Source organism: Haliotis rufescens, unplaced genomic scaffold, assembly GCF_023055435.1.
Source record: "Haliotis rufescens isolate VD_foot unplaced genomic scaffold, xgHalRufe1.0.p SCAF_8, whole genome shotgun sequence".
In the NCBI taxonomy this organism is placed as follows: Eukaryota; Metazoa; Mollusca; class Gastropoda; order Lepetellida; family Haliotidae; genus Haliotis; species Haliotis rufescens.
The window spans coordinates 47,873,146-48,013,434 of NW_025964372.1; the positions used below are offsets into that span (position 1 = coordinate 47,873,146).

General features: G+C 40.3%; 4 protein-coding genes across 8 annotated transcripts; all 4 read left to right on the forward strand.

Annotated features, from left to right (window-relative positions):
* Positions 1-403: 403 nt before the first annotated feature.
* On the forward strand, positions 404-10,536 carry LOC124152730 (high-affinity choline transporter 1-like). Its single transcript, XM_046525771.2, has 8 exons — positions 404-752; positions 1,409-1,516; positions 2,391-2,546; positions 3,095-3,243; positions 4,409-4,555; positions 5,543-5,689; positions 5,919-6,230; positions 9,698-10,536. The coding sequence occupies exons 1-8, from the start codon at positions 587-589 to the stop codon at positions 10,283-10,285; spliced, it is 1,773 nt and encodes a 590-aa protein (XP_046381727.2). The 5' UTR covers positions 404-586; the 3' UTR covers positions 10,286-10,536.
* A 32,614-nt stretch (positions 10,537-43,150) lies between these two features.
* On the forward strand, positions 43,151-43,989 carry LOC125377042 (E3 SUMO-protein ligase ZBED1-like). The gene is made up of 2 exons (XM_048389844.1): positions 43,151-43,402; positions 43,588-43,989. Exons 1-2 carry the CDS (start codon positions 43,151-43,153, stop codon positions 43,987-43,989), a joined length of 654 nt encoding a protein of 217 aa, XP_048245801.1.
* Positions 43,990-66,538: 22,549 nt separating this feature from the next.
* On the forward strand, positions 66,539-80,847 carry LOC124152755 (ornithine decarboxylase-like). The gene is made up of 11 exons (XM_046525801.2): positions 66,539-66,650; positions 66,800-66,981; positions 68,637-68,739; positions 72,568-72,644; positions 73,875-74,047; positions 74,999-75,136; positions 76,401-76,566; positions 77,548-77,689; positions 79,130-79,242; positions 79,704-79,921; positions 80,621-80,847. Exons 2-11 carry the CDS (start codon positions 66,901-66,903, stop codon positions 80,703-80,705), a joined length of 1,296 nt encoding a protein of 431 aa, XP_046381757.2. The 5' UTR covers positions 66,539-66,650; positions 66,800-66,900; the 3' UTR covers positions 80,706-80,847.
* Positions 80,848-97,862: 17,015 nt separating this feature from the next.
* On the forward strand, positions 97,863-127,530 carry LOC124152753 (ornithine decarboxylase-like). 5 transcript variants are annotated; one of them, XM_048389542.1, is made up of 12 exons: positions 97,869-98,004; positions 111,069-111,240; positions 112,952-113,051; positions 113,520-113,622; positions 114,672-114,748; positions 118,386-118,558; positions 119,412-119,549; positions 120,397-120,562; positions 121,244-121,385; positions 124,230-124,336; positions 124,938-125,155; positions 127,428-127,530. In XM_048389542.1, exons 3-12 carry the CDS (start codon positions 112,971-112,973, stop codon positions 127,471-127,473), a joined length of 1,251 nt encoding a protein of 416 aa, XP_048245499.1. In that variant the 5' UTR covers positions 97,869-98,004; positions 111,069-111,240; positions 112,952-112,970; the 3' UTR covers positions 127,474-127,530. The 5 variants fall into 5 exon arrangements, with proteins under 5 accessions (XP_046381750.2, XP_046381753.2, XP_046381751.2 ...); XM_046525794.2 differs by lacking the exon at positions 111,069-111,240 and having other exon boundaries at positions 97,863-97,920; XM_046525797.2 differs by lacking the exon at positions 111,069-111,240 and having other exon boundaries at positions 97,863-97,920; positions 112,956-113,051.
* Positions 127,531-140,289: the final 12,759 nt, after the last annotated feature.

Consider the following 140,289-nt stretch of genomic DNA (forward strand, 5'->3'; position numbering starts at 1 on the left):
GTATCAATGTGAGTAGACCAATGTGTGGATGGAACTAGGTGCAGATGAACGGATATCAGGGTATTGATGTAAGATGAGTGTGTGGTACCGCGTGTGAGGTGGAGGTCACAGGAGCTCGAGGTGGGGTTGGGTCACGGCAGGTGGGGTGGGTTCAACGGGTGCTCAACTCGTGTGCAACCCGTTGAGCACCCGTGTCACATGCGTGTTACACACGTTTTCAACGCGTGTTAGGGGAATGAACTTCCGGCAGTAGTGTGCGTGTGTTGAAATCATAAGTCAGGCGTCAATTAGATACAAGCACGGAGAGAATATATTATATGTGTTAAGACCAAGGACTTGAACATGACCCGGAGCTGGAGACCGTTACGCATTCTGCCTTTTCATTCTTCAGTTGAAAGACCAAGTTAAGCCTCACATTCGCGCACAGTCGTAAAGCTTTTGCTTTTGCTCATTAGAACGAATGCGCTACCGAGTCGTATAATATCTATCAGCCAGGTATTGTAGGCCACGTCTGTGACCAAGCGTTGTCTCTTTACCCGTGTTTCCTTTTTTTCAGGCATTAATATATTAACAGTGTATATGCATCATGGCTGTCAACATTCCTGGATTAATCTCTGTTGTGGCGTTCTACATCCTCATCCTCGTCATCGGCATCTACGCCGGAAGAAAGGGCAGCAAATCAAAAAGTCTAACAGAGGTCTTCCTCGCAGACAGAAACATGGGCACAGTTGTGTCTCTATTCACTATTACAGGTAACATAGGCTCATCTGTGTCTCTTATTACTACAGTGATCCCTCGATATACCGCTGTCCATAAACCGACCCCGCGTTCTAGGAAAGATCGTTGTACAGATATTCATTGCTGAGGTTCACATTACGTAATGATGGTAGTGAATGGAACAGTGGCGCAATTATTTCAGTGGCATGGGACATGTAGATCTATCTAACACTGATCGTGGACGATGATTCAAAATGCATGCGTAAAAAAATAAAAATACTTTGTGTAAATTAATCAAAGTAGTATCAGGTCTTATTACTAAAATAGGCACATTAGTGTCTCTAACCCGTGAAGATCCAGGGTAGGATTGGTCTTCAGCAACCAATTCGGCAAAGGCGACTATGCTTGTCGTATGAGGCGGTTAACGGGATCGGGTGGTCAGGCTCGCTGACTTCGTTAATGCATGTCAACGTACCCAAATTGCGTTGATCGAATCCAGACTCGATTATTTATCGACCGCCGCCATACAGATGGCATGCTGAGTGCGGAGTAAAACAATAAACAAAGAAAAAGCAAAGAAACCTCTTTACTAGCCCAGGCAGCAATCGGCACGTGATCACAAGTTGGACCATGGTTGCAGCGTTTAAATTATCCTATTTACACACAATAACATGTCTATGTATTTCTGTAGCTTCCTGGGTCGGAGGTGGGTTCATCAACGGCACTGCTGAGATAATATCACTGCAGGGATTAGCATGGACCCAGGCTCCATTCTGGTATTCAGCCTCTCTCATGATCTGTAAGTATGTACACGAACGGTCCTATGTTAAAAAGACAATTGTGTTTGCGGAAAATGAAAAAATGACAGGTTGCAAGCGAGTGCGGGCGTTCCTTGTATTCTTATGATAACCGGGGCGGTCAGGTAGCCTAGTGGTTAAAGCGTTCGCTCGTCACGCCGAAGACCCGGGTTCGATTCCCGACATGGGTACAATGTGTGAAGCCCATTTCTGGTGTCCCCCGCCGTGATATTGCTGGAATATTGCTAAAGCGGCGTAAAACCATACTCACTCACTCACTCTTGTGATAACCCGTTTGCTGACCGGGTCGATACTGTGGGAATGATACTAAATGTAGCAGTGCCACAGTCACAAACGAGTGTAACCTGTTCCAGATACCAAATTATCAGTATATGTTATTTTATCTCATCTTTCATAAACATACCCGGTTAAGGAGCGGGCATTTTTTCCATATCCCTGCTCACAAGCGGGGTACAAATTTCACGTAAATCAATCGGAACACATCTTAGGTAACTCGCTTTTTTTCGCATAAGTATCGTTGAGTTTCCGAAAAGAACCGATTTGATCCGAATGCATTGGGTAATGGGGAAGTAACTTGGTTTGTTTTCGTCGTCTGCTACGGGTTTTACTATCTCCAAGAAACTGAGGATATATATTTCGGATCTGTACGAATGAATGACGGTTAGATAAATTCGTTGTCAACCGATACCTCTCGCATATACACAAGTCCATTCAACCATAATCCCCAAATGGTCAGTTGACAACTTATAATGTGTCAGCGTATCTATGTATAAGTACAAGTATATCTACCCCCAAGCAGTGATACTCTAGTTACTGGTAGTACTGTATGATGTGTCCACGTATTGTTGTGTTTAGGTGGCTACTTTTTCTGCCCAAAGATGAGACGTGCCAACTACGTGACGATGTTTGACCCCTTCCAGGACCGATACGGCGCACGTGTCGGTGCACTGATGTGCATCCCACAGTTCCTCGCTGACCTCTTTTGGTCAGCAGCCATTCTCTCAGCCCTGGGTAAGTCCATAATTCTACAAAGCAAGGCAAGCAGCATGTTGTGGTAAGAAAACGAAGTCCATGGATGTTGGTGAAACAAACAAAAGTTGACTTCAAGTTGATTCAAGCAGCCATTTCCAAACATTAATTGGTATTATAGCTAAAATGGATAGAATAATCATTAAACCGCCCGCATGTTATCATAAATGAGCGGGCCATTGTAACTTGATAATGTCCTCATATTGCTTGACGACGGGCCATTATCACGCCCATTAGGTGACGTCATAGGATAGGGATAGGTGACGTCACGTTCAATAGTGACGTCATCTGGTTTGTTCTATGACGTTTCCATATTTGTAAAAGTGGGTCAGTGACATTCGTGTTGATTGCAGTAAATGTTTCAAAACCGATATTGTTGTTTCTTTTTATTTGATAACAAATTCCTTCAATTTTAGCTACAAGGGTTAGCGGTAACGTTATTTTTCAAATGATAATGCCCTGAAAAATAGCGTTACCCTTATAATATTAATATATAACATTAATTAGTAATATGTTTATGTCCTAAACAGGCGCAACCGTACATATCATCCTGGACCTGGACGAGACCATGTCCATCATTGTGTCTGCAGTCATCGCCGTCCTGTACACCTTTGTGGGTGGACTGTGGTCAGTTGCCTGCACCGACGTTGTCCAGCTCATATGTTTGGCCGTGGGCCTTGTAAGTGACCAGGGGAGGTTCGCATGCCTTACTTGTCACAGATACATTTTGTCGTTTGTGGAAGATATCTCAGTTGATGTAATGTGATATCACACGGATACTATACGATCTGACTTCATCCAATGTTCACGACGACACACAGGTATACCGGACAGACATTGTATTCGCATGTAGGCCTTCAGCCCCAGAGTATTAACATGGTTTACACGTATGTTTTACAGAGAGTTATTTCGTAAGGAAGATACACAAGTGATTTGGTTTGTTTAGTGTTCAACGCCGCAGTCAGCAATATTCCAGCAAATTGACGGTGGTCTGTAAAATATCGAGTCTGGACCAGGCAGTACAGTGATTGATATCATGAGCATTGGGATACGCTGACATGCATCAACCAAGTCAGCGAGCCTGACCACCCGACCCCGTTAACCGCCTCTTATGACAAACATGGGTTGCTGAAGACCCGGAATCTTCATGTGATTATTAACAAGTGATTTATCTTACTTCAAGATATAATTCAGGAACCTGGTATAGTTTAAACAGACATTAGCATTTGGCAAAACTGGCATTATTAACGTTATCAATATTGCCCTTCTTAACATTTAACTCTTAATACATATTTAGATCACTCTTCTAGATTGTTCGTCCCTCGATAATAAGGGCATAGGCCAGTCACGGCTAATCTACTGTCGCTAATCGGGGACGGCTGGTTCGTGTGTGTTCATAATATTGACTTCACGCGGCCATGTATGACACATTTCGTCTAGAAACAGTCCAACGACGACCCTCTCTGTATCCTATTTTTACAGTGAGTGAGTTGGGTGTAACGCCGCTTTTAGCAGTGGTCCAGTTATATCGCGGCATTTCAGCTTAATGTGGGAGGAAAGCCCGAAGTGATGCAGGCCTAAGACGTTGACCACTTTGGTGAAACCCACGAGCACGGGTATGGTGCTGACAAACCTTGACACATAATCGGGGCGAACCGGGATTCGAACCTACAATCATAGGTTTCTGGCTTGCCAAAGGGACGCAACTCTGCACAGCGAATCGCGGCGCCTTAGACGACTGGGCCACCCGTGCCCCCCTATTATTACGACAGCCACAGATTCATAACATACGTATTTACAACATAACTGTATATAACATGTAACATCCTTGTGTTTTCTTACAGACAATAGCTGCTCCTTTCGCCATGCTACACCCTTCGGTTGACCTCAGCCGGATTCAAGACAAATGGCAGGGGGAGATACTTCCTGAACAAATAGGAATTTTCATTGACATCTATTGTCTCATCGCACTTGGGGGAACAACATGGCAGGTCGTGTATTCTGACTGAAAGCAGATTGTTTCTTTGTTCGTTGTTTAACGCCGCAATATCCCTGCTATATGACGGCGGCATGTAAATAATCGAGTCTGGATCAGACAATCCAGTAATTGACATCATGGGCATCAAAATATTTGTTTGTTGTTTAACGCCGCTCTCAACAATATTCCAGGTAAATGACGTCGGTGTATAAATAATCGGGTCTGGATCAGACAATCCAGTGATTGACACCATGCGCATGGCAATTGGGATGCAACGACATGCATAAACCAAATCAGCGTGCCTGACCACCCGATTCCGTTAGTCTCCTTTTACGGCAAGCAGGGAATGCTGAAGACCATTTCTACCCCGGATCTTCACGGGTCGAAAAGCAGAACTATTTGATTCATTTATTATATTTGAATAGCAGTAAAATTGTAAAAGGCAATTGGTCTCCCTGTATGGGTGTTTTCGTGAGTTCTCTTTTCACACGATAATTGTATTATTGTTAAAAGAAAGGTCATTTCCATTCCTCCTATCTCACATTCTTTTATCCTACCTCCTTGTCAGAATGTTGAGATCTAACTGGTTCACGTGATCTCCACGTGAATTTCTGAAAAGGAGAATAAATCTCTTGCACCCGCTACCACGCCCAAACTGCACACTGTGCGCGCAAGCACAATCAGTTGTTTTCTATGAGTTAATGATTTGTTTCAATTCTTTTTCAATGGCAGATTGAGTTATGTCGGTAAGATAAATTTGTTTTAGCAGGATCACTCGGGGTATATGTGGTCTCATGCATTCTCCAGTTCTAGGTATAAAACCCAACACAGGACGAATAAAACCACATACACCCCGAGTGATATTTCTACAACGTATTTAGTATTAACTCACCCTAGTCGTGAAGATGTTTGACCCTCAGTTAAGAGGGCTGAACCAGCCGTTCCAACCTGACAAATTTGAGGAGAAGCACAAAACAAAGAACCACAACGTATATTCCAGGAGGTATACCAGCGAGCACTTGCGTGTCGGACCCCCGAGCAGGCCAGGTCGTCCACCATGATAGCTGGCATCTTTTGTCTGTTGCTGCAACCCTGCACAGCGAATCGCGGCGCCTTAGACGACTGGGCCACCCGTGCCCCCTCTTCGGTACAGAACCAGTATCATGATATCATAATATTCATAATATCGTAACATTCACACTCCACTTTTCTTGAACTACGAATAACGCCATAAGTCGGGATCTTGAGGTTTCACATTTTATAAAGAAATGAACAGAGATTTACTACCTTATACGTTTGTGACTGGCAGGCTTTTCCAGAAACAACGACACTTGGTATGATAGAATAGGTTACCATTTATGGTCTTTCTCGATCAGTCGAATTACACTGATTCAATAGATATGGTGGGCTTGGGTGCTAAGTTCCCAAGGTTTCACAATTTTATAATGATTAGATTCATTCACGCTGCAGATTGGAACGCCACATCCTACACGGGGGAAGTCCCTATCCCCCCAAGCCAGATGGGAATGATCCTGCCCCTGTCCCTCCAGTATCTCTGCCCCCTCCCCGTCGCCATCGTTGGTCTGGGTGCCGTCTCCGCTGCGGTCATGTCCTCCACAGACTCCAGCGTTCTCGTCACGTCATCCGTCTTTACCAAGAACATCTACAAGACTCTTATTCGCACACGGGTAAGCTTTAAAGTTCTTGTGTAGGTTACTTACAATAAGATACATGCGTTGTAATTGGAACTGTATATCATTATGGTTAATAAATTCATATAGCTGAGTTTCATTGAATAAGGACATATGATGAATTGAGCGCATCAATGTTTATATTTGCTATTAAATTCACACAGTGATATGAAACGAGAGTACAACTTGTGGGTACAATACTATTCATTGTGCAGCAACGCTATTAATAATGAAACAGTTTTATTTTTATTAAGGTTCTTGTGTAGGTGACTTACAATAAGATACCACGTGAATGATGCTTTATTATGGAATTAAGTTGATAATTTCCTATTAATTAATGGAGTGTTACTAGGATATGCTCCTACCACTTATGACTTCTTGATAAAACCTCTTGAGGAAAATATTTAAAAAATAAAACAGAACTGTTTGTGAAACATATATTCACTTCCGCTGATGCATGTACGCCACAGTACATGGCTTTTCATAATTTCTTGGGTCCTTAAAAGATCATGTTTATCAATTACTTGCACGTTTGCAAAAACATGCTGATGGGGTTGTAGTAAATAAAGAGCAATGAACAAAGATATATATGTTTGTATGATTTTTAGTCTGTCTCGTCAAAGGTTTATGTAAAAGCATTAACATTAAGGGAGTTGTTGGTGAAGACCGCCTTCGTAGTCCAGTAGATAGAGCGTCTGACCTGAGAGCGGAAGGTCGGGGTTGGATCCCCGGCCCCGTCATACCATAAGAGGTCAAAATATGTTACTCGTTGTTATCCTGGCTGGCGCTAGGCATTAAAGAGATAAGCCAAGGACTGATCAGCTCTGAGTATGCTTTGTCTGAGTGGGATATCCATGTTAAAACTAGGACATGGTATCTCATTGGGCTAGCACTATAAAACCAGCGTTTGTCCAGACTAGTACAAGAAGACGCACAGACAGATACAAACAACAACCCCCCCCCCCCCCCCCCCAACACACTCACACATGCATTCACGTCGCTAAAAAGTATAATAAGCGCGACGTTAATTGATTATACTTCTATTTGAACATATTTAATAGTTGATTGTTGCAATTGTTGGCGTTCTATAGCCTGTTTTTATATTGTGTTGCAAAATGATAATATATTTTTACATGCTGTCTAACTAGTTTTATGTAAATCTGTGATATTCTAGTTATTATACTGCCCTCCGTCGGCAGTTATACAGTTTAATAAATATTGTTAATGACAAATGTCAAATATGGCTGAAATATTGCCGATGTGACGTAAGACTTTAACTCACTCACTCACTCACTTATAGTTGATAATGTGTCGCCGTAGCTCAGGTCGACTGTTACACATCTTCAAATCATACGATGCATGTTGGAGCCTAGCTGTTCGAAGTCTATTCTACGTGTAAATTAATTGAACTGTTGTTTCAACATAATGAAATAAGGGATAATTGCCAACCAACTGTACATTCCTGAGCGATCAAACAAGAGGATGACGTCACATATGTGTTTGTGGTTGGAATGAACTTGTTGCAATTTAAAACATGCGCGTCGTACATATATGAAATAACTGACTAAAATATGTGATTATTAATTGTTTAAATGATTGATGTATGAGGTTATACATAAGTATATATTATGCCCATCACCCAACTCATGACTCATCAAAACGTGATACTCCAGCAAAGATAAAAGGTCAGGCTGCCATGAACAAACGTTTATCGCGACGTATTATGCTGATGAACGCTGATACTGTCGTGTGACAGAAACATGACGTCACAATCACTGTATCTCCTAAGGATATCAATGAAACATTTGCCAGGAAAAGTTGGGTTTTATTTGTCTAAAATATTGATTGAGCCATGCATTTAGAATGATAGCCGCCCACGTGTCTTTTCCAAACTTTCCCACAATATTTCGAATTTCAGGAACCACCACAATTTCCTTTTCCTTTACGAACACCATTCCATCCAGGTTGCAGGAACGTTTTGCAGAACCTTGACTTCATGTAGATTCCACGACATGTTGCTTCCAAGACGCTTCATACTGCTATCAACCTGTAGATCATATAATCACATATAGTCTATATATAGTCTATTCTTGGCAATATCGCCGCGAATAGCAAACATTAGTCACTCACTCACTCACTCTGGACAATAACAACCGTCGTCAATTATTCAAATATGGACCAAAATATCGTGAGCAGCCTCCTGTCAATCGGGATCACAACTTGAACAAAACGTATGGATTCTGTCGAAGCATATGCCAATCAATGGGCTAAATGAGAAGAGGAACCTTTTGAATGTCGTTCAGAGTGGGTTAAGTCAGTGTGTGGTGTTGTCATTGGATGACTGCTCAAACTGAAAAAGAGGAAACAGAATTGGAGTAAACTCACTCAGTCTCAGACAGCTGTCATCAAAAGTCTGGCTGACATAAATGGTGAGTGAGTGATTATGGTTTTACGCCGCTTTTAGCAATATTCCAGCAATATCACGGCGGGGAACACCAGAAATGGGCTTCACATATTGTACCCATGTCGGGAATCGAACCCGGGTCTTCGGCGTGACGAGCGAACGCTTTAACCTCTAGGCTACCCGACCGCCCCTCGACATAAATGGCAAATGTGCAGCATCACTGCATTTATTGTTTGATTTACGAACTTGCCCTGAGTGTCATATCAAATAATGCCACACATAAGGTTGCTATATTAAATGAGGAAGAACTGCCCAAACCAAGCACCGATACTATCAACTCTTGGCTTGACTCGAAAAGCTAAAGACATTTCCATTCCTCTTTTGTACTAAATTCCAAGTATAGATACAGTGCTGGGTCCTGCAAATGTACAACCAAATCCTTGTCTCAAAGATTAACCCTAAACCTTAATACTACCAAGGAGGGCTTTCTTTATCTTCACGGTTTAACGCCACAATAAGCAATATTCCAACTATATGATGGTGGTCTGTACGTAATTGAGTCTGGACCAGACATTCTTTTGTTTGGCTACAACATTCAAAGCCTCAGTAAAGCTTTCAAAAAGATGTATAATATGTATTAAATTTGACGCATCAGTGATACAAATGATGTCCCATGCAATTCCCTATTTTGACTTGTACCATATGTTCCCGTGTTTTTTTTCAGGTCAACAATAGATTTGACTTTGCGTGTGTTTGCGACCGGAGCTTCCGGCGAGACAGTATACGCTCTGGTTTCATAACTATTTCACGGTGGTTCATAAACACATGCTGATGATACAGTACAATCGACTCGTCGTGACGATGCACATATTAGCATGATGACGCCACATTGTAACAGTTTCGCGCTGATGACCACCGTGAAGTGTATAAGCAGGTATGGAGCGATGTGGTGGGAGTGAGATTGCTAGAGTTCATAACACGCCCTTGCAATCCAAAGTATGATCTAAACCGACTTATACAAAGTTTGAAAAGCTGTTTCGATTACTGAATCGTGTTGCAGGCTTCCCCTCGAGAAATGATCTGGGTGATGCGAGTGACCATCATTGTGGCCGGAGCGTTAGCCACCATACTGGCCATCGTTGGGAAGAGTGTCTACGGTCTGTTCGTCCTCTCCTCCGACTTGATGTACGTCATCCTCTTCCCCCAGTTCGTCAGCGTTCTCTTCTCCAACACCGCCAACGCATACGGGTCTCTGGTTGGCTTCGTCACAGGGTTTGTACTCCGGGTAGGCGCCGGGGAACCCCTCATCCATCTCCCCACCTGTATACCCTTCCCGTTCTACACAGAGACTGATGGCCAGAGGTTACCTTACAGGACCTTCATCTGTCTTATTACGTTTGCTGTAATTTACGGCGTGTCTCGGTTGGCTGATGTGTTGTTTGACAGGGAAATTCTGCCCTCAAAGTACGATGTATTGAGACGCTCAAAAAACATACAGAGGGATGAGGCTGCGGAAGCTGAGGAAATGCTTGACAGAGGAACCATGCTTGACAAGGAAACTATGCTTGACAAGGAAACTATACTTGACAAGGAAATTAACAAGGCAGATTGTGATGTGATTGGCTCAAACAATGAGAAACTATCTTAAAAAATCACAATAATAATGTTTGTAATTTTAAGATGATAGCCAATTATGACATATGCATGTATACCTAGAACAATGTTATAGCCAGATTACAGTGTATTCATTACTGTGATCACACAGCTATATTCGGTTTGCATTGCTACAAATACGTCAAATGAAGTTTAACAGACAATACAGTAAAACCTAAAATGCAGAGTGAGTGAGTGTGAGTGAGTTGGGTTTAACGCCGCTTTTAACAGTGTTCCAGTTATATCACGGCGTGTCAGCTTCATGTGGGAGGAAAGTCCGAAATGATGCAGGTCTCAGACGTTTACCACTTCGGTGAAACCCACGAGCACGGGTATGGTGCTGACAAACCTAGAAACATAATCGGGGCGAATCGGGATTCGAACCCACAATCATAGGTTTCTGGCGTGCCAAAGGGACGCAACACTGCACAGCGAATCGCGGCGCCTTAGACGACTGGGCTCCCCGTGCCCCCCGTAAAATGCAGAAGCTACATGTGTACATGTATGTGGACATTTCCCGTTTGGCCTATGAATGTGTTAATGCGTTGACACATTACATAGCGATGAATTCAGATGAATCCGTATAAATATGTACATAATAGATTTATTATATAGTTAAATGTGTGCAGTTACACCAGACTTTCAGTTTTCTGTGCCATGCGTATTAGAAATAACAACTTGTGTTAGCAGTGACGATGCTTCTTATTAACATTGGACATTGGATGGTTTCATGAACGTGGAAGGATCAACAAATATGACAAGTGAGATTACGTATTTCGTGACTGATCCCCGTCTTCTGAAATAATCAGGTAATTAACAACCTGTTACATATACCACATTTACATCAGCATTTTGCAGCATTATTTGGAAAATTAATGTCTACGTATTGTGTGAATGGCGGATGCTGCCGACAGGGTGGGGAAATGCGGACTCTTTTCGCCTGGTGTTATCAGTGGTCCATTCATGTAAATTACGACAGTTTGGGTGGCATTGGTATTTTCTTTGGCAAAGGAGCTGTTATTCATAGAACAGGATGTTTACGGATATGCAGACTCCTGGGCCCACTTGCACAAAACGATCTTAGCGCTAAGACTATTGTAAGCCTATGCTAAAGTATGGGAGTTACGATCATCTTAGCGCTAAGATCGCTTTGTGCAAGTGGGCCCTGATCTACAAGGGTGGTTCTGTAGGTGGAATTACGTTGCCAAATGAACTGATACTGAAATACACCGGGTTGTGTTCGAATGTTTGTCTTCTTCATATGTTAACTATATATGTTCACACAGCTCGTTAACACTGAATATTTACAAATAGTAAGGGTATTCGGATTTGTGTATATGCATACACATTATATTACAGATTAAGATGCAGATAAAAAAGAGTAATGTTCTTGTAGATGTATATTACACCTAGATGACGATGCAGATGGAAGAAGTATGTGCATGCAGATGTACATGACTCAGATGACGATATGTCGATATACATAATTCATATAGATGACGATGCAGATGAAATAATTATGTGCTTGTCAATGTACATAACACATGTAGATGACGATGCAGATTAATAATTATGTGCGTGTAGATGTACATAACTCAGATGACAATGCAGATTAAATATTTACGTGCTCGTAGATGTACATAACACATATAGATGACGATGCAGATGAAATAATTATGTGCGTATAGATGTACATAACACATGTAGATGACGATGCAGATTAATAATTATGTGTTTGTCGATGTACATAACACATATAGATGACGATGCAGATTAATAATTATGTGCTTGTAGATGTACATAACACAGATGATGATGCAGATGAAAGAATTATGTGCGTATAGATGTACATAACACATACAGATGACGATGCAGATGAAAGAATTATGTGTGTGTAGATGTACTTAACACATACAGATGACGATGCAGATGAAATAATTATGTGTGTGTAGATGTACATAACTCAGATGACGATGCAGATGAAAGAATTATGTTCTTGTAGATGTACATAACACACATAGATGACGATGCAGATGAAAGAATTATGTGCTTGTAGCTGTACATAACTCAGATGAAGATGCAGATGAAATAACTATGTGCGTGTAGATGTACATAACTCAGATGACGATGCAGATTAAAACATTTTGTGCTCGTAGATGTACATAACACATATAGATGACGATGCAGATGAAATAATTATGTGCTTGTAGATGTACATAACACCTATAGATGACGATGCAGATGAAATAATTATGTGCTTGTAGATGTACATAACACAGATGATGATGCAGATGAAATAATTATGTGCGTGTAGATGTACATAACTCAGATGACGATGCAGATGAAAGAATTATGTGAGTGTAGATGTACATAACACACATAGATGACGATGCAGATGAAAGAATTATGTGAGTGTAGATGTACATAACTCAGATGACGATGCAGATGAAAGAATTATGTGCTTGTCGATGAACATAACACACATAGATGACGATGCAGATGAAAGAATTATGTGCTTGTAGCTGTACATAACTAAGATGAAGATGCAGATGAAATAATTATGTGCGTGTAGATGTACATAACTCAGATGACGATGCAGATTAAAACATTTTGTGCTCGTAGATGTACATAACACATGTAGATGACGATGCAGATGAAATAATTATGTGCGTGTAGATGTACATAACTCAGATGACGATGCAGATTAAAACATTTTGTGCTCGTAGATGTACATAACACATATAGATGACGATGCAGATGAAATAATTATGTGTTTGTCGATGTACATAACACACATAGATGGCAATGCAGATGAAATAATTACGTGCTTGTAGATGTACAAAACTCAGATGACGATGCAGATTAAAACATTTTGTGCTCGTAGATGTACATAACACATATAGATGACGATGCAGATGAAATAATTATGTGTTGTCGATGTACATAACACACATAGATGGCAATGCAGATAAAACAATTATGTGCTCATAGATGTACATAACACATGTAGATGACGATGCAGATTAAATAATTATGTGCTAGTAGATGTACATAACACATGTAGATGAAGATGCAGATGAAAGAATTATGTGCTTGCCGATCTACATAAAACATGTATATGACGATGCAGATTAAAAAATTATGTGCTTGTCGATCTTCATAACACATGTAGATGACAATGCAGATTAAATAAGCATGTGCCTGTAGATGTACCTAACACAGATGACGATGCAGATTATGTCGATGTACATAAATCATATAGATGACGATGCAGATGAAATAATTAAGTGCGTGTAGATGTACATAACACACGTAGATGATGATGCAGATGAAATAATTATGTGCGTATAGATGTACATTACTCAGATGACGATGCAGATGAAATAATGACGTGCTTGTAGATGTACCTAACTCAGATGATGATGCAGATGAAATAAATATGTGCATGTAGATGTACATAACTCAGATGACGATGCAGATGAAATAATGACGTGCTTGTAGATGTACATAACTCAGATGACGATGCAGATGAAATAAATATGTGCTTGTCGATGAACATAACACATGAAGATGACGATTCAGATGAAATAATTATGTGCCTGTAAATGTACCTAACACAGATGACGATGCAGATTATGTCGATATACATAAATCATATAGATGACGATGCAGATGAAATAATTAAGTGCTTGTAGATGTACCCAACATACAGTATACAGGCGGAATAATGCTGAATGTGCGTTTAACAACATGAACTCATAACTGACTAAAGATTTATTGTTTATTTCCTTTAAAAGGTGAAAATCACATACATGTACCGTGAATTATGTGAGAATTACTGATATTGTTTATTTCCTTTAAAAGTTGAATATCACAAACTGTGAATTATGTGAGAATTACAACTTTTAAATTGGTTGTATTCATGATAGGACATCTTATCATGACTGGATTAATACTCGATTCTAACCGATTTGTACAGGTGATTTAACAGTCACGCCCCAATGGAAGCCACTATTTATGAAAGAACACTTTTTAATTAATACCTGCAATACTAAATACCAAAATGCTGAGTTTTTTTTGCTACAGTATTTAAAGAATGTGTATCAGGCATACGTTTTTGTCAGGAAACATGATAGAAATCAATAATGAAAGAGTATAGCAAGTTTTACATTTGCATCGTTATTACACGTTGCACAAATTACCTGTATAATATAGGTCCTTTTACATGAATGAATCCTCATATTTATTGACATGATTAAGTGCAGGATAATGGATATTATGTTCAACATGGCGTTCTTGTTGTGATCCACAAAATTCCTCCAAAGAATACTGATCCATTCTCTGCTTCAATTCCAAAAGAACGAAAGTGGGGTCTCTCTTACAAGCTACCAGAAACCTGCCCACTTCTGGGGTCAGTAATATGAGAACTAAAATGACGAAATATATATAATATCCTCGTGATGCGTTTTCACAAAGCGATCTCCCGAGTGTGAGGGCATGAGAACACATACATTTTGTGATGCCAAGGTTTAAACACAAGTAGGATATCTGTAGTGTATCATCAATCAATTTCAGGTACACTTTGATGGCATTGGGTCGACTTGTGCACGCTGATCTTCACATGGCAGTTGCTTCATTTCGTAAACTAGAACATTGTTTCTGCTAATGTTGGAAATCAAACCTGACACAGAGGAGATTGAATTATTATTCAATTAAACTGTTGTGTTTATTTCATAAAATGGAGAAACTCAAAATAATATGTAGAAAGTACAAACATATTACACCTCTACTTCGCTGGCTCCCATTCGCAAAGCGCATTGAATTTAAAATACTTGTCGTAAGAGGCGACTAACGGGATCGGGTGGTCAGGCTCGCTGACCTGATTGATGCAAGTGGATCGATGCTCATGATTTCACTGACTGGATCGTCTGGTCCAGATTCGATAATTTACAGAAAGCCGTCATATAGCTAGAATATTGCTGACTGGGGCGTTAAACAACAAACAAACAAACAAACAATCAAACAAAACTCAGATCTGGAAACAGTCAGCTCCTGTTTGTGCCCCAAACTGGAACTATGTCACTTGGTGACAAATACTTTGGAACAACATTCCCGTCAACATCAAAATGCCATAGTGACCACCAGACTCCTGCAAACGCGCCTTTGAGCAGTTCCAATTTGGAAATTGGCGCTATATAATTTTTTATATATTACATTTACGCAGTGGTCCTGTAATGGATTACGGAAGAGTAAGCTGGGAGTGAGGCAATATGGTAAGGCAAATTATCTCGACTGGCATGATACAAAGGACGAGGCATGATCTCAAAGCGAGGCAACATGGTACTGGTAAACCTATTCCCCTCGACTGACACTCGGCTTTTTTTCTTTTTATATTAATTTGTTGATGAATTTCATTTTACACATCTTATATATTTAATGATGTACTCACAAAAAACTAATTAAGACAAGTTAAGTTAATATCATGTGGATTTTCAAAAACTCAAAAGTTTGCAATCTCACAAAAGTAGGGAAAAAGGGAATGTTTCAACGTTGTACATGGCTTTACCACACAAGGAAAAACCGCATTCCTAGATCCATTTGTCATCACTATCTCCACAGTGAGTGAGATTAGCTTTATGCCGCTTTAAGCAATATTTCATAAATATCACGGAGGGGGACGCCAAACAATTGGCTTCACATATTGTACCTGTGGGGAATCGAACCTGGGCCTTCAGCGCAACGAGCGTGAGCTTTAACTACTAGGCTACCCTACCGCTGCTCGATCTCCACAGCTTTTTACTCTTAATCCCATCCTCAATGAATGCAAAATGAAAAACATATACTTTGTGAGATCTGTATGTAATCCATACAAAAAATAATGTTGATTCATTAAAATATTGATGGGTATGGGAAAATTGTCTCTCTATTGATAGGGATTTGAGAAGGAAATATGTGTGTGTGTGGGGGGGGGGGGGGGGGTGGGGGGGGGTGGGGGTGTGTGTGGTGTGTGTGTGTGTGTGTGGGGTGGGGGTGGGGGGTGGGGGTGGGGGTGTCCTACTTCATCATACAAATTGAATGACAAAGGCGTTGACTTAAAAAAATAGCTCATTTCATGGAGTAACAAATAGGCTGCAACATAATGAAATAATGAAGTCTTTGCGTGTCAAAGGGATTTACGTCATGTTGATATCAGGTTTCCGCCACATGTGTTTGGCTAAAGTTATTCATCGGAAATAATAGAACAGAGAACAATAGAGTGATGTTATAGAAACATTTATTTCGGTATATAAAGTGGTAATTCAAATAGAGATTTTGAATATTAACATAAATCGATAAATAATTTTCTAAATACCATTCTGTACCATCGATAATACAAAGCACACTTTTTTGTAATGCCTTTAATTCCAAGTGTGATATACTACCAACGTTTGAATGAATCTAAATGTTACGTGTTAAAAGGGTGTCGAAATCTTCTACCTTGTCAAACGTATATACAATTATCTTCACACGCAGAGCTTTGTGTTAATATTCATACATTTTGATGTTGAAATGTTGTATAGCGCATATAAAAGAAACAAATTATCCAGAAAAAATAATTAAGCATTAAACAACCTGACACACACTTGACATGTTCAATCTGTAATCTGCAGGTTTGTTGACTTAACATCCATGTGTATTGCACACGCCTCCAATCTGTTAAATCTTACCCGACTGCGATAAGACATGCTCAAGACACATGAATGATCACATCTCAATTAATAATCAAATCGTTGATTAAATAATTACCCCGAAGAAGAGAAAATGAAACATGAGAACCACTGATTGCTATATTCAGGACGCCATCGTCCGATTATAGACGAGGACAGAGGGTGTATACCACTAATTACACCTTAAAGCAATACACGGATGACCAGGTGAATGACGACAACCAAAGGTGATAGGGTTATGGTATGAGATAGTGACGACATAACGCTGTTACATAACTTCTTGTTGCATAATATGTAATTAGGATACCTGAAAAAAGGAGGGTAGGTAATGTTTGGAGCACATGAAGACGTACTTGCGCATTTATTTATTTATTATTTTTTTTGTGAGGAAATACCTTATGTATATCTACTAGGTACCTTACTGCTCTCAAAATGTACATTGTAAATTGTTTATTCATAGCACTGCATAACATGATTTCATTGTATATAGTCAAGTCATTTCATTGATGTATTATAAATAATGTATTTGCCAATGTAAAATCTTCGGATTCAACTCTGGAGGAAATACAAAAAATCATCAATTCACAGATAAGGAAACTGCATCTGACTGTGTAAACAATTCCACATTAGTAACTGTAAATAATAATTCCTTGAATATCACAGACCAGGGAAATGTCAATACTGATAATATGAATTACATATACGTCACAGGTCTGGGTATTTAAGAAAATCAGGTGGCATTTGTGTTGCATTCAGAAATACTTTAAATGATTTGGTCACATGCCTAGAAACAGAAAACACTTATGTTTTGTGGATTAGGATATCAAAGTCAATGTTTCACATTGACCAAGACATGTATATTGGTATTGTACGTCTCCCATCTTAAGGTTATAAGTATGTCAACTGTAATGCATTCAATGAGATTGAACATTTTTCAAAAAGGTAATTGTTGATGACACAATACCATTTTTTTCAATTTAATTTGACATTAAAGGAAAGTCAAACAAATGAATTGTAAAGATATAAGTATAAACATACCATCGGTCTCGACCACATCTGTCAGGTTTTGCAGTACCTCTGCAACATCACACAGGAATGTTAATAAGTGGATTTTCCTGCCGTCCTTGATGTCCCTGCGGTAAGTTTAGAACAGGGCATCTGCAACATCCTCGGCACCCATGCCAGGGATTACCTCAATGTCAGCAAGGCTAAAGTCAAAATATTTATCACGGTCTGTGGTAAATATGAACACAGGTTCCAGACGATGGATGCGACCAACATCCTTGGAAGTGACAACATCCTGAAAATAATCCTTCCGCTTCTTCTTGCATTTTGATGCAAAATGTACCACATCCTTGTCCACTGGGGTCCCTGACAATATGACGTGGACACCTTGCTCCTGGGGACGGGACAGGTAGCCATTCTGTCGAAGGTGTCTCCTCGACATGTCAACCTCAGTGGACAGGTCCGTTACGTGCAAGTATTCTGTGTCATCTGGCAGCTGAATGTCCAAAACATGCATCATCTGTTGTTTCCTCTGTTCCATAAAAGAAATGTATATATTGTCAACAGGGCATTGAATTAGCCAGTTTGACAGGAGCTGAAGTATTCACAGAAGTTACAACTCCCACCCATCAAGCATATCACTGGGGCACGTCAGCAATGTTCAACAAATACAAGGTGAGTACATGCGGAACATATTAATACAAACAACATGTTAAGACATATGTACATGACATTTCTTCCGTTTGTAATATACTTAGATATTTATTCATAACTGAATAATGTGAATTCATTTGTTTGTGTTTCTATAGGCCGAAAGAACAACTGTGTGCAACTTTCCCGAGACATCAGGGGTGAGCTTCCCTTCTCCTGGAGAAAGTACCCATGACAGGGAACAGCGGACTGACGTGTCCCACTTTAAAAAGCCAGACGAAAATCGCTGTTCCTTGTGTGGGATCGAGAGGGATGGGCCGGGGGAGCAAGAGAAGGGTTCCTGGGTCGGCTGTGATGGTGTCCAGTGCATATACTGGGTACATTACATATGTACTGGCCATTATGTGAAGGACAAGGACCTTACAAAATTGAAATCAATTCCCTTCTATTGTCCTCGGCATATTCCATAAAAATATTTTATACAATGTACTTGTTTGTTGTGGTGTTGGGGAAGGGGTGTTTGGGACGGAAACGGGCGATTAACTGTTTAGTAAATGTCTCATATTTACTTACATTCTCAAGTCTGTCAATGTTGTGGCATATCATATTCCAACTCGTTGATGTTTGCAAACCAGGGGGCATCAGTCTTTTTATGCGATGGTTACTGCTTTCCAAGATAAAGTCTCCCCTTCACCCTTGCTAGAGTGGCCAGAGACAGACATCGATGTAGTGCGATCAAGGAAAGCACGCACATCTGTAGCGTCGAGGCGACGGGAAAGGAACTCTCTGTAAGGACAGAATGTATCATACTATACTGATGTACATATGTTCGTTTAAGACAATAATTGCAAAGGGAGATAATTCAAATGAAGCCTTATTTCAGAATATGATAATATCGTTTTATGGCATGAGATTGTATTTAGTATGAAAGTGTAGTATCGATGAACGTCAGTTCTTGATATTGTGTCATGTTGAGGCCGTAGTACAGATCACTGTATACGGGTTTCACTCTCCCTAGCAAGGTCTTGGTTCCCACGCCTCATTCCAGCTAGAAATAGGTACACAGGCAGTGCATATGTAAGAATGGAATCAACCATGAAAGTGTAATTGTCATTCTTGGCAGTGAGCATCCATTTAGCGTATCCGTCTGCTGTTTAAATTTGTTCTTTGCGGATGGCATCTCAGACATATGGTAACAACAGTTCCCCGGTTGTTCCCAGGAGCAAGATAGCGAGTGTCTGCCACGCCTTGTGGTGATCGGAGGCGTTCTCACATGCAGACAATGCCTTGGGTGATCTATATCCCAGCATATCTGCCAAACCTTTAATGACTATAGGCCACAACGATTTAAGTATGCCACGAACCATGTTAATTTCCTTATGGCCGGGACCGGGGACAAGTAACAGGCGACCAGAAGCCGGATGCTTACTGATGTTACAATCATGCATGTTGTGTGACGTCACCATGTGTTGTCGAAAGTCATCTGACCCACTGTAACAGTCCTGACATATGGCGCACTGATAGTTTGAGGCAATTAGTCGAGATGCCAGGTTAAAGGGGAGCCCATCACACCCAACCACAGTCTACCACCCCCTACATTGGTTTCAACCATAATGTGCTGTAAGACTCGTGTGCACGAATCGTATGAACAGGAATATACATGTGCAGGATTACCAATTACTAAGTTTGGTTTGTGCATGCTCATTGCATATTGTTCACAACATGTGTTTGTTTGAGTGATAACAGTCATACCGGACGCGCCAATTCCTTGCAAGGACCTGGATATTGTCAAAAAAGGTAACCATATCCCAGATAGAGGACATTTAATGGGTTCACTGCCAATAGTTTTAAGCCATTTTTGAATGGTACTGTACGAGCCACAAGGGCTTGAGGCTGCATTGACACTACACCCACCCTTACTACCTGTAATGAGAAACAACATGAGATTCAGCACAAACGTGGTCCACTTTCACATGTGGATAACAGCTGCTCATAACATCGCACTAGCCTGCCCATTGTTTGTTTCCCCGATGCATCTGTTATTCCTGTGGCACCTTTCAAAAAGGCAACTGTGACAGTATTTCTATGGTCTAACCAGTCTTTGCTGTCAAATGATTGTAATTTATTAATATTCCATTAAACATTTGTTTTGCAATTGTCCAAGTGCATTGGTAGTGACAGTCAATTCTTTATTGCCATTTCTACCATCGACGATGGTCTGTGCCACCTCTTTTGCATTTAGCTTGTCACACGTAGTCATAAAATGTTCTTTGGCATATCCGTAACATGGCTGACACAAAAATTTCTGGGTTGGCGTTCAGAGATGCCTGTCCCTTATTCCTTGTATCACTGCAACTTTGAATTTTTTTCACTTCATGTTTTGTGGACGCAAGTCTGTGTGACCAAGGGAGAATTCCACATGATTTAAACAAGGACATCCATATTTACCAGTACGTCGGTTTGCAGCGTAGCAGAGAGATGATTTTATCTGATATTTTGAGCCTTTAAATACCCCGCTGAGACTTGTGTATATTTCTCGACCAATGAGTGAGTGAGTTAATATTAAACGTCACATCGGCAGTATTTCAGCCATATCCTGACGAGAGACTATACATTAATGATACATATATTTAGACAAAATAAAACCTGTCAACGATGGACAGTAGAATAACTAGAATATCACAGATCTGTTTTAAAGCTAGTTGAGAATATTAAGTATTAATGAACAACACAATATAAAAATGGGCTAGAGATCGTCAGTCACTGAAGGGAGATGACCATACTAGGGAGCACGGGAACTTACAGTACCTTTGCTTCCTGCATGGACCCCGGCAGGATTTATATCATCCCTTCAGTAACTGGCGACAGTGTACCAGATACGCCAAAGATTAAAATGACGAACATATATACTACGTTTAAAAACCTGGCATGTATAAACATACTTCGAATGATATGGGACTTACATACCCTCTTAGGGGGACAATAATTTAACGTTACTTCAACCCCCCTCGAGGGTACAGCCACTTACAATCTCAGTTATAAATAAGCACTACCAATTTATAAAATAATACACTAAATACATCAAAATTTATGAATAAGTTTGAAAAACATAATATTAAATGAGAACTAACATCATTAAAAAGGTCCTTAATTGTTTTGACACTGAAATATTTATCCCTTATGATGGAAAAATCAATACAGTTAAGCAGGACATGCCTGACCGTGATTCTTTCATCACAAGGGATACAAAACGGAGGATCCTCAGCTTTTAATATATACTCATGTGTGTATTTTGAATGACCAATAAGACATCGTCGCATTATGACTTCTTCAAATCTGGACTGACAGCCCAAGTAGGTGTAACCAATATTTGGTTTAATTTCATGTAATTTATTGATACCTACTTGGGTGTCCCACTTCTTTTGCATCAGATCACGAGTGTAAGATCTAATTGCAGGTTTATAATCAGTGTAGAGGATGAGATGAGAAGTGGTGTCACAGATTTGGTGAGTGCTGCTTTAGCAGCAGCATCGGCCATTGTGTTACCAGTAATACCAACATGGCTTGGTAACCAACAAAAGGCGATGTCGTACTGGCCAGAACCAAGATCATTATGTAGTTCTAAAATTTCAAGTAAAAGTGGATGATCACAGGACATATTTTTTATCGCCTGAAGACAGGAAAGGGAATCAGAAAATATGATGAACTGTTTATGTTTAGATTGTGTATGTATATATTGGAGAGCTGTTAAAATTGCCTGAGATTCTGCAGTAAAAATTGAACTGGCGTCTAGTATTCTTGATGATATGGTGTTGGATCCAATGACAGTGGCACTACCAACTGCACCACCGTCCTTGGATCCATCTGTAAAATTAGATTTGTGTTATAGGTGCCTCTTAGTTCATGAGATTTATGCTGATAAAGTAATTGATTTGTATCTGATTTCTTTAGGTTGGTTAACGTCACATCGACCTGTGGCTTTATAAACTGCCATGGAGGAGAAGACAAAATCTGAGCGGGAGATATAACTATATTGTTAATGTTTGCATCAGAAATGGCTGGTTTTATTCTTATTCCAAGTGGAGGAATAAGCGCTGGTTGTTTTCATACAAATCCTCATAAGAAGGGTGAAAAACACATTCAAATGCAGGATTAGTTAGATTGGAAAAAAGTTTTGTAACATATTGCCATACCTATTTTAAGCGACGGGATGGCTCGTCAGGGATGGCTCGTCAGCCCCCACGTACAGACTACTAATGTGAGAAGTTCTGAAGGCACCCAGGCAAAGCCTCAGACCTTGATGATGAATGGTATCAAGCAGTTGTAAATTACTTTTACAGGCTCCACCATAGACGATGGAGCCAAAATCTAATTTAGGGCGAATCAGCGATCGGTACAGGTGGAGTAGAGTTTTCTGATCCCCATACCACTTTGAATTGGAGGGGGCACGGGTGGCCCAGTCGTCTAAGGCGCCGCGATTCGCTGTGCAGAGATGCGTCCCTTGTGCGCGCCAGAAACCTATGATTGTGGGTTCGAATCCCGGTTCGCCCCGATTATGTTTCTAGGTTTGTCAGCACCATACCCGTGCTCGTGGGTTTCACCGAAGTGGTAAACGTCTGAGACCTGCATCACTTCGGGCTTTTCTCCCACATTAAGCTGACACGCCGTGATATAACTGGACTACTGTTAAAAGCGGCGTTAAACCTAACTCACTCATTTACTCACTCACTTTGAATTGGAAATAAATTTCAACAAGTCTAGGGCCTTCAGGCATCTATTTTTTAAATGTTTTTATGTGAGGTAAAAATGTCAAATGTCTGTCAAAAATTATACCCAAGAACTTTGCTTCGTTGACAACCTAAATAGGATCGCCATCCAAAACTCATTCTAGGTCTCTATGAGGCTTGTACTTCCTACAAAAGTGAATGCAATTTGTTTTAGATTTCGAAAATTTAAAACCGTTTACTAAAGACCATTTATGTATTTTATTTAGACATAATTGTAATTGTCTTTCTATAGTATGCATATTTTTACCACGACAAGATACGTTAAAATCATCCACATAAAGCGATCCATCAAGTGAATCATTTAAAACTTTTGAGAGACTATTTATTTTAATACTAAACAAAGTGACAGACAAAATTCTGCCTTGTGGGACACCCTGGTCCAGACAGAGTAGAACCCACGCGGACTTGAAATTGCCTGTCAGTTAAAAACCCGGATATAAATTTAGGCAAACGGCCTCGCAATCCAAAGTCATGTCAATCTTTTAAAATACCGTGTTTCCACGTAGTGTCATATGCTTTTTCTAGATCGAAAAAGATAGACACTGCATGTTGCTTGTTTATTATTGCATTCTTAACGAATGACTCCAATCGAACTAAATGGTCAATGGTACTGTGATTTTTACGAAAACCACATTGAATATTTGTTATTAAATTATTGGATTCTAAGTACCATGTCAGTCTATTATTGACAATGCGTTCCATGGTTTTGCAAACGCAACTAGTCAATGAAATTGGTCTATAGTTTGATGGATCGGTATGATCCCGTCCAAGTTTTGGTATTGGAACAATTATAGCTTCTCGCCATGAAGAAGGTAATTCTCCTGACGTCCAAATTTTATCAAATATTGTTAAAAGGGTTTCTAAACATGGTTGCGGTAAATGTTTTAAAAGTTGATAATGTACATTATCAGACCCTGTGGCAGTATCATGCGGCAGTATCATGAGCCTGCCCAAGAGCAGTTTTGAGCTCATGGATGGATAATATTTCATTGTACTCTTCCCCATTATCTGAATTCAAATTTATAGGTTTCTTTTCTAGCTGCTTTTGATATTTTTGGAATTTAGGGGTATAGTTATTGGAGGAAGAATGTTGAGCCAGAGTTCCGCCAAATGTACTGGCAATATCAGAAGTGTCGGTTAATAATTCATTCCCATTTTTAAGGTGGTGGATACTAGATTTAGAACCCTTACCTTTAATTTTCCGAATCATGTTCCATACCTTAGACATCGGCGTACGTGAATGTATCTTGGAGATATAATTTTGCGAAGACTGTCGTTTATTTTGCTTAAATGTACGTCGTGCTTTAGCAATTAATATCTTAAACTTATTCAAATTGTGGACCATAGGATGGCGACGGAAATAGTGTTCAGCTTTTTTCCTTGCCTTCCTAGCTAGTTTGCAATCATTGCTGAACCATGGCTTACGAATTTAAGGAGGACGTCGGAATACATTCATCAGCTATTTTCTTAAGATTATCAGAGAAAAGCTTTATAGGATCAGTAGCATCAATAAACACATCAGGATTTAGTTGGTTTGTGGAAAGGACTTCATATAAAGCCCAGTTTGCCTTAGTAAAATTCCATCTTGATGATGGAGGAATGTCAGATGGTGTAACAGATTTTAAAATGGTAGGGAAATGGTCACTTCCACAGAGGTCATTGTGGACTGACCATTCAAAGTCATTAAGTAAATTAGAATCTACAACTGACAAGTCAAGACCAGAGTAAGTTCCAGTTGCCGGATGTAGATACGTAGGAGAACCATCAATAAAAATGCATAAATCGTTAGTTAAGAAAAAATCCTGTTAATTTTTCTTTGTTAATGATATCATTACTACCCCAAAGTGGGTTATGATCATTCAAATCTCCCATGATGACACATGGCTTGGGGAGCTGGTCATACAGTGCCTGAAGATCAGACTGTCGGAGAGAGTACGATCGTGGGACATACACAGAACATAAAGTAAAAACAATATTTAGTGTCACACGTACATGTACTGCAACAGCCTGAAGCGGGGTTTGGAGGGGAACAGGACTGTGAATGATGCCCTGCCTCACCATAACAGAAGATCCTCCAGTTGCTTTATCACCCGGAGGTGAAAAGCAATGGTAAGAATCGTACTGTCTTAAATCAAATTTATCAATATCTTTTAGGAAGGTTTCTTGAAAAAAAATGCAGATGATTTGAAGTCTTGAATTAAGAGCTGAAGATCATTAAAATTGGTCCGAAGTCCTCTACAATTCCACTGTTTCAAAGTGGGAGAACAACTCATGGGGGTTCAATTGGAGATCGCAAGAGGGGGGAAAGGTCATCACTGCTGCAACGGCAGCGGTGGAGTGACCTCCATAGCTAGAAGTTCAAAAGGGTTATGAACCTCTTGTGGGACAGTTAAAGGTGAAGGCACCTCAATATGTTTGAGGGCCTTGGATTCTTTTTTCTTTAGTTGTGTTTTCTTGTCGTGTCATGGATACATTTGTTTTCATATCAGGAACAGGTTTACAATGATTTTCAGGCTTAGGAATAGAGTCTGGAAGAGGGTCGTTGAACAGTTCAGTTTGTGAAGCTGCTGATGAAGTTGTGGATTTGTCAGTATGACCTTCATACAAGACGGTCTATTCGTCAGAAATCCAGTTTATAGCCGTTTGGCACCCAGTATCCACTTTGAGTGGAGAAGAGGAGACTGCAGCAGAAAAGGTCAGTGTAGAAGAGGAAGGATTAGATTCTTGATCAACCAATTTCTTCGCATCAGCAAAGGAGATGTCATTGGTGTACTTTAGTTTTATAACTTTTGCTTGTTTTATAAAAGCAGGACATGATTTGAAAGAGTACATGTGGTCACCGCCGCAGTTGGCACACCTGATGTTATCAGTGCCATCATGATGTTTACTGCAGCGTGAGCAAATTTGGGTGACATGACAGGATTTCGCACCATGTCCAAAATGTTGACAGTTAAAACACCGGAGTGGGCTTGGAATATAAACATCCACACCAATGTTAAAGTACCCAGCTTTGACAGATGAAAGAGGCACTTTGCACGATCTAGTACAATGCCCCTCTACGAATTTAATGTTTTGTGCACTGAGACGACAATCTCAGTATTTGCAAAATGATGTGCATTGAGAAGATTTTGAGATTGTTGTCTCCTGGCACACTCCACAAGCAGTGATGCGGACCGGAGACGAGTAACATTTTTAACTGTTCCACATATACCTTCAGTTGAAACAACGAAGGGGTTGATTTTGAGGGAATATAAGGATATATTCTAAATCGAAATATACCATGCACAGGGCATGGCGTGAACAGCCAATTGATAAAACGGGGCCCATTCTACCCCCCGTCTAGGTGAATTTAGGGTCAAAGTGCACCCGGTTCCACAGGGGGGGGGGGGGGGGGGGAGAGATATTAGCGTTACCCAGCACTCACCACGGGGAGGTTGCTCTTCACGAGTGCCTCTCGACCAATGATATTACTGCATGGGGCAATAATTGAAATCAACGGAGCCCTCCCTAGTGTAACGAGGAAGTAAAGGTGTTAATTTAGATTACCAAAGCGAAACCAATCTAATATTTTGCCTGCAGTTTACTGTTTTGTTATGTGCAGATGATGCTGTCTTATGCAGTGAAAACCCTGCAGACCTACAACAATCACTTGACAATTTTCATAGTTACTTTTCACGAAGAAAACTAAATGTAAACATGTCCAAAACCAAAATAATGCTTTTTGGAACCGGGTCCGCTAGAAACAGGCAATCTGATATGCTCATTCACCTTTGGTAATCAAACTATAGAAATTGCCGAAAATTATACTTACCTTGGAATAAAGTTTCACAGAAACGAGAGATTTGTAAAAGCCATCAAAACCTTAGTATAAAATGCAACAAAAGCTATGTTCTCATTACTTAAAAAAGGACATAATATTTATTTGCCTTTTGATTGTTTAATATCCGCATTTGATTCTTTGATTTCCCCTGATCCTTATGTACTGTTGTGAAATCTGGGCGATTGATAACATAAAACTAATAGAAAAGGTTCACTTAAAATTTCTAAAACTGGTAGTAGGTCTTCGAAATGCAACACCAAACTATATGATTAATAGGGAGCTTGAACGGGAACCCTGTTACGATGTAAATTGTAATAACGTGGTAAATTGTAATAAAGTGCAGTAAAATGTAATAACACTGCGGTAAAATGTAATACTGCCGTAAAATGTAATACTGCGGTAAATTGTAATACATACTGTGGTAAATTGTAATAACTTCACTGCTGTAAATTGTAATAAAAACTGCGGTAAATTGTAATAACCACTGCGGTAAATTGTAAAAACTTCACTGCTGTAAATTATAATAAAAACTGCGGCAAATTGTAATAACCACTGCGGTAAATTGTAATAAAAGGTTATTGATTTGCAAATATATATGAAAGAAACATGAATGAAGTTTAAAATGTGCGACCAAATTGTTTGGAAATCAAATTCCGGACTTTGAAACGACTGATTGATAAATGCTAATGAAAATTAAATTCTTGATATTTGTATTTACTCAGAACAAAATTCGAATTCCAGTGTTTGTTCGACCCAAAGATTATCAATTCCAACCTCCAGCATGTTTAAGGAGGAAACAAAAAAAGCGATTTTGTTTCAATTTCAGTCATTCCCATTGAAACACAGATGCGGCAAATTGTAATAGCATCTCTTAAGCATTCCGATTTCAAATTGAATGCTCGTTCCAGTGTTTGTTGGACCTTAACAAGATCAATTCCAACCTCCAGCATGTTTAAGGAAATAAAAAAGACGATTTTGCTTCAATTTCTGTCATTCCTATTGAAAGACAGGTGCGGCAAATTGTAACAAACTGCGGCAAATTGTAATACCAAGTGTGGTAAATTGTAATAACATCTCTTAATCCTTCCCATTTAAAACTGAATTCAAGTTCCAGTGTTTGTCAGACCTTAACAAGATCAATTCCAACCTCCAACATGTTTAAGGAAATAAAAAAAGCGATTTTGTTTCAATTTCTGTCATTTCTATTGAAAGACAGGTGCGGCAAATTGTAGCGAACTGTTACATTGAAATTGTAATACCAAGTGCGGTAAATTCTAACAACATCTCTCTATCCTTCCGATTTCAATCTGAGTTTAAGGTCCGATCAAATCCAACTTCGAGCATGTTTCAGGAAATAACAAAAGCGATTTTGTTTCAATTTCTGTCATTTCTATTGAAAGACAGGTGCGGCAAATTGTAACAAACTGCGGCAAATTGTAATAACACTGCGGTAAAACCTACAGCATGTTTAAGGAAATAAAATAAACGATTTACCTTCCATTTCTGTCATTCCTATTGAAAGACAGGTGCGGCAAATTGTAATACTAAGTGCGGTAAATTGTAATAACATCTCCTAATCCTTCCGATTTCAATCTGAATGCGAGTTTCAGTGTTTGTTCAAATTTAACAAGATCAATTCCAACTTCAAGCATGTTTAAAGTAATAAAAAAGACGATTATGCTTTAATTTCTTTCATTCATATCAGGTGCGGCAAAAGTTTACAAACTGCAAGAAAAAAACTGCGGCAAATTGAACAGAAGGAAATATATGTGCATTGAAAATGTACAATAATCTACATGGAAGTTGAACTATACTTCACATTGCTACCACCATCGAAAATATATATAACATTACATGTTTTGTCATAAAACACGATCCTTCAAATATCCAATACATTTATTATGTCCCCATTTAATTTATCTTTAAACAGCCCGCCCTGGAAAGCCTGAAAGGACCCATGTCCAGACATTAAACTCCCATATGAACTGTAGAAGAAGAGGCAATGCAATTGTTGATATCCAAATATTCGATAACGGAAAAGAGAGATACAGAATGAAGGACAAAATGAACAATGAACCAACCATGTAACAACGATGCCAGAAATGTCAATTCAACGAACCCTGGTGTTTTAAAATCGTCAGTCTCGCTCAACAATATGTGAGGGCATGATGTCTTTTTAAAACTATTTTTTCCAAAATATGTCTATTATTGCATACCATTCGAACGCATTCTCTTCCAGAAGTAGCCAAGCGTTGATCCAATTTCTTTGGCTTATTATTCTTTTCAGTTCTATTGCAACACCGCTACTTTTTTCCATACTACATTTTAATTCTACGCACACTTACGGTTCTTTGAATAGTAATGTGCGGGCAATATATGCGTGGTCGCAGATGGAGAAATGATCTTGTGTGTTGATGGAACTGACGGGACACTTGCAGGAAAGATGTAACAGTCTTGCACAATAATCTGTCAGACGACTGCTGGCCTAGCTGTAAAGATACCTCAATGATTAGAAGCACCACCTCGTCTAGCAGATCGGCGAATGCAGCCTGCGTATCATATTGTTGTCTTTTCGACATGAGAGGAATACTTCCTCATCGCTGCTCTTAGTACTGTAAAAGCTTTCCTTTCTGTTCCCTTCCATGTCCAATGACACTTGATCCTTACTGGTCGAATGACGTTGCTCCTCATCGCTTCTGTTGGTTCTGTTAAAGCCTTACTTTCTGTTCCCTTGCATGTCTAAAAACTCATCATCATCCCATGAATCGAACCGTATCCCGTCATTAATTGAATTCGTTATTCGAGGTCACTAGAATCGAATATTTACGATTTTTTAAAAAGAATATGAGTGTTGTTACTCAAACTTGTCAGGTATTTATCGAAGCGTGATATGAAAAACGGAATATATACAAGCCATGCAGAAGCATAACGTTTGTCAGTTTGCCAAGGCCCCTTCCGAATTTACGATAATGTCAATAAAAAACCCATTATGCATAGAAAATATGCGGCATTGTCGCAATGCACTGCTAGTTTGCTTTACTAAACATATCACTGAATTATTTCAACCTAAGCAATTACATGACGTGTTGGTTTTGCACCTAAAAAATACACATTAAATAAACGTGTGGCGAAATCAAGACTACCGTTAAGCATCGCCACTTCCTGCTTTCCAAGCTCCTCACAGCAATAGCCCGTTCGCGTAGCTCTCTTAACGGGAGTGTAACGAAGATGTCACGCGCTGGGGAGGAGCTTGCCTGGTTTCTCCCGATACTAAATGTATCTGGCCCGGAATGTGTATTTATAAACCCTTGCCATATTAAGATTTTTCCCCGTCATGCTTCCGCCAATCATTCGGTAGATATATTTCCCGCGGTTAGCGGTTTTAGCCCCTATCGAGCCTTTTCATAAAGATCTACTCTCCCGAAGTTTTACGTTCAACTGGATTAAAAAAACATCGGTAAGTATTGTTTTGCAACCATTTATGCAGTCATGTGCATTTACATACTATGTACCTAAAAATATCCATAAGAACGTATTATGCGCATAGATGTCTTCAACGACACTGCTTATATATTTTGACAAGCTGTCAGATTGATCTAGGTCATCTATTTATAGACCTAGGAATGTAACCTACGATTTGCATATTGACCTCTAAAACGTTTTTTAGACTTTAATGGTCATTATTATTATAATTAAATGCAATAAATGTAAAAAAATAGATAATTACATGATTTTGAATCTTCGACAACCATATAAAAGTGTATACGTTACCAAAATACTTGATATATACATGATGAATTATAATTCAAATGTTAGAAAATATTTTTTTGATTTTAATGCTTTTTAATTTGTTGAAATAATTCAAACATGATCCGTAGTTATACATTCCAATTTTATAAGCAATTATAACAAATATCTTTACAGCAATGATGGAGGACGACCTAAACTGGTCAATTGTTAATCCACCTGCAAAATTTAATAAAAAATACTTTGGATTTCGGAAAATCGAAGGATCGACCTTGGAAAATGTGACTGTCTGTCGCATATGTGAACACACAATCAAGTATGTATAAAGTTTGTAAACTGCTATGTGATAAAAATCATTAATTTTGACAGATGTTAACCACATGAATGCTAACAAAACAAATATATTTAAAATTTTATTTTAAAAATAAGAAATCACAGTGACCAGATGTAGAGGTTTTATATAATATGTAAAGGTAGAAAGTTTTAGATTTGAATAAATAATTGTATGTATATAATATTCATAATCTTGCCTTTTAAAAATAAACCTTTGAAAATTGTATCACAGAACAAAATAAGACTTACTTATCAATAATCTGATAAATGCTTTTTTGAATGCTACTTTTTTATTAATTGATGAAAGACACTTTGCATTTGTTTCAGCTACTCCTGTAAGAACACATCAAACATGGCAATATATTTAAGAAGGAAACATTCAATAGAAGTTTGCAACCATGGAAACAAACCTATTGAAAGTAAGGTGCCCTTAGTCAATTCTGAAAATGGATCTGTAAATACAAGTTCCACAGGTCAGCTCAGCATACAAAGGGCCTTTCAAACAAAACTAGCACCAGGAAGTTCAAAAGCTCAACTACTAGTAATCACCCGCCATCTTGCTTTGTATATAGCAACTGACTTGAGGCCTTATTCCATTGTTGAAAGTCAAGGATTCAAGAAACTAATGAACTGTCTGGAGCCAAAATATACCTTGTCATCACGTACAACACTCAGCAAGAAAGTTCTTCCTAATCTCTATGAGGAAGTGAAGGCAGCTCTCAAAGCATCCCGCTCTGTTGCACTCACTACTGATGGATGGATCGCGCGAGCAACACAGAGTTACATCACCATCACAGCTCATTTTATAAATGATCAGTGGGAACTTAATAATAAAGTCCTTTAAACACGACCGATTTTTGAGTGACACACTGGTGCCAATATCGCTGATGTGTTGAAACAAGCCACAGACGACTGGGATTTGAAGCGTCCACATGGACAGCATCCTGTTACATCAGACAGCGCAGCAAATGTATGCCTGGCTGTTGACCTTGCTGGGGTGACACCTCACCTTCGATGCTTTGCGTATGTCATTAATCTTGCAGCTCAGCAAGCTCTCAAGATAAATGAAATCCAACGTCTACTTGGGAGGGTCAGGGGAGTTGTTACTTTTTTCCATAAGAGCAGGACTGCCAATTACCAGTTGGAGCTGAAGCAAAAGCTTCTTCAACTTCCTGACCGTCAGCTCATCATGCAGGCGTCACACGGTCCCGAAATTAACACGAGATGGCCATACAAATATGGGATTTTGAATTTCACAAAGATGGTCCCGAACTTGGTCAACCACCAATCAACAGGCGAGGCAAGTACGGTGCCCACAGAAGGTCACACGATGGCACCCGAACCACACACGAAGGCAACACGAAGATGAGAATTGTTATAGTAGTTTATACCCGCAGGACACACGGTGGCCACGCGATGGCTACACGACGTCGTATTGAGAGTACGATGCGTTCGAACTAGGTCACGAAGCCGTCACGTGACCTCCCGATGGTATAAAACCTTCGGCCGACCGTGGGAAATTCAATTGCTGATTTAACTCTAACATGCCACCCAAGGCAGGGAGAGGCAAAGGGAAGAAGCGGGCTGTTAAATACAGAACTCAGAAGAGGAAAGCAGAGGAAACTGATGATTTAGATGTCCAAGAAGACACACTGAGTCTCCAACCAGAGAGAGAAGGGGGAGGAAATCCAAGAAAGATGTCAGCCCTTGTCCAAGTAAGGCCAGCCAGCACTTCTACTCAGGGCTACGTACCTACTCCTCGCCAGGCTGCATTCGTCCAACTTCCTTCTCAGCCTCCTCAGCGGCAAATATCACACAGAAACGTGAGATTGTATATAATCAAAATTGTAACTTGGTCCTTTTTTTGGTCCGTTATCCTTACTTCACAAATGCTTTACTTATTTTAATTTCTATGTTAAAGTAGTATGGGACTTTACATTTTGGAATGTTGAGATTTTTAAATGTTGGGCCTTTATTTTATTAATAAGTCGAAAAAAGAACAAGTATTTTCAATCAAAATTTCAAAAACAAAATTTATTACTCCATACACATTTTGCTTTAAACTACAATGCAATATGTGAAAATAATTTGTTCATCATCACAATGTTAGTGTCTCTGTATTCATTTTACTGTCACTGCCTTGTTGGAATAATTACATGATCATGTGGCCCAGGTATCTTCTAATTTGCCTCATCTCCTGGGTTCCAGTGTTCCTTGCCCTCTCATGGTAAACATCCAGAAGTACTTTGTCATTTCTCCATGCCCCTGGGATGACATTCTGGTTCATCAGGTTGTTGTGGGTGGCTGGATATCTCAGTCTGATGAGATTGTGAAGGATCACACAAGGTTTTTCTGCATGTCTCTGGCCTCTGGTTCATGGTCCTCAGCAAAACTTGGAACTTGTGTGCCAGAATGCCAAAGGCATTCTCCACTACACGCCTGGCACTGGAGACTCTGTAGTTAAATATTCTCTCATGGTGCTCAATGTTTCTGATTGAAAACGGGTGCTACTATGAAGCATGGGACAGGAACGTCATCACCAGGTAGAGACTTCTCTTCAGGGAGATTGAATATGTTGTTCGGACTCTCCAGGCCTTCTTTCAGTTCTGACCCTTTGTAGATACTGGCATCGTTGCTTGAACCATCAGAGCCGACATCAATCCATAGAAACTTTTAGTCTGCGTCGACCAGGGCCATGAGGACAATGGAGGGAAGCCCTTGTAATTTCTGTACACAGAGCCAGTATTCCAAGGACAGGTGACCGCCACATGCTTGCCATCCAGAGCACCACAGCTGTGTGGAAATTGCCATCTCTTCTCCAACTGCTCAGCAATGGCGATCCACTCTTCAGTTGTAGTAAGACAATGGATCACCTCAGCAGCAAACTCGGCTTTGATGGCATCGCACACTTCATTAATGATGAGGGAGGTGGTGTTTGGAGCAACTCTAAAGTTGTAGGACAGGCATGGATAATTGTCACCACAGGCTAAGTGTCGTAGAGTGATGGACAGCTTGAGACCAGGAGGGAGAGACTTTCTGTACCATGTGTGCTTCTTCTCTATTCTGCCTTCAGCACCTCGTCGTAGAGGCCTCGGGGAAGTCTTGTGTAGTTGTAGATGGCCTTCTCATCTTCTGTCTTCAGCTCATTTAGTAGAGATCATTAGTGGCCATAGCGTTCTCTTCTTTTGTCAGACAGCCATTCCCTGACCCACATAGACCTCGGTTTCCACCTTCGCCTCTGTTTGCCCCTGCCCTGGAAAAAAAAAAGCAAAACAAGATAAGTACATTGTCGAATGCTAGAAAGGCAAATAGCATGAGGTGAAATGGGGTTTAACGTCGCGTACAAGATTATTGCACTTATATAGTGTGTGTTTTTGTGTGGTTGCTTGTACTAGTCTGGACTGATGCCGATTTATAGTGCTAGCTCACTGAGATACCATGCCGCAGTTTAACATAAATACCCCACTCAGACACAGTATACTGACTCCGAGCCGACCAGTTCTTGTTTTAGCCCCTTAATGGCAAGTTCCAGTGTTTGTCAGAACTTAACAAGATCAATTCCAACCTCCAACATGTTTAAGGAAATAAAAAAAGCGAATTTGTTTCAATTTCTGTCATTTCTATTGAAAGACAGGTGCGGCAAATTGTAGCGAACTGTTACATTGAAATTGTAATACCAAGTGCGGTAAATTCTAATAACATCTCTCTATCCTTCCGATTTCAATCTGAGTTTAAGGTCCGATCAAATCCAACTTCGAGCATGTTTCAGGAAATAACAAAAGCGATTTTGTTTCAATTTCTGTCATTTCTATTGAAACACAGATGCGGCAAATTGTAATAGCATCTCTTAAGCATTCCGATTTCAAATTGAATGCTCGTTCCAGTGTTTGTTGGACCTTAACAAGATCAATTCCAACCTCCAGCATGTTTAAGGAAATAAAAAAGACGATTTTGCTTCAATTTCTGTCATTCCTATTGAAAGACAGGTGCGGCAAATTGTAACAAACTGCGGCAAATTGTAATACCAAGTGTGGTAAATTGTAATAACATCTCTTAATCCTTCCCATTTAAAACTGAATTCAAGTTCCAGTGTTTGTCAGAACTTAACAAGATCAATTCCAACCTCCAACATGTTTAAGGAAATAAAAAAAGCGATTTTGTTTCAATTACTGTCATTTCTATTGAAAGACAGGTGCGGCAAATTGTAGCGAACTGTTACATTGAAATTGTAATACCAAGTGCGGTAAATTCTAATAACATCTCTCTATCCTTCCGATTTCAATCTGAGTTTAAGGTCCGATCAAATCCAACTTCGAGCATGTTTCAGGAAATAACAAAAGCGATTTTGTTTCAATTTCTGTCATTTCTATTGAAAGACAGGTGCGGCAAATTGTAACAAACTGCGGCAAATTGTAATAACACTGCGGTAAAACCTACAGCATGTTTAAGGAAATAAAATAAACGATTTACCTTCCATTTCTGTCATTCCTATTGAAAGACAGGTGCGGCAAATTGTAATACCAAGTGCGGTAAATTATAATAACATCTCCTAATCCTTCCGATTTCAATCTGAATGCGAGTTTCAGTGTTTGTTCAAATTTAATAAGATCAATTCCAACTTCAAGCATGTTTAAAGTAATAAAAAAGACGATTATGCTTTAATTTCTTTCATTCATATCAGGTGCGGCAAAAGTTTACAAACTGCAAGAAAAAAACTGCGGCAAATTGAACAGAAGGAAATATATGTGCATTGAAAATGTACAATAATCTACATGGAAGTTGAACTATACTTCACATTGCTACCACCATCGAAAATATATATAACATTACATGTTTTGTCATAAAACACGATCCTTCAAATATCCAATACATTTATTATGTCCCCATTTAATTTATCTTTCAACAGCCCGCCCTGGAAAGCCTGAAAGGACCCATGTCCAGACATTAAACTCCCATATGAACTGTAGAAGAAGAGGCAATGCAATTGTTGATATCCAAATATTCGATAACGGAAAAGAGAGATACAGAATGAAGGACAAAATGAACAATGAACCAACCATGTAACAACGATGCCAGAAATGTCAATTCAACGAACCCTGGTGTTTTAAAATCGTCAGTCTCGCTCAACAATATGTGAGGGCATGATGTCTTTTTAAAACTATTTTTTCCAAAATATGTCTATTATTGCATACCATTCGAACGCATTCTCTTCTAGAAGTAGCCAAGCGTTGATCCAATTTCTTTGGCTAATTATTCTTTTCAGTTCTATTGCAACACCGCTACTTTTTTCCATAGTACATTTTAATTCTACGCACACTAACGGTTCTTTGAATAGTAATGTGTGGGCAATATATGCGTGGTCGCGGATGGAGAAATGATCTTGTGTGTTGATGGAACTGACGGCACACTTGCAGGAAAGATGTAACAGTCTTGCACAATAATCTGTCAGACGACTGCTGGCCTAGCTGTAAAGATACTTCAATGATTAGAAGCACCACCTCGGCTAGCAGATCGGCGAATGCAGCCTGCGTATCATATTGTTGTCTTTTCGACATGAGAGGAATACTTCCTCATCGCTGCTCTTAGTACTGTAAAAGCTTTCCTTTCTGTTCCCTTCCATGTCCAATGACACTTGATCCTTACTGGTCGAATGACGTTGCTCCTCATCGCTTCTGTTGGTTCTGTTAAAGCCTTACTTTCTGTTCCCTAGCATGTCTAAAAACTCATCATCATCCCATGAATCGAACCGTATCCCGTCTTTAATTGAATTCGTTATTCGAGGTCACTAGAATCGAATATTTACGATTTTTTAAAAAGAATATGAGTGTTGTTACTCAAACTTGTCAGGTATTTATCGAAGCGTGATATGAAAAACGGAAGATATACAAGCCATGCAGAAGCATAACGTTTGTCAGTTTGCCAAGGCCCCTTCCGAAGTTACGATAATGTCAATAAAAAACCCATTATGCATAGAAAATATGCGGCATTGTCGCAATGCACTGCTAGTTTGCTTTACTAAATATATCACTGAATTATTTCAAACTAAGCAATTACATGACGTGTTGGTTTTGCACCTAAAAAATACACATTAAATAAACGTGTTGCGAAATCAAGACTACCGTTAAGCATCGCCACTTCCTGCTTTCCAAGCTCCTCACAGCAATAGCCCGTTCGCGTAGCTCTCTTAACGGGAGTGTAACGAAGATGTCACGCGCTGGGGAGGAGCTTGCCTGGTTTCTCCCGATACTAAATGTATCTGGCCCGGAATGTGTATTTATAAACCCTTGCCATATTAAGATTTTTCCCCGTCATGCTTCCGCCAATCATTCGGTAGATATATTTCCCGCGGTTAGCGGTTTTAGCCCCTATCGAGCCTTTTCATAAAGATCTACTCTCCCGAAGTTTTACGTTCAACTGGATTAAAAAAAACATCGGTAAGTATTGTTTTGCAACCATTTATGCAGTCATGTGCATTTACATACTATGTACCTAAAAATATCCATAAGAACGTATTATGCGCATAGATGTCTTCAACGACACTGCTTATATATTTTGACAAGCTGTCAGATTGATCTAGGTCATCTATTTATAGACCTAGGAATGTAACCTACGATTTGCATATTGACCTCTAAAACGTTTTTTAGACTTTAATGGTCATTATTATTATAATTAAATGCAATAAATGTAAAAAAAATAGATAATTACATGATTTTGAATCTTCGACAACCATATAAAAGTGTATACGTTACCAAAATACTTGATATATACATGATGAATTATAATTCAAATGTTAGAAAATATTTTTTTGATTTTAATGCTTTTTAATTTGTTGAAATAATTCAAACATGATCCGTAGTTATACATTCCAATTTTATAAGCAATTATAACAAATATCTTTACAGCAATGATGGAGGACGACCTAAACTGGTCAATTGTTAATCCACCTGCAAAATTTAATAAAAAATACTTTGGATTTCGGAAAATCGAAGGATCGACCTTGGAAAATGTGACTGTCTGTCGCATATGTGAACACACAATCAAGTATGTATAAAGTTTGTAAACTGCTATGTGATAAAAATCATTAATTTTGACAGATGTTAACCACATGAATGCTAACAAAACAAATATATTTAAAATTTTATTTTAAAAATAAGAAATCACAGTGACCAGATGTAGAGGTTTTATATAATATGTAAAGGTAGAAAGTTTTTGATTTGAATAAATAATTGTATGTATATAATATTCATAATCTTGCCTTTTAAAAATAAACCTTTGAAAATTGTATCACAGAACAAAATAAGACTTACTTATCAATAATCTGATAAATGCTTTTTTGAATGCTACTTTTTTATTAATTGATGAAAGACACTTTGCATTTGTTTCAGCTACTCCTGTAAGAACACATCAAACATGGCAATATATTTAAGAAGGAAACATTCAATAGAAGTTTGCAACCATGGAAACAAACCTATTGAAAGTAAGGTGCCCTTAGTCAATTCTGAAAATGGATCTGTAAATACAAGTTCCACAGGTCAGCTCAGCATACAAAGGGCCTTTCAAACAAAACTAGCACCAGGAAGTTCAAAAGCTCAACTACTAGTAATCACCCGCCATCTTGCTTTGTATATAGCAACTGACTTGAGGCCTTATTCCATTGTTGAAAGTCAAGGATTCAAGAAACTAATGAACTGTCTGGAGCCAAAATATACCTTGTCATCACGTACAACACTCAGCAAGAAAATTCTTCCTAATCTCTATGAGGAAGTGAAGGCAGCTCTCAAAGCATCCCGCTCTGTTGCACTCACTACTGATGGATGGATCGCGCGAGCAACACAGAGTTACATCACCATCACAGCTCATTTTATAAATGATCAGTGGGAACTTAATAATAAAGTCCTTTAAACACGACCGATTTTTGAGTGACACACTGGTGCCAATATCGCTGATGTGTTGAAACAAGCCACAGACGACTGGGATTTGAAGCGTCCACATGGACAGCATCCTGTTACATCAGACAGCGCAGCAAATGTATGCCTGGCTGTTGACCTTGCTGGGGTGACACCTCACCTTCGATGCTTTGCGCATGTCATTAATCTTGCAGCTCAGCAAGCTCTCAAGATAAATGAAATCCAACGTCTACTTGGGAGGGTCAGGGGAGTTGTTACTTTTTTCCATAAGAGCAGGACTGCCAATTACCAGTTGGAGCTGAAGCAAAAGCTTCTTCAACTTCCTGACCGTCAGCTCATCATGCAGGCGTCACACGGTCCCGAAATTAACACGAGATGGCCATACAAATATGGGATTTTGAATTTCGCAAAGATGGTCCCGAACTTGGTCAACCACCAATCAACAGGCGAGGCAAGTACGATGCCCACAGAAGGTCACACGATGGCACCCGAACCACACACGAAGGCAACACGAAGATGAGAATTGTTATAGTAGTTTATACCCGCAGGACACACGAAGGCCACGCGATGGCTACACGACGTCGTATTGAGAGTACGATGCGTTCGAACTAGGTCACGAAGCCGTCACGTGACCTCCCGATGGTATAAAACCTTCGGCCGACCGTGGGAAATTCAATTGCTGATTTAACTCTAACATGCCACCCAAGGCAGGGAGAGGCAAAGGGAAGAAGCGGGCTGTTAAATACAGAACTCAGAAGAGGAAAGCAGAGGAAACTGATGATTTAGATGTCCAAGAAGACACACTGAGTCTCCAACCAGAGAGAGAAGGGGGAGGAAATCCAAGAAAGATGTCAGCCCTTGTCCAAGTAAGGCCAGCCAGCACTTCTACTCAGGGCTACGTACCTACTCCTCGCCAGGCTGCATTCGTCCAACTTCCTTCTCAGCCTCCTCAGCGGCAAATATCACACAGAAACGTGAGATTGTATATAATCAAAATTGTAACTTGGTCCTTTTTTTGGTCCGTTATCCTTACTTCACAAATCCTTTACTTATTTTAATTTCTATGTTAAAGTAGTATGCATGGGACTTTACATTTTGGAATGTTGAGATTTTTAAATGTTGGGCCTTTATTTTATTAATAAGTCGAAAAAAGAACAAGTATTTTCAATCAAAATTTCAAAAACAAAATTTATTACTCCATACACATTTTGCTTTAAACTACAATGCAATATGTGAAAATAATTTGTTCATCATCACAATGTTAGTGTCTCTGTATTCATTTTACTGTCACTGCCTTGTGGGAATAATTACATGATCATCTTGTCCTGCCATGGCACCGAACCAGCCTTTGGGGTAAAGTAGTGGCCCAGGTATCTTCTAATTTGCCTCACCTCCTGGGTTCCAGTGTTCCTTGCCCTCTCATGGTAAACATCCAGAAGTACTTTGTCATTTCTCCATGCCCCTGGGATGACATTCTGGTTCATCAGGTTGTTGTGGGTGGCTGGATATCTCAGTCTGATGAGATTGTGAAGGATCACACAAGGTTTTTCTGCATGTCTCTGGCCTCTGGTTCATGGTCCTCAGCAAAACTTGGAACTTGTGTGCCAGAATGCCAAAGGCATTCTCCACTACACGCCTGGCACTGGAGACTCTGTAGTTAAATATTCTCTCATGGTGCTCAATGTTTCTGATTGAAAACGGGTGCTACTATGAAGCATGGGACAGGAACGTCATCACCAGGTAGAGACTTCTCTTCAGGGAGATTGAATATGTTGTTCGGACTCTCCAGGCCTTCTTTCAGTTCTGACCCTTTGTAGATACTGGCATCGTTGCTTGAACCATCAGAGCCGACATCAATCCATAGAAACTTTTAGTCTGCGTCGACCAGGGCCATGAGGACAATGGAGGGAAGCCCTTGTAATTTCTGTACACAGAGCCAGTATTCCAAGGACAGGTGACCGCCACATGCTTGCCATCCAGAGCACCACAGCTGTGTGGAAATTGCCATCTCTTCTCCAACTGCTCAGCAATGGCGATCCACTCTTCAGTTGTAGTAAGACAATGGATCACCTCAGCAGCAAACTCGGCTTTGATGGCATCGCACACTTCATTAATGATGAGGGAGGTGGTGTTTGGAGCAACTCTAAAGTTGTAGGACAGGCTTGGATAATTGTCACCACAGGCTAAGTGTCGTAGAGTGATGGACAGCTTGAGACCAGGAGGGAGAGACTTTCTGTACCATGTGTGCTTCTTCTCTATTCTGCCTTCAGCACCTCGTCGTAGAGGCCTCGGGGAAGTCTTGTGTAGTTGTAGAAGGCCTTCTCATCTTCTGTCTTCAGCTCATTTAGTAGAGATCATTAGTGGCCATAGCGTTCTCTTCTTTTGTCAGACAGCCATTCCCTGACCCACATAGACCTCGGTTTCCACCTTCGCCTCTGTTTGCCCCTGCCCTGGAAAATAAAAAGCAAAACAAGATAAGTACATTGTCGAATGCTAGAAAGGCAAATAGCATGAGGTGAAATGGGGTTTAACGTCGCGTACAAGATTATTGCACTTATATAGTGTGTGTGTTTGTGTGGTTGCTTGTACTAGTCTGGACTGATGCCGATTTATAGTGCTAGCTCACTGAGATACCATGCCGGAGTTTAACATAAATACCCCACTCAGACACAGTATACTGACTCCGAGCCGACCAGTTCTTGTTTTAGCCCCTTAATGGCGAGCGCCAGACAGGGAAACAACAAGTACCATATTTTAACGACTTTTGGTATCATGCGGTCGGGGATCGAACCCCGGACCTTCCGCTCTCTGGGCTGACGCTCTACCACTAGACCACGGAGTCTGTGCAAATAGTAAGAAATGCAAAGTGAAATAAGACAATTTTTACCTGTAAGAGGAGGTGCTGGGCCTGTAAGAGTTGCTTATGGATCACGTTCTCTGAGGTGCATCAAAAGAAGAAATGCTGCTGCCTTCTTTTTCCTGGTTGTCACATCATTTAAGTATGCCATTCTGCAGGAAATGAATTGTGATTAATTGTGATTGGAGCTTTGGGAGTTACACACGCCTCTGCTCTGTAGACTGCTCAGGACTGACTGAGGAAGATGCTCTGAGGCTGGCCTTTTACATGTCCACGTTACCATGACACATGGGAAACGCTTGAGCTATTCAAATTCGGCTGTCTTCGCCGACACCCTGGTCCCATCTCGATGTCATCGTACTATAATATGATGGCTACACGACGGCATTGCGAGGGCTTCACATAGTCGTGTTGCCTTCCTAAGACAAACGGGCAGCTTCTTGTTTCCTTCGTATTGTCTTCGTGGGCGAAAAATGCCCGATGGCACCAATGATCACATGAAGTAAAAACGAAGATGACACGATTTGACAAGATGCCCTCACGATGGCCTTACGGAGGGCAAAATGGACACACGAATTCAAAACGAAAATGAACCTGCGCAAGGTCTTCTGGCAATTTTTTGACATGCCAAAGATTTTGCAACCGCTCACGAAGTTGCTGCCGGAGCCTGAGACACTCCACCGGCGGTCATACGATGGCTTAAGATGCCCTCACGAATGGCCCGATGTTTTTACGATCAGAGCCGAATTTGAACATTTCCTTTATCGTGTGTCCATCTGGTGTCAATTTCGGGACAGTGTGACGCCTGTATCAACGAATTGAAAACACGATGGAACAGCGCCTTTGACATGATTGAACGTTACTTGGAGCAGCAACCAGCTGTGATGGCAGCCCTAGGCCTCATGTCTCAGGAGGTAAAGAGAGAAAAAGACCTGGACACATTAAGCACCGACGACATCACTCTAGCTTAGCATCTCATCAAGGTACTTGGTCCGCTTAAAACAGTTACTACAATCCTCTGTGACTCTAACATGCAAACACTCTCAATGGTGTGGCCACTTCTGGAGAACCTGTCACAAGCTATGGCGCCAAATGTTGAAGATTCCCAGATGAAAGTTGCCATTCTAAACAGTCTATCAAAGAGGAACACATACGTGGAGATAAAACAAGTAATGCTACAAGCATCTCTTGTTGATCCTAGGTTCAAAGCTCTGCCTTTCCTCAACCCACAAGAGAAGTTGAAGGTCCAAGAATTTCTTCTTCATTTGGCTAAAGCAATGAATAACAGCTCCCTTGAGGTATTACCTGAAAACCCAATAACAGAGAACTCTTTATTATTAGATTATTGCTTTCAATTAACATAACTGTTGTGCAATCTTTAAGCGAAATAATATGTTGCATTTGGTCTAAGTCTCTTGTCACAAAAACAAAAACAAAACAATCAAATGCTGGTGAAACGTTTATTGTACATTTCCTATTACAGTATGTCATCATCAAATCAGAACCGGGTGCAGGCCCAGAGGATGGAATTATCAACCCACCCAAGAAGACAGCATTGTCTTCATTATTTGGAGATGTGTTTGTGGTTGGTGATGTACCTGCTACCCTGACCAAGAAAGAGCAGCTCGCCAGAGAGATTAAAACCCATATTGGAGAGGATTCAGTTGATATCAATACCAATCCACTCAAGTGGTGGCATGAGCATGCCTACAACTATCCTTTACTTTACAAGGTTGCAAAGTATTTATTGGCAATACAATCAACATCTGTACCAAGCGAAAGAGTATTCAGTACTGCTTGGCATATTGTGACAGCTCAGAGGGCAACATTGGCCCCGGAGAATGTGGACAAGCTGATTTTTCTGAAAAAGAATGTTATCTTTTAAAGACAAACTCCAAACAAAAAACCCATGTTTGTTATGTTTTTTGTACCTTGTACAGTTCTACAAGTATTGAACAAAATAAATCATATATTAAACTGATAGTTTGTTATTGTATTCATGAATGAATATTCGTATTCGTTACCCTATATTCGTGATACGTATCGTATTCGCTTCATAGTGTATTCGTTGCAACCCTACTAATCAGTACGATGGTCAAGTATACGTGCATGTACTTAAAAGATAACAGGTGTTAACGCTGATAACGATAAAGAGAGAGATTTACGCAGGGCGGGTCAGTATTATATCAATAAAAGTTAATTATAAGTTGCCATTTTTAAACAGATGAAAATAAATGTTGGTGCAGAAACAGACTAGCAATTAAGACGTGATGCAATAAAATTCATAAGGCGCCGTTTATCTAGTTATTCCATATTTTATTGTAGCAATCATTTATTTCTTGATACCAAAGAATGAATTTATATCACAAATTTGATTTTATCATGTCATGAAATATTTGATTTCGCACATTTTTACATATCAATAAATGCATTTATCATATCAACTAATGAATTTTATCAGACAAATCGAATTTGTGATATGTTAGATATGGAAAGTAGTTTTTATATCACAAATTGTGAGAATTAAATTCGCTGGTGTTTCATGAAAGGGTTCGAGCATATCGGTAGATATGTTTTCATTTGCACATCTACTGTACCGGCGCATGTTTTTGATTCAACGTTTAAAGATTGTTTAGGGGATGCTTTCCGTTAAAAGAAGCATAAAGTGTTCCTGGTGGTATATCTATAACCTTTGTCTCCATGACCTAATGTCCTTTTGCGAATACTTCGTGTAGACAGGTAGAGTTTCGTAACATTTACATATATACTTAGTCATATTCAGATGATGTCTCTACATGTATGTAATTTCTTCTCTATATTTAAGACCCGTGAAGATCCGGGGTAGAATAGTTCTTCAGCAACCCATGCTGGCCGTAAAAGGTGACTATGCTTGTCGTAAGAGGCGACTAACGGGATCGGGTGGTGAGGCACGCTGACTTGGTTGATACATGTCATCGATCCCAATTGCGTGGATCGATGCTCATGATATCAATCACTGGATATTCTGGTTCATACTCGATTATTTACTGACCGCCGTCCACATAGATGGAATATTCCTGAGTGCGGCCAACCAATCAACCAACCAACTCTACATTTAATCGGTTTTCCTCCTGGCTCTTCTGGGCATATTGAACATAAGCTTTAGGATTACATATATATTTTGTATTTTAATGCGATTTCAATATTATTATTTACCATATCTTACTTTCTACACATTGCACATGATACGTTTTATATTTAAATATCACCATTAATTACAATTATTGCTTGTAACCTCTACACATGATTGTCGATCCCCGACAATGGTACTTGTTGTTACCCTGTCTGGCGCTCGGCATTAAGGGGCTAAAACAAGGACTGGTCGGCTCGGAGTCAGTATACTGTGTGTCAGTGGGGCATTCATGTCTAAGTGAGCTAGCACTATGAATCAGTCCGGACTAGCACAAGCAGCCACACAAACACACACACGTACAGGCACGTCGCTATATGTTCTTGGACGTGACGTTAAACCCCATTTCATCACCTGCCATGATTGTAAACTATTAATGCACGTTGAATATATATATATACATGGAAAATGCCAAATTGATGTATCAAGGATCGAGTAGAAGATATATTGGCAGTAGCGCTTGGAGTGTATTCAACAGACCCTTGAAAACAACACTACTTTATCCCTTTTAACTGACGCAGTCAAAGCTCACGTTTTGCCTCTCCTGACGGGCATAATGCAACGGTCATCTTATGCGTAACCCCCGCGCTCCCTGTCGTTCCCTGTGGTACAGCAATTATATAGTAGAACACCCTCCCCCAAATGTATCCTCCATGATATAAATTACTCTCATCAATTAAATGCTGTTCTTTTCCATGGCTATGGAGCCAAAAACAAGAGATCCAACCATCATAGACAGACATTCTTTATTTCCTCCAATAATTGAAGAGTACATATGACAGTAAGTTAGGTCAAATCATAGATGACCTGTAGTTAACAAAACGCAGATAACAAAAAAATAAATACAATGCCCTTCTAGGTAGGAGCTAGTGAACAGTAACGGTTATAACATGTTTTGTTTGATGTGTAACCTGCAAATATGTACAAACTTTGAGACAACCAAAACAAATCGTATCCAAGTGCTAAAATCAACACGACATAAGGTGTTGTGATCTCCTCCGAGCAAACAGTTCAACATTGCACTGTCATTCTGGTCACAAAAGATAATAAATGATCAATGATGACATGTTTTGTACAGTCCGGTACTAAGGTATGACATAGTGTACATGTGACATAACCAGGTTTTACTGATGCCAGATATATCATGGATGATATGTAAAGTTTGTGTGTTGGATGAACGTATGCTATTTACCACAAATGATGCATACGCACTGTCGGGTGAATTTCATAAAAGGTTTGTAGCCCTGGTTTGTTGTGAGGCACTCTGGAGTTTAATGACTGTTCATATTCATTAAGAACCTTCTTGAGCACAGAGCACCATCTCTGTTTGTCCATAAAAGTGCCATATTTAAGATAAGCAAGCAGTATACTAGTATTTCTTTTGTATTATATTTTCTAAACAGTAAAACTGTCTCTTGTATAAGTACCAGAGACATTAAATGTCAATTCACACAAGCTTTTCAATGACAATAACAGACAATTGATCGTATATTCGTTTTACGCCATCGCAAACCTTCATGTAGAAGCCAATGTTCGGAAAAATAAGATCGATCTGATTGATCTCAATAGTACTCATATTTTTCTACAAAATCACGTGTGTTTTATTATTTTGGTCAGAACATCAAAGAATGCTCTCCTTATAAGAAGCTCAACATGGGTCCTCTATGGTCAAAAGTTTGTTCCCTTCGAAATGGGGGGCACGGGTGGCCCAGTCGTCTTCGCGGTGCAGAGTTGCGTCCCTTGGGCCCGCCAGAAACCTATGATTGTGGGTTCGAATCCCGGTTCGCCCCGATTATGTTTCTAGGTTTGTCAGCACCATACCCGTGCTCGTTAGTTTCACTGAAGTGGTAAACTTCTCAGATCTGCATCACTTCGGGCTTTCCTCCAACATTAAGCTGACACGCCACGATATAACTGGAATACTGTCAAAAGCGGCGTTAAACCCAACTCACTCACTCACTCACTCCGAAATGCGAGTACCACGGGTTGCGTCATGCGTTGCCCATGCGTGTAAGGGGAATGAACTTCTATTCGTATTGTTTTTCAGGTTTAATTATAATTAGAGAATTTTATTAGAGAATTGTATCTTATTGTTTAAACATCAGTGAATATAAGTACAATGTTTTTAGTGTTTTTAGTTAAACACCTGACCCGTGAAGATCCGGGGTAGAATAGGTCTTTAGCAACCCAAGCTTGCTGTCGAAGGCGACTATGCTTGTCGCAAGAGGCGACTAGCGGGATCGGGTGGTCAGGATCGCTGACTTGGTCGATGCATGTCATATTGTCTGGTCCAGACTCGATTATTTACAGATCGCCGTCACATAGCTGGAATATTGCTGAGGCTGCAGATTGTTGTCTCTTGCATGCAAACGAAATGAACAGCTGTCGCCTGAACGATCTATAATTGTATTCGCGAATAACTCCTCCTAAAGTAAGCAATGAACAGAACAATATATACCAATGTAATTATATTTATTACTATGTAAATTGATTTAAATATTCGCAGTGGAATAATTAATGTTCGAAAGTAGGATATCCCAGTATATATTATCCTGTAGCATTAATTGCAACGTAATTCGAATTTCACACACCCAAATGCAGTTCCCACTGTCAGAGGACGAATAATAAGCAGAATCTCATCACGAGCCAAAAATCCTCATCGCTTTTGGACCTGGGGAAAGTTTCTCTCAGGGATTCTCCTTGAAATTTGTACCTAACTTTAGGGTACTAAAATTAATATATACTTTAGAAACTAGTGCGAAGAAATTGGGTACAAAATCACTACATGCCTTGAAGGCATGAATTGATCTACGAATAAGTAACACAAGTGTATTGAAAGCCAATGTTAAAGCATGGGAGTTACGATCATCTTAGCGCTAAGATCGCTTTGTGCAAGTGGGCCCTGATTAGAATATTTGATTTTTTAGTATTTATCCATACTGTCATTACTGATTCATGGACCCGTGAAGATTCCGGGGTAGAATAGGTCTTCAGCAACCCATGCTTGCCGTAAAAGGCGACTATGCTTGTCGTAAAAGGCGACTAACGGGTTCGGGTGGTCAGGGTACGCTGACTTGGTTGATGTATGTCATCGATCCCAATTGCGTGGATGCTCATGATATCAATCACTGGATTGTCTGGTTCAGACTCGATTATTTACAGACCGCCGTCATATAGCTGGAATATTGCTGAGTGCGGCGTTAAACAACAAACCAACCAACCAACCAACTGATTCATGTGTTCTGTATAACCATACCATGATATGCATATATTTTCATTTACAATGATAATAACCCCGTGAAGTATCGCGGTAGAATAGGTCTTTAGCAACCCATGCTTGCCGTAAAAGGCGACTATGCTTGTCGTAAAAGGCGACTAACGAGTTCGGGTGGTCAGGGTACGCTGACTTGGTTGATGTATGTCATCGATCCCAATTGCGTGGATGCTCATGATATCAATCACTGGATTGTCTGGTTCAGACTCGACTATTTACAGACCGCCGTCATATAGCTGGACTATTGCTGAGTGCGGCGTAAAACAACAAACCAACCAACTTCAATGATTATAATGTTGGGAACATTTTTAGAAACGGAATATCTCCGATGGTATCAGATGAGAAGTCGAAAAAGCTCTGCAAATATCTATTCACAACCGAGTATTTCATACCCCTTACGTGCCAACTTTATTTCATCCAATAACCATTACTACCCGCAATAGTTAATATTGCATAACCAAGTCAGCGAGCCTGACCATCGAAAAATTGTTCACATCGTGTGAACTTTTCTGTCCGTTCACATGTGTGTGAACTCCAAATATCAGATCACGTGACTACCCCAGCGTAAACTTTAAAGTATGAAATTATAAGTGTATGAACGACAGAATTTGACGTTCATACGTTTTCACGAGACCGTGTTCTTGAAATGACGTGAACACTGACGGACTCCGTCTACATTCCTGGGAATACATACAGAAGCATTTTACACCCTTTAGAAGCATTTACAACCTTTAAGAGTGCGGCGTTAAACAACAAACAAACTAACTAACTGCACCCTTTAATCTTGAACTCAGCGTTTTGGTAGACATTGAGTAACGTCAGAGAGTTTGACTGCACGATCGTTCACGAATATCAAAGTTACGACCCATCCTAGTGAACAAAACGAAGAAATGCTCATCCAAAGTATCGTAGTATCGACTCGATCTGTGTCCATGATCGTCACGATATGGCTGAAATATTGCCGATGTGACGTAAAACATAAACTCACTCACTCACTCACTCCGTGTCCAGGCTGACTGTACTAGTCTACAGCAATCTATGAATTTACCACAGACACAGATATATTCTGACGAGAAGTGGTCGGATATGTCAGTACAACAATGTTCAATGTATGATGCCTGTAAAAAGTCTGTTACAACACATGCAACGTGTGGGCGGTCTTTAAAAAGCTGCACCGTGATATTACGTCCTGGCATTTGCACAAAGGTAAGAACATGATTTCGGACGATGTCGACCCGGTAGCGTACGCCATTTAACTTGAGTTGTCTCCCATCAGTTGCTGCCCTATACCATTACACTTCCATCCTCACACTGAGTAACGCAATCGTCGCTAAATGATGAAGAAGAAAAGATTTCAACATCACAGGGACTACATTCTGATTGGTCGATGAGAACCGACGTCAATCTGATTGCTTAAGGAAAGAGCGCGTCGGTATGAGCTAGAAATAGGAGTGTAGTGTAATATTTCGTTCAATACATGTACGTGTGTAGCTGGGAAAGGGCCTCGCTATACCAATAACAAAGTCTTCCGTCTCCCAGAGTGACCCGTGAAGATCCGGGGTAAAATAGGTCTTCAGCAACCCATGCTTGTCGTAAATGGCGACTAAGTCGGTTGTTGGTTTGTTGTTTAACGCCGCACTCGGCAATATTCCAGCTATATGACGGCGGTCTGGACCAGACAACCCACTGATTAATATCATGAGCATCGATCCATGCAATTGGGATCGATGACATGCATCAACCAAGTCAGCAAGTCTGACCACCCGATCCCGTTAGTCGCCTAATGCGACAAGCACTGGCCTTTTACCGCAAGCATGGGTTGCCGAAGACCTATTCTACCCCGGAATTTCACGGGTCGCTTGTCGTAAGAGGCGACTAATAGTCCAGCGTATAAGCATAGAAAATAGTTCATATCGTGATAAAAGCATGACATTTGGCATATAGGTCCATTTTGTAACCCTAGTTAAAATTAAAGCAAGACCCTGTCGAATAATGTGTAATATACCTAAATAATTAATTGATTAAATACTTTTTAAAAATATATTTCAAATTGACATTGTGAGTATATTCTATTATATTTGTGCTTTGTTTTGTTGTTTTTATTTATATGGCGGCCATATTTGTTTTCAAAATGGCGTCTTCTGAGACTTTCATTAAGCGTTTGAATTCTTATTCGGTGATTAATATTTACTTTGATGAAAACTTGAGTTTGTTTAAAATTGAATTTATTGCCCAATCTTACAAATGAGAACAAGGTTTGTATTCAAAAGAATATTTAATAATATTTAACTTTGAAAAAGTTACATCAACTGTTTTTATGAAATATTGAGGAAATGAAGCAGTGTTGACCTTCTCTCAGTTAAAAGCTCTATCATAAAGCATATGTCTCAAAAAATGATGGCAGAACAGAAATTTACAATTATCAATTAATTTTAAAATTTATTCCTAAAACAGCTTCCCGCACATAAACAGAGCGCCGTGCATGGCAAATTGTCTTTAGAGCATTTGCATTGTCCTCTACATGCTTGTATACAATTGAGACGTCTAAGACCTGCATTACTTCGGGCTTTCTTCCCACATTAAGCTGACACGCCGTGATATAGCCGGAATAATGTAAAAAGTGGTGATAAACCCAACTCACTCACTTACTCACTCACTCTGTTGGGTTGAGGACATCCTGGTAGGATATAATTGTCTGTCCCCACACATGTCCAGCTTGAAAAGCTGATCCATTAATGTGCCCATGAAGGGCAGCGTGTGATGATGAATGTTCTCTACGTTCCTGTTTCCATGCACAAACAATGACTGTCTGGCACCGTTGACTGTTGTCTGTGAACATGTCCGGCTGTAGAGAAGAACAGTGAAGTGTTCTATGACATCCAATGTCTCTGTTCTGTTGCCCGAGGAAACGCAACCCATGTTTCAAAAGCTGTTTTTGTCCCACGTCCACAGAAGTAGGATACAGTATCACATCCTGTGAATGCATGGAAGAAAAGGTAGCAATCTGTCCTGCAATCCAGAGTTCATCAACATCTAGCTAGTGAATATTCGCAACTGCTAGAACAACGACGTCTGTGTCAACTGTTCGTATTAAAATCTTCCTGTGTCCAGCTTTTGATGTATGTGCTGCTGGGAGAAGGCGGGTGTCAGCTTTCTCGTGGTTGCATGGAGAAATGTTGGCTTTGTCTAGGGGATATGAACTCCAGATGTCGTCACTGATGGTGGTGACTACAGTCTGTTCAATGCTGTGACGTTTCTTGATGTTTGCAGCCAAAAATAGGAACAGTTCTTTCATGTTCTCATTTATCCTAAGGGAGCTTTGCCAGTTTGTTGGCATGGTACCAGTACTTGTAACCTTCCTCCTGGACCCTTGATCACGATTCTCGCGAGTACACTCTTTCAAACCGTTGTCAACAAATCCGAGATAAACGTCAAATCTGTGCACACCAAACATCTGTCCTTCAATGTATGGTAGAAATACGTTCTTGGAATATTCATCAAAGGTTGTTGCTGCTCCTGGCTTCAACATGTTCACGATTGCAGCACCATCAAGAAGCTTTACTTCCACTTCTGGATGCATATGTCAGCAACTCTGATTTGTTTCCAGTTCTCGGCCTACCAAAGATGTACAATGATGGTGGATAAAAATAGTTTTCATGTTTAAAGAATTCATGAAGAACCCCAACTCTTGCTTGACACGCAATGTAAAGTCTTGAAAACAAGTGACAGTCATTCCACATTGTTGCTAACTTGCTTGGTGTTGTTTGTTGTTGCTTTGGAAATCCACTGAAATGCTGTTATTTATTCTTGTGAATGGTATCTGTTATAGCAGTTGTGCACTTCACAAGTCAGTCTTCAACAAATGACATGTACTGTGTCTTTCCAATATCTTATGCGTTTTGTATTGATGAAACAAGGTCTACTGCCAACATGATTGCGAAAAGCATTTCTTTTCATGCAATACTGTGCACATGATGTCACGCGATGAGCATAGCGTGTCCTTGTTAAATGAGATGCCCTTAGCATTGCTTCAGCCTTCCCAGAGGTTGTAATCTCAGCATCAACTTGTGAAGTGGTCCATCCAATGTTTGCTAGAAAGGCATCTAGTACTCTGAGGACAGCCATTTCAATGTGAAAACCGCCCATCATCACAACAAACTTGTCCTCTCCAAAGTCAATTGGCTTACACCACTGGATCTGTTTAGCAATTGCAAATAATGGTTGATCCATGCATAGAATTGGTGTTTGTCCTTGATTCAGAAATGTAACTTATCTTTTAATGACGCTCATGGAATGTTGGATCATGGCTGATGAATGAGCATTTTTATAAAACAAGGGAAGCAGTGATGTTACAGCGAGAGGTTGTTAGGTGTTTGGCATCATAGCAGCATCGTAGTCAAACCAGTGAATGTTGTCATTAGGATCAAGATGAGGTTTCTTCATACAGTTTTCAACTGTGGTCATCTAGTCATTCTCTTTCTCCATTCCTGAGGTAATGAGGTCAGTTTGAGAATAAGTTAGAAACTGGAACAAATTTGTCCCAGGTCGTCATTATAACAGTTTCTACACAACTGTATGAACGAGCAAGTCCTGTAACTATCCGTTTTGTACCTTGACAGTTTCGAGTTTCCTTGGCAACGACTTTGACTTAGACTGAAAATGGCGGTAGTCCTCGTTTCCTGAGAAGATCTTGAAAAACGAACAATATTTCTTCACTAAACTTGGCACATTAATAGGTCTAGTGGACATTACAACAACTCATTACAAATATAACTATAAATGTATCTTAAACCTACTCAACTGTATAAACAATGCATCCTATCCTGTATATATTCTTGTCAACCATACTCTGTACTTCACCTTCTTGATAACGGTGTTAGAACCTACACCGAAATGTCGCTCCTAATTGTAATAAAGAAGTTGTTCCTCCATATGTCTCATCCTTACTCATTACAAATACAGTTACGTGTTCTATCATAAACATTGTAGGCCAGCTGCTGTGAAATCAATCAATCTTTATTGTATGAAATGGCCCATATACACATACAGATAAACAATATCATTTACAGCTGTACAGCACATTATATAATTACTGCATAACTAATATGATGCTTGACATGTAATAGAGGTATTTTAATAACAGTGGTAATAACCACAGTGGCAGCAGTAGTAGTATAAAATGCAAAATGGAATACAAAAGGCAAAAAGTAATATAAGTAATTCATAACGGTAAGGGTATAATTGCACTCCGTGTTTACCGTTTTGTTAAACATCAAAGGAAAGCTCATTAATGAAGAATGAAAATAGGAGAGGACTCAAGATACAACCTTGTTTAACTCCCATGGGGCAGTCAAAATAATCGGTGACTCCACTATTATGTCGTACACGAGTGATGAAAGAACATTGGGCGTTCTGCCCCAGGATCGCACCCATTGACCCGAGTCACGGAGGTATAAGAATGACGTCACGCTAAAAATAGCTTACCAGCGTAGTACATTACAGGTTGTGTTGTAATCTGGGAAAACCTTGGCTTAAGATAGACCAACGGTTATACATTCAAACATAGCCTAATCAGTATAATTAAAACTAAACAATAGTATTATAAAAATTCCTTTAAAATAGAAAAGGTGCAATGTTGCCAGTTCTTCTATGTTTACATTAGTTGCATAGGTAAAGGAGAATTGTTTTGTTACTGTAAACACGAGGACGAACTAGGTCACATAACAGTCTTCTCCACTGAAGGCAAACAGTTGTGTAAACAAACCTTCGAGGAAGGCAGTCCTCTGTATCCACGGGTTAACATAAACACACAAGCACATTTGTTATTGAAGGTAACCTAGGCCCGTCTCTGTAGTTTTGATAGGCTATGAAGTCGATAAACATATAAGCTCTATTTACATCGTGTAGGCTTCATTTCTCGTGTAACCATGCCTGCTGACGGATGGAAAGCATATTTGTCTAGTATTTATTTGAATCCCAAACACCCAGCCTCCTTTTCTGGGCCTGCTAAGTTGTATCACATTGTGAAAAAGGAGAGGAAATTTGATATTAGTTTGCATCACATAAAGAAGTGGATGACATCCAAAGATGCCTATTCGCTTCAGCGACCTTTAAGATATTTTACAAGACCTCGTCCGGGATTATAACCACAGACCTCACAGATCATTGAATGAAAGATCACCCTCAGATATTAATCAAACGAATGAAGCTCTGGTATGGAAAGAACAATACATTGACACTTTGACGAGACCAGTCAAATCAAAAGCTGAAATCAAACAGAAGTCAATGAAGAAACCCTTTAAATTTAAAGTGGGCGATCAAGTGAGACTCTCTCATTTGAGACATACATTTCAAAGAGACTATCAAGAAAAATGGACTGAGGAAATCTTTATTATCAGAAGAAGGTTCTATCGTGATGGTATGCCTATCTATCTGTTGAAAGATATGGCTGATGATCCGGTTCAAGGCAGTTTCTATGCAAATGAACTACAGAGAGTAGACAAGCCTGCAGACACTGTATGGAGAGTGGAGAAGGTTTTAAAGAAACGGAAGCGAGCTGGTGTTAAAGAGATGTTTGTGAAATGGATGGGCTATCCTAAAAAGTTTAACAGTTGGATCCCAGAGACTGACCTGGAAAATATATAAGGGTCTTCCTCTTATTCCAGTGTCAGTTGCATTTCTATCGTCATGGAGTCCACATCGTGTCCTGATTGTGGGAGACAGTTCTCTAGAAATGATAATATGCATAGACATAGGAGACAGATGCATTCATATCCTCCTCCTCCTCCTGGAACCTCACCTCCTCCTCCTCCTCCTCTGGGAACCTCACCTCCTCCTCCTCCTCCTCCCACGTCTCCTCCTCCTCCACCTCCTCCAGCACTAAAAGAACAGTTCTACTTTACCATTCCATCCAATACTGTGTTGGTGGGTCCAAGTGGAAGTGGCAAGACTATGTTTGTGTACAACATTTTACTACAGAATCGCATCCAACCTGTACCCAATAACATTATCTGGTGTTATATGGAGTGGCAGCCTCTGTATCAGATAATCAGTGAACAGTTACCCTATGTGACGTTTGTGAAGGGGATTCCTTACAACCTGCGCGAGGATAACTATCTGGATGCACGGAATAACAACATGATTGTACTGGATGACCTCATGTCAGAGGCTAAAGATGATAAACGCATCTCCCAACTGTTCACCCGAACCTCTCACCATAAGAATGTCATTATTTTCTTACTGTTACAAAATCTGTTTCCCAGAGGTAAGGAGTCACGTGACATTGCTTTGAATTCTCATTACGTGACACTGTTTAATTCCCCTGTGGACAGACATCAAGTCAACTTGTTTGCCAGGCGCATCTATCCAAACAATGCTGATCAGTTTATGTCTGTGTATAAAGAAGCTGTTGAAAAACCCTATGGCAATCTGACAATCGATTTGCGTCCTACTACCTTGGAATCACGAAGACTACAACCTAATGTACTTGAAACAGTCATCACCCCACAGCCCATAAAAGAGGAGCAGGCTGTCAATCAGTATCATTTGAAGCCAGACACCAGAAGAGATCACATCTTAGAAGTAGCCGCTCCAGTGGACAGTGAATCAGAGGACGACACTGCAACTATGCCTTCCTGTGACGAGTGTGGTATTGTGTTTGAAAATAATCATGACCTTCAGCGTCATGTCAGATCATGGTGCCCTGAGAATGGAGGGGGACCCCTAAGGAAGCGAGTTAAAATGGAGACAGCTGATGAAAGTGATGTTCTACAGCCTACAATGACCTCTAAATTCAGTGAAGCTGATAAAGAGTGGGAGGTGAAAGGCTTAGAATACATGTGGAAACACACTCTAAAGCACTGTCAAGATGATGTCTTTAAGAAGAAAGAGGAGTATGAAGATCAGGGGAAAAGTGAGAGATGGATTGAAAACAAGCTCAAGAAATGCTGGGAAGCTACCTTTCTAGATCGAATGGCAACAGCTATCCGATATGTGAGTTACTTTGGATATGGACCCCTCTTCAAGCCTATCCTGGAGAAAGTGAGAGCTATGGATCCCGATATTGATTCCAAAGGATTGTCTGCTAAAATCAACAAGTGGATGAAACCTGTTGTCAAAGACATTCTGTCTCATGTAGATCTTTCTGAGGCTGAAGATCAAGAGCGTGAACAGTTAGATGTTGATGATGATGATGACACAGACACTGAATAATCACTCCATGTACATTTTTACTGTTATTGTCTTAATATTTGATTTTTGTGTTTTAATGAAATAAACCGTGTGTTAACAATTTTACATTTCTGTCTGTTTTTCATATGTAATTACATCAATCCTTGTGATGAAACTGATACAGAATAGCTGTAGGATTATCATTGCAGTAAGAAATTCCCTCAGCAAGTGTTCAACAACAACAAAAATAACAGACAATCGACGTTTAATGTGTATATTTATTCACATATAAGTCATTCAAAGAAACAACAAGCAACATAATGTTTTAATCACATAAAAATCCATAGACCCTCAGTACAGTAAACGTTACCTTCCCCAGTTGCAATAAAACTATGTACTGTGTCAACATTGCTGTGAATGCTGTTACTGGGGGAAATGGACTTTATGTGATTAAAACATTATGTTGCTTGTTGTACCTTTGAATGACTTATATGTGAATAAATATACACATTAAACGTCGATTGTCTGTTATTTTTGTTGTTGTTGAACACTTGCTGAGGGAATTTCTTACTGCAATGATAATCCTACAGCTATTCTGTATCAGTTTCATCACAAGGATTGATGTAATTACATATGAAAAACAGACAGAAATGTAAAACTGTTAACACACGGTTTATTTCATTAAAACACAAAAATCAAATATTAAGACAATAACAGTAAAAATGTACATGGAGTGATTATTCAGTGTCTGTGTCATCATCATCATCAACATCTAACTGTTCACGCTCTTGATCTTCAGCCTCAGAAAGATCTACATGAGACAGAATGTCTTTGACAACAGGTTTCATCCACTTGTTGATTTTAGCAGACAATCCTTTGGAATCAATATCGGGATCCATAGCTCTCACTTTCTCCAGGATAGGCTTGAAGAGGGGTCCATATCCAAAGTAACTCACATATCGGATAGCTGTTGCCATTCGATCTAGAAAGGTAGCTTCCCAGCATTTCTTGAGCTTGTTTTCAATCCATCTCTCACTTTTCCCCTGATCTTCATACTCCTCTTTCTTCTTAAAGACATCATCTTGACAGTGCTTTAGAGTGTGTTTCCACATGTATTCTAAGCCTTTCACCTCCCACTCTTTATCAGCTTCACTGAATTTAGAGGTCATTGTAGGCTGTAGAACATCACTTTCATCAGCTGTCTCCATTTTAACTCGCTTCCTTAGGGGTCCCCCTCCATTCTCAGGGCACCATGATCTGACATGACGCTGAAGGTCATGATTATTTTCAAACACAATACCACACTCGTCACAGGAAGGCATAGTTGCAGTGTCGTCCTCTGATTCACTGTCCACTGGAGCGGCTACTTCTAAGATGTGATCTCTTCTGGTGTCTGGCTTCAAATGATACTGATTGACAGCCTGCTCCTCTTTTATGGGCTGTGGGGTGATGACTGTTTCAAGTACATTAGGTTGTAGTCTTCGTGATTCCAAGGTAGTAGGACGCAAATCGATTGTCAGATTGCCATAGGGTTTTTCAACAGCTTCTTTATACACAGACATAAACTGATCAGCATTGTTTGGATAGATGCGCCTGGCAAACAAGTTGACTTGATGTCTGTCCACAGGGGAATTAAACAGTGTCACGTAATGAGAATTCAAAGCAATGTCACGTGACTCCTTACCTCTGGGAAACAGATTTTGTAACAGTAAGAAAATAATGACATTCTTATGGTGAGAGGTTCGGGTGAACAGTTGGGAGATGCGTTTATCATCTTTAGCCTCTGACATGAGGTCATCCAGTACAATCATGTTGTTATTCCGTGCATCCAGATAGTTATCCTCGCGCAGGTTGTAAGGAATCCCCTTCACAAACGTCACATAGGGTAACTGTTCACTGATTATCTGATACAGAGGCTGCCACTCCATATAACACCAGATAATGTTATTGGGTACAGGTTGGATGCGATTCTGTAGTAAAATGTTGTACACAAACATAGTCTTGCCACTTCCACTTGGACCCACCAACACAGTATTGGATGGAATGGTAAAGTAGAACTGTTCTTTTAGTGCTGGAGGAGGTGGAGGAGGAGGAGACGTGGGAGGAGGAGGAGGAGGTGAGGTTCCCAGAGGAGGAGGAGGAGGAGGTGAGGTTCCAGGAGGAGGAGGAGGATATGAATGCATCTGTCTCCTATGTCTATGCATATTATCATTTCTAGAGAACTGTCTCCCACAATCAGGACACGATGTGGACTCCATGACGATAGAAATGCAACTGACACTGGAATAAGAGGAAGACCCTTATATATTTTCCAGGTCAGTCTCTGGGATCCAACTGTTAAACTTTTTAGGATAGCCCATCCATTTCACAAACATCTCTTTAACACCAGCTCGCTTCCGTTTCTTTAAAACCTTCTCCACTCTCCATACAGTGTCTGCAGGCTTGTCTACTCTCTGTAGTTCATTTGCATAGAAACTGCCTTGAACCGGATCATCAGCCATATCTTTCAACAGACAGATAGGCATACCATCACGATAGAACCTTCTTCTGATAATAAAGATTTCCTCAGTCCATTTTTCTTGATAGTCTCTTTGAAATGTATGTCTCAAATGAGAGAGTCTCACTTGATCGCCCACTTTAAATTTAAAGGGTTTCTTCATTGACTTCTGTTTGATTTCAGCTTTTGATTTGACTGGTCTCGTCAAAGTGTCAATGTATTGTTCTTTCCATACCAGAGCTTCATTCGTTTGATTAATATCTGAGGGTGATCTTTCATTCAATGATCTGTGAGGTCTGTGGTTATAATCCCGGACGAGGTCTTGTAAAATATCCAAATAAGCCTTGGTTTCATTCTGTGTGGCATAGTAAGTGATGCCCTTGTTTCTTAAATAAGACCTCATTTTCTTATTTTCAAATTCTCGCCCTTTGTCTGATCGTATAATTTGTGGCAGGGTAGCACGGGAAAATATCTTCTTCAAGGCCTTAATGACCGCATCTAGTGTTTTATTTTTAAGGGGCTCAACCCACAGAAAACGTGTAAATACATTTATAGCTATGAGTAAGTATTTCACACCATCATTGTCCGAGGCTATATTAGATACATCAGCCAAGTCAATATCCCATGGAGCATTGAGGCCTGAAGCCACCACTCTGTTCCGCTTGAACTTGTATCTTAAAGGTCGCTGAAGCGAATAGGCATCTTGGGATGTCAACCACTTCTTTTTGTGATGCAAACTAATATCAAATTTCCTCTCCTTTTTCACAATGTGATACAACTTAGCAGGCCCAGAAAAGGAGGCTGGGTGTTTGGGATTCAAATAAATACTAGACAAATATGCTTTCCATCCGTCAGCAGGCATGGTTACACGAGAAATGAAGCCTACACGATGTAAATAGAGCTTATATGTTTATCGACTTCATAGCCTATCAAAACTACAGAGACGGGCCTAGGTTACCTTCAATAACAAATGTGCTTGTGTGTTTATGTTAACCCGTGGATACAGAGGACTGCCTTCCTCAAAGGTTTGTTTACACAACTGTTTGCCTTCAGTGGAGAAGACTGTTATGTGACCTAGTTCGTCCTCGTGTTTACAGTAACAAAACAATTCTCCTTTACCTATGCAACTAATGTAAACATAGAAGAACTGGCAACATTGCACCCTTTCTATTTTAAAGGAATTTTTATAATACTATTGTTTAGTTTATAATTATACTGATTAGGCTATGTTTGAATGTATAACCGTTGGTCTATCTTAAGCCAAGGTTTTCCCAGATTGCAACACAACCTGTAATGTACTACGCTGGTAAGCTATTTTTAGCGTGACGTCATTCTTATACCTCCGTGACTTGGGTCAATGGGTGCGATCCTGGGGCAGAACGCCCAATGTTCTTTCATCACACAAGATTTTACATTTTCATACATTGATTTTAAAATAGTAAACATTTTCCCACCAACACCAGCTGCCCTAAGACAATCCCAAAGTTTACATCGGTCAACAGTGTCGAAAGCTTTTTAAAATCTACAAAGGCAATATAAAGTTTTCGTTTTCGGCATCCGAGATATCTCTGAACAATAGCATAAAGTGAGAAAATATTATCAGCAGGTGAATATGATTTTCTAAAGCCGGCTTGAGTTGGTGGGATTTTGCCCAGGTAGTAAGACGATTGTTTAGAATTATAGTAAACAGTTTACCTAAGATGCTTGTTGGAGAAATTGCTTTATAGTTATCTGGGTTGGTCACGTCTCCCTTTTTAAATACAGGCACAATGACAGATCTAGACCATGCATTTGGGAATATACCCTTTCTGAATATTTCGTTAAAACATTTGTGCAAAAAGGGAGTAATGATATGTTTTGAACTTTTTAACATTTCAGCTAGGACATCATCGTGGCCTGGAGATTTACCTGATTTAAGTGTATTAATGGCATAGTGTATTTCAGCGACTTCGATTTCCGATTCTAAAATATCTCGCTCAACATCAGACAAATTTACGTCATTAACAACATCATGGATGTTATCGCCGAAAATATGGTTATTTCCAAAAACCTGTTTGAAATGGAGAAATAATATTATTACGTGCAATGACTGGATTACGTAGAGATTTTATCTCTTTCCAAAAATGCTTTGAGTTCTTTAATGAGTTGGTTAATTTATTCAATTTCAGATGTCTTAAAGAGATAAGGTGTTGTTTGCATTCTGTTTTATATTTGTTTCTTAGTTTACAATAATTTCTTCTATTTCGTTCTGATCTATTTCGACGAAACTCGCGAAGGGCTCTTCTGGCTGATCTCTTGTGTTCTTTACATTTACCGTTTAAACTGAACAGCTTTTTAGGAACTAAATTTGAACACGAGCGTCGTTTCATACATTTGCCGGACTCCAAAAGAATGTTTATAAAGAGATCGACCACATCATGCATATTACTCCTCAAAGTATGAAACAGGGTATCAGACACCTCATCAAAAGTATTGCTTAGACATCGTAGGAAGTCAGGTTTTTTAGATTCATTCCATCTAAAACTGTCAGAACATATATCCTCTGAAAATGGTTCCAATACAGGATTATAAAATGCACACTGTAGTTCTAAAGGAGAGTGGTCGGAGTCTGTGCTCTCCCAAACAGTCAGGCAATCAACACATCTGAAGAATTCAGCTGACGCTATAAAATAGTCAACAGTGCTACTGCCATTACTACTTACACATGTTAGTTCACCATTTCTGTCGCCATTCACTCTGCCATTCATGACCAAATTTGTTAACCACATCATCAAGTGACGATCGTTTACTAATGTCACAAGGATCGTCTTCAGGAAATATATCTGGATCACCGTGATTTAATTCAGGTTCTGGAGGGTAATTCTCAGTACCTGTTCGAGAATTGAAATCCCCACACAGTAATATAAAGAAATCAGATAGGTACTCTGATAGGTCGAGAAGAAAGTTATCAATTTTATCAAATAAGCAGGCGTTTGGATTTTTCACGTAATGCGTTGAGTTTTCAGGGGGAATATATAAACAGAAGATCAGAATATCTTTTGGTAAACCGAAGGGAGTTTTCTTAATTTCTATGGTCAAAAGATTGTCAATATCATTTTGACGTAACACACAAAACTGTTGAAATTCATATCTAACAGCAAAGCAAACTCCACCACTATTCCTGCCATGACCTGACAATTTCACCGACGGAGAGTAAAATTTTATATCCAGGTAACCAGTCATAGTCTACGTTATCCTAAAAGGTTTCCGATAGACAAAGAAAGTCAAAGGTTTGTAGATATGAAATAAAGTCATTATTTGAGAGTTTACTGGATAAACCATTCACATTCCAGCAGAGAAATCGGCACAGAGTGTTATCAATTTCATGAGTGAGGTTGATACCGGTGCGTCGTTCATTTGGCTCCTGTGAACAATTGACCGGGGCCGGGCCGAGTCCTCAAGTAGTTTTGTTCCTGGCGCCTGATCTTGTCTTTCGACGAGAATCAATTGGATCTGTCGCAGTCCTTTCAAATATAGATTACGTAATCAGCCGGCCATTCTTGGAATAACCGCGCATCCCTGTGTCTTTGAGATCTTTCAACTGTTGTCGTTGGCGTCTGGTCAAATCGCTTGACACTCCATACCCAGCGTCCTTCAGGGTGGCTCTCGCCCTCAGTATCTCAAATTTGTCGTCACTCTCACGTAGTTTGGCAATCACGGGGCGTGGTGTGTTGGTGGTTTGCTGTGTCTTACCGAGACGATGTGCTCTCACAAGATTTTGTCCTCCATGCTATCTAGTTTGTCGGCTACCGCATCCACATCAGCGTACATAACATCGTGGTTCTGTTTCATTTCATCGACGGATGATTTCAGCTCAGAGAACTTTGTGTGAGGCAGGTTACATTTGTTGTTAACAGCTTTAATTTCATCTCTCAAAGATCTAATTTCAACCGACAGGTCTGTGAAATCAAACAAGATACAATCGCAAGCAAACAACAATCGGAAGTAAGCAACAATATTAATACCTCCAATCGTTCGATGTTAATTCCTCTTTGTCAGAATGTAAGAAAGTGCTCGGTAACTGTTAGTAAACTGAATATGGAATACATAAATAAAATTTGTATAACCATAACTATTTCAGACCGAATGATGGACAAATGTATGTTTAATTTGATATATTCTCAAACGCCAATTTGCCAATTTTGTTAATCCGTTTGCAACACCTCAACCAGCAGTCTTAACATGTACTTTCTGGAACCATATTTTTGTTTGTTTTCGTGGCTTCTGCCTGTTTTTAGTTCAAAGATTGATTGATTGATTGATTGATTGTTGTTTAACTCCGCACTCAGCAATATTCCAGCTATATGAAGGTGCTCTGTAAATAATCGAAATAGTCTTGACCAGACGATCCATCCATCGATCCACCCATTTTGGATACGATGACATTCATCAACCAAGTCAGCGAGCCTGACCACCCGATCCCGTCAGTCGCCTCTTAAGACAAGCAAAGTCGCCTTGTACAGCAGGCATGGGTTGCTGAAGACCTAATCTAACCCGGATCTTCGTGGATGTTTTAGTTCAAAGAAATAAATGACAAATTACTCCAAAATGTGCTCAGGATGAACTTGCTTCCATTTTGCTCAGGAAATATGAAGAAAAGACCTCCCACATTAAGCTGACACGCCGTGATATAACTGGAATAATGTTCAAAGCTGTGTTAAAAGCCAACTCACACACCAGTTGCTGCACAAAGTTTCATAGTGATACATTAAAACATGTTTATAGTTCTAACGCCAAAATACGCTCTTAATGTAATTCCTGTCTTCAATAAATGTGTGAATGGATTAACGAGATTACTACTGTCTTATCTCCTCACGAGGAAAATGTGTCAGTTCGCCATCTGTTTGATCAGGGATGATGAGCGATCCTCACATGAAGGCGGGCAAGAGACAGCTGCAGGTACGCTCCTGTCCAACTATATTTACAGTCTGAATGGCTTCAAGAACTTTCCAGACAATGCCGTAAGGCTCTATACAATGCGGGACTAGTCTCTTCGATTCCGAAAGTTTATACACCACATACGCATCTGCAAATAGTAACTTCCTGACGACTGCTTAGATTGGATGGTACTACATTCCTGACAACTAATCACTTTCCAAATACAATGCAATGAGCGTGTGTGTAATGCACACAAACGAGCATCTCGAACACATTCAAGCGTCATCCATGACGGGAACAAGCAAGTGACGTTTCAGCTTTATTGGTTCAGTGGTAAGAAGATGATATTACAAGGCCTCAGTAAAGCTTTAAAAAATTTTTTTGGTGTACATGTGGAGCTCATTTCCCAATTTGACGCGTCAGTGGCGAACGATAATCCGGTGAACAATTGACTTGCCTTTGCATGTGTTTGTGACGAGTGCCACCGGTGGGGCATGATACTCTCAACATTTTGCGAACACCTGGTGTCATCACCTCTTGATAGTGATTCACAAACACCTGCTCATGATAAAGTCGGAATCGTACAGTCGAAATTTCTGATGAATATGTAAAGGCTTTTCTTTCGCTTTTATTTACAGTTCAGATACATCTATGGTGATATAATGTGGAAACACAGTTAACGTGCAACGTGTGTTCGTTGTTTCATGAAGGAATTATTGTAAACGGCTTTTGTCTTCCTCTCCGGTAATGAACCGGAAAGACAGATGGACATGCTGACCTTCCTCCACCTCACAATGATATGCAGGGGAAACAACAATTATCATTTAGATGATTGTGCGAGACATAAAAGTACATTATCGCTGTTATAGGCATGTTCCTCGCTAAAAAAATTCTTCCAGCCGATTAGCCAAGCATTATTGCAAAACTAGGCAATCAATCGATGCATGAAACGTTGTGAAGTAATGTGTTCATTTTGCTAATTACGTTTTTGTTGTATATATCAGTTATCGTTTCGCCCACGATTGTACTAATTGTAAATACGCAAAGCGTCAAAGGTACATGTTGTTTGTTGTTAATTAATACTTATTTTCATTACAAACCTGACGGACCAATACAAAATCTTTTTTTTTCTCCTGCTAAACGCCACATTCATCAATATTCCAGCTGTACGGCGGCGGCCTGGACATAATGAAGACTGGACAAGATAATCCAGCAATCCACTTTGTCAGTGTAGGCTGCCGCCCAATCAACCAAGCCACCCATCCGATCTATTTCTTACTGTCAATCCGATCTATTTCTAACCCGAAATGCCACGGGGTGGTTCACATGTGGAAAACAACCCGGGATGTTTTCTTTGACTGCTGAAATGGTCTCATGTATCAAGTAATGAAACAAGTTGTTGTAGAAACCCCCTAACGCCAAACATAGGTCACGAGGCGTATCTGACGCCTGAAATTGAATATATTTGATAAGAAATCTGTTCAAATACCTGAGGCTACCTAAAAAGCTTTCATCACAATTCAGGTAGGATCCACATACAACATTTGTCTGTCCTCCTTTGTTTTTCGATGGGACGAGGATAACATTTCAATATAAACATATGGTTTATACTGTGTATTTCATCAATATGTATTGTTGTTATCTTAGAATATACTATGTCTTATATGGTTTGGAATCGAATGTACTTTTTCTTTAAGAAGTATACATTAATAATCATCACTCACAAAGTACACATCTTAAATGGCGACCTGAAAGTGGAAGTACCATAATTCATGTCAGTAGATCCTTACAATTTTGTATATGTGATATCTCAATAAGCCGAAGAGGTTTCCTTTGTATTCGGGGGAACGTGTGGCCCAGGCGTCTAAGGCGCCGCGATTCGCTGTGAAGAGTTGCGTCCCTTGGGCACGCCAGAAACCTATGATTGTGGGTTCGAATCCCGGTTCGCCCCGATTATGATTCTAGGTTTGTCAGCACCATACCCGTGCTCGTGGGTTTCACCGAAGTGGTAAACGTCTCGGGCCTGCATCACTTCGGGCTTTCTTTCCACATGAAGCTGACACGCCGTGATAAAACTGGAATACTGTTAAAAGCGGCGTTAAACTCAACTCACTCACTCCTTTGTATTTCTGTAACACTCGAATCTGTGTACAAGTACATAACTAGAAAGGAACACATATTTCTGTCAACCTGGACATCTGCGGCGAAACACAGAAAAACTTACAAATGCATTCGACATATTTGTTGATGTGAATACCACAACGATGACAAAGCTCCTCCTACCTGTCACAAAAAAGCCACCCCAAACCCCACCAACAACCCATCCCCAATAATCCAGGTTCTTCCTCGGCGCCAATAGCCAAAGAGCCAGGGAAACACAATTTCAAGCACGGATTCACACTGGAAGAACATTGGCTGTCACACTGCTCGGGACTACTCATAAATGCATTTTAACCTCAGAGATCGCATTACATGCTCTTAAACTGATACCAACCGTAGAGCGACAGCAGTTACAAGGCTGTAAGTATTGGAACATACATATATAGCTTCAAGCCATGTAAGCACAACGTTACATACCTCTGCCATACCTCATAGGGTCAATATCTGAATCAAATCTGTTTGTCTGTTAATTGTGATCAAATACAGTTTCCAGCTTTCACTTTTGTTAGATTTCTGGAACGTCATACGCCAGTCTGTAACGGAAGGCGCACTCGGACTGTTCTGTTCCAACCAGTGGTTTTACATAAAGAAACGATCTACCAGTCGAAGCATGGACCGTGTGATCCTGTACGAAGATTGTGAAGATATCAGAGACATCATCAACAAGATTAATACACAAGAAAGGAAAAAGGTACTACAATCTCTGCTTTGTATAATGTGTGCTTCATGTTTTTGATGAAATGAAAACCACAGTGAAGCATCTAGTACTACTAGTAGTAGTTACTTTAATCTGCTACTCCGTGACTGGTCTTCATTAACCCATACTTATTGTTTTGTCATACTGTGTCATATTTTGTCAGCAGCTGTAGAACCAGATAATTTTCTAATTAAAACTATGATCCTATATATTTTCTTAATCAAACACCTTGCTTTTGTAGCACACAATTTCTTTCTCTTCAACAGTCTGAAGCATAATTATATCACACCTTGACACAATGTAAGTTTTGTAGCAGACAATATATCTTTTTCTTCAACAATCTGAGGTACAATTTTATTTTTTAAGAATTTTTGTGGGTAAATCTATTTTAATTGATAACCTCCAGACTTATAGTTTAAATTTAAATCTAATCTCCCGGTTATCCACCGAAACAGAATCCCCTGTGCGTAAAAGAGTGAGTGAGTGAGTATGGTTTTACGCCACTTTTAGCAATATTCCAGCAATAACACGGCGGGGGACGCCAGAAATGAGCTTCACACATTGTACCTATGTCGGGAATCGAACCCGGGTCTTCAGCGTGACGAGCGAACGCTTTAACCACTAGGCAACCCGACCGCCCCTTGTGGGTAAAAGAGAAAATAGCGGTGACAAATATTCGAATGTATCACTCAAAATCAGTGATGACACCAATAGTTGCGATAAGACTAAACATGTCCTGCCTTAGCGTTAGTTCCCACAATTTGCATAAAGAAGTATGTTTAAGAGCGCTTGAAATAGCAATATCGGTTACAGACTTACTAAATCTACTGCCACATAACATCTGGCCCTTACGACTTGTGACACGGTAAGATTATGGAAGGGATACTCAAGGAAAGCTCTATATTTTATTTCAAAAACTGTATGTCATAAAAGAAACCAAAATGAGCGTGCCCGTGTTCAAAAGTATTTCAGTTATGTCACAGTGACTGAGATTTGGTAACCACATCGGTTATCCTACGAGCACAGCTGTGATGCTAACGAATCATAAAGGAATTTCTGACAAGTTTCAAAATTTGCAACGGTTTGAAATGTGATAAATGTGAGTTTATTTGTATTTTTTTACAAGTTTACATTTTTTTATATGTGACCATATTACCAGAACTAAAACAAGATAATCAGACATGTTTCCATCTTGTGAAATATTTGTTTTCACATTGATGTATGCTGATAGATGTGCTCTCATATAACGTCATTAACCCCGCAGCGCCAAGGATCTGGCTCAGCAAAACACTATTGCACAAGTTGGCACCCTCACTGGGACTGGGCATGTATGACATGGGGCAATGAGATAGTTTGCTGACCCCCCAGTTTATGAAACATTTGCTCATGCCCCACCACCATACACCCATCCCACCCCACCACCATACACACACCCCACCCACCCAACCCCACCCCACCCCACCCCATACACACACTTCACCTTGTCAGGAACACCTGAGATCATCAATATCTGATATGAATCATAAAACACAGGCTTATGACATTTCTTACGGTAATGGAATTTTTTTGGATCACTTTTTACTTCATTTAATCCAACTATTGGTGCATAAACATTTGCATGTACGTGTTTATTTGTCTTTCATCACAAGGATAAACAATTTGGTGCTGCCTTCTATGCCATTGACCTAGGTGATGTAATGCTGAAAATGGACAGATGGCTCAAGCACCTGCCAAGGGTGGAACCACACTTTGGTATGTTGAATACAATTACCAAGTAATGTTGACATTTATTTTATTTTATGTCAAACATTGTTTTAGAGTATGCAAACAAAATAATAATATGGTGAAACAATTTCTTAATATCAGAATATCACAACACAGATCTGAGGACATTTCATTACGGGTCTTTTCAGAACCACCGTTTTCAAACTTTGACCGACCAATGAAATGACCAACGAGAATTCAGTATAAGAGCAATACAGGACAATTTTCAAACTGGTGACTCCACTTTGAAAAATATTTTGACAAAGTTCGCCCTTCGAAATTTGAAACATGAACAAAAGAACATTCTGGAATGTCTAACAGATGACCTAGATTCTATGGCAGTACTTCACATAGCAATGCAAAGTCTTTCTGTTCAAATGTTGATGAAATTATCACAAATAAGTGACAGATACATGATTTTTTTACGGATTTAATCGTAAAGCCCGTAACTGTCACTCCGAATATCAGGTGTTAAACTTTTCGAAATTGCATGATTTGAAAGCACATTCAGATGTCACTTTTCTGATCTTCCCCGCGTTGGGACCCGGGGTCGCTATGAATGTGTCCTCAATTCCCATTGCTGGTCGTAAAAGGTGACCGAATTGGTCAACCCGTTTGCCGTTGGTTGCGCACCTGGGTTGGCGGAGGACGGGATTCTGGTGGTTCAGGGCATTGGAGACAGGAACAGATGTTCCTTTAGCCCAACTCACCACTTCGACCCTTACTTCACCAACACGGGTGGTAGAATTGGCTGGCCACGCAATGCCCTGTGCATGGAATACTTGATAATTTAGACATATGATATCACACAGGTTTGGGTCAGAATATATGATGACCTTGAATATGTAAACTAAAGTTTTGCCGAGAGTCCTTTGCGAGAAGGCTGTGGCTCATGGGCCAATCTGGTGACACAGACCACTGAATTCTGTGTTTTTATAGGAACAATGCCATAGGCCTAACAGCCTGACATTCCTCCTGTTATTAACGACAGGTGTTTCTGGTGTAAAACACCCCTGTAGCCCTAGTGTTTGTAGTCTGTTACCTGTTACTCCTGCAACACTGTATTTGTTGACACTCCATTCATTATGGCTACCTCACAGTTCACTGGTTCTCGTACAAAATCAAAGAGAAGGCATATTTATACAGACACTGTTGTGTCTTCTGATGAGGCATCTATACTCAATGTTGACTCTTGGCCACGATTTCTGGTTGTTGAAGGCGTTGATGGAGAACCCCTCAAAATCAACTCCTTCGTCATTTCCAAATTTATTCAGGGAATATGTGGTACTGTCAAGACTGTTACTTGTCTCTGTTCCGGCTCACTGCTTGTGGAGAGTGCAAAGAGACAACAATATGTAGTCTTCTCCAAGCATATCATTTCGCAAATGCTGAGATTGTTGTCTCAGTGCACGAAATTCATGTCGAGGCATCTCCTCTTATGGTGAGGCGGGGCATCATTCACAGTCCCTCTCAATACCGCTCTGCAGACTGTTGCAGTACGGGTAACATTAAATATTGTTTTTACTTCGTTTTCTTTGCTCCCTAAACCATGTGTCATCATGTGAGATCTGAATGGTCATAACCCACTTGGGGTACCGGTAGTACTGACACGAATAACTAAGGGAAATTACTGGAGGATTTTTTCTTAACTAACGACTTATACATTTTTAATGATGGTTCTCCTACATATCACAGGCGAAACATCTTTCTATTCCTTATAAGCTAAAGCACGTTAGGTTGTGCGTATCCAAATGGATTATCAAGCACAATGCGAAAGACATGCTGAACAAAGGAAAGTGGCTGAATTGACAATGTATGTAAACGTTGTAGACGGATGTGAAGACTACGTATGTACTCGCTGATGTGCCATATCGATTCAAAAGGTGAAAAGGGGCCAAACATCGTAATTCAAAATAATTTCACTGATACACCGACGTGCATGCACGTGTGATTGACGGCTGTGCAGCAAATGATTGACTCGCTGGTATGGGGTATCGATTCCAAAGGCGAGGTGAAGTTGGGTTCAATATCGAAATTCAAAATAATTTCACTGATACACCGACGTGCATGCACGTGTGATTGACATCTGTGCAGCAAATGATTGACTCGCTGGTATGGGGTATCGATTCCAAAGACGAGGTGAAGTTGGGTTCAATATCGAAATTCAAAATTATTGCACAAACTTTCATCAGGCTACTGGAGAACGAGCGACGGTCAGATGATTAGAATTCGTCTACATGCAGCTCATTTGTTGTGTGCGCCCGTCATAAATCGTCATTTTGTCAACAAATGTCAATAATGCACACAACGTCCAAACTGGTCGCTGGTCACGTGTCATGCTTTCAGATGAGTGCCGATTCACTATGCAAGTCCTTGAGAGGTGTGGCGACGTCGAAATGAACGTGAAGCCTGTCTCATCTTGACTTCATGACAGATTTGTTGGTGGAGCGGATATGATGTGGGGTGGCATCACTATGACGCAGCTGACAACACTTCGTATTGTGCACGGAAGGGTCAGAGGACCATCAGGACAACATACTGACATCCTTCGTTGCCTTGTTTGCAGGGAGTGTGGATCGCCGTTTTAGTCTTTCAGGATGACTATGCCCATGCTCAGCGTGCATTGAACACGCCAGGGACGTGATAAAAGGATGTGTGCGTCAATTGTCATAGGCCGCTGACCACGTTGGTTTTTCCAAACCGGAGTGAGTGAGTGAGTGAGTTGTGTTTAACGCCGCTTTTAACAGTATCCTAGTTATATCGCGGCATGTCAGCTTAATGTGGGAGGAAAGCCCGAAGTGATGCAGGTCTCAGAAGTTTATCACTTGTAACGGTGAAACCCACGAGCACGGGTATGGTGCTGACAAGCCTAGAAACATAATCGGGCCGAACCGGGATTCGAACCAACAATCATAGGTTTCTGGTGTGTTCCCAAACCGGAAGCGATATCACTTTGTTATTTAAGCTAGTTATAGGCAGAGGACTTTCTGTTTCAAAGTTGTGATAATAGTTGTGTTCTATTATAATATTATAATAGGAACGCTTAAAGCTTTGTTATTAAGGTAGCTAGAGGTACAGTTTGGGGGCATTCAGGAAAAAAGTGGTTGTGCATGTCGTACAACACCTGTCTAGTTTTGCTCCGATTATAGACAGCGGTGCTAATGTTGTTGGTCTTGCCCAACAACTTTTTCATTCTTTGAAAAATGTACTAGGATGTTTGTGTGTGTTTCTTTAAGACGCATTCCAATTTCACGATTTTGTTTTATTAGGTGGTGGCTAAGTCGTCATTTCAAGAAATAAGTGAATTCTTTTAAGACGTCAATTTCTGACTGCTTTATGCAGAGATTTCTCTGGATATGTTAAGGGTTTTGTCGCTTTATTTAATTATACTTCTGTGGTGGAGAGAGACTACTACAGTGAAAGGCACAGCCAAAGCGAAAGGTTATGCTCTCTCGTTTTGTTTGAGCTCATCTTCCTGGTGCTTTTTAACACCAGTTCTGAATTAATAGAGAATATTCAACATCGCGGGGTTTTGTAGGCATCTTTACTAACTGTTAGCTATTGTTGGCAATGTTGCGCAAAACTTTCATCTGACAAACTGAAATTGAAATTGTCCTTTTCACCATTGACGAATATTGCCTTGAGGTCTGTCCTCTGACAACAGATCTCATCACAGAGCCAAGTAATGTGCAAAATAATTATAATGGCACATAATATTTGTCATTGCAACACAATACGAATATAACTCTTGAGGACGATTTGAACTACTGTTAAAAAAATCGACCATAGACATGCTGATCAATGTCTGTGTTTCAGCTGTCAAGAGTAACAGCAACCCTCAGATCCTCTCTCTCTTAGCTGACCTCGGTGCCTCATTCGACTGTGCCAGCAGGGTAGGGTTATGGTCTCGTGATCGCTCTTTCCATGAATGTGGGGATAATCAATGTGCATGTAATTTTAGTTGTCTGCTTTTGAGATGGTTCATCGTTGACAAAAACTGGTAAAAGTAACATTTAGCAGTGTACAATTTAGGATTGAAGTTGTATTTGTTGACGTTCATCATAAATCTGCTCACGTGAGGCACTGTCTTCATCAGCTGATGAACGTCAACAAATACAACTTCGATCCTTATATTGACATATACAAATCATAACAAAAACACCATTAAACACAACCTTTAATTATTTGAAGTGAACTGTATCAACGCATAGATTCGTGATGTCGTGACATCATCTGTCCTTATCATTTCATTTGGAGTGACATCCCTAGGTTTTACAAACGGCAGAAAATGGCGGCTACAGCAATGTCATTCACTTGAAATGAGCACCCAGATAAAGTTAGCGTTTGAAAGAAATCCAGACCCGGCTGATGAAAATGGGTTGATATTAACTTTCTGTGAACTTTTGGTGTGTGTCTGAGTCATACTACAGCTGCTGATGACGGGGATTACCGCTTGAGGAGGCGCGGTTGGCTTTCTCAAAGCAATATACACGACAGTGTGGAGCTCAGTGATTTCTTTTGGTACGAGTAAGTCGAGCATTCTCTGTCATAGCTTCGAATGGACGCTTCATTTCGGTGACCCGACATAACATGTTCTGTCTGGCCCGGAAGTCTGCATCATTCATAGCCTGAATCAATGTCGTCAGTTTTCCCTAACGATTTTTAATGTTATGTTAAGACATTGAGGAATTCCCGTAAAGTAGTTCTGTACATGTATGTCTTCGCTGATTGACATCGTAATCACGTGACATACTGACGTTCATCGGGAAATGAACGACAGTCAGCTTGGTAGTGTTCACCTAGGCGAGGTCACCCGCTACTGTCAATATTCAACGATGAATAACCTCAATATATATAGACAGAATAGGTTTATATCCATTCTTCCATGACTAAAATGGACTCTTTTTCTTGTGCATACATTCAGTGTAGTGATACAGTCAGATATGGTTATCGACTACTTCAAATTTATTTTTTAACCAATAAAGTTAGATCATCCTCCAATGGCATGGTCTAATTGATAACATGCCAAAATAAAGAAAATAAATTATTCACCCAAGTTACTGAAATGGTAATTTCAATGATCATCTTCAAATCCCGAAGATCGACTGTTTGGGTATTTTCAGGGTGAAATCGGGACTATTCTTGATATGGGACTGGGACCAACCCGGATTGTGTACTCCCACAGCGTCAAACATCCCACTGACATCAGATATGCACAAGCGAGGGGCGTCGATTTGATTGCATTTGATAACGAGGAGGAACTGGTCAAAATGAAGTCGCTGCATCCTAACGCCAGGTATGTAATTATAAATAAAATGAAAGCCATGAACAAACAAAGGCAAGATTGCACTGCAGCTACTCATTACACAGACTATTAGGTGTCAGTTAGTAAATCAAACTTCAATATAATGCAGCTTCGGACATACTTGACGGCGCTCTGATATGAGGGTGTCATTGAGGGTGGTTCTCTGAACGTTATTACGATTTTAATTACCAATTCTTCGAGAGAAAAGATAAGTAATATCATCCATTCTTAATATTTGATATGCAGTTAATCAATAACAAAAATAAAAAACGGATTCCAGCTAATTACTGCTTTTTTATACAAAAATCGAAAGAAAGCGAAAATACGACATGCCAATCAGACTGCGCGTATGACATCAGGTACTTCGATCAAAGAATCCCTCGGGAATAATATTTGATTTTACAAATGTCTTGCATCTAAAATATACCCTAGATATGTTTTTTATAAAGTAAGACAGAACATATTAAACTAATTCCCGATGTGTTTTAAATAGCATCTGGAACATATATGACATGGGGGGAAATATACGTGAATCATTACGCAACGAGTTGACAATTCTTTTACCTATGCCAATTTGCTTAGACGGAAACCAGTCACAAAAATGGCCACGAGAGGGGCAAGGGTCGCTATTCGGCTTGTCCCGGAATAACACGAGTTGGTCACGAATGATCATCGAGAGAACGAGTGTGTGAAATCGCTCGGTTCAAAATTATAATAAAGAGGTATCTATTCTACAGTGGGACTACATCAAATTTCAAAACACAGTAGGTTTATCTCCTAATTACCCTTTATTGCAGCTTTTCCGCATTCCTGCACAAACCGGTTCCTATTGTGGAGTTAAACTAGTGAGTGCACCAGTTCACTGTCCAAACAAGTAACTTGTTCATGAGGTATATGGATTGACTGCTATTGATGTGTTTTGTTCATTTTGTACACATTAAGATTACTGCTGAGAATCCAGAGTTCGGACAAATATGAAGTGGAACACCACCTGAGCGTCCAGTATGGATGCGAACAGAATGAAGTCCGGTATCTTCTTGGGAAAGCCAAGAACATGCGACTGAATGTGGTGGGAGTCAGGTACTTTCCGTTCCAAAGGTTGATACATTCATTCAGTCTAATTCAGAACCCGGGTCGGGCTAGCCAATGGGGGTTAACGTTTTCGGATGCCACTTTGTTGTGCCAGTTCGATTGTGGCCTGAGTCACAAAAGGTGCTTCACAGGAACCAATCAATAAAGGCCTGTAGCATTTAGACAAATATCTGCCAGGATGAAACCATGTTTCTATTCTGGATGTTGCTAAGATTGTAGTAATTAGACATATATTAGACGATGCAAGGTACCTGAGTGTACTTATACTTCTACATACAAGCCGAAATAATGCCAAGGTTATAAATACACGTAACACTGAACATAATTAACCTAATAATATAAATTAACGTTAACATAATCACAACGTGCATGCCGAACTGGCCTCAATGCGAACAATGCCAAAAAGGAAAGAAGTTAAGCAATTGGAATGAATATGAATATTCAAAGCTGAAGAAACTCACACTGTGGTAAGCCATAATCTAAGAACAAAGAACATGGCGGCCGAGGTACACGGAGTACATGTACCTTGCATAGTTTGCATTGAGAAAAACAAATCTCCAGGACTGAAGAAATCATATGGCATGCCTCAACATACAAAACATATTACGTGTAACAGAACGTTTGACATAATTTCGATAATTTTCTCGTTATTTCAAGTTTACTTAAAAAAACCGAAATTTCGAATTTGTTCTCGCTGCTTCAATAATGTTCTCGTAACTTCAATGATTTTCTCAAAACTACGAGCGTTTTCTCGTTACTGCAAATATTTTCTCGTTATTTTATCTCAAAACTCGTTGTTTAGAAATGTTTTCTTTAAATATTTTCTCGTTGCTTTGATCTTTTTCTTGTTACTAGGACATGTTCAAATATTCGAAATATTTTTTTTCGTTATTTCAATTGTTTTCTCGAAATTTCGATATGTTTCTCGTTACTTAAATTATTTTTTAGTGATATTGATTATTTCATCATTGTTTAAAAAGAAAAGAAATTGGATTTACTATCTTCACTTATTTTCTTGAATGTACGAGTTTTTTCTCGTTATTTCGAATATTTTCTCATTTTTTCAAGTTTATCCCCAAAACTCAAAATTTAAAGCTTATGTTAAACTTTAAAATCGCTTGATTTGAGTTGCCAATAATTTCCAGTTGTTCTGACATGATTTGCGAAATGACAAACTTGTTACTATATAAGTTTCAAATCCGTTGCGTATAGATGATAAATCTAAGCATATTCCATTGTATGCATCTGACAGTTTCCATGTTGGAAGTGGCATAGTGGATGGCAGAGTCTTCATTGATGCTCTACAGAGAACCGACAGGGTGTTCAAAATAGCCTCTGAACTCAACATGTCTCTGAGTGTGGTGGATATTGGAGGAGGGTTTTATGGGCACAAGACACCACCGGCGGAATTTGAAGAGGTAATATCAGATTGCATGCAGGCACAGATCGATGAAAACATAGTGTCCTTGATTCCTTTCAGTGTTTTGAAACGTATATTCTTTTTACAAAAATACAATAGTGTTCTGAACAGATCATCATTTCAACAAGAGCAAGTATAATGCAATGTCAAACTAACAATGCCTGTTCAACTCTTTGGACTGTGTTCATAGCTGTTTCATACGGGTTTCACTCAGTTGGAAGAGTTTTGTGAGTGTTTGTCATGGGAAGCCCAAGAACCAAGAACCACGACTAATGCGCTGACAACACACATAAAATAATACACTGTAATAAATTAAGCGACAAAACCCACATCCAACAGAAATCCCTGCATAAAGCAGAGTCGACAGTACGATTCCGACCATTTCATGAGCATGTGTTTATGAACCATTACCAAATAGTGATGATACCACGTGAAAAGGTGAGCGTATCCTGCCGTACCGATGGCACCCGTCTCAAGCGCATGAAAAGGCAAGTCAATTGTCCACCTGCACAAACACGGGTACATATGGTTCAGACCCGTGAAGATTCCGGGGTAGAATAGGTCTTCGGCAACCCATGCTTGCCGTAAAAGGTGACTATGCTTGTCGTTAAAGGCGACTAACGGGATCGGGTGGTCGGGTTCGCTGACTTGGTTGATGCATGTAATCGATCCCAAATGCGTGGATTGATGCTCATGATATTAATCACTGGATTGTCTGGTCCAGACTCGAATATTTACAGACCGCCGTCATATAGCTGGAATATTGCTGAGTGCGGCGTAAAACAACAAACCATCCATCCATACATATGGTTCAAGTCAAAATAGGGAATTGCATCAAATTTGGAAATGTCATCCACATGTCTATCATAAAACATTTTGAAAGCTTTACTGAGACCTTGAATGTGTAACCTTGATCAAACAACTTCTGAAACAAAGAATAATTGGTGGGTGGTAAGCTTGTGTTTTTTGGTGTGTGTAGGTTGCAAGACACCTCAACGACGCCCTTGATGAATACTTTCCTGATGAGAGAGGAGTTAGGATCATTGCAGAGCCTGGCCGCTTCTTTGTGACTTCGTGTGCGACCTTGGTCATAACAGTTATAGGAAAGAGGATCAGGCGTGGTTCGTTCTACACTATGTAACATAATTAAACTAAAGGGGGTGGCTTGAGTGGTGAGATGCAGAGTAAACAAGTTCCTTTAGAATTTGCATAAAGGAATATCTATCGGTTGGTATTTACCTGGCTCTGGAGTAATGGCTGCAGTAATGGTATCACGGTATTATCTGGATTTGTCCAAGGCGGATTAGTCCATTTTTTTGTCAGTTAACCGTAAATATGATTCTATGAACTGGGACATTGTTTTCATCAACCAAACATATCTAAATGTGCTCTACCCATTCTCGATGCAGTTGATCTTTGTGTAATGCACAGCTGTTCTCCAATATCATAGTGTAACTGGATCATTATCTTCTCGTAAGGGGCGACTAAAGGGATCGGCCGGTCAGGCTCGCTGACTTGGTTGATACATGTCATCGTATCCCAACTGCGTGAATTGATACTCATGATGTCAAATCAGTATATTATTTACAGACCGCTGTGATACAGCTGGAATATTGCTCAGTGCGGCGTTAAAGACAAACAAACAAACAGGTTCCTTGATGATGGCATGTATCAAGAACACGTTAACCTTCACATTTGACCATGACCTCTCCAGGAAATCATGGATTGTACGACTATATCATGAGCATGTGTTTATGAATCACTATCAAATAGTGCTGATACCAGGTTTAAAATGGTTAAGAAGTTGAAGTTAGGGAGAATAAAACCCAATTGCTTTGATTTTGTTTTGGTTTCCGAATTTCAGTGACGAAACTATTTCGAGTGTTATAACTCTATGTTCTGTGCATCAAGGCTTCACCATTTGTAAATAACATGGCTGCAAACACAATTTTGGAATGTCTTTTTACAAGAGGAAATAGAAAATGACTGATAAATATGTTTTTCCCCTCCTGAGATAAGCATTAAGTTCCTCTCTCGCACATCTGATCAGTGTACTACCCGTGAAGATCCTGGGTAGAATAGGTCTTCAGCAACCCATGCGTGCCATAAAAGGCGACTATGCTTGTCGCAAAAGGCGACTAACGGGATCGGGTGGTCAGGCTCGCTGACTTGGTTGATGTACGGTCATCGATCCCAATTGCGTGGATCGATGCTCATGATATCAATCACTGGATTGTCTGGTCCAGACTCGATTATTTACAGACCGCCGCCATATAGCTAGACTATTGCTGAGTGCGGCGTTAAACAACAAACTAACCAAATCTGATCAGTGTACGATAATACGAGCGACAAAACCTTTTCTAAAAGCATCAGATGCCCATTTCTCGAATCTCCCGCCATAATTGTGGCTTAACTTACAAAATTCCCAACACATGCAAATGCAAGTCAAATTTCATCTGAGCAAACGGGAAATTTAAATAGGTTCTTGGACACTGATGCATCAAATTTGGAAACAAAGGCGTGAAAACAGCTGTCATACATCAATCACTGTCTATCTTCAGGTAGGAAAGAAGGTGAAGACGAGTACCTATACTTTGTGAACGACAGCATCTTTGGGACCTTCAACCATACCTTCAAAAGATGCAGCAGGGCCGAATTACCATCACTGCTAAAGGTAGGATTTAACGTCTGTACCACACTATTTGGAACCATTTTTAATAAGTAATGATTCACAAAACGGACGAATTAATCATGAATGCAATGAAATGCACAAAATACCTTTTGAAGACAGAAAAATGTCATTCTGAACGGAAACAACGAGGACGTGTTTTTCCCCTTATTCCTGCAAGGCAATGTGTTTCCTAAAGCCTAAGCAAGAACCGAGCATTAAAACTCTCTTAAACACAGCTCCCACAATGTGTTGCTATGACTATGACTAACATATGGTATTAAATATACGAACACACGCTCGGTCAACGTTTCCCAATTGTTATGGATATTAATGAAATGTCTTACGTATATATTATATTGAGAAACATACTTTTTGTGAAAGCGAAACATGACATAATAAATCACCAAAACTGGCAAATACATGGAAGTACCTGGTCACCTAAGTCCTCCGTATTTCTGTTCCAGGACCCGCGCAGCGAGGAGACTTTCAAGTCCAGTGTCTGGGGACAGACCTGTGCTGGTGACGACTCTCTCTTCGAGGAGTGTTACTTACCAGAGCTTGAAATTGGAGACACATTGTTTGTGGAGAATGTGGGCGCTTACCCAATGTCGATAAACAAAGACGGATCTTTTAATGGAATGCCACAACCGATACCAATCTATGTCTGCAAGAAAGAAGCATGGTAGGATATATTTTCTGGAGTATTCCTCAGCTTGATGTTTTGGCTGGGAATTTGTATGGATACTAGATACTGTACATGTCAGCTATAGTTTTGAGTCTTAACATGTTTTGGTTAATAACACATTGCAACAATGTATTTTTTGTGGTAGACAATTACTTAATTGATCGACCCGTGAAAATTCCGGGGTAGAATAGGTCTTCAGCAACCCATACTTACCGTAAAAGGCGACTATGCTTGTCGTAAAAGGCGACTAACGGGATCGGGTGGTCAGGCTCGCTGACTTGGTTGATACATGTCATTGATCCCAATTGCGTGGATCGATGTTCATGCTGTCAATCACTGGCTTGTCTGGTCCAGACTCGATTATTTACAGACCGCCGTCATATAGCTGGAATATTGCTGAGTGCGGCGTTAAACAACAAACAAAACAAAACAAAAAACTTAATTGATCTTAATAGTCTTAGACTATTTTGTCTCGATATTCCCCCACTCCTACCAAATAACAAAGGATCGGTTTCTTACAATGGTGCAGGGGTCTTGGCTTACCACACGTGGACAGATGTAAGATCAATGTATTTACTGTATTTCATCTCACATCAATTATTACCTGCTTCGATGCACGATTTGGATGAACTGTTTGTCAGTGCTTATTTTGTATACTTTGAATATTGACCTTCATATCTGATTTATTTCTGCCAGGAAATCCCATGTCAACATGGTACAGAGAGCATCTCCCGCGAACAAATGCGTGCCAGGGAACATCACTGAAGAGAACATCTTTTGAAGTGGACGAAGGAACATTCGGGGATATACACCCATCATGTTAACTCTAGTTATAGTTGTGTCTGTTGTTTTAAAGCCGCATTCAGCAATTTTACAGCTTTGTGACCGTCCTCTGTACAAAATAAAGTATTGGCCAGACAAAACAATAATTGATATTATGTGTAAATTCTTGAAACGACGGGATATGATGTCAAGCAATCAACGAAGACACCTAGTTGGTATGATCCAGTCAAATGATCTACCTAGTTGGTATGATCCAGTCAAATGATCCACCTAGTTGGTATTATCCAGTCAAATGATCCACCTAGTTGGTATCATCCAGTCAAATGAGTGGCTTCGTTCCAGACGCATACGTTGCTAAGGGCCAGTTCTTAGCCTGAAGCAGGGCTCCTCATTCTAGTGAAATGCATGCGGATCATGCCACACATGCTTAACAACATATTTGTATATTTAACATCTCATCCTGTTAACATTACCCGTGAAGATCCGGGGTAGAATAGGTCTTCAGCAACCCATGCCTGCTGTAAAAGGCGACTATGCTTGTCGTAAAAGTCAACTATCGGGATCGGGTGGTCAGGCTCGCTGACTTGGTTGATGCATGTCATTGATCCCAATTGCGTGAATCGATGCTCATGATATTAATCAATGGATTGTCTGGTCCAGACTCGATTATTTACAGACCGCCGTCATATAGCTGGAATATTGCTGAGTGCGGCGTTAAACAACAAACCAACCAACCTGTTAACATATATTCAGACAATAAAGGTTATATGTCATCAAACTAAGGTAACCGATTGTTCTGGTAGCACTGCTGCATTTTGCATATATGCGTCTTGAGGGCTTGAACAATATATCAACATAACCATTTTGCAACCACATACGTTTGAAGGAAATTTGGAGCTGTTAAAAGCTTTCACAGAAATGCACGTGACCACTATGCAGTTTCATAATATATACCTTTGTGTTTCAATACACAAATTTGTATTGTTATGTTGATAGTGATTCATTAACACATGCTTATGAAACAGTCCGAATCGTACAATTGATTCTGCTTTAATCAGAGATTTCTTATGAACATGGAAAGGGTTTGTTTTACTTGATTATTCATTCCTTTGATAGTAGTATAGGTTTCAGTTTCAAGTGCACCTGGCATGATTAGTGATTAATGTCTATCTCAGCGAAACCACATGAAAATGAACAGATAGACAGACAGTTGTTTATTTATGTCTCATTTCTATACAACATACTTGTTTCATTTGTTACATTTACATATATATTAAACGTACTGAGCAATTCATTATATACATTCTGAGAGACAAAAGAAATTATGAGATGTCAAATAAATAATTCAAAGCAATTATATTCAACTTTCCTCATGTATATCACATACCTCCTTCGGTTCAACATTAAAGTACACATGCACCTCGTCTTCGACATCGGATAAACAATGAAAACATTTCTGTTATCCACCGGTACGCTTTCATAACGTCAAGTTGCTATCCCAGAAGGAGCTACTCCACACATAAACTTTGTTAATTTAGTACATTATCGTTCATGTCAATTTCTTTCAATTTCCATACATACAATCTTTTTAAGCACACTTGATATTCTCAATCTTAAAACAAAAGTATTTAATCTGTCAGGCATGTCAGGCGACACCAATGTCTTGCAATGCTTGTCCACTCTCCAACAGTGGGTGATGCCCAACTCATGACCCCATTTATTGCAACATTAAAGGCATATTGTCAAAGGCCAAGCCAACTCTACTATATTTTTTCACGTGGAATGATGTGGTATAAAACTTCTTGAAACTACGTTATTTCACTGAAAGTTATTCTTGGTATTTGTTAAACGAGTAGTTTTTCAGCTGAAATAATACAACCTTCTAATATTTTGAAGCTGAATAATATTTTTTGTTTTGTTTTTGTGATACGGATTTTCTATGTCATGAAACGTCTAGTCTGTCATACATAGTTAGAATTGTAAGGATGTTTGTTCAAGCAGTACATCATTCATATGGTCTGTAGGTATATATTTTCAGTAGATGTAGTCGTGACGACTCCTCGGTTAGTGTCCGTCTGACAATTGCCTATTGAAAAGACTTGATCCTGTATGGTGGTCAGGCGCGAGATTCAAACCATGTTATCGTGACGCCCAGTCAAGAAACTTCTAGTCTGACATACATTGATTACATGCCTCTGAAAAGCAGCAGTCTGTGATGATACATTTCTATACCATAAATGAATTATATATACATAATGAAAAGAGACATTATATTGAAACCTAAAACATACATATGTAGTTTGTTCGGATAATATTTTAAACAAAATAACATTTCACTCTCACAAGGCTGTAACCTACATATCTCTGACGATGGTTCAATTAGTGTTCACTGAGTGTGACAGAAGACATTGGTGACTGAAATGTGTTGAGGGAACAAAGTGTTTTCACTGTACAATATACAAGAAATACCGTTTACGTACGTGGACGAACAGGTCGCGTAAGGTCAGGTCAAGGACAGGTTATTAAGTACATGGTGATGTGCACGTCATGGTAGTAATAACTCTGATCGGCTGAGCTCAATGAGGTCAAGGTCAGGTTATTAAGTACAAGGTTAAGGTCAAGTGTCCGACACGCTTAAGAACGTCTATTGTTCCATTGTTATGGTATCGAATGCCTCAGGCGACGTGTCTATTATACCATTGTTCACTAATTGCATTCCATAGGTGACACGTTCATTGTTCCATTGTTACAAATTGAATACCTCATTGTTAATGGAGGCGTTCACGCTATGATACCACTGTCAATGGAGGCGTTCACGCTATGATTCCATTGTCAATGGAGGCGTTCACGCTATGATTCCATTATCAATGGAGGCGTTCACGCTATGATTCCATTGTCAATTGAGGCGTTCACGCTATGATTCCATTATTCCTCTGTTGTCTTCACGACGCGGCAAATATATATCTGCTAACATGACAATTATATAATTCTTTGGAATAGGCATGACATTGTCCTTTCTGATAAATCCAATGAAATCATAGACAAGATTCAGGAAAGACATGGCATATGCAAATATAAATGAAATGTCATGCTTGCATCCCAAGTACCAAGTTGTTCTCGGTGCCTTAGTTTTGGTACCTCCTATCTGACTATGGGGGAGTACCCGGGTTTGCTGCCAGGAATACAGCCCTTCTGGGTAATACAGAAGGATGCAGTGTTGGGGAGTCTTAACTTGTCCCGAAATGTTCTGGTTTGGGTTCAACAAGGCAGATCTTCCTGGGAGAAGTCCCATTCGCTGTCTGGGCTGCATGTAGAGGTGACAAGGTCCCTGAGCTGATGATTAGCCTAACCAGCCTGACTGCGCCAGGATTCCCCAAACTTCACCCAAACCTGTTGCATTTTTATTCTTAATCTGTATATGATAACAATTCTAATAACATTGGGATCCTTTAAAAAGTGACTGAGTGAGTTAAAATTGTAAGTAACATTTCAGCCATTGTGACAATGAAAAGTTATACATAAGAAACACGTTTTGACTTTATAAAAGCCTGTTAACCAGGGACAGTAAAATCATTAGACTATCACAGAAAAATATCAAAAACGTATGCATATAAAAAGGCACTATACATCACAATAAAATAAAAAACTAGCTATAGATCATGGCCACCATACTCGGGACCATGGAGACTTACAGTACTTCTGCAACCTACATCATATCAGCAGCAGGATCAACACCATCCCTTCAGCTGCTGGCGCTGGTAAGTATACTACGATAATAAATGAGATAGGTCTGTATCTTCTTAAAATGTTGAGGAACTTAAAGGAGGACAATAATTATACAGTACCCCCCCCCCCTTCTCGAGGACACACACACACTAACAATCTCAGTTAAAACGATATATATTTTGTTACAAAACATTTCAATAACAAATGTCAAACAATTCTATTTCTTTTAAAAGCAAAAAATTAAACAAATCCTGGCATTATTTGAAGGTGATGAATAGGAATGTTTATACCTTGTGATGGAAAAGTCAACATAGTCAAGCAGGTCATGCCAGGCCAGGCCATGCCAGGTAACAAGTACCATCTTTTAACGTACTTTGGTGTGACTCTTGCCAGGGATCGAACCCCGGACCTTCCGCTCTACCACGGAGGCCCTCCTAAGATTCATAGTGACAAAACACTCTCCAGAAGACTGACAAGAGGGATGACTTCGTCTTTAAAATAGTCAACTTTCCCTAGTTGTCGAGCATCATCCCTGCAGCTCCAGCCCTTGTCTACATTTCACAAGACGCGTGAAGATTCCGGGGTAGAAAAGGTCTTCAGCAACACATACTTCCCGTAAAAGGCGACTATGCTTGTCGTAAAAGGCGACTAACGGGATCGGGTGGTCAGGCGCGCTGACTTGGTTGAGACATGTCATCGATCCCAATTGCGTGGATCCATGCTCATGATGTCAATCACTGGATTGTCTGGTCAAGACTCGATTATTTACAGACCGCCGTCATATAGCTGGAATATTGCTGAGTGCGGCGTTAAACAACAGACCAAACCAAAAACATTTAACAATCTTTGAGGCTCAATCGGGCATGCTCTACAAATGTTTTGTGGACCGTCTCCGTGGTCTTGTGGTAGAGCGTCCGCCCGGAGAGCGGAAGGTCCAGGGTTCGATCCTGGGCCGCGTCATACAAAAAGACGTTAAAAGATTGTACTTGTTGTTACCCTGTCTGGCGCTCGGCATTAAGGGGCTAAAACAAGGACTGGTCGGCTCGGAGTCAGTATACTGTGTCTGAGTGGGGTATTCATGTTAAACTGCGGCATGGTATCTCAGTGAGCTAGCACTATAAATCGGCATCAGTCCGGACTAGTACAAGCAGCCACACACACACATACACGTGCATGCACGTCGCTATATAAGTGCAATAATCTTGGACGCGACGTTAAACCCAACTTCACCTCACCTCACCTCACAAATGTTTTGTGGTAGACATGTAGAATACTTCTCCAAATTTGACGCATCATTGACAAAAGTGATGTATTTGGACTTAACGATATGTAACCGTGTGTTTTTCAGGTGAACTATTGATTTGCCTTTGCGCGTGTTTGTGACGCTTGTCATTGGTGGAACAGGATACGCTCACCTTTTGGCGAACACTTGGTATCATAACTATTTGATAATGATTCATAAACACATGATGTACTCTGCTTTTGGTAGAGATACGTTATGAATATGGAAAGGGTTTGATTGCTTTTATTATCCAATCGGTATATAATATCCGTCCGTCCGTCTGTACCATATCTCTAACATGTCTTCTTTCGTGAAACTTTGTACACACAAACACCATCTATTTAGGGATGTTTTAGAAGTTTTATTCTTTCCGTTTCCATGGCAACAACTTTGTTCATATTCGTGTGTTTGTCCGGACCATACTCTCAAACTAATAATCATTGTTTCATGAAATTTTTCACACACAAAGACCAGGTTGTCAACTGATGCCTTTGGTCTTGATATTTTTATAGAAGTTTTGTTTGTTTTCCTTTTTGCACGGCGACAAGGTTAACTTTGACTTTGTTCATAGTGTTGTGTCTGTCAGGACCACATCTCTGAATATCACTGATTTGTCATCTTCTGATGACTCTTGTTTGAATAATATACATGTGGTGAACTGAGTAGTTTTAGAAATGATGGGACCCGCGAAGATCCGTTGTAGACTAGATCTTCAGCAAGCCATGCTTGCCGTAAAAGGCGACTATGCTTGTCGTAAGAGGCGACTAACGAGATCGGGTGGTCAGGCTCACTGACTTGGTTGATGCATGCCCTTGATCCAAAATTGCGTGGATCGATGTTTGTGATGTGAATCACTGAATTGTCTGGTCCAGACGCGATTATTTACAGACCGCCTACATATAGCTGGAATATTGCTGAGAGCGGCGTTAAACAACAAACAAACCAACAATCAAAGAAATGATGGATATTTCTAAATAATATCTTGTGGTTGAAGAAAAAGGTTTTTTCAATAGTTATCAGCCAAATACAAATTGGCAATTTTATTTTTAATCAACTGAATAATACAGTCATTAGTAACTTTTCACCTATACAAACATTAAATTGTTTGATAGGCATTACTTCGAAGTTGACGGATGACAAGCTAGACACAATTTTAAGGATAACAACTTCTTTAATACTGTGAAAAGCGACGTTTCGGTATAGATCCTTGCTTGACAACGGAAACGTCGCCTTTCATAGTATTAAAGAAGTTGTAATCCATAAAATTGTGTCTATCTTATACAAACATTGAAGTTTATAGATATTTCAGTATATGTAAGTAAGTGCGATTTGGGATCGATCACTTGATATTCCAGTGGGTGGGGTGGGGTGGTGGGGTTTTGTATTGATATTAGATATTGTATCAGCTACAGCATCCAAACCAGATATTTTTTAAATTTGAAGTCATGCATTTCTTAGATGTGTACTACTTTGGTGAAAGTCATGCGCACAGGTATGGTGCTGAAACTAGGATTCGAACCCAGGATCTGGCATGCCTGCGTAACCCCTCACATTAAACACTTCTCTGCACAGCAAATTGCGGCGCCTGAGTCGACTGGGCCCCCTTCTCCCCGATGTGTAGAGTGAGTGAGTATGGTTTTACGCCGCTTTTAGCAATATTCCAGCAAAATATCACGGCGGGGGACACCAGAAATGGGCTTCACACATTGTACCCATGTCGGAATCGAACCCGGGTCTTCGGCGTGACGAGCGATCGCTTTAACCACTAGGCTACCCGACCGCCCCCCGATGTGTAGAAGTGTCATCAGCACCTGCAGCATCCATGCAGGGAGACCATGTGTAACTCGGTGTGTCAACGAAGTGTGTGACAGATATGTACTACATGCACCCAATCCAGTTATACGTAACAACTGCGAATAATTCTGTGTACCTGAGCGCATACTAGATTACTACTTCCCTTGTCTGTAAACAAAGGGACGATTAGAGTGCTTTGAAACATGTAATATGTCTGATAAATAACAACATGGCAGCATACACAATACAAATGCACACCTGGAACAGCTTTAGGCATGCATTTATCTGTAGATTGTCAATTGTCTAGTGACACTATCATGGAAATTCAACAATCGATGTCCCATGACGACAAAGGAATTATAACTGGGGAGTATTGATATCCATTCATGTAAAGGTAACAAGTGTTTTCATTCTGCTACTCGCCTGAATTGTGCACCATAGCCTTAATATAAAAGCGGAAGGGTGTCCAATTTCTAACTTGCAATGTAATTACAGACAAACATATTCTAACAACTAACCCTTTCTCGTCAATGAAATAATTCAATGTTGTCAATCAGACGTGCACAATCATTCAGCCTTGGTAATATATGAAGATGTGCAGACACTCGTCCATGGGTATATAAATATAAAAACTTTTTGATACACACAGTATGTATATCTATATATATATGACACTGACATAGATGAAAGAAAATAATTAAAATAACGATTAAAAACAAATTCAATTAATGTCTGTTTGTTTTTTGCTTAACGCCGCACTCGGCAATATTCCAGCTATATGACGGCGGACTGTAAATAATCGCTCTTGATCAGACAATCCAGTAATTGACATCATGAGCATCGATCCACGCAATTGGGATCGATGACATGCATCAACCAAGTCGGTGAACCTGACCACCCGATCCCGTTTGTCGCCTCTTACGACAAGCATAGTCGCCATTTACGGCAAGCATGGGTTGCGGAAGACCTATTCCACCCCGGATCTTCACGAATGCTACAAAAATGTTACCATTAGGCTTTCGTAGCTGACAGGCATCCTGACATCTACTCACGTGTATACAGGTAACTGATCATGGACATAGATAAATACACCAACTGTACACTGATAAGTGTTCATGTGTGTGTTCATGCACTTGAAGCTGTACACACGCACGTGAACAGATATGGGATTTCACTGTTTCAACTTATCCTTTCTTGTCAATGAAAGAATTAAATGTACACTGATATGACTCGTTTCAGATGTAGCAAGTTTAAATTTGCAATTGACTTGGGGAGATACACAAATGTCCCATACACTGAACGATTATGTAAATATTGTATAGAAAATGGTATATCTTTTATTGAAGATGAATTTCATGTTTTACTTGTATGTGAGCGTTATTCAGCCCTAAGAAATATGTATCTTAAACAGTATATCAAGTTTCAAACTGTAACATCTTTTAGTGAAATTATTTCATCAGAAAACTTTGATGTTGTATATAACACATGTTTATATCTATATAAAGTCCAACGGCTAAGAGAAACTTAAATCGACTACTTCCTTGGCATGCGTAGTTCATGCAATCAACCATTGTCTGTATTATGGGCCTATGGCCTTCTTACTGAATAAACTGTCTGTCTGTCTGTCTGTCTGATATGTGTTCATGTGTGTTCATGCACTTGCAGCCTTAAACACGCATGTGGATAGATGTGTGTTTTCACTGGCATAAATAAAATTAATAAACAAACATGTACAGATGTGTCATGATATACGTACCGAAATTTATACACCTCTACAGAGACGTGTGTTCATAAATCTACAGAGATACACACACATGTACACTGATGTGTGTTCACAGATATGTGTTTATAGATCCACAGAGGTACACACACCGATGTGTGTTCAAAAGACATAAAATATAGACACACGTGTACAAAGACAAGTGTTCACAGACATACAGAAATACACACATGTGTTTCCATAGATCAACAGAAATGCACTGGCGTTTTGGTATAGACAAGTTCAAAGATATACAGACTAAGTAAAAATTAAGGACAAGTACGAGTTCAACATTTGTGTTTGTTTTGCTAACATCCCGGCCGGGGCTCCTCCCATCTGTCACACAAAGCCCCTCCCACAATTCAGGTTTTCTTCCCCAGGCCACTGGGCAAAATGCCCGGGCAGGTTTATACAACCGTTGCACAATTTCATGCACGGGTTCACACGTTGATGCCACTGGCTGTTGCTGCCCTGGACAACTATATAAGTAATATGATGATATACACTGATCAAGGCCCCGTGTCCGTGTACTGATGCAAGCCTTGTCGAGACATCCCTCATAAACGGCTGTGAGTATATGCATATGCACCTACTGAAGGAGCAGAAAGTAGGCGTGTGGTCACACGAATCTATTGTCATTTACAGTACATTTCGTAAGTACCTTCAGCTTGTTTCGCGCAGTTCTTCCGCTTCTAAAGGTATTATCGTGCCTCTTTTGCGGCATTAACTTTCGTGCCATTGTCAAGATAAAATGTAACAAGATCGCGCCACTTTTAAGCCAACAAAGCGACACGTTTGTGCCACTATTTCGCAACTTTTGCAACACAGTAGGCAAGTATCTACTCAAGTTTGCCACATTTGTCATACGACCTGCTGTTTTACTTTCATTGTTCCTGATTTGGGATACTTAATTTTTTTCCCTGAGATGCTAATCTGGATTGTTTGGACTGCAAGGTCGTTAATCTCTGTATATTTTCAATACTGATCTTGCTATTCTAGTTAGGTGGTAAATCTAAAATGATCACCAGCTGCAGTGTATTAATACTACAACCTCCATCACGCTTAGTAGATGTACATGACTGCAACAAGGCTAGAAAGGAATCACAATCACAATCTTTTGTAGGCCAATATGACCTTCAGGAATACTCTCAAGCAACTAATGTTCAGTGCATGTCTAGCATCCCATAAAATCTCTTTATTCTGGATGTATTTAAAAATACTCTTCATGCTGGATGTATTCTGACTGACTGAGGAATGTTTAACGCCGCTTTTAGCAATACCCCATTAATATCACGGCGGGGGACACCAGAAATTGGCTTCACACATTGTACCCATGTCGGGAATCGAACCCGGGTCTTCGGCGTGACGAGCAAATGCTTTAACCACTAGGCTACCCGACCACCCCTCTGGATGTATTCAATAGTCCGGACAAAATTGTTTTGTTCTGAAGGCTTTTTTCTGTGTTAAAGCAAGTCTTTCACATACATATGACGACATTTAGTACGATTTGTATGCTATGGCGCCTGGTGTGGAGGGGCGGTCGGGTAGCCTAGTGGTTAAAGCGTTCGCTCGTCACGCCGAAGACCCGGGTTCGATTCCCGACATGGGTACAGTGTGTGAAGCCCATTTCTGGTGTCCCCCGCCGTGATATTGCTGGAATATTGCTAAAAGGGGCGTAAAACCATAATCACTCACTCACTCACTGCTGTGGATAAACTATATTATTCACTTTGTGATAAAATACACTTTTCGAGATATACGATTTGTGACTGTGGATGAAACCTAGGGACACCAAACAACAATCAGATTTGAAGTAACTGACATGACCGCCTGTGTCTTGAAAAGACAGCCTGTGTCTTATTTTCTATTGGAAAGGCTATGGCTTCTGGGAAGCGGAGTGGGACGTCAGGTCGGATTGTCATAAGATGGCATATTGTGTTACACGTTTAACTCATTGTTGTTGAAATAATGTTGAATCAAGGTCGTGCTTCAACGTTTAAATGACATTGACGTTTGGTTAGATTTGAAAGTTCAACGTTGAATAAACATCAGGTATCACGGTTGAAGTTTGGTTCGGTGTTGGTTGGATAATTGTTGCATTCAGCCCTATAGTACAGTATAATCAAGTCACACCCCAGCTAACACACTACGTTTTCACAACGTTTGGTAATGTTGTGAATTGGTAACATCGATATATAACATTTCCACAACGTTATAATTACGTTACTGTGTAACGTTTTTTCCACGTCAAAACAACGTTGCACATTTACGATGTGAAAACATTGTGTAACGGATATCTGACGTTTTTTTCTGGGATTTTCAGGGATAGTTTAGCTGCTTTATCGGCGTTTTCATTGCCGTATATCCCTACGTGGGCGGGTATCCAAATGAATACTATTTGTTTGCCTGCTTTAGTTAAATCGTTTGAGCTTTTTAGTATCTGATTTATTAGTTCAGGGCGGTTTTTGGTGTTTTTATTTTGGAGGGCTTGTAGTCCACTGAGCGAGTCGGTAAGTATTAGGATTTTTTGTTGTTTTTTAGATTGTTGATTATGAAGGGCTGAGGCCATGCCCATTAGTTCGGCCGTGAATATTGATTGATTGTTTGGGAGTCGGTAGGATTGTGTGGCTTTAGTTGGTTGTGTGATGTGGACTCCGAAACCTGTGTGTTTGGAGATCAGATCTGAGGATCCGTCTGTGTAAATGTGACACCAATTTGGCCAATTTTCATGTATGTATGCTAGTGTGGTGGTTCTTGCTATGTTTGGGTCGGTTTGTTAATGTATTGTGCTAGCTAGTGTTATGTCTATTTTGGGTGTTTTAAGTTTTGGGGTGAAGATATTTGATTTTTTACAGTTTTGTTTAAGATTGTTTATTTGGTGTTCATTTAAGTAATTGGTTATTCTTTGGGATATTGGAGTAAGTAGAGGGTGTTTTCGAGCTAGGGCTTGGTTTTTTGGGCTTATATTTTTGTTTATTAGGCTTTGAATTAGGGGGTTGGATTGAGACGCGGCCCAGAAATGTAGGGTTAATTGTTCCCTACGTAGACTTAGTGGCATTTCTCCTGTTAAGGCCTGAAGTACCCGGGTTTGCTGCCAGGAATACAGCCCTTCTGGGTAATACAGAAGGATGCAGTGTTGGGGAGTCTTAACTTGTCCCGAAATGTTCTGGTTTGGGTTCAACAAGGCAGATCTTCCTGGGAGAAGTCCCATTCGCTGTCTGGGCTGCATGTAGAGGTGACAAGGTCCCTGAGCTGATGATTAGCCTAACCAGCCTGACTGAGCCAGGATCACCCAAACCTGTTGCATTTTTATTCTTAATCTGTATATGATAACAATTCTAATAACATTGGGATCCTTTAAAAAGTGACTGAGTGAGTTAAAATTGTAAGAAACATTTCAGCCATTGTGACAATGAAAAGTTATACATAAGAAACACGTTTTGACTTTATAAGGGCCTGTTTACCAAGGACAGTAAAATCATTAGACTATCACAGAAAAATATCAAAAACGTATGCATATAAAAAGGCACTATACATCACAATAAAATAAAAAAAACGAGCTATAGATCATGGCCACCATACTCGGGACCATGGAGACTTACAGTACTTCTGCAACCTACATCATATCAGCAGCAGGATCAACACCATCCCTTCAGCTGCTGGCGCTGGTAAGTATACTACGATAATAAATGAGATAGGTCTGCATTGACTTAAAATGTTGAGGAACTTAAAGGAGGACAATAGTTATACAGTACCCCCCCCCCCCCCCCCCCCCCCCCTTCTCGAGGACACACACACACTAACAATCTCAGTTAAAACGATATATATTTTGTTACAAAACATTTCAATAACAAATGTCAAACAATTCTATTTCTTTTAAAAGCAAAAAATTAAACAAATCCTGGCATTATTTGAAGGTGATGAATAGGAATGTTTATACCTTGTGATGGAAAAGTCAACATAGTCAAGCAGGTCATGCCAGGCCAGGCCATGCCAGGTAACAAGTACCATCTTTTAACGTACTTTGGTGTGACTCTTGCCAGGGATCGAACCCCGGACCTTCCGCTCTACCACGGAGGCCCTTCTAAGATTCATAGTGACAAAACACTCTCCAGAAGACTGACAAGAGGGATGACTTCGTCTTTAAAATAGTCAACTTTCCCTAGTTGTCGAGCATCATCCCTGCAGCTCCAGCCCTTGTCAACATTTCACAAGACCCGTGAAGATTCCGGGGTAGAATAGGTCTTCAGCAACCCATACTTCCCGTAAAAGGCGACTATGCTTATCGTAAAAGGCGACTAACGGGATCGGGTGGTAAGGTTCGCTGACTTGGTTGAGACATGTCATCGATCCCAATTGCGTGGATCGATGCTCATGATGTCAATCACTGGATTGTCTGGTCCAGACTCGATTATTTTACAGACCGCCGTCATATAGCTGGAATATTGCTGAGTGCGGCGTTAAACAACAAACCAAACCAAAAAAATTAAACAATCTTTGAGGTTCAATCGGGCATGCTCTACAAATGTTTTGTGGTAGACATGTAGAATACCTCTCCAAATTTGACGCATCATTGACAAAAGTGATGTATTTGGACTTAACGATATGTAACCGTGTGTTTTTCAGGTGAACTATTGATTTGCCTTTGCGCGTGTTTGTGACGGTTGTCACTGGTGGAACAGGATACGCTCACCTTTTGGCGAACACTTGGTGTCATAACTATTTGATAATGATTTATAAACACATTATCATGATGTAGTCGGAATTCTACATTCGACTCTGCTTTTGGTAGAGATACGTTATGAATATGGAAAGCGAAGATATCCGTCCGTCCGTCTGTACCATATCTCTGACATGTCTTCTTTCATGAAACTTTGTACACACAAACACCATCTATTTAGGATGTTTTAGAAGTTTTATTCTTTCCGTTTCCATGGCAACAACTTTGTTCATATTCGTGTGTTTGTCCGGACCATACTCTCAAACTAATAATCATTGTTTCATGAAATTTTGCACACACAAAGACCAGGTTGTCAACTGATGCCTTTGGTCTTGATATTTTTATAGAAGTTTTGTTTGTTTTCCTTTTTGCACGGCGACAAGGTTAACTTTGACTTTGTTCATAGTGTTGTGTCTGTCAGGACCACATCTCTGAATATCACTGATTTGTCATCTTCTGATGACTCTTGTTTGAATAATATACATGTGGTGAACTGAGTAGTTTTAGAAATGATGGGACCCGCGAAGATCCGTTGTAGACTAGATCTTCAGCAAGCCATGCTTGCCGTAAAAGGCGACTATGCTTGTCGTAAGAGGCGACTAACGAGATCGGGTGGTCAGGCTCGCTGACTTGGTTGATGCATGCCCTCGATCCAAAATTGCGTGGATCGATGTTTGTGATGTGAATCACTGGATTGTCTGGTCCAGACGCGATTATTTACAGACCGCCGACATATAGCTGGAATATTGCTGAGAGCGGCGTTAAACAACAAACAAACCAACAATCAAAAGAAATGATGGATATTTCTAAATAATATATTGTGGTTGAAGGAAAAGATTGTTTCAATAGTTATCAGTCAAATACAAATTGGCAATTTTATTTTTAATCAACTGAATAATACAGTCATTAGTAACTTTTCACCTATACAAAGATTAAATAGTTTGATAGGCATTACTTAGAAGTTGACGGATGCCAAGCTAGACACAATTTTAAGGATAACAACTTCTTTAATACTGTGAAAAGCGACGTTTCGGTATAGATCCTTGCTTGACAACGGTTTAAGGAAACGTCGCCTTTCATAGTATTAAAGAAGTTGTAATCCATAAAATTGTGTCTATCTTATACAAACATTTAAGTTTATAGATATTTCAGTATAAGTAAGTAAGTGCGATTTGGGATCGATCACTTGATATTCCAGTGAGTGGGGTGGGGTGGTGGGGTTTTGTATTGATATTAGATATTGTATCAGCTACAGCATCCAAACCAGATATTTTTAAAATTTGAAGTCATGCATTTCTTAGATGTTTACTACTTTGGTGAAAGTCATGCGCACAGGTATGGTGCTGAAACTAGGATTCGAACCCAGGATCAGGCATGCCTACGTAACTCATCACGTTAAACACATCTCTGAACAGCAAATTGCGGCGCCTGAGTCGACTGGGCCCCCTTCTCCCCGATGTGTAGAGTGAGTGAGTATGGTTTTACGCCGCTTTTAGCAATATTCCAGCAATATCACGGCGGGGGACACCAGAAATAGGCTTCACACATTGTACCCATGTCGGAATCGAACCCGGGTCTTCGGCGTGACAAGCGAACGCTTTAACCACTAGGCTACCCGACCGCCCCCCGATGTGTAGAAGTGTCATCAGCACCTGCAGCATCCATGCAGGGAGACCATGTGTAACTCGTTGTGTCAACGAAGTGTGTGACAGATATGTACTACATGCACCCAATCCAGTTATACGTAACAACTGCGAATAAGTATGTGTACCTGAGCGCATAGTAGATTACTACTTCCCTTGTCTGTAAACAAAGGGACGATTAGAGTGCTTTGAAACATGTAATATGTCTGATAAATAACAACATGGCAGCATACACAATACAAATGCACACCTGGAACAGCTTTAGGCATGCATTTATCTGTAGATTGTCAATTGTCTAGTGACACTATCATGGAAATTCAACAATCGATGTCCCATGACGACAAAGGAATTATAACTGGGGAGTATTGATATCCATTCATGTAAAGGTAACAAGTGTTTTCATTCTGCTACTCGCCTGAATTGTGCACCATAGCCTTAATATAAAAGCGGAAGGGTGTCCAATTTCTAACTTGCAATGTAATTACAGACAAACATATTCTAACAACTAACCCTTTCTCGTCAATGAAATAATTCAATGTTGTCAATCAGACGTGCACAATCATCCAGCCTTGGTAATATATGAAGATGTGCAGACACTCGTCCATGGGTATATAAATATAAAAACTTTTTGATACACACAGTATGTACATCTATATATATATGACACTGACATAGATGAAAGAAAATAATTAAAATAACGATTAAAAACAAATTCAATTAATGTCTGTTTGTTTGTTGCTTAACGCCGCACTCGGCAATATTCCAGCTATATGACGGCGGACTGTAAATAATCGCTCTAGACCAGACAATCCAGTAACTGACAGTAACGATGACATGCATCAACCAAGTCGGTGAACCTGACCACCCGATCCCGTTTGTCGCCTCTTACGACAACCACAGTCGCCATTTACGGCAAGCATGGGTTGCGGAAGACCTATTCCACCCCGGATCTTCACGAATGCTACAAAAATGTTATCATTAGGCTTTCGTAGCTGACAGGCATACTGACATCTACTCACGTGTATACAGGTAACTGATCATGGACATAGATAAATACACCAACTGTACACTGATAAGTGTTCATGTGTGTGTTCATGCACTTGAAGCTGTACACACGCACGTGAACAGATATGGGATTTCACTGTTTCAACTTATCCTTTCTTGTCAATGAAAGAATTAAATGTACACTGATATGACTCGTTTCAGATGTAGCAAGTTTAAATTTGCAATTGACTTGGGGAGATACACAAATGTCCCATACACTGAACGATTATGTAAATATTGTATAGAAAATGGTATATCTTTTATTGAAGATGAATTTCATGTTTTACTTGTATGTGAGCGTTATTCAGCCCTAAGAAATATGTATCTTAAACAGTATATCAAGTTTCAAACTGTAACATCTTTTACTGAAATTATTTCATCAGAAAACTTTGATGTTGTATATAACACGTTTATATCTATATAAAGTCCAACGGCTAAGAGAAACTTAAATCGACTACTTCCTTGGCATGCGTAGTTCATGCAATCAACCATTGTCTGTATTATGGGCCTATGGCCTTCTTACTGAATAAACTGTCTGTCTGTCTGTCTGATATGTGTTCATGTGTGTTCATGCACTTGCAGCCTTAAACACGCATGTGGATAGATGTGTGTTTTCACTGGCATAAATAAAATTAATAAACAAACATGTACAGATGTGTCATGATATACGTACCGAAATTTATACACCTCTACAGAGACGTGTGTTCATAAATCTACAGAGATACACACACATGTACACTGATGTGTGTTCACAGATATGTGTTTATAGATCCACAGAGGTACACACACCGATGTGTGTTCAAAAGACATAAAATATAGACACACGTGTACAAAGACAAGTGTTCACAGACATACAGAAATACACACATGTGTTTCCATAGATCAACAGAAATGCACTGGCGTTTTGGTATAGACAAGTTCAAAGATATACAGACTAAGTAAAAATTAAGGACAAGTACGAGTTCAACATTTGTGTTTGTTTTGCTAACATCCCGGCCGGGGCTCCTCCCATCTGTCACACAAAGCCCCTCCCACAATTCAGGTTTTCTTCCCCAGGCCACTGGGCAAAAAGCCCGGGCAGGTTTATACAACCGTTGCACAATTTCATGCACGGGTTCACACGTTGATGCCACTGGCTGTTGCTGCCCTGGACAACTATATAAGTGATATGATGATATACACTGATCAAGGCCCCGTGTCCGTGTACTGATGCAAGCCTTGTCGAGACATCCCTCATAAACGGCTGTGAGTATATGCATATGCACCTACTGAAGGAGCAGAAAGTAGGCGTGTGGTCACACGAATCTATTGTCATTTACAGTACATTTCGTAAGTACCTTCAGCTTGTTTCGCGCAGTTCTTCCGCTTCTAAAGGTATTATCGTGCCTCTTTTGCGGCATTAACTTTCGTGCCATTGTCAAGATAAAATGTAACAAGATCGCGCCACTTTTAAGCCAACAAAGCGACACGTTTGTGCCACTATTTCGCAACTTTTGCAACACAGTAGGCAAGTATCTACTCAAGTTTGCCACATTTGTCATACGACCTGCTGTTTTACTTTCATTGTTCCTGATTTGGGATACTTAATTTTTTTCCCTGAGATGCTAATCTGGATTGTTTGGACTGCAAGGTCGTTAATCTCTGTATATTTTCAATACTGATCTTGCTATTCTAGTTAGGCGGTAAATCTAAAATGATCACCAGCTGCAGTGTATTAATACTACAACCTCCATCACGCTTAGTAGATGTACATGACTGCAACAAGGCTAGAAAGGAATCACAATCACAATCTTTTGTAGGCCAATATGACCTTCAGGAATACTCTCAAGCAACTAATGTTCAGTGCATGTTTAGCATCCCATAAAATCTCTTTATTCTGGATGTATTTAAAAATACTCTTCATGCTGGATGTATTCTGACTGACTGAGTATGGTTTTACGCCGCTTTTAGCAATATCCCAGCAATATCACGGCGGGGGATACCAGAAATGGGCTTCACACATTGTACCCATGTCGGGAATCGAACCCGGGTCTTCGGCGTGACGAGCGAACGCTTTAACCACTAGGCTACCCGACCGCTCCTCTGGATGTATTCAATAGTCCGGACAAAATTGTTTTGTTCTGAAGGCTTTTTTCTGTGTTAAAGCAAGTCTTTCACATACATATGACGACATTTAGTACGATTCGTATGCTATGGCGACTGGGGTGGAGGGGTGGTCGGGTAGCCTAGTGGTTAAAGCGTTCGCTCGTCACGCCGAAGACCCGGGTTCGATTCCCGACATGGGTACAATGTGTGAAGCCCATTTCTGGTGTCCCCCGCCGTGATATTGCTGGAATATTGCTAAAAGGGGCGTAAAACTATAATCACTCACTCACTCACTGGTGTGGATAAACTATATTATTCACTTTGTGATAAAATACACTTTTCGAGATGTAACGATTTGTGACTGTGGATGAAACCTAGGGACACCAAACAACAATCAAATTTGAAGTAACTGACATGACCGCCTGTGTCTTGAAAAGACAGCCTGTGTCTTATTTTCTATTGGAAAGGCTATGGCTTCTGGGAAGCGGAGTGGGACGTCAGGTCGGATTGTCATAAGATGGCATATTGTGTTACACGTTTAACTCATTGTTGTTGAAATAATGTTGAATCAAGGTCGTGCTTCAATGTTTAAATGACATTGACGTTTGGTTAGATTTGAAAGTTCAACGTTGAATAAACATCAGGTATCACGGTTGAAGTTTGGTTCGGTGTTGGTTGGATAATTGTTGCATTCAGCCCTATAGTACAGTATAATCAAGTCACACCCCAGCTAACATACTACGTTTTCACAACGTTTGGTAATGTTGTGAATTGGTAACATCGATATATAACATTTCCACAACGTTATAATTACGTTACTGTGTAACGTTTTTTCCACGTCAAAACAACGTTGCACATTTACGATGTGAAAACATTGTGTAACGGATATCTGACGTTTTTTCCACAACGTCATACAACGTTGCACAAATACGTTGTGAAAACGATATGCAAAAGGTGTGTATTGGATATCTGACAACGTTTTTTTCACAGTGTCATTAAACGTTGCACATTTAAGTTGTGAAAACGTTGTGTATCGGATATCTGACAATGTTGTTTAACTACGTTAGTGTAACGTTATACAGTTTTCTTCATGATAGTCATAGGAATGGAAGTGTTTCATCAAAATGAGTAATACATTACTTTCCCATATGTTCAGCATAAGGTATTCCATCTCTAAATATTATAATGTCCTGAACGTAACTATTTCAATATCGCCATAAAATCGTTGAATTAAGTTAAAATGAGTTAAATTTTGTGTATGATACTTGATGGAATACAAGTTAAATATTTGCGAAACAAAAACATGAGTTTTGAGTAAAGGAAAATATATATATGGGCAGGCCCATGGGCGAGATGTTGTAAATATGAAAACAGCATCCTTTTTTTTGTAAATACCTTTGACCGAGACTAGGAAAAGACCGTAGAGTTTCTGGACTTTTGGGTTTCCAGAATTAAAATGGGACCTGTTAATTGCTTCTCTCTTAGACAACGTTAGTATTACATTACAATGTATTGAAAACCATGCAAATTTACGTTGTGCAAACGTTGTGCTTTGGACATCATTCAATGTGTTCGTACGTCCTTTTCTGAAACGTTGGTGCGACGTCATACAGTGTATTGCTTCACGATACTCGTAGGAGTAGAAGACTTTTGAAGTGTTTCATCACAATCAACTTGACTTCGTCAGAAAACTCAGCTAGTAAGGCATATGGAGAACATTTCCAAATGTTACGCATCAGTGATAAAAATGATCTCCGATGCAATTCCCTATTTTGACATGTTCCACATGTTTTTCATGTGAACAATTAACTTGAATTGCATGTGTTTGTGACAGATTCCGTTGTTGGGGCAGGAAACACTCATCTTTTCGCGAACACCTGGTATCATCACTACTTGATAAACACAAGTCATGATCATGATAAAGTCGGAATCGTACAATCGACACTGCTTTATGCAGAGATTAGGGGGCACGGGTGGCCCAGTCGTCTAAGGCGCCGCGATTCGCTGTGCAGAGTTGCGTCCCTTGGGCACGCCAGAAACCTATGGTTGTGGGTTCGAATCCCGGTTCGCCCCAATTATGTTTCTCGGTTTGTCAGCACCATACCCGTGCTCGTGGGTTTCACCGAAGTGGTAAACGTCTAAAAACCTGCACCACTTGGGGCTTTCCTCCCACATTAAGCTGACACGCCGCGATATGACTGGAATACTGTTAAAAGCGGCGTTAAACCCAACTCACTCACTCACTCACTTATGCAGAGATTCCTGTTGGATATGAACAGGTTTTTGTCGCTTAATCTGGATCTGTAAAATGTTTCCATACATTGAGGATTGATGTGGCCTGTGATGGACATGTTCAAAATCCGTCGGTTCTGACACCCCATCGAACCCTTCAGTGAAAGGGAAACAATGTGTGTACACATTAGATGACTCTCAATGACAGGGCTGGGAATTTGAGTGGTTGTTCACACGAAAAGGACAATACTGCCTGTTGTCGAATCAATGTTGGGCGGCGACTTTGATCTCGCCTCAAACCATACATGTTATATAATGAACCATTAAATGATGATGCACATTTTAGAATTGCAGGAAAATAAACAAGAATCGTTCTTGTTGCATATCAAGGCAAAAATTCATCTGTTATTAACTTTAAGTGTCTTTGTGCCAAGTTTTTTCCCATTAATGTTTACATAGCACTTCAGCCTCCGTGGTCATGTGGAAGAACGTCTGCCCTGAGATGGGAGGTCTGGGGTTTGATCCCCGGCCGCGTCATTAAAAAATACGTTAAAGGTGGTACTTGTTGTTACCCTGCCTGGTTCTTGCGCTCGGCATAAAGGGACCAAAACAAGCACTGGTAGGCTAGGAGTCAGTATACTGTGTCTGATTGGGTTTTTCGTGTTACACTGCGACATGGGAAAGCACTCGGCATTTGTCCGGACCAATACAAGCAGCCACACACACTCACGTGCATGCAGGTCACTTTGATCTTGCAATAATCTTGAACGCGACGTTAAACCCCATTTCACCATTTCACTTATAACTTCAATAACGATCTGGCAAAGCTCAAGTTGGAGACAAAACAGTCGTTGACGTTGAATGAATATATACATAGTACCTGACCCGTGAAGATTCCGGGGTAGAATAGGTATTCAGCAACCCATGCTTGCCGTAAAAGGTGACTATGCTTGTCGTAAAAGGCGACTAACGGGATCGGGTGGCAAGGCTCGCTGACTTGGTTGATGCATGTCATCGATCCCAATTGCGTGGATCGATGCTCATGATATACATCACTGGATTGTCTGGTCTAGACTCGATCATTTACAGACCGCCGTTATATAGCTGGAATATTGCGGCGTTAAACAACAAACCAACCAACAACCAACGTAGTACCTACACATGACAACGAGCTGAAATCCAGCGATAGAAAAGCTTACTTACTATTCTATGGTATGCAGGAAGGAAACACAAAAACAAAATTCAAAATTCAAAATTTAGCATTGTGAGACAGAACAGGTCCTCAGGAACTCATGTTTGCCGTAAAAGGCGACTAAAGGGATCGGATTGTCAGGCTCGCTGACTTGGGTGATACATGTCATCGCATCCCAGTTGCGTAGATCGATGCTCATGATATCAATCACTGGGTTGTGTGCTCATATTCGATTATTTTCAAACCGCTGTGACATATAGCGGGAATATTGTTGTATGCGGGATTGCACAAGAAAGAAACGAACAAAACAATAATACGCAAATAATCCATCGCCCATCCGCTGTACCACAGCAACGTGATTATACGTACCTGACACATAAGAAGCTGTTTTCGAAGCAAGATCTTTTCTTAGAGGAACGGGGGAAAGTGTGCAGTCCGACCTTCCTCCCATGTTAAAAAAGACACGTGCGATTCTCGGAAGGCAAGCAAGGGAGATACGGAAACGCGACGGACTTTGGACCCGTGTTCGTGTAATCTGAACAGACATTGTTATGGAAACAAAGGACCCTCGGGAACCAAGAGCGTCTTGGACAAAGTTATAATTTAAAATGATCGGGAAGTCATTTTCAGGTAACGGGGCCACTGTTGTTCTACCATGTCTGGATTTTAACAACTCTACATCCATGATATTATCTTCCCATGCACGTGAATGCATCTTGTGGCTACCGTCAATTCAAGTGCACCGGACACGCATATGTTGTGTACCGAGGTGAGAGCTGTAATAATATCACAACCAAAGACTACAGAGTGTGAATGCTGGGACTCTTTCATTATGTAGGTTTATGTAACCATATTTGCAAGCTGACTAAGGCGCCGCGATTCGCTGTGCAGAGTTGCATCCCTTGAGCACGCCAGAAGCCCATGATTGTATATGTATATCTGTTATTGTGATATTAAATATTAAAAGCGACAAAAACATTTTCTTATCATAAGAAATCTCATACACCGACAAAAATAGGCAGAAGCAAAAGTACTCTGCAATGTATAATGTGTTACTTAAATTAATTATTGCCAATAACTTGACCCTGCTTAATGACATTTTACTGAGAAAATAATAGGCAGCATGTGACGGATGAGGTGTTTGTGACAGTTTCCTTAACTATGTTAAGCCATTTCATGTCAGTCCGGGGGGCACGGGTGGCCCAGTCGTCTAAGGCGCCGCGATTCGCTGTGCAGACTTGCGTCCCTTGGGCACGCCGGAAACCTATGATTGTGGGTTCGAATCCCGGTTCGCCCCGATTATGTTTCTAGGTTTGTCAGCACCATACACGTGCTCGTGGGTTTCACCGAAGTGGTAAACGTCTAAGACCTGCATCACTTCGGGCTTTCCTCCCACATTAAGCTGACACGCCGTGATGTAACTGGAATAATGTTAAAAGCGGCGTTAAATCCAACTCACTCACTCATGTCAGTCCGTGTTTTAGTGCCAGAACTGAAGCATCTCTATGTTCACCTGATGAAGGAGCAGGAAGCTGCTCTGAAACGTGTAAACAAAGAATAAAAGAAGCTGTTGTCGATGTATTCATCATAATCATGTGTTTATGAATCACTAGCATGGTGTTGCTAAGCTGCTAAGCACCTGGTTTAGGCTGATTTACGTGTGCTATCCAATCCAACATGTTTTTTGCGTGATGTTGTCATCGGCAGAAAACACAAACAGAAAAAGAGGACACCAGCTGTCATCCTATGTCGGGCTGACCTTCATCAACAGTTTTAGTTATTCCCCCTGACAAGGCGTCAAGTAACATTAGGGGGCACGGGTGGCCCAGTCGTCTAAGGCGCCGCGATTCGCTGTACAGATTTGCGTCCCTTGGGCACGCCAGAAACGTTTGATTGTGGGTTCGAATCCCGGTTCGCCCCGATTATGTTTCTAGGTTTGTCAGCACCATACCCGTGCTCGTGGGTTTCACCGAAGTGGTAAACGTCTGAGACCTGCATCACCTGGGGCTTTCCTCCCACATTAAGCTGACACGCCGCGATATAACTGGAATAATGTTAAAAGCGGCGTTAAACCCAACTAACTCACTTTCATTTGTGTGTCACACATATTAGCAAGTAAATATCTCTATTTTGAATTCCTATATGTGCCAATATAGTCTTATGACAATATTGACATACAGGGAAAGAAGAAGTGTAGTGTTTTGGGGCACTGGTGGCTCTCTCACTCACAATGTGACGGTTGATATGTCCCTTGTGTTTTCAAAGGTTTGAGACACACATTACTTGTTTTGTTATTCCCCTTTTTTTCATATATGGTTTGGTAAAGCCAATGTTTCTAAAGCCGTGTGATCGTATGCTAATACATTATTTATACCATTTATGCATTGTACCTGCATTGAAGATGTTCAACTCAGACACTATCAACTGACTATCAAAGATCGGGAAGTCAATTTTAAAATAGCAGGGTGACTGTTTCCTGACATGCCTGAATGTAAATAACTCCACAACCATGCTATCATCTTCCCTTGCACGTGAATGCACGCCTTTCCCGCACACCTTGAGACAGAGGTCACGTGACTGCCTTCAATTCAAGCGAGTATTACACGCACATGTGTATTGAGTTGACAGCTGTTTAAGATGATTACCAAAGACTGCAGAATGTAAGTGCTGTTAATCTGTCATCATGTTGGTATATTTCCATATTGCTGGTTGATATACACCGTGTGTTCTCGCGGGTACCGCCTTTTTTTATATTATTATCCTATGTTTGATGTAGAGTTTGAAAAAAACAATGTTTCATAAGCGGTGTTCGTATGTTTATGTGAATTTTAATCCACTAACGCACTGTAACTGAATTAAAGCTGTTAAACTTACAATCAATGGACTATCGAAGATCGGGGAGTTATTTATTTTATAGTTACAGATTGCTGTTTTCTAAAGTGCCTGTATGTATGTATGTCAACAGTTGTAAGGAAAACATTGCAATTTTCTTTCCATGACAGTGAATGCACGTTATCCACATACCTTAAGATCCGGGTTACGTGGCTGTCTTTAATTCAAGCATATGTTGTTACCGAGATGACAGCTGTTTTTAATTACAACCAAAGACGGCAGAGCGTATTGCGAATCTAAGGGGATATATATATTTATCATATAATGGGTAGGTTTCTCGGCAGGATAAAGCCAACGGATAAAAACGATATCCGTTGGGGTCATATGCGGATAGAGATGCAAATATCAAAGGTCAAGTAGGGACTACTTTCACTTTTTATAAACAAACATGGCGTCGCCCTCGTCATTTGGCGATCGAGTCAAAATTAACCATCGGGAATCTGGATAAACTACAGGGATAATTGCTATCATTATCAAAAGAACAGTCTAATATACTGAAAATCAGTGTCTAACTATGACGTAGCTCAGGCATTTTATAAGTTTTGGCAACTTTGGAGACATAAATTTCGAAACAATTTTGCGAGGGCACGAGGCCTAGCCAAGTGGGATCAGTATCCATATCTGTGCTTGTAGACCTCTGCGGTTTGAAACCTTCTCCACAAATTAAAATAGTTGGATTTGGAACCAAATATGTTTGAATTGTTACCTTGTTTCGTTTTGTCGCTGTGTGTACATCTGACTACACTTCTTAACGTTATGACAGACCGACGGTCAACAACGTCTGACCGTGGCCGTGACGTCTCATAGACTAGGGTTAGAGTAGCTTCCCTTTGACAAAGGACAGTTACTCTAGCGGACAGACCGATGGATTGCCGCGAAAGGCAAATAAAAACAATAGTTGTTTTGCGTATATGTTGCTTCGCCACTGTATAAGAAACAGATTTCAGTTGGAACTATATTGGCTACTGTCACTGTCCGACTGACACATCACTTACCCTGTGACGTAATAAATATTAATGCGCGCATTCAAGGAAAACTCCTAATGTTTAGGTAATGTTTGTGAAAGAGGGAAAGTGATTTTGAAGCACAGAATTAAAGAATGACATTATATGATAAAGAGGTTATTAGGAATAAACACTATGTATTTAGCTCGCCAAGGCTCGCTAAATACAATGTTTATTCCTAATGCAGGAGATTTACCATCCCCAAACACACTCGCGTGATAACCTCTCTCTCTCTCTCCCTCTCTCTCTCTCTCTCTCTCTCTATATATATATATATATATATATATATATATGGGAGGAAATGTAACTCGCATTTTTTTAAGGTTTGATTATAAATAAAGCGTCAAAACTCTTTCCATATCCAATAGAAATCTCTGCAGAAAGCAGTGTCGATTGGTCGATTACGACTTTATCATGAGCTAGATGATTCGTCAGATATCAAAATGTCCTCTACGTGTCTACCATAAATCATTTTTTAAAGTTTTACCGAGGCATTGAATGTTGTAACCTCGACCAACCAACTTCTGAGCAGGAGTCGTATGACACTCTTTGAAACCTTTGTAGAAAGAGCATGCTTGATTGTATCTCTAAAGTTGTGAAATGTAAACACCCAAGGCTGGAGCTGCTGGAATATTGCTCGACATAAAGGGAAAGTTGACCACTGGAAAGTTGAAGTCATCCCTCTTTTCATACAGTCTCGTGGAGAGTGTTTTGTCAATCTGAATCTTTATGCATAGGACCCGTGAAGATTCCGGGGTAGAAAAGGTCTTCAGCAACCCAAGCTTGCCGTAAAAGGTGACTGCTTGTCGTAAAAGGCGACTAACGGGATCGGGTGGTCAGGCTCGCTGACTTGGTTGATGCATGTCATCGATCCCAATTGCGTGGATCGATGCTCATTACATTAGTCACTGGATTGTCTGGTCCAGACTCGATTATTTACAGACCGCCGTCATATAGCTGGAATATTGCTGAGTGCGGCGTTAGACAACAAACCAACCAACCAACTTTATGCATAGATCTAAATATGAAACAGATGAGGCGGTCTCATGGTCTCATTCATTTCCAGTTCAGGTGGGTAAATCAGTGGCTATTTGATGGTTATTGAATGATATCAGATCATCGATATACCTGAAGCTTAAGTTAAACTTTTGGGCCAAATAACCCTGTTTTCGTAATCATTGTGCCAATCCGAGCATAAATTCCGATTCATATGCATAAAGAAACAGATCCACCGTACGGAAACAGACAAACATAAATTGTTATCAAGTTGAATGTTTCCAAAACAGTCATATCTTATGTTTGTACAACACTTAAATAATTTACGTATTGAAACTGGGTCTAGATTTTCGAAACGATCGTAGCTAAGATAAATCTTAACAACTTACGTTCAAAGATAAGATATCTTAAGGTTAAGATAAGATAGATTTTTGAAACTATCTAACTCTGACAGAGAACTCATTTGTGTTAGAGATTGAAAAAGCGGGGTATTTCCCAATGACGTCACGGGGATTTCCAAGCCGCTAGCAATAACAACATGGAAAAGTGACACGGAATTCATGATCACATTAATTGTTAGGTCACACTGTCTAACGAGCAACTATTTGAGTGACATTCCGTACAATCCTACATATGCCCTACATGTAGACGTTTTGTTCTTATGATATAAAGATGCCACGACAACCCGAACACAAATAGCCTTCGTTTTCAATGCAAAGGCTTTTTCAAACCCAATAAATGTTAAGTCAATAAGTGTTGTGTTACCACAAATGCCTCTCAAAAAGGTTAATCGCTATTAGAATTGAAATAATGTGCCGAAAGATACTTCACTATTTTCCCTGCTAATGGTCCTCCCGCGAGCGCGCAGAACTTCAAATAAACACATAGCGACAAGTCAAGGACGAAAGTAAGGGACGTTATTCTAAATGACAATGACTAGACCTTTGATAGAACAGCAGGCGTTCAGGATTTAAGATGCGTGTTAAAGTCTGATGATACGTGATGTATACTGGGTCAGTTTGACAATACTGCATGTTTTTGTGTGTTTATGTGTTATACCTGGAAACACTCAAAACAAAACTTGTTCAGGAAGCAGCGCACCCACGATCGAGCCAGTTACAATGACAATGTAAGCTTGTTAAGTTTGTCTTGCTATTTATACATCTCATATGTTTCACGAATAAACAAAGGACTCAAATACAATATAAAGCTAATGTTATTTAGATGATGTAATTATATTTTTGTATCTGTCTAGATCCATAATTATTTTCAAAATTTGAAAGTGATATACTAATTTTCGTTCAAAGGGAGACAATTTGGAATTGTCAAGTTATGTTGTCTCATGGAACATGCCACATGTTGACATGAACATACATATAATGTATTCCATTTCTATCCTTTTTGATTAAGAAGAGCTAATAAGAGTTCAAACTTTCCTGCTTTTATGACATTTTAAACCCAATGCGAACCTATTTTTAATTTGATTTTACAAATCGCCATTCTTGAAAATACCATACGAAAATCTGGGCGTAACTTTTGCTGTCAAAATTATTAAAAAATGCTATATGTAATGGAATATATCTATGCCGTTAATCACCTGTTGCAGTTGTTCAATATAACGGTAACGCTATTTTTCAGGGTATTATCATTTGCAGAAGCCCGAGGTCTTCCATTAACTGCCCGATTATAGCTAAAATGGATGGAATTTGTTATCAAATAAAATGAAGCAACAATATCGGTTTTGAAACATTTACTGCAATCAAGACGAATGTTACTATAGAACATAGAACAAACCAGATGACGTCACTATTGAACGTGACGTCACCTAACAACGGGCGTGATAATGGCCCGTCGTAAGCAATATGAGGGCATTATCAAGTTACAGTGGCCCGCTCATTTCTGATAACATGCGGGCGGTTTAATGATAATTCTATCCAATGTTATCCAATATTTGTCTTTCAATAACATAGATGTCCTACGTGTTGTTTTTAAAAGAATATATTGTTTAATCGAATATACTACACAAATATTTGATCACATGGATTTCCTTGTTAAATCAATAAATATACTCTATAGTTACTATTCAACTGTTAAAACCGCTCGTCCCACACCATTTCAGATGTAAAACCTAATGATTGTTTTGCACTTCATCACACATGTAGATTGATATAATTTTATAAAATACGAAAATATACACTAAAGCATTGTCCCAAATGCGATCCAGAAAATATAACAACGGAACTCTGCGCTTTATGAAAACTGTAACGTTGGGCAAGGTTTAGCCTGGCGAATACAAAGGGAAACCACTCTCAGTTAGAGCATGAAATAAGATTAGCTGCCCCTGAGTTTTCAATAAGGTCACGGTCATTACTATAGCCTGCTGACATTAAATCCTTCCTAAATTATCAAAAAGGTATGTTGTTTCACACTTCTTCAGCATGGACTCGGATAGAAATGTATTGTCAGCTATCGACTCCATAGTTATGTGGATCGCTCTTGCGATTAAGAACATTTCTGACTTATTTTTGATGCGTCCTTCGTGTTTTCGAAGTGTCAATTTGAATCACACAGTTTTACCAAATGAAATGTCAATGTTTGAGCGTAAAGCAGACTTATTGTTTGACAAAATATCTATGGCAAAGTATGCCGCCATCTTGGATGAACTTACGAACGGTAGATCTATGGGGCTATCTTAGATTTACGACAAACTTCAGATAGCTTAGGGCTACGATAATTTCGAAAATAGGCTACGATAGCGTACGATTTCCTTACGATTACATTGCGATAATTTTAGGGCTACGATCGTTTCGAAAATCTAGGCCCTGTATTACATAAACAATTGACTATGAAAGATCGGGGAGATGTAATCATACGTTCATGCAACTGGTCAATGAAGCGGTGGTAGGTTTATTTCGTTATGAAGTCCATCATACTCAATTATATCTATGAAAAAGGCAAGGTAAGGGAAAAAATCATTGCAATATTTTTTGCGAATATCAATTGTCCAATATATTTTAAGTCAATCCGCGGTCGGGTAGCCTAGTGGTTAAAGCGTTCGCTCGTCACGCCGAAGACCCGGGTTCGATTCCCGACATGGGTAAAATGTGTGAAGCCCATTTCTGGTGTCCCCCGTCGTGATATTGCTTGAATATTGCTAAAAGCGACGTAAAACCATACTCACTCACTCACCCACTACGAGGGGGAAAATCATAACATCAGTAGAAAGTATTTACATGTCCAAGTGAAAGTGCCGAATCACACGCTCGGTAATCAACTTCCAAAACTGACATAAAGCGTACAAACCTGAACTTGTATTCGTCAAAGCCAAGTGACGACACCTCTTAGATTTTGGGATTTTCTGTAAATCAATCTGCGCTTTGCCACAGGGGAATACTGTTTCTTGTCTGTAATTTGTTTTATATCCCAAATCGTACTAGATGATTAATATGTTCACTGACTCATTGATATATATTTTTAAGTTTTCATTCAGTACAGTGTGTTTTGAGATACAAGTTGTGTTATATATGAAATGCCCCTCTTGATCACCTATTGTCTTACCAGTCAACACGCTCGAGTGAATTTATAACAATAGATGTGGGACCTGTGAAAATCCGGCTTAGAATAGGTCAAGCAACACATGCTTGTCGTAAAAGGCGACTATGCTTGAAAGAGACGACTAACGGGATCGGGTGGCCAGACTCATTTACTTGGTTGATATGTCATCGTATCCCAATGACATGAGATCGATGCTCATGATGTCAATCAGTGGATTGTCTGGTCCAGACTCGATTATTTACAGACCGCCTTCATAAGCTGGAATATTGCTGAGTGCGGCGTCTAATGTGAATCATGTGAACAGCTGTTTGAATCCCGAATCCCCCTCATCTGTTCTGTTTTGTGGCAGTTACTTGACTCTGATATTGTTGGTGTTAATAATGTATACTCATTTATTCGGAATTATTTTCCCTACCACACCTGTGACGTGTGATAAGCGAGAATGGTTGTCCGCCGCTCGTAGCATTATTCCAGCAATTTCACGGCGGGGGACACCAGAAATAGGCTTCTCACATTGTACCAAATTGGAATTCGAACCCGGGTCATCGGCGTGAAGACTGGACGCTTTAACCACAAGGATGCCATACCGCCCACAATGTGATAGGCTTTGTAAGTATTTTGACTGTTGCAATGTTCATATTAATATATTTCTACGCCTCCCTAGTCTAGTGGTAGAGCGTCCTCCCGGAGAGCGGAAGGTCCGGGGATCGATCCCCGACCGCATGATACCAAAAGACGTTAAAAGGTGGTACTTGTTGTTACCCTGTCTGGTGCTCGGCATTAAGGGGCTGGTCGGCTCGGAGTCAGTGTACTGTGTCTGAGTAGGGTATTCATGTTAAACTGCGGCATGGTATCTCAGTGAGCTAGCACTATAAATCGGCATCAGTCCGGACTAGTACAAGCAGCCACACACACAAACACACAAGTGCATGCACGTCGCTATATATGAGTGCAATAATCTTGGACGCGACGTTAAACCCCATTTCACCTCACCACAATAATATATTTCTTGTGAATGCTGTGATTCATTTCAAGAGAGTTATGTGTCTAGGCTATTTGCCATTCCACTTCGAGGTAATGTGTTTTGCATCACGCCGCCCGCAGTAATGTTATTCAAATTTCGGGAAAAATATGTTATTACATTTCGCTGTAAATGTCAGGGTGGCGGTACAGATGCTATCATGCCTGTTATATGGATGAAGAAAATGATATATCAAATGCCGTTTTCTTCAGCAAAGCAGATACATGCATGTCCAAATGGAGGAAATGCTAATGTGTGCGTCACACGTATTAGCGAATAGAAAAAAATTGTTAACAAATAATTTCTAATCGGTTGATATAAAACGTGTAAATATGTTGTATCTATGAAGAAATACACATTTTGTCTGGACAGGACCATGTAAAGCTTGGTATTATCAGTGTATGTAACCGACTACGCATCTCTAACATATAACATGAGTGAAACAAAGACGATTACACATGCTTAATATAGCTGCATATATAAATCTGTACTTTCAGTTGGGATATAGGAAGCCCATTTCCGGTGTCCCCCGCCGTGATATTGCTGGAATATTGCTAAAAGCGGCGTAAAACCAAACTCACTCACACTCACTCGGATATAGGAGGAAGCAACACACAATAGTATTTCTTCAATAATACGCCTTCATGAAAATAACTTTTACTGGAGAGGTATTAACATAAGCCGTTTGGCTTGTTTACCGATCCAGATTCATTGAATAAACATATTTAATTATGTTTACATCACAATATTATCTCAAAACATTGTGTGCCAAATACAGTGTATATGTTGTGGGCTTGTGGGGCATAAGTGACGAAGTCTTTTAGTCGTACCAGGATCCGACAATCACCCCAATTAACACTACACGGGTGATCTTGGATTTCACAAAGGTGGTAACGTTTACAACCAGGGCTAAGCGCTCACATAAATCCGACATGCAGTGATATGACTACTATTACAAAAGGAGGGACCCGTGAAGATCCGGGGTAGCATAGGTCTTCAGCAACCCATACTTGCCGTAAAAGGCAACTATGCTTGTAAGAGGAACGGGTGGTCAGGCTCGCGGATTGGGTTGAATCATGTCATCGTTCCCAATTGCGTGGATCGATGGTCATGATATCAATCAGTGGATTGTCTGGTCCAGACCGCCGTCATATAGCTGGAATATTGCTGAGTGCGGCGTAAAACAACAAAACAACCAAACCAAACCAACAAAAGGAGGCCTTAGCCCAAATCTCAGTACACAAACTCTAGCTTGTGACGGAAAACACACACAATGAGAACTGTTTTGCTTACCTTCAGGAAGGCAGACGTTACAAGTATGGGCAGCATGGTACTTTACGAAGATGGTGAAGACATCAAAGACAAAATCAACAGAGTTATTACACAAGAAAGGGAAAAGGTATTCTCTACATTTTGTTAGAAAGGGCTACTTCTTGTCAAGATGCAATGGAAGGATACCGAATTCCAAATGGAAAATCGACCAGATCTACTTTCATTGCAAACTGGGCGCACGGGTGGCCCAGTCGTCTAAGGCGCCGCGATTCGCTGTGCAGAGTTGCGTCCCTTGGGCACGCCAGAATCCTATGGTTGTGGGTTCGAATCCCGGTTAGCCCCGATTATGTTTCTAGGTTTGTCAGCATACCCGTGCTCGGGGGTTTCACCGAAGAAGTAAACGTCTGAGACCTGCATCACTTCGGGCTTTCCTCCCACATTAAGCTGACACGCCGTGATATAACTGGAATACTGTTAAAAGCGGTGTTAAATTTAACCCAACTAACTCACTCATTGTAAACTTAATCGACTTTGTAAGAGTAACATGTACGACCTGCAAAAACCGTTCAATATTATGCGATTTGTTCTTTTCAAGGATGAATATTATGAAGATGCCTTTATTACCATTGATATGGATGACGTCATTAAACAGTTGAAACAGTGGCGCAAGTATCTTCCAAGAGTGGAGCCGTATTTCGGTACGTAGAAAGTAAACTGTTAATAAACAAAAGCAACAAAACTCCTTCATGGAGTCTACTGTTCTATTCTAACTATGTCATAATTATTCAGGGCGGTCGGGTAGCCTATTGGTTGAAGCGTTCGCTCGCCACGCCGAATACCAGGGTTCGATTCCCGACATGGTTGCATTATGTGAAGCCCATTTCTGGTGTTCCCCGCCGTGGTATTGCTGGAATATTGCTAAAAGCAGCGTAAAGCCATACTCACTCACAATTATGTGTCTATTAATCATTATCAAGTGGTGATGGTGCCAGGTGTTCGTGAAAAGGTGAGCGTATCCAGCCCCACCGGTGGCACCTTCACAAACACATGCAAAGGCAAGTCAAGTGTTCACCTAGAAAAAAGACACGGGAACATAAGGGTACAAATCAAAATAAGGAATTACATCGGACATTCGTTTTGTCATTGATTGAAACAAAACATATATTTAATGGACCCTGTGCGGGCAATGTTTACATCGGATCGGAGGTTTGTGTTCGCATTTTAGAGACGTTAAAGCTGTAATCAGCCAAGTGTCAGCCTCATGGACCTTGTGGTTTCAGAGGTATGTTGAAAAAGTCAGCGATGGATGAACAACTGACGACACGGTACACCTAGACGAACCTGACTTTCAGTGATGTGTTTTAGTGATGTTAATAGGCATGGGTATGCTAAGATGTAGTTTCACTAGTCGATCAGATAGATATTTTTTGACGATTACGGAAACGGTTATCTTGCTGTAAGTTAAGATCTTAAAATAACAGAAACATAACCCATTACAGTTACCTGGTATGTCAGTGTGCAAGCATTATCAGGATTGACACTAGCAGCCACACACACACACACGTGCATGTACAAGTGAAATTATCCTGAACGCGAAGTCATACTGTTATGAAATACTGTTAAAAGCGGCGTTAAACCCAACTCACTCACTCTCTCTCAGAGAGGGACAGATATGCAAATATAAACGCCTACAGATATTGTGTGTCATTGATATATTCAGAATGGTCCATATGTGTCTCGATTTCAGCTATCAAGAGCAACAACGACCCCAAGATCCTCTCTCTCTTAGCTGATCTCGGTGTCTTCTTCGACTGTGCCAGCAGGGTAGGGAAAATTGTCTCTTAACAGTCAGTATTGTTTGATAGGAATTACCTAGAAGTTGACGGATGACAAAGTAGACACAATTTATGGATAACAACTTCTTTAATTACTGTAAAGGCGACGTTTCAGTATAGATCCTTATACCATTGTCAAGCAAGACTAAATGATGAACATGGTAGAGAATATATACTCAACAACGAAAGTTCCTGTGACACCAATGTTTTGTGTATTTTTCAAACAAGTAAAGTTTGGTTTTCAATATTGTAGTACATGTATGGAATCAAGTCACAAAAACGCAACTGCTACAGAAAAGCATGCATTCAATGCAAAAGTTTACTTTTATGCAAGCCCCATGCATTTCACTACCCAAGAATGGGTATAAAAACATGTGCGTTAACGGGATTCCATATGCATTGTTTAGCATTGTGCTGACAACAACCACTCAGAAAAACAACAAACTGACGCAATTATTCAACATTACGAATTGACACGCCTGTCCGAAAATGAGCGTCTGCGAGCCATTGGTATGCTTGATGCAGATCGAGTCAACGTGATGTTGCAAGACAATTTAACGTCCACAGAAACATCATTTGGTGTTTATGGCAACGTTGGCAACAGACGAATGCAGTCAGAGACCATCCTCGGAGTGGCAGGCCAACTGGATTCGAAATTGATTCCAGCCAGCAACAGTGACTGCAAGAAGCATCCCTGGCCTTCGACGAATATCTTCACAAACCGTACGTCGTCGCCTCAGATGTGCAGGGATTGTCGCCAGAAGACCCGTCTACAATGGTGCAGACAGCGTCTACGCTGGATGGCCATGCAGTGGGGACAAGTGCTTTTCAATGACGTGTCTTGTTTTCACCTTAGCCACAGCGATGAACGGATTCGAGTGTACCGACGTCGAGGTGAACGTTACGTCAATCATTGTGTCATGGAAGAAGATCGGTTCTGAGGCGGCCGCGTTATGGTATGGGGTGGGATTATAGCAAGACAGAGAGCCCGTTTAATAGCGGTAGAGGGAAATCTCAATGGACAGCGCTACCGCGACGAGATCGTCGGCCCTGTTGTTCTACCGTTTTGGCGTTTTTTGCTCTACCGTTTTGCCGTTTTTGTTGCTCGACTTGTTCAGGATTCTCTTCAACAAAACAACGTGAATGTCATCCACTGGCCGGCTCGCTCCCGTGATCTCTCACCCATCGAGCACATGTGGGATCAGATGGATCGGCGCCTTCGACGTCAACTACGTGTTCCACAGACACTCAAGGAACTTCGAAACATGCTCCAGCAGATATGGAGAGATAACCCACAGAATTTTGTGTGACGCCTGGTCCATTCCATGAGAAGAAGATGTGTTGCTTACATCGCAACCAGATTTGGACGCACACGCTATATATAAGTAAATTGACATTTTGGCATGTTCATGTTTTTATGAATCACGCATTTTCTGAAGTCAGTATGGCAAATTAAACCACTTGAACACTAACAGGAGTCTTTTATCTGTTGCAAAGCGAAATTGCTTCAGATTTGGTTAAAAAACATAACTTTGCATTGAATCTTATTCAATGTCACAGGAACTTTTGTTGTTCAGTATATATTGTAGGTGGAGGATTAACAGAAGAGCATTAACAAAAGCAACAATTGCATACAGTGGGTAACAACATGGACAGAGAACACATGAGGTGGATCTCAATGAGACATGAAGCCAATTAGACAGGATAGGTTTACATAGGTGTGGTGCTTATTGCTTAATGAGTTCAACGTAGGCGGGTGGGATGAAACAGATGGCTTGTGATGGTGGTGCTTCTGTTAGTGCGTGAGTGAGTATGGTTTTACGCCGCTTTTAGCAATATTCCAGCAATATCACGGCGGGGGACACCAGAAATGGGCTTCACATATTGTACCCATGTCGGGAATCGAACCCGGGTCTTCGGCGTGACGAGCGAACGCTTTAACCACTAGGCTACCCGACCGCCCCGCTTCTGTTAGTATTTGTTTCGTGAAGTCATGGAGGTTGTGGACCATGCTCATTATTCAGACTTGCTTGACAACAGTATAAGGATCTATACCGAGACGTCGCCTTTACAGTAATTAAGGAAGTTGTTATCCGTAAATTGTGTCCCCTTCGTCTCGACCGTCAGTAATTTACAAAACAGGAACGTGGGAGGCAACTTCGGGAAGGGAAGTGTGTGAAATACCATTATGGATTACCCTTCTTATCACTTAAAGCGGTATTTTCGGTAGGAACAATCGCACTCTCGGTGGGCGGAGGTTATAGGAGTGATCTGACAGGTCAGCATGCCGTTATGATAACACACAAATTTCATTGGTTATTGCGTAAATGGGTCACATGTAAACACCCAGCCACGTGGGCAGTTTCACATCAAACAATCAAAAGAGTTTTCAACAAACGCGAAAGTCTTTGGGTTCAAAACCTTCCTGCTATGTCGTCTTCACAGCTTCATAAAATGTTAAAGTGGAATGTCCACGATTTATGTATTCATTCCAGTCCAACACACCCAAATTAGTTCTGCTCTCGTAGACCTATTCGAAATAAGTTGTGTCCTGATGAATGAGAGCGGTGTTATTAAAACATTCAACATAATATGCATTACGGTACCAAACGTATTCTTGTGTACTGTGTCCTCTGTATATTTGCAGTTTAGGAATATCATTTCGCAAAAGACCACCTCCGTGGTCGAGTGGTAGAGCGTCCGCCCGGAGAGCGGAAGGTCCGGGGTTCGATTCCCGGCCGCGTCATACCAAAAGACGTTAAAAGGTGGTACTTGTTGTTACCCTGTCTGGCGCTCGGCATATAGGGGCTAAAACAAGGACTGGTCGGCTAGGAGTCAGTATACTGTATCTGAGTGGGGTATTCATGTTAAAACTGCGGCATGGTACCTCACTGTGCTAGCGCTATAAATCGGCATCAGTCCGAACTAGTACCAGCTTACGCACGCCGCTATATAAGTGCAATAATCTTGGACGCGACGTTAAACCAAATTTCACCTTACTCACCATTTCTCAAAATATCAACGACAAACGGTGATTTCAGCAGTGTATTTTTGAGTCGTGTTCGTCTTGCCTTCATCTAGAATCTGTATGACAAAAACAAAAAGATCGTGGAAACCCTGGTAATGGTCAAAAATAATTTCATGTGATGAAAGTAGGTTCTTCTCGTTTCCGTCACATGTTTTCGTTGCTCAGTAGCAATGGGTTTGGGCAGCGGCTCACTTGTCCGAAAGCTCCTCGTGCAAAGTCACCCCGTGAAACATTGCGGGTCCCCGTGACCCAGATTTTAATTCCCCGTCGATTCCTCTTGTGGCATGCCAAATGTCCTTTGTGTAAGGCTATCCATGATATGTTTGTGTTACTCATCTCCATCCTCAACCAACAAGGGAGCGGGTGGACGAAACGAAATATATAATTTTAAAAAACATTGCTACTGAGCAACAAAAACATGTGACGGAAACGAGAAGAACTTCGTTTTCTTTTACACTAGTTGGACAATCTGTCTAATAATTGAATTTTTTATAATATTAAAAACAGACAATACTTCTCTTTCTGTTTATGAAATTAATCTTCAAGTGAATATCTGCAAGACTTGACAATCAAGAATATTGTTTTTATTTTCCATCAGAATGAAATGGCCTCTATTCTTGATTTGGGCGTGGAACCAAGTAGCATTGTCTACTCCCACAGTGTCAAATGTCTGAGGGACATGAGATATGCGGCGGCTAAGGGAGTGGATTTGATGGCATTTGATAATGAGCATGAACTCGTCAAAGTAAAGTCACTTCATCCCAAAGCAAGGTATAATATCTGTAATTATGAAACAAACACAGGCCAAAATATATATGACAGACGAAAGAATAAACTGCAATGTATTACGTACCTCAAGAGCAGAATATCGGGGTTCGATCACCGCCCGCTATATACACAGTGAGTGAGTTGGGTTTTACGCCGCTTTTAACAGTATTCCAGTTATATCACGGCGTGTCAGCTTAATGTGGGAGGAAAGCCCGAAGTGATGCAGGTCTCAGACGTTTACCGCTTCGGTGAAACCCACGAGCACGGGTATGGTGCTGACAAACCTAGACACATAATCGGGGCGAACCAGGATTCGAACCCACAATCATAGGTTTCTGGCGTGCCCAAGGGACGCAACTCAGCACAGCGAATCGCGGCGCCTTAGACAACACAAAGAATATACAATATACACAAAGAAAATAAGAGATATTACCCTGTCTGGTGCCAATGCTTAAACATGGACTGGTCGGCTGGGAGTCCGTATGAGTGGGATATTCTGAGTGGGGTATTCATGTTCAACTGCGGCATGGTATCTCAGTGAGGTAGCACTATAAATCGGCATTAGTCCGGACTAGTACAAGCAGACGCTCGCACGCACGCACGCACACACACGTCGCTATATAAGCGCAATAAGCTTGGACGCGACGTTAAACCCCATTTCACCTCACCTCAGCCTTCTGACAAGGCCTCAAATACCATCACATATCTATGTACCGCTTAATTAATTGGTTGATCCATGCGTGACATATAAGGCCGCATACAAGCTAAGGCAAGTGTGGTACCTGAAATATATGTACGTCCAGTACTTACAATGTATACTTTCAGCATCATTAAGAAGTTTGTTGTATCCATTCAGATTGTTGCTGAGAATAAAAGCTTCTGACAAATATGAAGTGCAACACCGTTTGAGCGTCCAGTATGGATGTGACGAGCACGAGGTCCGGTCTCTTCTTGCCGCAGCTAAGACCATGGGGCTGAATGTTGTGGGAATCAGGTACTGTGTGTGTTCCTCGTTCTCTGTGATATATCTTTGACAAAACGGTGTTGTTATTATCCAATCAAACGTGGACATCGATGCGTATGCCATGTGCTTTCAGCACTTTGATTATTTTGCGAGTTGATCTTCTGTTTGGTTGTTGCTTAACGCCGCGCTCTTGCAATATTCCAGTTATATGAAGGCGGTCTGTAAATAATGGAATCTCAACCAGACTCTCCCGTGAGTGACATCATGAGCATCGATCTACGCAGCTCGTTATTAAATACCATGTTATGCATGCGTACTCGCGAGTTCGACGTCTGACGTCTGACGCCTGGAGCCGTTTTCAGTTCGCGCCATATCGGCTCATTCCTCACCACTCGGTATCTTGTACATAACGGAATGGGACGAGTGTCATTCTTAAGTGTCTGTAGACTAAAGTCACGAGACACATGCCTACCCGTAACCTTCGTAAGTTTCAGTCACCTATTCGATCCTTTTCGTTCAGTTCCGTAACGTCGAAGGCATGACTAGGTTAATTTGCACTAAGTTCCACAGTGTGGACGTAGCTCTGTCGGTTAGCAGTCGGGCAGCAGTCGGGCTTACAACCCGAAGGTCGTGAGTTCGCGTCCAACGGATTCTCACAAAAACTGGTGGCTTGTCTCACTGCTGGGACATGCGACCTGCGGCAGAGATCGTCCTCTCGAGAAGCCGTGGTTCTGCATTCTAAAGGTGCTCCCATGTTTGTGCATTGAAATCAGGATGATATGTAATTATAAATAAAAAAAGCGCTCATCGTGTCCTAATGTATCCAATATACAAGCACTCGTCGATATGTATTGTTTTTATTGTATACTTTTGATAGTTTCCATGTTGGAAGTGGAATCTTGGATGGCCGTGTGTTCACTGATGCCATAGAGAGAGCTGACAGGGCCTTTACCATTGCCTCCGAACTCAACATTTCCCTGAGTGTGCTGGATGTTGGAGGGGGGTTCTTTGGGCACAAGGCATTTATTGTGAAGTTTATAGAGGTAACTTCATAAATACCCACAGGCAAACGATGGTACTTTTGTATTGGAAAGTAAGTTGTCACTATCATACCATACTCAGCAGCATAAACCATATTGAATGGGATTTTAAATGATTGTTCTGGTGCTGAACGTGAGTTAGGTTTTTATGCTGAAATATTAGTTCCGAAGATTGGTATTATCTGGCATAAAGAAGTCGGTTTGTTCTCTTTGCAGTACATGCAGTCAGGGTCCATTATATTAATGTACATATGCAGGAATTAAGACATGACGGTTGCTAGTTGTTAGTATTTTACATGATTTCTGTGTGATTTCTCTTTTTGATATTGCTTTCCGTTAGTGTATTTGAACCAAATCTTCGTATTATTCTGGCCTGGGAATATTGCAACCAATTTAATTATCACTAAATGCAAAATGCAGTGTAAAACAATCAATGAGTCCTCATCTTTTCTTGACTGATCATGAATTTAACACTCTTAACAGCGTTGAAGCAGTGATTTAGTCGCGCGATGATAGTGATTGGTTTTACTTTTCAAGGAAAGCCAAAGTGGGAGTCATTATCAGTTTGGCGAAAATAAGACGCCTTTGTTAAGGTACCGAAGCTAAGGTCCTCCACACGAGTGAAGGAAGCTGCACATGAGTCACTCAAGTGGATGGTAAACTAATTGTAATTGATGTGTGCAGGTTGCAGGTCTTCTTAACAGCGCCCTGGAGGGCCACTTTCCTGTTAAGAGAGGAGTGCAGATAATAGCAGAGCCTGGCCGCTACTTTGTGTCATCGTGTGCGACCTTAGTCGTATCCGTTATCGGGAAGAGGTTAATACAAGGTTGGTATGCTGAAGATATCCAGGTATCCATGACATCAAATCATCGGTGATTTAAATGTTGAAGATTTAATTATTTGAATTTGGGACTCACCATTACAACTTTCTTTCTCTCTTGTAACTGTAACCCCCTCCAGGATATATAATTATTAGTGCTTTTGCTGAATTATTATGTAACATAATTACACCAGGCCCATAAGATTCAATGTGTATATCTTTGATAAGATTCAACTTGTATATAGACAGTCAAGTGTTGATACATGTCATACAAAAGATACAGTAGTCTGCCAACTTATTAGGTATGTAAACAGTAATTGTCTTTAGTGTAAAACGTATTGCAAAGCTGGGTCGGTAGTGATTAGTGATATCATTTGATTGAAACGCCATGGTAACCAATGACGTCCCAATAGTGTGCACAACCTTGTGATGCAATTTGAGGTGATATCTCCTGGGACAGATCGCTTGATCTCACGCAAACGATAACAACGAAATATCTAAAAACGTTCTTGTGTGAGTGAGTGAGTATGGTTTTACGCCGCTTTTAGCAATATTACAGCAATATCACGGCGGGGGACACCAGAAATGGGCTTCACGCATTGTACCCATGTCGGGAATCGAACCCGGGTCTTCGGCGTGACGAGCGAACGCTTTAACCACTAGGCTACCCGACCGCCCTCTTGTTTAGGTACTGCAATCACTGCAGAAGTGTGGACCCAAAGATATGACAGAAACCTTTCGTTGTGGATTTGAATACCTGGTTCACTATAACCGTGGTTTTGGTTTGGTTTGTTGTGTAATGCCGCATTCAGCAATATTCCAGCTATATGACGGCGGTCTGTAAATAATAAAGTTTGGACCAAACAATCCAGTGGTTAATATCATGGGCATCGATGCACGCAATTGGGATCGATGACATACATCAACCAAGTCAGCGAGTCTGACCACCTGATCCTATTAGTCGCCTCTTACAACAAGCATAGTCGCCATTTACGGCAAGCATGGGTTGCTGAAGACCTATGCTAGCCTGCATCTTCACAGGTCATGAAAGTCTCAGATTTGCATCACTCCTGATCAGGGGCGGTCGGGTAGCCTAGTGGTTAAAGCGTTCGCTCGTCACGCCGAAGACCCGGGTTAGATTCCCGACATGGGTACAATGTATGAAGCCCATTTTTGGTGTCCCCCGCCGTGATATTGCTGGAATATTGCTAAAAGCGGCGTAAAACCGTACTCACTCACTCACACTCCTGATCATGAAATCAATGAAAAACTTTTCAGTCAGTGACTTACAAATATACACATGCACAAAAGTTAAGCGCCACCATATTCATAGTATCTTGATGTCACGTGTGGGAATCAGAAATACGAAATATGATGATGTATGGCTGAATTAGGCTTCCATAGTTTCATGCACCCAAATTTGTCCAGATACCACAAGGAAAGCGTGCTTTACGTGTTGCTACAGTTCCCCTATCCTATAAATAGTGAAATTCAAGTTTCAGACACGTGGTTGCATTTTGCTCCTGTGTGAGATTCCTCTTCCAATAGAGGTTAAAAATCAGCCATGGTGAGGAGAAAGTTAACGAACGCTGAAAGATGGCAAGTGATAGGCATGAAAATGCTGGCATGTCATGCAGGGCCATTGCAAGATAAATGGGGGTCGTCATCACAGTGTTATCACTCGTTTGATTGTCAAACATGGTCCAACCAATGATGTCAACGACAGGCATAGGTCTGGTAGGCCAAGAAAGACCTCTAACAGAGAGGATAGACGTCTTTTCAGGATAGTCAGACGAAATCCATTTGCCACTTCAATAGCTTTAAGACTGCAGTGGATTACCCATCAGAGACTCTCGACGATGACCGTAAGGCGTCGCCTCAGAGCGGCTGGTTATAACGCCAGAAGACTAGTAAACTGACTGAGAGGCACATGCGGAATCGTCTGATATGGTGTCGTGCCTGTAGTCGATGGAACTTGGCCAACTGGAGAAGGATCCATAGGTCTGACGAGTGTCGATTGCTGCTACGAACTGTTGATGGTCGAATACGTGTTTGGATCAACGTAACACTCGTTTTGCACCAAGGAACAACAAGAAGGCCTTAGCATGTGTCTGTCATGATATGGGGTTGTGTTTCCTTCGGCTGCAAACTTCCGCTGGTGACAATTCGTGAAAACCTGAATGGCCAACAATACCAAGATACCGTTCTTCGTCCAGGGGTAGTACCTCATTTTGACAACCATCCTCTTCAGACAAGACCTGTTTACATGGACGACAATGCTAGACCACAAAGGTCTAGGGCAGTTTCGGCTTATGTGTGTCAAGAAGCTATTGCCACTCTCCCTTGGCCGGCCTGTAGTCCGGATCTTAATCCGATTGAGCATCTCTGGGACATTCTTGGCCGGACAATCAGACATCGTGATCCCCCAGTTCAAAATCTCGCTGGACTTGAGGCCGCACTTCATGAAGAATGGATCCGTTTGCCTCAGAGAAGCATTCAACGACTTGTAATGAGTATGAAGGGTTGAATCTGTGGTCAATGTCCGTGGATCATACACACGTTACTGACGTTTCTGTCTTGCAATAGACTCTGCACTCCCTAGGGTGTCAATGTGACACCTGATATGGTCTGCTGATATCATGACAGTTACAGATAAACTTGCTTTGGGACAACTTTTGCACATGAGGTTTACATATACGGCTTATAACAATCGTACATCTCGTTATAATAGTCATCATTAAGTGCCAAAAGTAACAGCTCACAAATATGGTGGGTGGCGCTTAACTTTTGTGCATGTGTAAATATAACAAAATGTTTCAAAACCAACGATCACATCATTGTCACCTTCAGATGGAGTTGAGGAGGAAAGTCTTTACTTTGTGAATGACAGCGTCTTTGGTACCTTTAACGACACCTTCACGAAATGCAGTCAAGCAAAACTACCATCGTTGCTAAAGGTAGGATCTAAAAGATTTATGACTTAACTTCTCACAAATAAGGAAGAGGATAATGATTCTAAATGTTTGAAGATCCTAAAGGTCCACGGAGGTCGATTAGCATAACTTGTCCTTTGATTCAAATAACACTTTATCTTGCACACACACTTAAATTCACTGACCCGTGAAGATCCGGGGTAGAATAGGTCTTCAACAACCCATGCTTGCCGTAAAAGGCGACTATGCTTGTCGTAAAAGGCGACGAACGGGGTCGGGTGGTCGGGCTCGCTGACTTAGTTGATGCATGCCATTGTATCCCAACGGCGTGGATCGATGCTCATTATGTCAATCACAGGATTGTCTGGTCCAGACTCGATTATTTCCAGACCGCCGTCATATCGCTGGTATATTGCTGAGTGCGGCGTTAAACAACAACCCAACCAAAAAAAAAAAAAAACAGGTGGCGAGACCCGTTAAGGTCCTGGGTGGAATAGGTCTTCAGGAACCCATGCTTGCTGTAATTTGAGATTGTGCTTGTCGTAAGAGGCGAATGTTTATGCATGTGCTGTTACTATTTTCCATTCTCAAAAATGTGACTACTCCCTCCGTATTGCTGTTCCAGGCTCCGCGCAGTGACGAGACTTTCAAGTCCAGTGTCTGGGGACATACATGTGCTGGTGACGACTGTCTTTTCAAGGATTGTTACTTACCAGACCTTGAAATCGGGGACCGGTTGTTTGTGGAGAATGTGGGCGCTTACCCCATGTCTATGGCCAAGGGCAGGTCCTTTAATGGAATGCCACAACCGATACCTATTCATGTCTGCTCTAAAAATATCTGGTAAGAAACGTTTATTTTATGACTTACAAATATATTTAGTGTCACTTTGAGAAGCAACCGATATAAACGGGGTACAAATTCATTAGTGCATTAATGTGTTAATACTCTTGTATTTCATCCAATTACCTCTTTTGCTGTCTTCTACGTCGGCCCTTTTTTGGCCTTTTTGTGCCTAATGGAGTCTGTTCAATGGGATAGTCGAAACGGGTTATTCTCTGACGTTTTATATACTGAACAACAAAAGTTCCTGTGACATTGAATAAGATTTAATGCAAAGTTATGTTTTTTACCACATCTAAATCAATTTCGGTTTGCAACAAATAAAAGTCTCCTGTAAGTGTTCAGCTGGTTTTATTTCCCATACTGACTTCAGAAAATGCGTGATGTCATAAAAAATCATGAACATGCTAAAATGTCAATATACAAATCAATAGCGTGTGTGTCCACCTCTGGTTGCGATGCAAGCAACACATCTTCGTCTTATTGAATCGACCAGGCGTCGCACAAAGTCCTGTGGGATATCTTTCCATACCTGCTGGAGCATGTTTCGAAGTTCCTGGAGTGTCTGTGGAACACGTAGTTGACGTCGAAGGCGCCGATCCATCTCATCCCACATGTGCTAGATTGGTGTGAGATCACGGGAGCGAGCCGGCCAGGGGATGACATTCACGTTGTTTTGTTGAAGAGAATCCTGAACAAGTCGAGCAATTCGAGGCCGGACGTTGTCATTTTGAGAGGAAATGCTTGGGCCATGACGACGCAAAAACGGTAGAACGACAGGGCCGATGATCTCGTCGCGGAAGCGCTGTCCGTTGAGATTTCCCTCTACCACTATCAAACGGGTCCTCTGTCTTGCTATCATCCCAGCCAATACCATAACGCTGCCGCCCCCGAACCGATCTTCTTCCATGACACATTGATTGACGTAACGTTCACCTCGACGTCGGTACACTCGAATCTGTCCATCGCTGAGGTGAAAACGAGACTCGTCAGTGAATAGAACTTGCATGGCCGTCCAGCGTAGACGCTGTCTGCACCACTGTAGACGTGCTTGACGGTGGTTTCCTGTCAAAATGGGACGTCTGGCGGGTCTTCTGGCGACAACCCCTGCACATCTGAGGCGACGACGTACGGTTTGTGAAGATATTCGTTGAAGGCCAGGGATGCTTCTTGCAGTCACTGTTGCTGGCTTGAATAGATTTCGTAGGTGTGTTGTTCGAATCCAGTTGTCTTGTCGATTTTTTGTTACGCGTGGTCTGCCACTCCGAGGATGGTCACTGACCGCAATCGTATTTTGCCAACGTTGCCATAAACACCAAATGGTGTTTCTGTGAACGTTAAATTGTCTTGCAACATCACGTTGACTCGATCCTGCTTCAAGCATACCAATGGCTCGCAGACGCTCATTTTCGGACAGGCGTATCATTTCGTAATGTTAAATAATTGCGTAATTTCGTTGTTTTTCTGAGTGGTTGTTGTCAGCACGATGCTAAACAATGCATATGGAATCCCGTTAACGCACATGTTTTTATACCCATTCTTGGGTAGTGAAATGCATGGGGCTTGCATAAAATTCAACTTTTGCATGGAATGCATGCTTTGCTGTTGTGACTTGATTCCATACATGTACTACAATATTGAAAACAAACTTTACTTGTTTGAAAAAAACACTAAAATATTTGTGTCACAGGAACTTTTGTTGTTGAGTATATTTACTTTAACTAAGTCGATGTTTCTGCGTGTGGACTGAAGTGCCCCAGTTTTATCATAACCTCACTAACATTTATCAATTATGCTGAGTCAACAACAAAAGAAATTAAGACATTAAAACCGCCCCCTACTATGTTGCGAAACAAACATACTTCTTAAACGGTTTTTTCATTACTTATAGTAAGCAGGTTCTCTGCACTTGGACATATTAAGTCAAAACTAACACATCGTTTCAGTTTCAACAAGATCAGTCAATGCGCTGTCGTGTGACTGCCTAACACCTTGACTGTTGTGCGGCATCAGGCAACAAACATATTTTATGCAAATTATGTGAATGGCGGATGCAAGGCAGGACATGCTTACCCTTTACGCGCACACTTGGTGTCATCACTGATCTATTCATGTAATTTTCACCCCTGTTCTGCCTTTTACGCCCATTGGTTGCCTAGTCACATAATCGAAACTGATAATCGTTTTATATTTCGGTGGTGAACGTGCCAAATAAAACAGCCCAAAATTGTAAGGAAGCTATTTGTGATATTTTTCTTTTTTTTTCAACTAGGAAATCCCATTACTGTAAACCCAGAGGAAAACGCCATGTCGACTGAGGAGCAAAGACCTGGAAAATTCCTTAAGGATAAATAAACCAAGTTAACAAATATGGACACATTTGAAGTGCATTATCATCCACTTTTGAAAGTGCTATATGTATCTTAGCAACGTGTACACTGGAGATATAAAGGTGCAGCATGTTCCCCAAATTGTATTCCAAAAAAGAAATATTCAAAACAATTCCATTTTTAGATTCAGTAGGATTTTGAATATTATTTGGGGGGCATTTTAACATCCCATGTAATCAGAAGGTATATCATAATAAAATGCCGGAATCGTGCAGTGGACAAATAGACGTTGCAAGTGGTCTGTCCTTAAAGTGTAAGTCTGACACTGATCCTTATTTTCACTTACTTTTCAATGTAATTCTCTATCACTGCAAAAACTTGTGTGATGGAATATTAATGACACGACTGATTTGCAAATACCTGAACCTCAAACATAAAATACATATTGGACGTGGGTGATGGAACCTCGAAAAACACGACTTCATCTTCATAATGTTCATACCAGAGAATCGCAATAGACAATACAAACAGAAGCACACGCACACGCACGCACGCGCACATCGGGGTGAAATCACACCAACACAATAAGTACACAATGAATTCAATAATTTCTTTTCAAAGAAACATGAGTCTGGCAAATTTCAATGATATATTATCGATTGTTAAGACCATGCTATTGTCATATGCCCTGTTATGCAATCCCAGGGTTCCATTCAAGATGTCTACCTTTTTATTCTAAACCGTGACACACTATTGCATACATCAAGGTAGTCATCTTTTGAGATCATGTATGTGTGTATTCAGAGGTCTAAACGCCGGACAGCTGATCACACTCTATGTTGTTGGTCTGATCTAAATTGTGAAATTATTACATGTGATTAATATACAAAAACTTCGGAACTCGAATCATGTTAAATATTAAGTTGAGGGAAACCTATTGATACTAATTACCAACATATGAATATTATAGGAAGATAACAGAAATGGCACATAGCTGCTGTTACCATCTGTTATTGTCCCATAAACTAATGTAGAAAAATGAATGTACCAGTACTCTTAATCATATTCAACATGTGGCACATAATTTACACACTGTAATACAAATGCTACAATACTGTGAAAGTGTGCTATTAATAAGTTATAAAACATTACAAATAAGCCTCTCATGCAAACGCTAGATAATATTGAGAATACAACCTAACATATAACATACCTAAAGCAATTAAACACACAGAGACACACGTGTACACATGTGGAGATGAAAAGCATTGGCAACCATTCGTGTGGCCTGGCCAACATGTAGTCAAAATGCCTGGGACCGCCTCCGTGGTCTAGTGGTACAGCGTCCGCCCGGAGAGCGGAAGGTCCGGGGTTCGATTCCCGGCCGCGTCATACCAAAAGACGTTAAAAGATGGTACTTGTTGTTACCCTGTCTGGCGCTCGGCATTAAGGGGCTAAAACAAGGACTGGTCGGCGGGGAGTCAGTATACTGTCTGAGTGGGGTATTCATGTTAAACTGCGGCATGGTATCTCAGTGAGCTAGCACTATAAATCGGCATCAGTCCGGACTTGTACAAGCAGCCACACACACAAACACACAAGTGCATGCACGTCGCTATATATAAGTGCAATAATCTTGGACGCGACGTTAAACCCCATTTCACCTCACCTCAAAATGCCTGGTTTCTCATATTCTTCGTAAGTCATCGGCATGGCGCTAGTATCGATACAAGAATGCTGAATCGACGTACTGGGGTGCCGTTGATCAGAAAAGGCACAAGGAAACGCAGGTGAATTTTGATTTTCATATGCATGGAAAACATTCGATACTTTCTACCATGGTCGGTTGTTAAGCTGCGTTTTGGCGACCCATTATTTGTTGCCGTTAACATTATTTTTGGATACAGACTTTTACAGAGGACAACAGCTTAGCTATGAAGGTGTCGTGTCAGTACTGACTTAAAATACGTTACTTATAAATATACACACCACCTACTACATTATTAACAAAACAAACAAAAACACGTTCGGCCACATCTGTATGTCATATGTGTTGCCATTACCTGTGGACAGCCTCCGTGGCCTAGTGGTAGAGCATGTACCATGAGAGCGGTAGGTCGGGGGTTTGATTCCTGGCGGCGTCATAAAACAAACACGTTAAAAGATAGGATTTGTTGTTACCCCGCCTGACGCTCGACAACAAGGCTAAAACTAGTACATGTCTAGTCGGAATCAGTATATTGGATCTGAGGGGGGTATTTCAGTGAGCTCGCACTATAGGATCGGCATCAGTCCGTTATAGTACAATCAGCCACGCACGCACGCACGCATGCACTCACACTCACACGTGCATGCAATCTTTTAATCTTGAACGCGACCTTAAACCTCATTTCATCTCACCACCGTTTCCTGTTTGCATGGGAGTATATTTCTTTTCCCCAAAGAACATGGCCGCCTTGACCAGTATTTCAGTGGAAAGGCAGCTGAATGTGAATGTCAAGTCTAGGATGCTGCAGACATAAGCCAAGGACAATTGTCAGAGAGAATAGCCAGGGGGAATAGCCAGGGACAAGTCATGGTTGGTTGGTTTGTTGTTTAACGCCGCACTCAGCAATATTCCAGCTATACAACGGCGGTCTGTAAATAATCAAGTCTGGACCAGACAATCCAGTGATTTATATCATGAGCATCGATCCACGCAATTTGGATCGATGACATGTATCAACCAAGTCAGCGAGCCTGACCACCCGATCCCGTTAGTCGCCTTTTACGACAAGCATAGTCACCTTTTACGGCAAGCATAGATTGCTGCAAGACAGGGAGAATAGGTAGGCAGAATAGGCAGGGACAACAGTCCAAAATTCACTAAGTTTACAAATCAACTAAACTTATTGCACAGCAATTACGATGGTAGTACACAATAGAGTGGCAGTACACTTTTCAATGGCAAGACATAATATGATGTCATTAATCAGTATCCAGTACAAAGTTACAGTGGTAATGGCAAAAGTCAGTGATAATAATATCTATTCAACCAGCGGCGACAGTGGTCAAGCTTCTGAGATGGGATGGGCAGAGTGAATCAGGGATGATGAGCGATCTTCACGTGAAAGCTGGTTCCAAAGTGATGAAAATATGTGAGAGATACGTAGACACGCTCTTGTCCCACTGATACTAATACTAATACAGCCTAACAAGCTACTGGAAATTTCTATACAGTGCCCTCACCAGCTGCAGTCTTACGGTACAAGAACATTAAAGACGTTTCTAGTATGTAAACATCAAGCCTTTTTCCTATACACCACTAGGTCATTAACAATTAATGGTAATGCTTTACGATTATGTTATATTCTTATTAAAGACATACATCTGGCCACATACGCCTGAAATAACAGATATCTATTCGAGGTTTGTGAATATTTATTTTGGGAAATGGCAACGATACAGTGACACGTGCGAGACTCTTTCTGTGAGACAGTTTTATGTACTGAACGCAGGCACCGAGATGCATGCATACATGTACATAGATTTAATAGACTGGTTATAACAAGATTTGTTTCAGAACTTAAATTGATTTCACATTTCCTCAAATTTGAGGAGCACATGTAAAGAACGCCTATTTGGACATCGTCGGAACGTTGAGATGGTTAAGTTAGATCTTACGTTTAAGACATTACGTCAAAGTTGATTTTTATCTCGGTAATTAATTCTGGACATATGCAGTGTCCTCTGCGTATCCACTTACAAACTGTACTCGTGGTCAGCTTTAAGCACATTCAACATATAACACTCGACCCACTGGTCTCGGACATTATATAAATTCATGCACGAAATGTTTGAGTGGATTCATTAAGGGCAGGCATAGTAAAAAAAATATTGCGAATTTGTTGTGAATATCAATTAAAGATATATTTAAATCAGTTCCCGAAAGACAAAAATATAATATTCGTACAAAATATGATACTGCGGAAATCACACGCTCCATATTGTGATTCCAAAACAAAGTTATTTAGGTATTTGGCCTAAAGTTATCGGTGCAGCGGGGTGTTACAGATGTTTTCATTGGCTGATATGTAGACGTTGTTGCAGCGTCAACCTACCATATAATTTATTCTGTGATGCTAACTACCTACAGAAATACACCAGGAAGCAGTCAGTCCAAAGCAAATCTGAAGGTATGGCTTTCATCTTGACATTGTGAAAATGTAATATAGGAATTAATGTCTGTAACTAGCTGTTCATGACTAACATCCTATTTCCCTCGGTCGTTTTCCACACAATGAAAGCCTGTCAGAGATGCATCCCCTGACGACGGAAGGCATCTTCAGTGTTAATAGTAATTCTTGGCATCGTGTGTGGACACGGTAATCAAATGGATGAGCAGATGAACATAACCTCGGAAAAGCAGGCAGTCTGGGCGAGAAATACCTGAACGCGTTTTTAACCCAAGTACTGTCCTAAACTTTGCAATTATTGTTTACTATTATAACTGGTATGTTGTGGAATCACTTCATGTGAGTACTGTAATTCATTACTGAAGAGGAATGTCCACAGACTATGTGTCATTTCACTTCGAAATAATTATTATTTCGCTTCATGTCATCTGCAGTAATGTTATAAAAAATCAAGTGAACATATACATGTACGCCGGCACTTCATATGGTATCATGCCTGTTACTCAGATTGGGAGATTGAAATGTCCCATCACAAGCTGTATATATCATGTGCCTGTTGTTGAGCAAGGCATACACTTCTCCAACGTCGGCTGTCCATGTACTAAACTAGAGACATAGACTCAATTCATATGGTATCATACCTGTTACTCAGATTGGGAGATTGAAATGTCCCATCACAAGCTGTATATATCATGTGCCTGTTATTGAGCAAGGCATACACTTCTCCAACGTCGCCTGTCCATGTACTAAACCAGAGACATAGACTCAATTTAGGACGTTTTAAGTTTACATGAGACGTTCCATGGAACACGGTGTTGCTTGTATCCAAAACAATATAATTAAATGACCGGGTAGGTGTTGACAACCACTTACAACACTAAGCATTTCCTTTGTTTAGGGAGCATGCGGGAAATAGTAGGTCCGAGTTATAATTGGGTAGGAATCAAAATGAACCCAGGACCAAATGCAAAATCGGGGTGATTTTGACAATGTATTCAGCCACCACTGCGTGTCACACATGTAGTTCGTGACTCCAAGATAAATGGCAACTCATACAAATGGTTTGTTTCATCTGTGGTATATTGGAGGGAAATGCTCATTTGTGTGTCACACATATTTGCTAACTAATTTTCAATTCCGATATGTGCCAATATAGTCTCATGACAATATCGAGATACAGGGAACGAAATGTAGTTTTGGGGCACTGGTGCACGAGTGGCCAAGTATTTTGGTCGTACCAGATTCCAACGACCACTAAAATTATGATCGTCGCTTGTCAACACTATAACTGTGATTTTAGATTTAAAAAAGGTGGTAACCTTTTCAGAATGGGCGAGTCTCTCACGTTAAGCTTGCGTTCAATGATATGACCGAACTACTGTTAGCTCAGACGCTCTTGATGTATGAAGACCTCCATATCTGGCTTGTGACAGAAGGCACACATAACGGAAACTGTTTTGCTTGCATTCAAGAAGGCAGTAGTTACATATATGGAGGGTGTGGTAGTTTACGATGATGGCGACGACATCAAAGACAAAATCAACAGAGTGATTACACAAGAAAGGGAAAAAGGTATTCTCTACTCTTTTTTCGCTTTATTTAATGACTACTGTAAAACTTAAAATCAATTTGTCTTCAAATTAATGCGACTGCTGACCCCAAGCCAGAAATGCGACTCAAAATCCAACCAACCTCCCCCAACCCCATCCCTAGTGGAATGATACATATCCTTACTTTTATCCGACCTTACCCTAATCCAATCAATCAGCACCGCTAATTAGCGCTGAGTAAATCACTTCCATAAAACACCCTATAAACTATAACAAAGACCACTCGCATATTTCGCATTTAATCGACGCTCGCATTAATTTCGAGATTTATAGCATTTCATTTAGTTAGACAGGCCCATTATGTATACCGAATACATTGTGGAACTTCAACCAGATCTACTTCCATTGAAAACCTAATAGGCTTAACAAGAGTGCAATGTCTTACATATAAAGACTGGTCAATATCATAAAGTGTGTTAAAGGTTATTAAAATGTAATTTAAAGACTAACGAAAGAAGTTTATGAAATATCTTTTTTCAAGAATGAATATAATGAAGATGTCTTTTTCATCATTGACATGGGTGGTGTTATTAAAAAGATGGAACAGTGGCGCAAGTATCTTCCCAGAGTGAAACCTCACTACCGTACGTAGGACAATTATAAATACACCAAAGCGACAAACCCTTTCCATAATCATACGAAATACTTACTGAAACTATATCATGAGCATGTGTTTATGAATCATTATCAAATTGTGAGGTGAGGTGAGGTAAAATGGGGTTTAACGTCGCGTCCAAGATTATTGCACTTATATAGCGACGTGCATTTACGTGTGTGTTTGTGTGGCTGCTTGTACTAGTCCGGACTGATGCCGATTTATAGTGCTAGCTCACTGAGATACCATGCCGTAGTTTAACATGAATATCCCACTCAGACACAGTATACTGACTCCCCGCCGACCAGTCCTTGTTTTAGCCCCTTAATGCCGAGCGCCAGACAGGGTAACAACAAGTACGATATTTAAACGTCTTTTGGTATGACGCGGGCGGGGATCGGACCTCGGACCTTCCGCTCTCCGGGCGGACGCTCTACCACTAGACCACGGAGGCGGTCTTATCAAATTGTGGCGTTTGCGGAAAGGTGAGCGTATCCTGCCCCTAGCAATGGCGTCCGTCACAAAAAAACATACAAAGGCAAATCAGTTGTTCATCTGAAAAAAACCCGGATGCATATTGTACAAATCAATATTGGGAATTACGTCAGACAATTTCATAACATTTGTATGGCAGAGATCATGAATAGTTTTTATTTTAAAATGGCTGCTGTGAAAATCGAATTCGACCCAATTGGGTTGTCATCATTGGTTGGAAGTAGTATGTGAAGTTGCACGTTCATTGGTCCAGTGGTTACTGAGGAAAAATGGTTGACGACGCACGACAGACGAGTGACGACACGTAGGATAAACATGCCATGACATAGGCTCACTTGAAATTGTGGTGTATCTGAATGTATATAATATTTTATCAGAACGACCATACAAAGGTAAGGAATCAAAAGAATTATTTTTTTAAACATGAGATACCTTACACAGAATATTCACACCTAACTATGAAAAGGGCCTATGTTCAACATGACCACCCTTGTACTAATGGCCGTCGCTGTGGTCTATTAGGATAGTCACGGGTTAAAGCTGTGTCAAATCTCACATTGTCACTACAGTTTAAAGTGCATCATACAGCACAAACATGCTGCATACGATTTTTGATTGGATGCCATGGGAACCATGTTCCACTGGATCGGAATTCTGCTTTCACATTTTAGAGACACTATAGCTGTGGTCATCTTAGCCTCATGTGATTCCAGACGAGATGTTAAAACAGTGAAAGTCAGTGATGGACGGACGGTACGCCACGACGCAACTTCCCATGACTTTGAGCCATATTTATGCCGTCACCGTAAAGGATGGCCTAGTTTTAGTGTCTCTGGTCCAGCAGTTGGAGAGGAAGGTGGAGAGTTCCTAACGATTATGGAGACAGGTTTTGTTTCGCACGTGAATGTACGTAGATGTATAAGTTAACTCATATTTAAAGTGACGTTAAAGTCAATTTTCCCTTACTGCAGCCCAGCTGCTTCATCATAACGTACCTTAAGCCATGAATGGGACTGACGAGTCCCGTTTCACGAACGTTCTTGGAAATGTCTCATTCTTTTCTCTCACTCATTTTACTGCTTTCCTGAGACAACTTGAAAAAAAGTCATCCTCCTTCCCACTTGATGATACCGTGAACCCATGATATTGCAGGATAAGTTCACCTGAATTGTCTTTATAAAGAATCATGCTTTGTTTCTCACTTTTGTGTTTTATTGAGAAAGATATGCAAATATGAACTCCGAAAGTTACTGTTTCTAATTGAGATATTCAGAATGGTTCTTAGGTGTATGTCTCAATTTCTATATTTATGCTGTTAAGTGCAACGACGACCCTAAGATCCTCTCTCTCGTAGCTGATCTCGGTGTCTTTTTTTACTGTGCCGGCAGGTTAGGGAAATTATCTTCATCAGTAATTTACAATACAGGAACGTCAGAGGCAACATCTGGAAATGAAGTGTGCCATTATTCATGTACATTCGTAATCGCATACCGACTGTTGTGAAACATTGAAAATGACCATAAACACATACAATAAATCTCTTGCTATTGATGAATTTGAATTTTCAAGCGAATATCTGCATTATCCTGAATATTTTGATTTGCCAATCAAGTGTATTTATTTTATTTTTCCTTCAGAATGAAATGGCTTCTATTCTTGATTTGGGTGTGGAACAAAGTGACATTGTCTACTCCCACAGTGTCAAATGTCTCAGGGACATCAGATATGCGGCGTCTAAGGGAGTGGATTTGATGGCATTTGACAATGAAGAAGAACTCATCAAAGTAAAGTCACTTCATCCAAATGCAAGGTATAATATCTGTAATTATGATATTAAATAATAAAAGCAACAAAACATTTTCTTAATCATAAGAAATCTCAAACACAGACAACAATAGACAAAAGCAAAAGTACACTGCATTGTATAATGCTGAAATGATGAGCATATCCTGCCTCACTTGTGGCACCTGTCACAAACACATGGAAGGCAAGTCATCCACATGTCTACCAGTATATGAAACCCCTTCCAGAATATATATTTGTTTGTCCTTGTGCTGTATTGTTTTATGCTTAAACCAGATCCGAAAAAGGCATTCTATCAAACTGCAAGATAACTTATGTCTAATTGTGTAAGCGAATTTGCAAAAACACAAGCTCGTCCCTGACACTTCAATATTGTTAAATGCTAGCTCCTATTTCAGTTACAACAGCCTTGTAGAGTTGTTTCAATGTCAAATCCTGTTTCTTGCTGTTTCTCTCTGCTTGTGTATACCCTGTCTTATGTACATATCTCTCAATAGTTATCATATAACGCTAGTTATATAAATATTTTGGAAAAGGTCTACATAAGTTGTGAAAGTTTTGCCTAATCATTTTCCTTGTGAATAAAATATGTTTGAATCAAATTAAAATCAAGATGGCATCGTCTCAGATTTGCATCATTCGGATCGTTATCAATGTGAAACACTGTTTAAAGTCCATCACTTACTAAACGTTTCAGTAGAGGGCTTATGAAACCAACGATCACATCGAACTCATTTTTCCGGAATTCCGTTACTTTGCGAATGATAGCATTCATCGTACCTTCAACGATTCCTTTCCGAAATGCACCGGAGCGAAACTACCATCTTTGCTAAAGGTGGGAATTAAAAGACTGTACCACATTTATTACTTTTCCCCTATGTGTATTTTGCACATGCATGCAAGCACGCACACAGCACACACACACTGGTACCTACTTCCTCAGTATCTTTGTTACAGGCTCCACGAAGCGAGGTTACATTCAAGTCCAGTGTCTGGTGCTGATCACCTACCGGAGCTAGAAATTGGAGACCGTCTGTTTGTGGAGAATGTGGGCGCTTACCCCATGTCCTTGAACAAATGCATGGCATTTAATGGAATGCCACAACCGAGACCAATTCATATCTGCTCAAAAAAGGGTAGGACACGTTTATTGTATGAATGATAATTTTTTAAACAACTTCTGCAAAACTTGTTTGATAGGCATTACTTAGAAGTTGACGGATGACAGGATAGACACAATATTTTTTATGTATAACAACTTCTTTAATACTGTGAAAAGCGACGTTTCGGTATAGATCCTTATACCGTTGACAATAAAAATATTGTGTCTATATTAACTTCTGCAAATGACAGACAAATTCACCTTTTGGCATTAATGTCTCGTGTGTCATCTAAACACAGCCTCTTTTAATGTCTTCTGTGGTCAATTTTCCTAACATAACAGACCAAAAATATCAAATAGCTTTTAGTGATCTTTATCTTTGTTTATTTATCTCCACCAGGAAAATCTATTACTCTCAAAGCAGAGGAAAATGCCAGGTCAGCGGAGGAAAGGAGGACAGAACGTCGCTGAAGAGATATGAACCACAATAATACACGAGTATTTGGAGACGGAATATTGATCCTTGAAACAAATATTGTCCATAATGACTCTGAGGTTTGAAACCTGAAAGTTCATCATCCACGTATATGTACAGAACTTATAACATTATTAATTAATCATATATAAACTTGGGCTTTACCTTGACTTTTAAACGTCTGGGTGCATGGGACCACCAATAATTAAGTTTAAGGATCCTCGCAGGCAGTATGAGGGTTCTGTAAAGTAATGAAATGGTGTCGTGTACTGTACGTTCAGATAATTACTTTAGTGCTGGGACCCGTGAAGATTCCGGTGTAGAAAAGGTCTTCAGCAACCCATGCTTACCGTAAAAGGCGACTATGCTTGTCGTAAAAGGCGACTAACGGGATCGGGTGGTCAGGCTCGCTGACTTGGTTGATGCACGGGCATCGATCTCAATTGCGTTGATCGATGCTCATGACATGAATCACTGGATTGTCTGGTCCAGACTCGATTATTTACAGACCGCCGTCATATAGCTGGAATATTGCGGCGTTAAACAACAAAGCAACCAACCAACCTTAGTGCTGGGAATGATCTTATGGACAGGGGTCATGATTGATGTATGAAATAACACACACCCATAATTGCTCTTGATACGCTGTAGGTATAATGACTAATATTGTGGGTCTCTGCATCCATACTCCCCTACATTTGTGCTTCGCGTAAAAACCCTTAAACACTTTGTCATATATACATGTATGACAACACATTTGAATGTTGTACATAACTGATTTATGTGACACATAATCCGACAGAGAAACTTATATGTCGCCAGCTGTGGTAGCAGCGTGGAGCTTCTGTGCCTATCTTCTGCCTGCACATTTGTTCAATCCAACTATTTCAAGTCTGAAACCTTTGAGAGAATGTCGGTGCTATATGCATCTTTCATCATGTACGTGAAAGTTATAAAGGGGACTCGCATGTCTAAGTTTTTAGGGTGCATCATTTGTTTAGAGACGGATGCTGTGCGAACGTATTTCCACAAAAACATATTGCCAACACTTCCATTTTAGCTTCACTGGGATTTTGAATGGTATTTCGGAGGCAATTGAACATATCATGTAATCAATTGTATGATGACGAAATTAACTCTCATGTCTGACATATCATACGAACAAACCGGAGACACACAATGGACAAATATGACTTTGTGAATGCTCTGTCCTTAATGTGTCCGTCTGTTTGGATAGTCATCTTTATTTGGATTTAATTCTCATTGTAATTCTAATCACCACAAAAAACTTCTGATGAAATATTCAATGACACAACTGACATGAAGGTATCTGAAGTGAACATTAAATCAGAGATATTTTGTTTGTTTGTTTGTTGTTTAATGCCGCACTCAGCAATATTCCAGCTGTATGACGGCGGTCTGCAAATAATCGAGTCTGGACCAGACAGCATTAAACAAGTTCAAATACGTTTACTGTTCATCGTTTTGTCAATGTTTGTATGTTGAACCATGCTTTAGACAATATTACGGCATGTCAGCTTGATGTGAAAGGAAAGCAACTGCCCCAATCACATCAACCGGGGAAACGTCCAAATCCTATCACAAACCTCCATGACTTCACAAAAAGAAAACTAACAGAAGCTGTGCAGATTCGCCGGCACCAGACATCAATCAACATAGATCAAGGCTTTTTATCCCATCCGCCAACTATGAACTCACAAAGCAACATTCACCCCACCTATGTTCACTTTTTGGCTTCCTTATCATGTATAAAATATGTTGTCGTTACTGTTAATCCTCCACCTACAATATACATGTAGATTCTGTACCATGGCCATTAACAACGGTATGGGGATCTGTACCGAAACGTCGCCTTTACTGTAAGTGAGTGAGTGAATATTGCTTAACGCCGCATCAGCAATTTTGCAGCTATTCGCGGCGACGCCTTTACTGTAAATAGAAAAGTTATTATCCATAAATTGTGTCTACTCTGTTGATTCTATTTGAAATATACTAGTATTAACTTGGTAGGATTTTCCCTTTAATAGCTGCTTTGATGTAATATATATAATGTACAATTACAGTCTCCGTAAAAAAAGCATGATTCCGTTTAACAATGGTTACAATGCCAGTTTAAATAATGGGAGAAAATTGGAATGGAATTTTCCTAAAATACTTGGAATAATAGAACTGAGATGATATATTGTTTATTCATGTTTTATTTATGTAACTAGTGTAGCGGGTTTTAATACCATTTATTTGCAGTCAGGGATGCAATTGCAATTTTATACTTAAATGGTTCAAACTTCCGACATAATTATAAATATTTTATCCTCCATTTATGCGTAAAATATTTTTCAAAATGTGCAACGGCCCTCCAAATAGCACGACTGGTTTCAATGCCTGACCTGTATATTAATCATGCAGAGTAAATGACCAGTAAATGACCAGCAACTGTTATAACAATTCCAGCAATATCACGGTGGGTGCACACCACAAATGGGCTTCACGTACTGTTTGTTTGTTGTGAAAAGCCGCACTCAGCGATA

Coding starts and splice junctions, on each gene's coding strand:
- LOC125377042 (XM_048389844.1), top strand. CDS start 43,151: ATGGTGTGGCCACTTCTGGAGAACCTGTCACAAGCTATGGCGCCAAAT. Junction 43,403..43,587: donor TGAATAACAGCTCCCTTGAG/GTATTACCTGAA, acceptor TTCCTATTACAG/TATGTCATCATCAAATCAGA.
- LOC124152753 (XM_046525793.2), top strand. CDS start 104,822: ATGATTACCAAAGACTGCAGAAT. Junction 113,052..113,519: donor TTACACAAGAAAGGGAAAAG/GTATTCTCTACA, acceptor GTTCTTTTCAAG/GATGAATATTATGAAGATGC. Junction 119,550..120,396: donor CTGAATGTTGTGGGAATCAG/GTACTGTGTGTG, acceptor TACTTTTGATAG/TTTCCATGTTGGAAGTGGAA.
- LOC124152730 (XM_046525771.2), top strand. CDS start 587: ATGGCTGTCAACATTCCTGGATTAATCTCTGTTGTGGCGTTCTACATC. Junction 1,517..2,390: donor TTCAGCCTCTCTCATGATCT/GTAAGTATGTAC, acceptor TGTTGTGTTTAG/GTGGCTACTTTTTCTGCCCA. Junction 3,244..4,408: donor TATGTTTGGCCGTGGGCCTT/GTAAGTGACCAG, acceptor GTTTTCTTACAG/ACAATAGCTGCTCCTTTCGC.
- LOC124152755 (XM_046525801.2), top strand. CDS start 66,901: ATGGACCGTGTGATCCTGTACGAAGATTGTGAAGATATCAGAGACATC. Junction 66,982..68,636: donor ATACACAAGAAAGGAAAAAG/GTACTACAATCT, acceptor TTTCATCACAAG/GATAAACAATTTGGTGCTGC. Junction 77,690..79,129: donor AGGAAAGAGGATCAGGCGTG/GTTCGTTCTACA, acceptor GTCTATCTTCAG/GTAGGAAAGAAGGTGAAGAC.